The sequence below is a fragment of the Manis pentadactyla genome, chromosome 12 (genome assembly GCF_030020395.1).
Source record: "Manis pentadactyla isolate mManPen7 chromosome 12, mManPen7.hap1, whole genome shotgun sequence".
NCBI classification, from domain to species: domain Eukaryota; kingdom Metazoa; phylum Chordata; class Mammalia; order Pholidota; family Manidae; genus Manis; species Manis pentadactyla.
In genome coordinates, this window is record NC_080030.1 from 35,064,603 (window position 1) to 35,186,178 (window position 121,576).

The 121,576-nt window shown below is 48.1% G+C and overlaps 1 protein-coding gene and 1 long non-coding RNA gene across 9 annotated transcripts; one reads left to right on the forward strand and one right to left on the reverse strand.

The window, feature by feature from the left end:
* The first annotated feature begins 1,102 nt into the window (after nt 1–1,102).
* AGPAT4 (1-acylglycerol-3-phosphate O-acyltransferase 4) lies at nt 1,103–111,386 on the forward strand. 8 transcript variants are annotated; one of them, XM_036886687.2, is made up of 9 exons: nt 1,103–1,246; nt 35,171–35,433; nt 82,967–83,136; nt 95,388–95,549; nt 95,994–96,147; nt 99,916–100,018; nt 102,529–102,604; nt 108,629–108,827; nt 111,129–111,386. In XM_036886687.2, exons 2-9 carry the CDS (start codon nt 35,256–35,258, stop codon nt 111,221–111,223), a joined length of 1,137 nt encoding a protein of 378 aa, XP_036742582.2. In that variant the 5' UTR covers nt 1,103–1,246; nt 35,171–35,255; the 3' UTR covers nt 111,224–111,386. The 8 variants fall into 8 exon arrangements, 5 of the variants coding, with proteins under 5 accessions (XP_036742582.2, XP_036742581.2, XP_036742580.2 ...); XM_036886684.2 differs by lacking the exon at nt 1,103–1,246 and adding an exon at nt 1,567–1,746; XR_008992713.1 differs by lacking the exons at nt 1,103–1,246; nt 111,129–111,386 and adding an exon at nt 1,286–1,746 and having other exon boundaries at nt 99,950–100,018; nt 108,629–108,687.
* On the reverse strand, nt 24,284–49,862 carry LOC130679707 (uncharacterized). The gene is made up of 4 exons (XR_008992715.1): nt 49,824–49,862; nt 45,598–45,795; nt 24,594–24,683; nt 24,284–24,521 (listed from the first exon to the last, which is right to left on the reverse strand). It is a non-coding gene; the product is annotated as an uncharacterized LOC130679707 (long non-coding RNA).
* Nucleotides 111,387–121,576: the final 10,190 nt, after the last annotated feature.

Sequence of the window (121,576 nt, forward strand, 5' to 3'; positions counted from 1 at the left end):
TTCTCCTGCATTCCCCAGCTATATTTCTGAGGTAACTAGGACTGAGCAACATCATCTAAATATGCAACTAATAAGCATAAAATGACTATAGTTGTAATAAAATAAAGATATATTAAACTATTTATATCAGAATAAGATTAGTAATTGTCAAAAATTTTTAATTCATATCATTCCCGTTGAAATCATTGACTGTACTTGTAATAAATACAGCATAAATTTATGCTATTTGACGATTTTAAAATAAATTCCCATTCAAAATACAAATATGAAAAACATCAGTCTAACTCTACCTGAAGTACTCTGAAAAACCCTTTCAAGTTTTTCTTGAAACTGGAAACAAAATGGATTTTAAAACATGATTTGAAAAGTTATGAGAATGCTTGAAACTTGCATTGGTTGCAATAACCTTCTTATAAACATTTATTATAAGCATTTCTGTACAAATTAATTTTCACAGTATATTAAGATAAGCCATTGGCACAAAAGGGTTTTCTGTTCAAAACCCTCTTTATGACCTCGATGTCCTTCATCTTCATGCCGCTATCCCGTTTACCCCCGCACCCTCCCTGCCATCACATGCTGTCCAAACGCCACACACCCAATAGGACTCCGTTCCAACCCCATTTCCTGGATTATGGATGCCTTTTTCCCCCATCATAACCAAAAGGAGCTCCTTCCATCCTCTCTGTCCTCATGACCCACTGCTTCCAGCACTTCTGTAGCTCTTAGTAAGTATGCAATGTGGTCTAGTTATTTGTGAACGTTTTATTTTTTTCCTCGTGTACCGTAAACATTTAAATGGGGTGAGCACAGGACTCCTGTACAAATACTCAGTATTGTTTGTGGCAATGGTTCGAATGGTGAACGTTTGAAAGGCATGCTTCCTAACTACTTGGGGATGGAAATAATTCTGGGGTGAATGTTAGAAACCTGGCATTTCTGCAGCATCAACAGCCGCCCTCTCTTTTGAAGTTGTGGTGACACCCTCTCATTCTTCAGGTCTGCCCAGCCCCTGTGTAACACGCTGCATGTGAATGCCACGTGCATGTGCATGCGTGCGCGCGCGTGTGCCGCGGCAATCAGCCCTGGTGGCTGCTTGGCAGGGAGAAAATACGCCGACCTCCAAGCTTCTCTTTCCCAGTTCCTCCCATCTCCCATCTGAGTTTCCAGTATTGTTCCGCTGAAGGTGCTCTGGGGCTCTTCCGAGTGGGGCGCAGCCTCCTTCCAGCGCTGCCACCAGTGAGAGGTGAGGGGCATTCGGGGCGTGGGCATGTCACGGAACAGATGGATGCGTACTCGCTGAATCCAATAGGAGCCGGGTCGGGACCGTTTCCAGGTCGCAGGCAGACGGGGCTGGAGCGTGTCGGGCGAGGCTGGAGGAGCCACCTCGGCCCAGGGATGCAACAGGGTCCGGGGCGCGGGCTCAGAGAGCCGCCCCGCGGGCTTTGTCCCTGGCTCTGGCAGCTTCTCCGGCCGCAGGGGAAGGGGTGACTCATGTGACGCCCGCCGGGTCTCCCCTCCCGGCGGCTGCTGAACCGTAGCTTTAAAAGGAAGTGACATGGGGTGGGGAGAGACGTCAGCCGAGGACCACTTTTTTTCCCCGAAGGGCCCACCCCATGGGTGGAGTCTCGCTCTCTCTTTCCAGTGGTGGCCGACTTACAGCGGCTATAAACTCGTGGCGACCGCTGCCCCCGCCGCTCCCCCCCGCGCCGGTCGGGTCCGTGCGTCCGCGCTGCCAGCGAGGAGGTAGGTGCCCCGGCCCGGGGCCCGCCGCCGCGTTTCCCCGGCCCCGCGCGGGTGGGCGCGGCCCGAGGCGGGGACGGCGTGGGCCGGGCGGCGGGCGGCGCGGGGACCGGCCTTTGTGCTCCGCGGGCGGCGCGGCCCCGGCCCCGGCCCCGGTGGAGGCATTTTCCCCGCGACCCCCGAGGCAGGGCAGAAGGTTCCTGCAGCGTTAGGGTCTGCGGTGGTGGCAGGCAACACGTTCTTCCGTCCCTGGCGTTTCTATGGCAACCACGAAAATACTACACAAAATGCATCCCCGGCAGACACGGGTTGCTCCGTGTTTGGTGCCGAGCCGGTGGCTTTCCGCGCGGGCCCTGCCCGGCGTGCCGAGGTGCAGCGAGCGCCGCGGCTACCCCTCCTCAGTTCGTTTTGGTTTTTCCCTGTCACAGGAGGGCTGGGGGAGGGGTGTTGTCAAGGCAACAGGCATTTGTAATTACCTCTTTATTTACCTAATTTTCGGCTTGTGAATTTCCCCATCATGCATAGGAATTGTAAAAAGAACGATTTGATGTTTATGCAAGTCGTCAGTTTCTGCTTCTGGTCTTTTTTGGAAAACCTAAGCAGCTCCCTAGACGTGATGTTCAGGTCTGCTCACTAAGGTGGGGAGAGCCCTCCTCCACGGGAGGCGACATCCTCCAGAAAAGTTTTAGAGGGTATTTGAGAATCAACATCTTGTTACTGTGACCCAGGTTTGCTGAAAAGCCTCAGTATTTACCAGGGATCTTTGCTCTAGTCTGAACTTATTTAGCCCAGAGTCGAAGTTCAGCAAGTCTGAGCTCTAACCAGACCCAGGGGTCGGCGCATCTCCCGCTCCAGCCCGGGTCTCCGTGTTCTGCACATGGCCCTTTTAAGTAAGGGTCGCTCAGGATGTCCACTGTCCACTCGCATTAAGGTGAGGATCCACGGACCTCTTTTTCAAAACTGGGAAAGGATGAACCCGTCTGTTAGTCAGGCATCCTTACTTGGAAAGAAAAGATCCTAAGATAAGGGCGAGTGTGCGTGTGTGTGTGTGTGTGTGTGTGTGTGTGTGTGTGTGTGTGTAGATGGCAGAGACAACAGGGACAAGTCAAGAGCCTTAAGTTAACACTACTGAATCTTCTGAATGTCCTCTGTGGGAATTCAGGAAGAATATAAAACATGAGAGAAAAGTATCATCTACCTAGTAACAAGCAAAGTTAAATATATTTGGAATCAAGCAGCACATCTGTTAGAAAGACAGAATCCAAACAGGCCTATGAACAGGTAGGAGTTCAGCGGGCTCTTTTATTCAGTACATCTGAGGAAATGTTTGATAACGAGACCATGTTTTAAATAAGCATCCCAAATGACCAAATCAGCCTTTATCCATCAACAGTAGTCTCATCCTCAAATCTTAAAATTGTCTGTGATTTTGGAGACAGATGGGTGAAGTTGCTTAGTCCTCATAAAAGCATTTAGAAACTTCAGAGTAACCCCTCCTGGTGGAAGCAGCAGCAAGAGCTGGTTTTAAAGAGGCTTCTTTTTAGCAGGAGATCTTTATGCTATTATCTATGACTTATAAAACTTATTATAGGGCAAGAGGTCTTCAGTATTTCAGATACAAAAGTTATCTGAAAATGGGGGCTGAATAGCCTGGCAGAAAACCAACTAGAACAAAGTGGAGTTAATGACAAGAGAACCAGTTAAAGGAAGGGCAGGAAGCTTTAAAAAGTGTCATTAAAAAGAATATGACTCGTTTTCAAAAGCACATGTTAGTACACATAAATAGTGGGATTGGAGGTGTTCAATTGCCAAGAGTGTGGAAAGCAGTCGTGCTAAGTTACTGGATTTCTAGCCTGAAAATCGTCCTCAAGGATGTAGATTCACCACATGACCCTGTAAAGCAGATGGACAATGAATAAGTCAAAGTCTGCAATGAGGGCACTCTTGAGTTTCTAGATCTAGGAGTTTTACAACAACCTATTGGAAGAAACTCAAAGGAAAAGTAGCAAGAACCATTTGGAAGCACAGCCCCCCAAAATATATCCTATTATTGGACCCTGAGTAGAGATTAAAAGCATAATTAGCAGCCTTGCTCTAGGAAAGGTCAGTGGAGCTACAGATGCAAAGCAAATTCAAGGTTTCAGGGAAAAGGCTGAGCAGAGGTGATCCCGAGAAACGGCATCTGAAGTGGGAGTCAGCCGCCACTGCACTGGGACTTCACCATCTGCGAGGCTCTGGCCTGGCTACACTGGAGTTTGTAAAGAAAATGGAAGTGGTAGCTTGCGCTCTAAAGTTAAAAATTCCCCAAACAGGAATGACCTCATATGGATGAGTACACTGCTGGAAAAAAGGAGGTGAGGCAAGAGGGAGATGAGGAAGCAGGGTACAACTAGTCTGAGAAGAATGTAATGGAGATAATGATGTGATGGCTTTGAAGGAGAGGAGACAGTCCAAGCAGAGGGATGCAAAGGTGCCCCCATAACAGGGCTGCATGGTAAGAGATGGATCATGGGGTAAAGGTCTTGTCCCAAGCAAGGAGAAGTCCATCTTTACTGTGGAAATAGGGCAGGTATGCTCTGTGCTGGGGGAAAGAACTCGTAGATATAGACTCAGGGACAGAATTTTGCTTAAATCAGATCAAGAAATACTGGTAGAAGAAAGACTGTGTGAGAAGGAGGCAGAATCCTTGCTAATCCAATTATTTTTTAGTTGAAGCTCAAGAAGTGAAGGCCAGACTTAAATTAGACTTTAAACAAGCAGGAGATTTGGGAGAGGGACTGCCCCATGCACCACCACTGTCACTGTGATAATACCTCGCATTGCCATTCCTTTAAATTGTGGGATGCTTGGATGAGCATTTGGCAAACTTAGCACATTTTGTGCAGTCTGCTGTATTTTGAAAATGAGGTCTAGTGGGTATGTGAAGGCGACGTTCACTGTTCTGAATGGCTTTTGACACTGAAATGTTTAGAGAAACATATGGGACCAAGCCTGGCTAAAAATCCCTACCGTTACCCAGAGCCTGGGCAGCTCTAATTCAATAATCTTTGTCCAAAATAGAATCAGTTTGGAAAGCAGGTTTTGGAACTCTGAAATTTGGCTTTACAAAAGGACCAGGGAGGCTTACTTCCAAGACGTGAGAAAAAAGCTTAAATCATAAACATATTCTTTTAACAGTATTTACTGTGCATTTATTTTGGGCCAAGTGCTATGGAGCAAAACCACATAAAGGTTAAATTGCTACAGTTTTCAAATATCTGAAGGCTTTTTAAGATAGATACGGTGACTGGCTGATCTCCATTTTCTTCTGATGACTGAATAAGAGGAAATATCTTAAAATAACAGCAATTTTTGGTGAACGTTATCATGGAATAATCTATCTAACCTGTTTCCCTCTATTTTTCAAGATGCACTTTTGCTCCACAAAGATTTTCTACCTGTTTTTGGTTTTGTCTTCCTTTTATTAGTCTAGTTTGCTCTACTTCTTCCTTTGATGCTAAACCTTATTTTTCAGTCACCATTAATTCATTAATTTATATATATATATTATGTATATATATGTATATATAAGTATTATGTATATATATAAATTACGTATGAATAAAACATATATATATGTATACATTATCCATCCACCCATCTATTTATCCATTCACTCATCAAATGATATAGAGCATCATGTGTCAGGCATTACATATAATGGATGTAGCAATAAATAGGAAACTATTTGTTCCCTAAAGAAGCTCAGGAACTAGCATGGAGACAGATATAGAAACATCCCCTTAAACCAGGGTGTATTATTTTTGATAGAGGCATTTATTGGTTAATGACACTCGATGCTTCTTTAATTGAACAACTTTATGCATAGACTGTGCTGGGAAGACAGGAAGAGAATGGTTAACAGATGACTATTGTCAATTTATAATTTTCTTGTACCTTCTACACTGTTTGAGCTCATGGCTGGTGTCAGTAAACATTTGTTGATTAACTTGATGGGAAGAAGTGGTGGTTCTGACCCGGGAGACATAGAGTCCCAAAAGTTTGTCCATTCTTTCTGAAAAGTACAAGCTGAGTGAGATACTCTCTCCAGGTTCCCTCGTAGTGCGGTAGACGTGGACTTCCGTGGGATCCTAGCTCCCGCCAGATGGACTCAAAGTACAGTATTTTTAAAAGACAACCTCCCACTGGCATCAAAATGATACTCCCACTGGTTTACTAGATAGCCTCTTGTCATTTAGAGCTGGGTTTCCCATATATTACAAGTCTGTGTCTTGTTCCAATAAAATCAATTGGATTTCAATACCTTAAATCTAAGTAACCAAAACAAAGAATGCTAAGACCTGTTCCTATTTCCTGAGGTCATGAAACTCCTCTTAGTAGAACTGCTTTGCCACACTTAATTTCTGCCTTCAGCACTGGAATTATTGGACAATGTAACAACATTCCTTTGCACCACCACCTGCCTCTGCTTGTCTGACTTTCCAAAGAAAACTTTCAGCAAGTTCCCCTTCTTCTTTGTTATTTTGATATCAGATGAAATCAGCTTCTCCCTTTAGCCCGAAGCTGTTCCAGATAACCCTGGCCCTCACTCAGACCCTCCCTCTGAACCTGGGTTATACACAGGAGCTATTCATGGTCATTTCTATGTAGGATCTTCCAAGAGGAATGGCATGTTTCAGACGTCACGGTAGTTTGACGATGAGCACTAAAATTCCTACAGGAGATTATTCCTCAGTCTGGGGGACAACAGGTAACCAGCAGAAGCCATCAGAGACCCTGAAGTGACCAGCCAACCTGGAGGCTCTATGAAAATGATAGCAGCCCACCTATACTGAGGGCGCCCTGAGTGCCAGAATATTACATGTACTTCACATTTCTTAGTTCACTCTATCTTCATCACAAACTGAGCAGGTAAAAACTATTATCACTTTGCATTTTTCAGATAAAGAAAGTAAAGATTAGAGAGAGTAAGTTACTCACCAGTATCATAATAAGTAACAGAGCTGAGATTTGAGCCATGATTATTGCCTCCAGAGCCCGGCTCTGAACCAGCGTGGCCTCCCATCTCGTTAGTATGTGTTCATCTGGCTATATCCAGGGCCTGCACAGTGCCTGGAACATAGCAGACATACAGGAAATATTTCTGGAATAACGATCACATCTCTACCACGTAGACCTCCCCCTCGCATGCCTTTCATCCTCCTTTGTAAGAGCTGAAGAAGTGCTGAGAGTGGTTTTTAGAACTGGGGGTTGGGGGGAATAATAGCAGCAGTTGTAAAACAAGCTAATATAGTTCTCAGGGGGCTTTGCTTTTATGCTGTGGCCCAGACAGAGCCATGATAGGGTGGGGAAAGGGGAAAATGGCTTGGGATTAAAATATGTGAGTGACAGTGCAGTACACACATGAAATTAAATAGGAACTGTTCTCAAAACCAACTTCTAGCCAAGGATGGAACTGTGCTGAGAAGTTACTCTTAAGGATACCTGGGGTGGCTGCTCTTAATGGTGCCCAGGGCTGCATGTGGATAGAGTCTCGGAGACTTCTTTATTGTTGCTGATTGTCAACAAATCTATGGCTGAGTTTAAAGGTGAAGTATCATCTGAAAAGACACTGACAGTGCTTATCTTAGACAGACTTGGAAATGAGAATGGGAGAAATGAATTGGCCCAGGAGTGAAATTTGGTCTTTTCCCCATCTCATCGGTTCTTCATGAGCTGTCACCTCTCTGTGACAACCTCTCTGAGGCTGATGAATGTTAAAGAGGCTGCCCATGCCAAACACTTCTTCCCCGGATGCTGCAGCCATCACCACTCAATCAATGCAACCATCTCCCACTTGCTGCTGGGTCCCAGTGTGAGTAACCCCAGCCGGTTCCTCCCTTTCCTCTCTCCCCAGCTGTGGGGAAGGTAGGTTGAAAGGAGAGACAGTGAGCAGCTTCCTTCCCCAAACACGTACAATAACTCTCCATGCTGATCTCCCAAACCTGACTTTCTTTCTCCTTCCCACCCATCCTCATACAACAGTCACTCTTTCCAGATGCTGTTCTATTATGTGACAATTTTCTCTAGTGTTCTATCATAGTTAACTATACTGGGCCTTTATTGATGATAGCAGGAGCTTTCTAACTGCACCACTTCTAGCACAGAGCAGAGCACCTGGCATTGAATGGGGTTGTAGCCTAGAGAAAAGGTGGCCACAAAGAATCAGGGGTTAGATTTGCCTAACCTGATGGCCTCCCAACCAGGTCCTCCCAGGCTCACATTCCTTGAAGCCAAGGTCCCTATCTCAGCACTGTTGACATTGGAGCGAAATAATTATTTGCTGTGGGGCCATCCTGTGATTGTAGGAAGTTTAGCAGCATCCCTGGCCTCCACCCGCTCCAGATGCCAGTACTAGTCCCTGCCACCCCAGCTCTGACAGCCAAAGATGTCCCAGACATTGCCAAATGTTCCCTGGAGGGACCAAATCACCTGCAACTGAGAACCTCTTCTAGGGAATTCCCACACCTGACACGCAATGATCCGGTCAGTCAGCTCCCGGGTCCAAGCAAGACACAGGCCCCAGGACTAACTTGGACTCAGCAGGTTTTCAAAGACAGGTCCAAACCAATGGGCAATTCATTCATTGGAATTAATAAAGAGATAGGCATTGAAAAATAATAGTAAATGAAGAGCGGACGTGCAACCAGAACGTATTCAAATATTTAGCACCCTCTTTTCTCCTGGCACGCTGACCTAGAGACTCACCTGTAACCTGGGTTGCTGGGGAGCAAGCTGGGGAGGCTGGATGGTCTGGCAGCCCCAGCCTCCACACAGAGGCCTGCTTAGATGGGCTGACCCTGTGGCCTGGCTGAGCCCAGCTGGAGGGGATGGTTCTAGTGGAATGCATTAACATATTTAAAGAAAGAATTATGAGAGCTCCTCAGCACTGGTGACTTCACTTACCTCTCTGGGATTTGCTGATTTATTCCCAATTCCTAGGCCTTCCCAGTGAACCAGTGCCTCCACAGCCAGGGTCCCCAGTTATTTATTTGCCTCTTAGCTCCCACCCCAGTTGTGGGTATTTTTCTCCTGTTGGGTCTCCAGCACTTCTCAGACTAGAAGGCCACTCTTCCTGCTTGTCCTGGGACCAGCTGACCTGCCCCACTCAGGGGAGGCCCCAGTTCCCCACCACAATGCCTGGTGCTCACCAGATGCTCAGTCACCATCATGTCCTGTCCTGTTATTCTAAATCCCAAGCAATTGCAGAATCTGCCGGCAGCATCCTTACTGGATTCTTATGTCTGGCCTGCTATTGGCCAAACACTGAGGATACAAGGATGAACCATGAGGGGTCTGCCTGGGGGACAGGATCCCTGTCACCCATGGGCAGGGCAGCATGAGGAGCATCTGGAGGGCACAGGAATGGACCTACTACCCTCCCTGCCAGGCTACGGCCTCGACAAGAGTATAACCCCCAAGTTAGGTCTCGAAGTAGAGCCCTGCTGCTGCATCTCCCTGGAAGGCAGACGTGCATCAGGAAGTGATAAGACATGAGGGGAATGTGGCCAGGTGGTGAAGTGGCCTGAACGGTGAATCAGAGGGCCCCTGCGCGGTCGGAAGAGCCGTCTGGAAGCAGGGAGACCCCTGCCAGGCTGGGGCTGGGGCCAGGAGCTGAGCCTAGCCTGAGGGCCCTGGCCACGCGGGGGGCATGGGGCAGAGGAGGGAAGCTGGCTGGGAGTTGCACGAAGAAGAGCCTCAGGACTGGGTACCTGGTTGTGCAGAGGCCCTTTTTGACCCTCTGGGATTGTAACTACAGAATAAAACTTCATCTATAATATTCCTCTCAAAGGGTCACTTATGTTATGCTTTGTAATGTAGTCGTCTAGGCGCTTCCATAACGACCACTTACTGCTGTGGCATGTGCTCTGAATGCCACATCTCATGTCATCCTCACTCCAGCCCTGTGGTTATAAATCACTGTCTCTAAGCGAACTTGTAACTGAGGCCCAGAATGGTTAGCTAGCTTTCTAAAGTCACCGGCTGGGGTGCCTGTTGTGGAGGAAGGACTGGGGCTTTTGATCTGTGAAGAGTCATAAAAGCATTGCATAGCTTGTGTGATAGATTGCTTCCCACAATTCCCCTGGGTCTTCTTTTAGGTTGAGAGGACTTTCCCTGGCTGCAAAATGTGCAGACATTCTGCATCTTAACTCCCCAAATCATGTGGAAATTTAAGAAGTTACTTAAGGCCAAATGTCTAATAACAGTTTCATGGTGTCACTAAGATCCTCATTGGCCTCCAATTCTAGAGAGTGACAGGGTCAAAGTTTAAGTAGGAGGAGCAGGGAGAGAGGACCACAGGGATATTTTAATGTGCCTGATTATTTTAATTATTTATAATGGTTCCAATTTTAACCTAATTGTGACTCCCTTCCCCCTTCTCCCTCCTTCTTTCTCCTCAAATGGCTGAACTATGATTTGTCTTTGAGAGTCTGGTTGGAAACAGCTTCCCGCCGGCTTTCCTCCCCAGGGCAGATGTACCTTCTGGAATGCCTGCTTCGCAAGGCTGGTCTCTGGCTGTGCCCTGCGGGGGCTGGGCAGGCTTTGTGCCGCCGTTTCCCAGAAACGTGCCGGGCATGATGCAGCCGCACCTGCCTCTCCAGGCAGGCAGAGGGTGAGCAGCCTGGCAGTGAAGGGGTCCTGCCCAAAGCTGGAGGCCACAGGAGTGTGTCATTAGCCAGTCTCTGGAGACCGCCTGGCCGCCTTCTCTAGCCTCCTGCTCCGGCTGTGTAGACTGGGGGTGTTTTAGGAACCTTGCACCGCAGCATGGCATGAGGGAGGAGCAGAGTGGTATGGCAAAGCCTGGGTTCTCTCCCCAGCCACAGCCAGCTGCTTACTCCTGGCGGGATGCTGAACTCCTTGGACTCTGGACCATCTCTTGGTCTGCGCTGTCCTTGGCGTGAGGAAGAGGCCCAGCATGTCCTGCAGCCTCGTTTCCTGGCCTGGTGAGGGAGGACTTGAGGGCAGATGCAAACACCTTCAGCCGCCACATCCCGGGGCCATTTTGGTGGTGTGCCAACAAGGGTGCAGAGCTGCATGAGGGTGTGAACTGCGCCCAGCTCACTCAAGCATCTGCTTTGCTGAAAGATCAAAGGAAAAAGAATGCTTTAAAAGACAGACATGGGTATGCCACACTGTAACATGCAAGTCACGTGAACTTCTAAGACAAAACACAGGACTTTATGCTTGCTGGTTGGGGTGACGTCAGGCCACAGCTCCAGGCCCTTTGGAGCCCATTTCCTCTGCTGAAGGGAGCATCTCTCTGGGAATCTTTGAGAAGAAAGTGGAGCTGAATGATCTCTAGGTGACCCTTGGTGGGGAGGAAGAGGAGATTAACAGTGAGGCCTTCCAACTGCCTTTCTCTCTCCCACGGGCTGAACGGTGAGTCCTGGGATGCGATGGGAGGGGCCAGGCTCGAGTCATCCCTGAGAATCTGCCCGCCTGACTACTTTTTCTTCTCTGTCTCTGCTCCTGGTGGCATAACTGACGGAGGGCTGCTTGGGACCCCATCACTTTGTCTCTGGTTGCCCACCTTGTCGGGCCCTCCCCCTGCTCTGCCAGGGTAATACCAGCTCATTCTGATCTCTTCTCAGTACCCGGACTGTCTCTCAGATAAGGAACTGCTTTACGCTGTACTGCTTGCTGATATCTTGGCCCTTATCACTATTTTATAAGTTAGCCTCCTTTCCTCATAAAGGCTTTTTTCACTGGGGCTGAAACTGGCTCTTTGGCTCCTGAATCCCAGCTCGAGGGGGAAGCTTGGCACCTTCAGGATTCAGTGTTCAAGGCTCCGTGTCATGAGCCTGCAGCAAGATGCTGCCGGTCTTCTCATTACCTGAGGATGAAAGGAATAAAAGGGTAAAAGCAGTTATCCCTGATTTCATTTTATTTTGTTTCATTTTTCCCAGCATCACTTGGCTTTTACACTGATGGGGTGATGGGAAGTTATGCTAGCAAGAGTCTGAAGGGTTCTATTATCTCTGACCCGCATCTGTTCCTAGAAGAGAGGGAGCAGTAAATGGCTGCGTTTTCCCACATCAGTACAGCTGGGCACATTCCATTATCAGCTGGATCCATGGGAAGAGCACTGTCCCACCTGCTCACCTGCTGTTTGCCCTGCTGATGGCGACTCCTGTGTGGGGGCAGGAGAGCAGCTGCTCCCTGGTGACACCGGAGTCAAGTCACCGATATGCCATGAACTGGTGTTTCTCCAGAACAGCACAGTAGATGTCACTGACCATTCGAATAATCGTATATTATGAGTATTAACCACCTGCCATGGCCAGGTCCACGCTGGACACAGCGGATAGCAGATGAAAGCACTTCAGCTCCTAAGGACTTCCGGCTTGTGGTAAGGCAGACAGATACAGGAAGGGGAATGGTGTCTACTGACGTGCACAGCCTCGGTCCTGTGCCTGGACATCATGTGACTCCTCTACATTGTTTGCTCCTGCAGTAGGTGCTCCTCACTGCACGATGACCAGGCTCTGCAGTGACCACCAGCAGGGACCTCAAGAGGACCGGGAAGGAGGCACCTGTGTCAGGGGGGAGGGCATTGGGGGTACAGGCTAGGCAGGGTTTGGAAAGCTGAATATATGTTCGGCAAGTCAACAGTGGAGGAAGGGGGAGGGATGGGGCCAAAGAACTACCAGAGCTGGGAATGGTGGAGGCCCCTCAAGTGTGCACAGCTCGGAGAAGACCGTGCTGACCTCCTGGCCGCCCTGCCCTGGGGATCCAGGTGCCCTCCCTGTGCTGCTTATTCAAAAACCACGCTGAGCATCCTGGGAAAGTAGCTGTTGGTCTTTGACTTCATCGTTTACATTTTCTCACCGTTCCTTCCTACAGTCAAACAAGCTCCTTGAGACCATCCGGTGTCTCCACGCCCCAGGATGGTGCCTCAGTAAATATTTTTTGAAGGAATGAAAGGCATCCTCTGAGGAAGGGGCTAAGAGAAATGGGCCCTTGCGGTGGGAGTGATTGCCACCCAGACCCCTAGACTTCCATTGGTGCCTGAACTGGATCATAGTGACAAGCCTCGTAAGGGGAGCCTGATTTTGTTAGAGAAGAGACCAGGCATCCTTCCCCAGATGACTTTTCTGTTTCAGTCATGTGCAGTTCCACACCAGTCCCAAGCATCTTCAATTTCAAGTGGCCGTGGACCTCTCTTATGAGGGACCCTAGGGCAGGTTGGGAACGGGTGCAAGAATTAGGGTGTAATCAGTGTGAAACTCACATTTTTATTCTGGGATGTAGCTCACAAACACATACAATGGAGCAAGCTCCTGACATTGTTGTGTTTTTACATGGACTCCTCTCCTGGAGACTTTGTGTCCTTCCTGGAAATTACCAAATGTTTTCCTGAGTTGGACAGATTTGCAGAGAGCTGCCCATTGGGAAGGAAAGTCAGGGCGCCACTAAGGGAGGAAGGTGGCGTGGTGGGCGACTTGCGTGGTCACATAGGACCCTGCTTGGCACGAGGCATTGCTCTCGCTGTCTTGAAATTCTTAGTTTTCAAACAAGGAGCCCCAAATTCTCATTTTGCACCGGGTGCTGAAAATTATGCAGCCCATATGGCATTGAGTCCAGGAAGTTGATGGAGGGTTCCTGAATGCCAGTTAGTTAGGTACAACTGCCATCCTCCCCAGAGCTGGACAGCTTTTCAAAAGCAGGAGTGTGAGACAGGATGGCTACATAAAAATAAACCCGGGATCACCAGTGGCTCAGAGCACAGGCACTACTGCCAGCCAGTGTCTTCTCAGCCCCTCCCAGTATTTGAAGGGTGGCAGGTGCCAGTAAAGCTTGTGGTGAGATTGTCCCCAAGTCCTTTACCTCCCGCCATGTGATTAAACTTTCAACCTAATCTTACTAAAACCTCATCTGAAGAATAACTCTGTGGATGGTGTTTCTATGGGTTTTTTAAGGAAATAAGAACTATTGCACAACTTAGAAAGATGCCAAAGTCCAAGACTGAAGTTGTCTCCAATAAGAGATACTCCTCGACACCAGGGTTATGAGAGATTGTTGTGCTCCTGTGTCGATTTAAGTGTGTGTGTGTGTATGTGTATTCTGCGTTTTGGTTGCCTTTCTGACTCAAGACATGAATAAAAATGTAGGTTTCAAGTTTGCCACCAAAAGTTTGCCATCAATTTTATATTCAGACAAGATCACTTTTGAAAAAACAAAATTCTGAAAGTGGTAGTTGGACCCACTCAGAGATTCTTGAACAATCTGCCAACTCTGTTTGCAGGAAATTTGTTTTCAAATGGGAAAGAATAGAACAACATGAAGATGGAATTGCTGACATTTTGAATTGCTTCTGTCAGTCCCTTCCCTATCTCTGACCCACAGATAAGGGAAGAGACACAATGAGTCATCGAAGACCTGAAAGGACCAGCCAGGGGACTCAAGGCATGACAGCGCAAGAGTGGTGCTGAGAGGGCACCTCTCGTATTTATTGATTAAATGGTTGTTAACAACAGTAAGATTCTGTGTAAGGGACTCCATGCACAATCATTAATCAAGTCCAACTCTTCTCACTCTCCAATCTTCTGAAGCATAACAAACAAGTTCTCACATGGTGAACAAGTTCTTACATGGGGAACAATGCAAGAGCACTGGTATCACAGAAACTGTTTCTGTTGTGACGACGAATCATGAACTATAAACAATCAAGTCAGATATGATTATTTATATGATTTTTATACTTTATATATAAATTCCCACATGCTTCACTTATTCCAGCCAAAACACATCCCTTTTAAAGGAATGGAACAAACAGAGTTTTCATCTCAGAACTGCCATTCTCAATTCAGAGTTCTCACGGGGAAACTGGAAAAGTATCCTTAAGTCTAGAGACAAGTAAAATTCCCTATTTCCACAAGTTGGGAAATGTAAATACTAGAACCTTTATTCTGGTATGCAGGACTTTGTCCCAAACTTTCAGTTTAGGAACTAATGAATAATCATATGGAGCCAGTGGGCATAAACCAAAGCTAAACTGTGCTGAGTTGAATTAACCTGATTTCATTGGTACCGCCATTGGGTGAGTAGGTTGGGAAAATGCCAGAGCAAGGGCATTGTTTTTATTTAAGTAAAAATTTAATAGAATGTACCATGACATCCTCACATACATGACGGTGCAGATGGGGCCTGGGAGAGCGGCTGAGTTCACAGCTCCTGGGACAACAAAATTGTCTTGTTTTTATTTCCACTATCACATGGAAGATGGAGCCAGCACCTTCTCCGTTTCCTGTCCCACATCTCTCCCATTCATTCTGGCCCACATGCCTTTTGCATTCCCATCAAGAAAAGTAATCTAAATCGACTCCTCATGTTCCATGGGTCACACGCATCATTCTTTCTTACTGTTGGGCATTCAAGAGTTTTTTTTAACTCTTCTTCCATTCATTCATCAAATATTTGGCAGCTTTATTGAAATATACTTTGCATATCATAAAACTCACCCATCTTAAATGTACAGTTCACTGAGTTTTGGTAAATTCATATAGGTGTGCAACAGTCACCAAAATCCAGCTTAGAGCCCTTCTACCGCCCCCACGGTCCCCCTCATTCCCCTGCGCTTGATCTTCCCTGGCACCTCCAGCCCCAGGCAGTCTGTGGTCCTGTATTTTTTCTTATACAGCAGTAATATCGCTTCTTTCAGGTTCCCAGACTAGATTCCAATGAGCGGTGGGGTGGGGGGGAGAGTAGGAGGTGGTTGGGGAGGGGATCTTCCCACACACACCACCAAGCAATTCTTGGACACCAGCAGGGTGACTGAGAACTCAACTCCATTCTGATGCTCTCTAAGGGCTCCATGCTACAAGACTGCCCTTCCATCCCCAACTCCAGATGCCAGTTGCAAGCCCTGGGCAGTTAGTTAACCTGTGCTCTGACCTACCAGCTACAGATTGGAGATTCCCACGACCTCCCCCTTAGGTTCAAGTAATTTGCTAGAGCAACTCACAGAGCTCAGGCAAACACTTAGGTTTACCAGTTGCATAAAGGATACTATAAAGGATACAATTTAACAGCCAGATGAAGAGTTATATTCCGCAAGGTCTCAAATAAAGGAGCTTCTGTCCTTGCGGAGCTTGGGACCTGGTTCAGCGCCACATGGATGCGTCCTGGTTCCCCAAGCACAGAAGCCCTCTCCAACAGAGAAGCGGTGCAAGAGAGAGAGACGCTCTTCTCAGGGGTTGTTGTGAGGTCTTCACTGCATAGTCGTGATTGACTAAGTCATTGGCCACTGGCTGACTCAACCTCCAGCCCTCACCCTTGGGTGGGCTCCAGAAGTGTCTCATCAACATGACCAGACATCCATTTCACCTTTAAGGTGCTGAAGTGTCTTCAGGAACGGTAGATGATTACCAAATATACCTGAGAAATATGTACTTGGTCATCTGGATCACCAAATATGTATTTCTTATAACTCATTATATCGCAGATCCATTTTCCAAAGTTTTGCCTCTTATGGGAACCGCAGATCAGCGAACGGATTGGACAGGCCGTGCTGTGTCTGCTTCCTTCATTTGCATAGCATTTTTGAGGCCGATCCTTGTGTTGCAGGGGTTGCGTCAGCAGCTTGTTTCTCTGTTCTGCTGAGCTGTATTTCATTGTATGGATCAACCACATCTCGTTTATTCACTCACCTGGCAGTGGCTATTTGGATGGTTTTCAGCATTCGCCTCACTTTAAATTAACTACTTTTATTCCTGATCCAAAGTCCAGATTAGAAATAAGTCCCGTGTGCCTTGCTACATTATCCTTGTCCCCCGCATCCCACTGGGGGGCATGAATGCCCAAGGAAGGGCTCAGAGGAAGGGTGAAGACAGCTGCCCCCACCCACCCCAGCTGTAGCGGCTCTGTGAGAGCAGCGCAGCAGATATGTTGAATTTGATGCAACTGATGGATCAAATCAACGACTCTGACTTTGGGAAAAGAGAAAAGTCTCCCAGACCTAAAACTGGACAATAGGGGGCATAAATTCTTTAGTTCTCTCTTACTGGTTCATTTATTTTCCTTCCACCCCCGAAATAGGAAAACTTAAGTGTTTCCAAACTGATGAACCCAGTTATTTTCCTTCAATTATTTATCTCCCCAATGATTTCATTAACTAAATGAAGCTTTTGGCAATTCACCAAATTTCATTCACAGATTCTTTCTGGAAATGTCTACCGTGTACAGGCCCCATGTGGGTTCCCAGGGAACAGGATACGCCGCCAGGCACCAGCCCTGCCTCACAGAGTCCTCCACAGAGGCTTTGTCCGCTTGTGCTGTGGCTGGCCGCTAGAGAGCCACTGATTTTATAGCTCTAGCACAAATATTTTTTCTGGCATATTTGAACCCTGAAATTCATCCAAATGTAGTCATGATGAGTCTGCTTTAGCAAATATGGTCTATTACTCACTTTAGCGGGTAGCACTGAGGGTAATGAACGTTAGCAGTGTTCAATTTCAGGAATTCAAAACTTCAGATCCACTGGAGATTTCTCTGGATCTAAGCAAAAAGCCAAACTACCGTGGACTGTAGCGGTAGCTGCTGTTGGCATGCCTGCCGATCAGTGGGGTTGGTTCCCCTTTGCTCTTTGAGACTGCCTGCAAAGCTTAGGGGTGATTAATATCCTACAGCCTTTGCCCACAAGCTACCCTTGGGATCAAAGGTGAGGTTCATCCCACCTTCATTTATGGCTCCATCTCACAGAGGTCATACCAGTTTAGGAGGGTCCCCTCTGCACCCCCAAGTGTTCGGCTGAGCACTAATACCACAGCAACTGCCCTTGGCATTGACATCTCACTCTGTTGCCTGGGTGAGGGGAGAGCGCCCTTTTCCTGGAGGCGGAGAGTCCCTTTCCCTTTTCTATGATCAGGACTCCTTCATCCTTGGTTTAAACAATGCCAGGCATGTGTGGTTCCAACACATGTGGACTGAGAGCTGACTCTGCTTATGTTTTACCTTCTATCATACCAGGAGTTTGTTTTGTTTTTTAAAACAACTTTATGAGACATAGCTCACTCCCCATAAAGTTCATGCATTTTAAGTGTACATTTCAGTGGCTTATAATATATTCAGAATTGCACACCTATCACCACTATTTACAGTTATAACATTTCATCACTCTAAAAAGAAACCCCCAGACTGAGGGCAGTCACTCCCCATGCCCACCCCCTCCAGCCTTGGACAAGTGGTCTACTTTCTGTCTATAGATTTGCCTGTTCTGGACATTTTGTATAAACAGAATAATACAATATGTGGTCTTCTGTGACTTCTTCCACTTAGTGTCATGTTTTTGAGGTTCACACATGTTGTAGCAGGTATCAGTAATTCAGTCTTTAATTTTTGGCTGAATAATATTCCATTGTGTGGTCACACCACACTTTATCCACGTGCCAGTTGATGACCATTAGAGTGGTTTCATCTTTTAGCTACTGTGAATAACACTTTTATCAACATTAGTGGGCAAGGCTTTGCGCGGACTTATGTTGTCATTTCTTTGGGGCACATACCTAGGAGTGGGATCTGGGTCCTACAGTGACTCTGTTTAACATGCGAGGAGCTCCATCCGGGTTTCTCATTCACTTCCCCAAATTCCAAGGCTAAGGAAGCAACGATACTTGGTATAAATGCCTCAGACTTTCACATCCAAGTCCTTTCGCTGTCCAAAATGTTGTAACGGAAATATAATTACAGAATTAGTGCTATTCCACAGGAAGTGAGAGAAGAAGTGAAGCGATGTTGACTCAGCTCATGTAGTGGTGACGCAGTGGTGACCGCATGGGGTTTTGCTGCAGGGAATCGAACTTGCATCCCACCTGAACTGGCGTATCTTTGGACTGGAAGCACTATGCACTGTTGGCTCTGTACTTCCCTCAGAAGGGTCAGACAGCTTGCTGGGTGTGTTCAGCAGTTGTGTCTTCAGAACAGCTCTAGAGCACTGGCTTTTTTGAGGCCAGGTATCGTATTTCCAGAGCTCTCCACTTTGCCAGGATTTGCTTTCTTAGAAATGAGGAAGTCCTCTGCAGAGTGTTATCTGAAACTGAAAAGCATTTGCTTTTCGTATTGAACCATTTTTCCTTCTCTCTTTTGAGTCAGTATTTACTGATCTTTAAGACTTAAATTACTGTTAGAATGAAGCTTAGATCAAGGATTAAAGGAATCGGTGTCCCAGTAGTAAATCATTTGCTAAACTATACTTCTTTCCATGGGAAGGACAAGTTGAAATGCTACCTTGAGGTTTTGTAAGAATGTATTTTTTCCCAGAGCCCCTGATACTTAGTTACTTCTTACTGGGAACAGAGGAGAGAAAAAAGATGACCGATGAATTGTATATATAAATATAAATCACTTTAACATTTTTTAGTATTTCAAGTCAATTGTCTTACTTTTTGCCCTCAGTGGTGCTGTGAGATAGATTGATGAGGAATGAGAGAAGAGGAAACTGAAGCTCAGAGAAGGCACAGGACCAGATTAGAGGCCAAACTGAACAAGTGGAAGAACTTCCCTGAGCCTCTATTTCTTCAGCTATAAAACGAATACACTAATAAATCAGACAGCATTGTCAATATCAAGTAATCTATGTTAACATACCTAAGTAGTCTGAGAAATTCAGTGTAAAAGTTTGAGGTTTCTTTTCAACTTAAATATATTACCCAAGTGGGGGCCATCTGGTGAGAAAATGGGGAGCAGCAGAGGTGAGGCTTAGAACCTCCCCCCTCATGTTCTGAGAGAAATCTTCTGCATACGTGGATGTTTATTGCCCTCGTCTAGCGCGGATTAACACATAGTCTACAGGCACACACCTGATCATCTACATTTGCTCTCTTACAACACTAAACTCTGTTTTCTACCTTTATCTCGTATCTACCTACCACTTCAGCATTTTATTAAAAATAATAATAATAGAGAAATGTGGTATCCACATATAAATCAGGTTTAAAAATCAAATGAGTATTCATATTTGAACTGACTGTGTATAGTTCATAATGCATTAACAAAACCGAAAGCTTCTGTGATGACTGCCCTTGTACTGTTCACCATGTAACTTATTCACTATGTAAGAATTTGTACTCCATGTAAGAATTTGTTCGTTATGCATCAGAAGATTGGAGACTGACGAAAATTGGGCTTGGGGTGGATTAATGATTGTGCATTGAGCATTGACCCCCCTATACAGAGATTTGTTGTGGTTAACAACTATTTGATCAATAAATATGAGAGATGCCCTCACAAAATATATATATATATATATATATATACACACTTCCAATTGTAAAATAAATAAGTAACTGGGATGTAATGTATAGCATAAGGAATATAGTCAAGATATTGTAACAACTTGGTATGGTGATACCTGGTACCTAGAAATATCATGTATATAAATGTTGAGTCGCTGTGTTGTACACCTGAAACTAATGTAATGCAATGCTGTTGTCAACTACCCTTCAATAAAAAAAAATAAAATAAAATAAAAATAAAAGAGAAAAAAAAATATATATATATATTACCCAAGTGGTAAATGCTCTTAGTAAGATATGAGAAAATAGAGAGAAGCATAAAGAAGAAAATGATTATTTCCTATTTTATCACTAACCCCGAACATCATCCTGGAGTGTTAATTGTCCAACCATTTTGAAAAGCTGATTAATATCTAGTAAAGCAGGAGATGCGCATGTCAGAACACGGCAGTGACTCCAAGTTCAATGGTCATTAATGTATTGTCTATAATAGAGAAAAACATTTGGAAATGCCCTAAATATCCATCAGTGTGGTAATACATTAATTTTTGGTGTAATCATAAAACAGAATGCTTTTCCACAAAGAAAACAACTAAACAAGATGCATAGAATTTCAAAAATGTAGTGTCGAATGTAGAAAGGAAATCACAAAAGGGTTTTTATGCACATCCTTACAACACAAAAATTGTATGTTGCTTGTGAATACACATACATACAATCAAAGAATGAAAACATACAAGGAAACAACTAATTTCAACATCAGATTGGGGAAGTGGCTTTAATTAATATGTGAAATATTTTACTTCTTAAAAAAAATGAAGCAAATATGACTAGATATCAATGTGACAAAATATTTTGTATGTTTTACATATTTAAAATATTTCAGAAATTTTTTACAAGTTTGATGACTTACCATCTAGACTACTTCCTAAGCATAGAGAGAAACTTTTTTTTTGTCTTATAAAAGTTGTCTCCTACCATACATGTTTTTGTTGACTTCATATCATAAACATCTTTTTGTCACTAAATAGACTTCTTTATTGTTCTTTCTGGCCCTTCTAAGTCTTCCTGTTCCGATTTAATTATTTACTCAGAGATGAATTTTTAGAAGAAGCAAAATGGCTAGAGCTTCCTCTTAAAATTTTACAACTATTTTCTATTTGTTCAATTGTAGTTATTCATAATTATTGCTAATTCATTTAATTATATTTGGTCTCTGATGCAGAAGGAGCTCATAATATAAAAGCAGAGGCACAATTCAAGTCTGGTTTAGTCAAGAAGAGAAGAATCCTTTGGGTGTGTTAAGGTATTCCTTGAAGTTTGGGAATTCACGGCTTGGAACTTTTACTTTCTCTTATCAAAAGTAACAATCAAACCTCTGGATTGGAAAGAGGATTCTCCCAACCCAGTGCCAGAACTCAGCCCCTGGCTGAGGACTGGCCTCCTTTCAGCATCCCTGGTCTCTCTTCAGAGTCGCCATGTCCCAGGCCTCCCTGCAGTGTCCCTGTGTCCCTGGCCATTGGTCCTTCCGTGGAAAGGGGCCCAGGGGCTTGGTGAGGCTCTGCTATCCTCTGTGAGCCTGTGAGGTTCTCTTGAGATGCACGAGATGACAAGATGACTTTAACTTCCTGCCACACTGGGCTCCATCCCCTCATCTCTCATCTCTAGTGTCCCTTTTAAAATCTGAACCACTTTCCCTCTCTGTTCTTTATTTGTCCTGCAGAAACCACCCTATAGGTAGATTTGTACAGTATCAGAGCTAGCCATATCCTTGCAAGTATGAAGAGACTTTTCTGATCTTTGATGGGAAAAGTAAGGCCCAGGAAATGGTTGCCACACCTGCCTCGGTTTCCCTCATATCCATCTGAGATTATGTTGGCATGAATATAGCTTCCTGATTCCCTGTAGATCTTTAACCAGTGATTGGGAAAGGCTGATCATTAATACATGGTAACCTTTTACTGCCTCTGAGAAAGGAAACAGCATCAGTGGGAGAGCCAAGGAGCAAGGCAAAGGGACAGGAAGCAAAGCGCTCAGGGCTCGGCCCCCAACCACCTGGGTTATGGGCTCAGCACCAGGCTCTCTAGATACCAGTTTCTCACCTGTAATTTGAGCAGTCAGCATATTGATACCTACAGTTCATTTCTTCTCTGCTTATTGGTATTTAATGTAAGAAACTGTGCATTAATTAATAGAGTGTGGAAGGACCTTTCAGTAATTACCCTCTATACAGCTGGTTAAATATTTGGAAATAAACCCGTTTACCTCACAGAGCATCCTAGCCAAAAAGAAATATCAGGTCAAATAGTTAAAAGTAGAATTAATTATGGAAAAGCTAGATGAAATAAGTGTATGGTTACCAGGTTTCTGCAGGACAAGAAGGATAGCAAGCAGGCCTAAGCTTAAATTTCTTTATGAAAGAAATCATGATTCATACTTCATAATTATTTGAAGCTCTGATAAGCTAAAAATAAGACCAAACAAACTGGAGAAATTGGTCACTCTAAATACAATAAGAAAGATGCTATTTTGTTTAATAGGTGAAAAGTTCCTGCAAATCAATATGTGGAAGAAAAAAAGTAAAAAAAAGCAGGAGTTTAATAGATGTTAAAAAATGTCCAGTTTCCCTTGTCACTCAAAAAATGCAAGTTAAAACAAAGAGAGATACTTTTAATGTATGAAGAGTTAAGTCTGTTTTTTGCTGTTTTTAAATGAGGTCTTATTACTGGCAAATGTGATGAAATGGGTATTTTTGTATACCTCTGGTAAGAACATAAATAGCTAAAGGTTTTGGGAAAACAATTCGGCAATGTTTACGACTTGTCTTACAATGTTTGTTCCTTGAATACAGAAACCCTGCATCTGGGAGTTTATTCTAAGGAAATAACCCAAAATTCAGAAAAATAAAGGTTTATGCTCTTAATTGTTAATCAATGCATTATTTATTATTGAAAAGGCAAAAAGACGCCTAAACATACAAAAAAAGAGGCAATAAGGTAAAAATTATGATTATATGCAGTGTAACCACTAGAAGAGTTATTTTGTGATCTGGACATTGAAATGACGTCACTAAAGGTGGAGGAAAGGGCATATGAAATTGATTTAACATAAGATCTCCACTCGATTCAAAAGCAAAAAAATCCACTGCGATGATTTTAGCTAGCAAAGAAAAAAAGAAGCTGTGCATTCGCTGAAGTCTGGAAGAAAATAGCCCAAAGTGTCAGTGGCTGTTATAGGTGCTAAAATGTCTACCTTTTAGAGCTTTACAAATTTTGTACGATAAATGAGCATTACTGCTATAATGGAGGTAAATTACCTTTAAAAATATACATGACTTTGGCTATAATTTCCTTTCCTTTTACCAGATTTGTATTTTAATAGAAGAGTCTTTGTTAAAAAAAAAAAGTCAATTCTATTCCCTAACCAATATTTTTCTCCTCTATTGGGGTTTAAGTAGGTAATTTGCTTTCATTTTAGTTATTTTCATGTTAGTCTGATATTGTCTCAGGCAGTTTGAGTGTTGGGAGAGGAGGATTCTGTGCTTGCTTATGAGATGTGATGGTTTAAGTAGCAGTCATGTGGGTATACCTGCATGGCTTTTGCAGGGGGAATAAAGTGTTTGGTTATTTCCTCTGTGCTTACTGTAATGGGAAAAAAACCTAGGACTTGAATCAGTTCATGCTGTCACTTTTGTACATTGTTTTAGCAGTTCAGTTATTAGTATAGAGATTAAATATACTAGGTCATGTAGAGATTCAGATTGAACCAAAATTTATTGAGCATCTATTTATTCTGTAAGAAGTGGGAGGGGCAGGGGCTCATCCCAGGCCTGAAAATTATACTCCCTAAGCACATTAGTTAACTAAGCACGGGACTGACCCACAGAAACACAGACAGGGACTCTGTACGAACCCCCACGGTCACTCTTGACATCTAAAGCAATGTATCATAATACAGCTATAGAAATAAATAGGAACCATTGAATTTTTAACTTAATGGATAAATGGATAGCTTCATGGGCAGCCAACTTAATGAATGAATGAAGTTATCAATGGATTAATGAATATTTGCATGAATCCAAGAATACCTGTCCTGGATTCTACTTAACAGAAACTGGAAAGAACAGCATTGCTTCCACCAAGCATCCTCTGTTCCTGAGCCTTGTGACTAAAGTAGAAAAAGAAAGAGAGAGAGCGCCCTGCTTCATGTTTTATTACTGCTTTTATTAATGATACTTTTCGAGGAACAGCTAGTCCATAATGACCCCAAAAGCACTGGTCAGATCTGAGTACTTCAACAGTCTGTGGTCATATTTCAGACCTGTCTAGAAATAAGGATACTGTAAGTCAACTTATTTTGGGCACTCACAGCCTGCAATTCCGTCTTCAATAAATGATTCATGTCAGGAAAGCATTTAAATGCATTTGTTTTCTAATAAGTCCTTCTTTGGGTCCATTATGCATGAATCAAGTCAGGGAAATTGCCCAGGTTCATTGGCATCCCTTTCTGAAAATCAAAGAAACAAAGGATTTCAATTTTAGCCTTATTGATCTCCCACCTCCCCCCCACACTCCTTACCAGAAAACAAGGATTGGCAGCAACAGGGGCTCCAAGCACTCAAAGGTCCAGGGAGCTTGAGGAACAGTGAGGAGAATGAAAAGGGACCTGCTGGAGAGGAAAGAGCTCAGTTTCTGATACCTGAGACACAGAAGGAAAAGAAAGGTCGCATGCTTGGTTCCCCCAAAATCAGCCACTCTGAGCAGATGCCCCCTTAGGATGAGCTCTGCTGATCATGACAGAATCCACAGCATGCTTCCTTCAAGCTCTACACCTGGTAAATACCTGCGGTATTAACGCCATGCTAGTTTCTATGAATGAGAAGCACTGTTTGATGGCAAGTAGGTAAGTGGCCCCATTTCTGAGCCATAAAATTAGGAGTGGTCACAGATGCCTAAACACCTGCCCAGCAGAGTCCTTGCACACCTCTTACCTCACTGAACTCTTCCAACCCCCTCGTGGGGGCCAGTGAACCTGTCACATTCTCCTTTTGACAGATGAGGGATCTGAGATTCCTAGAGGCCAGTGGCCAAGCTGGTAAGTAGGCACAGGGAGCCTTCCACATTTATTTCTTTGATGGCTACTAAAGTCACACGTTCAAGGTTCCCTAGGGGGACCCTAGCCCCATTGATCCACACCAGGGCAAAGTGGCTTCCAAGTCAATTTAATGCCCTGTAGCCTGTATTTGCATTGAGTCGCTGTTGCATGGAAGAGTTTCCCGGCCCACATGGTTGTGTGACATGGCCTTCAGGCCTCGGCTACTGCCACATCACATCCTGGCTTTAGGACATTGCTTATCTCTGATGCTTGGAGCCTCCCCAGGGCTGGCGGTTTGGCCATTTGTCCAGGGCTGGTGACCTCTGTTGGTGACAAGCCCTGCTCCCATGACCACAGACGGTGTTTCATCCTGTGTGTAATGGCGAGAGCAGTCACTCCTAATGGAGCTGTTGGCCCAGACAGAGCAGGTGGGTCAGGCCATAATGAGTGAAGAGATCTGTGCCATCCTATCAGCTGTACCAAAAGAAGATGCCAGAGGATGGTGTGCTTGGCTGTGTCTGGTCAGTATGGCATCCCCATGGTTTCCTGGCCCTGCTATTCACAGAGCATGTGGGGTTATTCAGCTACACTGAAGCCTCTCTAAAGGTTAGTGCTGCTAAATACTGCAAAGATTAGAAGGGTACCTCTTTCCCCAGCAGGTGTTGAAATCAAAATATTTAATTACAAAATAAATTTAAGGAAATTTCCAACAAAGTTTTGAATTTTACCATAAGTCTTAATTTTAGAGGCTTTTTATTGTTTCTGATTTATTTTGACATATTAAAGATCAGATTTTGTGGAAAAAATTGTAGGTACCATGATTTGCTGGTGACCTACACACATGTCTGTCCACACTGCAAGTGGGGCCCAGCCTCTCCCCGCTAGAAGCCTGGCTCCTCCAAACTGCCTCCTCTAGCATGCAGACACACCTTTTACCCTTAGTCTCAGGTAAGGCATATGCCAGAGTTGCATCCTCAGTGAGGTCAGGGAAATACTGGCATTTTTTTCTTTGATGGCTACTAAAGTCATGTGTTCAAGGTTCTTGAAAGTGATGACGGTCTTGGTCTCATTGATACCAGTTCTTATTTCTCTTCCACAGCATGAGAACAAGGCCTGTGTCATATGTTCGGTTCATTTATTCAGTGCAATTTAAGTAGATAACTAGGTATCATCCATCATGATGGAGACTGCCCTGGAACCAATCACTCTGGACTGCCTTCCTTCAGGATGGGGATGGAGGCATAATCATTTATATAAAGCTATGAGTGGACTTTGGGGGTCTTACCAGTCACCGTAGCTCTGTACTGTAGGGATGTCAGAGGAAGAAATGCACAGACAAGGAATCTTATTAAAATAAGCAAAAGGAACTGATCGTGAGAGCCACTAGCAGAGAGATTAATAAGAAAAGATGGTAGACAGTCTGGGAGGCGGTGGGCGAAGCAGCTGAAGGAGGAGGGCACAGGTCAGGGGTAGCCCAGGAGCTGGGCAGAGACTGAGCTGGCATTTGCTTTCTGTGCATTCGCACAGTTAATCCTCACGCATTCCTTGGAAGCGTGGACAGATACCTCCGTAAAGCAGATGCAGTACCTGAGACTCAGAGACAAGTTAGTCGCCCAGGGTCACACAGTTAGTAACCCGGGACCCAGACCCGGCGCTTGTCTGCAGGGGAGCTCCTGGCAGAGCCGCACGTGGCTTGGTCATGGCCGGTGTGAGAAGGAGGAAAGTAGGTCCTGCAGTGGACACTGCAGGCGAGCAGAGGCTGAGAGTAGCAAGTGGCTTGTGTGCATTTTCTTCTGTTGTTCCTGGTGCCAGCTGGTGGTGCCTCTGCCTCAGACCTGCTCCCCGGCGCAGAGCTGGTCTCAGGCCGCCCCCACCTGGGCAGGCCCGGGCAACGCAGCCCGTCATGCTTCACAGCTTCCATACCTTTCCTGCCCACACACGTCCTACTGGTCTGGTGGCCGCCGCCATGCGGCAGCAGGAACGGCAATAACGGGCACCACCTCTCAGTTCAGCATCCATCCTGCCTTCCTTCCATATTTGAAAAGTTTCGGTATTAACTGGAATCACTCCTTTAAAGCAGAAATTTGGATGATTCTTCATTTGGAGGATCAATTGTCCTCATTTCATTTCAGCTTTTTGGTTTCATGATACTGGATTTTTAATCAGGACTTAAGAAAACTTTTTGAAAACTTGCAGAGATTGAATATAATTCACAGATAGATTTTCCACTGTGTATCTTGTAAAATAGTCCACACACTCTTGGTCATTGGCAGCACAGCGAGCCCGCTGGCTCCCTCGGACTGCACGAACACTGAGGCCGCAGTAAAGTGGGGTCGGGGTCTGGAGGTGCCAAGCTTTCTGCAGGGAAGGAGGGTGTGACTGGAGTAGGACCGACTGGCAGGGCAGTCCGCAGAAACTGGTGATCACCCCAAGAGTCAGAGGGGGTGCTGTGGAGGGCCAAGTCCATGTGAAGTCGAGCTCCCGTGGGCTTCCTGCCTCAAAAGCAGCGTAATCACGGTCAAGCATGAGTTTGGGTTGCAGACAATGACTCATGATTTGACCTTCGCATGCAACCTTCGCATGAAATTGAAAAAATTTCAATTTCTTTGTCTATAAGATGGAGTCAACCATACCTTCCATGGTGGGTTTTCATGTCAGTAGTGAGATAATGTGTGTAAAACATTCTTGCACCGATCCTGTTGCGCTGTTTACTATTCTGAAAACCTGATGCTGAACTCTAGATATTTTAATCTTGTGGACATTAAAGCTGCAAAAGACCCTGGAGAATACCTAATTTAATTTCCCTTCATCTTTGTTTTTCTCATGACAGAAAAAGTTATCTAGGTTTTCCATCTGTGTTAACCTCCTAGTCTTGGTTTCCTTGAATTAGATATAAAATCTCTTCAGGATTTGTTTTTCTCATATAAGTTACTCAGAACTAACCATTAAATATAAACTTAGAAGCCTCCATTTTCTATAGACTTAAGTCTTTATCATCCTGAAGTTAGACTTCAGAGAGAGACTAAGAGTTATTTATTAGAGGACCTAATGAAAATGTTGAATATGATTTATGACTATTTCAGAATTTCATTTGCTTTAATGGACATCATGTACTGTACAGGGATATCGGACAAAAGACTGTTCCATACATTTTTAAAATAAGCTAATATTATATTGGCTTCTACCAAACCATTAGATGCTGATGATTTTTTAACTGAGGAGTGTTTTAGTTAGAGATGGTCCCAGAGACAGTTAAATTCGGTCTAGAACACTTTCTCTCCTGTTTTGTTTTGGGCCTTGAGCCAATCTAACTCCCAGGGATCCAGAAACTAAATCTATCCTTGTTTGTCAGGACTAAGCGCTAAGTGGCTGCCTCGGGTTTCCGCAAGTTAGTTGCTGCCCTCTTGGAGATTTTTGCTAAATTCATTCAACCTAAAGCAGAACCTGAGATCTGAGGGCCCCTCGACAGAACACTGCCTCGCTCATTTTGCCAAGGACTGCCCCCACGCCCCTCTCCTCCAGGGGCACTGTTATCCACGGGCATTCTCTGCCCTACAGACCAAAAATGCTACCCAGAAACAAAATTCCTCAGCGAGCCCCGCTTTAGCCAAGTGTCTGTCTGACAATCTCTGCCGAGTTTCCTTTTCTTTTCTTCATCTGGTTAAACTTCCTCATTTGTGATTCTTCTCTGTAGATGGGAGCTGAGGTAGGAAGATACAGCTGGGTCTCTTAGTCCCTAGCCAGACAGAACCCCCTGAAATAAAGGAAAGGCCTGCTTTGGGAGGACATCAGCTTTCCACACTGAAATCAGAGACTGTGCAATTTGTAAAGCACCTTGGAGCTCACCTACCCCATTTCTTCCTAAGAATGAAGATGCTGAAGTGATAGTCAGGCCAAGCCCAGACCAGGCTGGCTGACTTGCATCTGTGTGTATGTGAGTGGGTGTGGGTGAGTGGGTGGGTAGTCTCTGTATGTATTTTGTGTCTTTATCTGTTAATAGCATAATGAAAATGTATCCATTTTTCTACAAACCTATTCCAATGATACTTTGTCCATTCAATTGTGTAGATTTCCCACATTGTGTCCTCATGTCAGAAAATGTAAGCTGTTTCTGATTTTAGATGCTTATAAATAATGCTTGTTGAATATCTTTGTGCAGAGGCTGTCCTAAGTTGGTTCGCTAGATGCAGAAGGTTAAGGTCTTGCTGTGTATGTCAGATTGTTGCCTGCAAAGTCTAAGTGGTTGTTCTCATACTCGGGTGTGAGCCCCACTTCACCTGAGCTCTCTTAGAATGGCGTGATCTCAATTTCAGTTTGCAATGTAAAAAACAGTATTATTTCACTTGGCATTTCTTTCATCTCTTTTCTGGTTTTGTGAACTATTCTGGTGTTTGGGGTTAAAAGAGGCCAAAGAGGGCTTGTTTAGATTTCCGGGATGATACCAAATTGGCCACGAGTGTTATATTAGCGCCTCCACTTGGATTGATTCCTTTGGAAGGAAGTTTTGCTTCTTCTAAACCCCTGACCTGGTTGAGTGCTCTATAAAGAACAAATAACAACATCTTTAAAAACAAGCTTGTAAGAGTTAATTCCGCCTGAGTCCTTGAGTTTGATGAAGGTCGTGCTTATTTAACAGTTCCCCAAGACTGACTAAGGAGACATGTAAGTCTTAACTAAGGTTCTCCTATCTGTTGCCTAATTTAATGCTGTACGTTGAAGCTCTGGGAGTTTATTTAGAGAAAGATGCAGTTTGAATCCTCTCATGGGGACACTCTGAGCCTCTGTTATTTGCTTACATCTCTGCCGATGGAGGTCAGGCAGCACATGCACCATCCGCTTCACCTACAGAGTAAGAGTCCTGCCGCGTGTGCAGTGGCACCTTCCAAACGCTGCCTTCTGCTGTCTTCCGCTTGCCCTGACTCTGAAGTCCTCTGCTGCAGCTCCAAGCTTTGGGAGGTTATTAAACAGTCAGGAAGGTAAAGTCCATGTGAGTTTTCCAGAACGCAACATTTCCCATGTGTCACTAGCAGAAGAGTATAAATTAAAAACAAATGGAGGAAGAAATGTTTTAACCCCTTTGAAGGTAAATTAAAGAAAATATCAGGGTCTGGAAATGTACAGAGGAAGGAAACTGAGTCGATCTGTGTCTCACTGGCTCCCCCAGGAATGCCGCAACAATGCGCCATCACTCCTGCTTTGCCCCTTTATTTCCTTCCAATCACTGAAAAGTCCTCCCAGTATTTGGTGCTCTCTGTGTCCCAAGCATCGCGTTAAGCATCTCAGATGCTTTCTTGCGCCTGCTCCCCACAGCACCCTGCTGCCAAAGGGGCTGTTTCAATGTCACAGCTGAGGAAGCTGGGGCATGGAAATTAAGTGACTTCCAAAGTCATCAAGTGGCCAAGCCTGGATTTCTAGCCAGAGCCGCTGAATGAAAGGTCCCCCTTAACCATTCCTTGTCTAACAGTCATGCTGTGGCGCCCCTTACAAACAACAGGGCTTGAAATCAAGGGGGCCTCAGGTTGCCTTGATATATCAGAATTTCTCTGGTCTGTTGCTGGTGGGCTGGATTATCACCCTCCACTCCCTTGGTGGGTGGGCCACCCTCTGCTTTTTCAACATCAGAGACCGGGGGAGTCCTCCCTTTCTTCCCCCTATGTGCTCCATCATCTGGCCACACCTGACCACAGGGAGGCCAGGACGGCTCCATGTAGCTCGGTGCCCAGGAAGGGGAAGAGCTCATTCTTTGTATAGAAACAAATAATAAAATAGAGAAGAAAAAAGAAACCACCACAGTTCTGCCACCAAATAGTGGCCACTATTAATAGAGAGCTATGACTATAGAAATAGATGTAGATGTGAAAGATATAAATACACACATTATTATTTTACAAATCTGAATCATGCTTTTCTGTTACCATTTTTTACTCAACATGTTCTTAAATTCTTCAAAGGTCTATACTAGCTGGTTTAATGCCTTTGGTACACAGTTGGTTCGTGGCCATTCAGTGTCCCCTCTGTGTAATCCCTAGGTCCCGCTCATCCTTGTATGAACAAGTTATTTTTTTATAGCCAAATGGTGAACAGGGAGACCTTGTCCATTGAATAAAAGCCTCCAACATTAATGACAGTTGCCTATGTTTTCAAACAGTTATGGTACAATTTAACATAGGTTCATACCCAACAGTGTGCCCTCAAGGACTGCCAGAGACTTTCTCAAATAACTAGCTAACTTTGAAATTGACTGAACTATCAGTAGCCTGGGAAATAAAGGTAATTGGAAGTAATTATTCTCTTGAACATACTAAGATTCCTAGTTAATAGTTCTTTTTGTCTATGTTTAAAATGTTGGTGTCTTAATTTTTAGGTGATGTACACTAAGCTCACGGGTCAGACTCTCATTTTTGAAAAACTTAGGTAATGTATCCGAACTGAGTTTTCTGGCATTCTTCCTAACACTCTTCGTGTTCCAGCACTCCCCTCTGTGTGCCGCCTCAGGTCCCGGTGCTGGGGTTTGTCTGGGGTCCGGCATTGGGCAGAGCTGCCCCCTCTGCCCTCACCCAGGGTCACCTTGTGTTTCGGGCCCCGACAGGGTCCCCAGTCACCTCTGCCCCCTCCTCAGAGATGACCTGTGCTGCTGGCTGGAGCTGGATTTCACTGTGTGACCATGCTGGCAAGGTTTGGCCCGAATGCTGCCCTTCACATCCCGGGGGGCCGATTCCCAAGGTCATGGGGGAGCCCTGGGAAAGGGTCAGTCAAGGCGCAATGCCACTTCAGGGCTTATGACGTGCAGGCCCCGCTACGCATTCTGTAAGAATCCAGAATGAACTGAAGGCAGTGTCAGTGCTGCGTTTTCCGGCACATGGTTCTTCATTGTTGTCCTTGATGCTAAGAAGTAGCTTTGCTCACAGAAATATGACCCGGAAACAGCTTTGTGGTTATTTGTTCACTTGCAAACCGCATAAATTACTGCTCTTATACTCAGAAATGACATAAAGTTCTGTGTGTTGTTGGGAAGGTTCTCTCTGTAACAATCTAGGTACTCACAAAGCCTACAGGGAAATGGGCAGTTTTCTAGAACGTCTTTGCTCTCGCTGTTTACATCACTGGTGGGATCTTCACGCCATCTTTCCTCAGGATGGCACTAGGTGGGCTCATTAGCACCTTTGAGGGAAGCTTTCCTGTATACCAAATGGAAAGGGCGGTCTCCCCAAACTTCTCTAGAATAAACTTAAGACATACAATACATATTCACCCACTAGACACCTCCCCTAAATAATTTAGCTTTGTCTATCCTTTAATATTCAGCCCTGAGACTAAAGTCAGTTAAATTATTTAATAAAGCCATCACACTCCTCCCCTTGCTCTTCTCAGGCAGTTCCTCGGCTGTTCCTGTGTTTGGCTCTTGCATATAAATCTGAGAATCAACTTCAGCTAAAAAAACAAAAACAATAGCCTCCTTGGAATTTTTATTGCAATCTAATATCCCTTTTCATAGAGAAATTGAGATTCAGAAGTTCATTTACCTGAGGACACACAACCAGTAAGAGGTACAGCAGAGCCTCAAAGCTGAACAAGCAAGCGCCAAGCCCACACACAAGGACCACGCCGCGCCGGGAAGGGGGTTTGAGGCAGTGTGTGCAGGACGGACCCACCAAGGCCGTGCTGCCCGTGCTCCCCCTTAAGCTGTGTCTGTGACTCCTCCTTCAACACAACCCATGTGCTGCGGGCCCCCTGCAGTGCTCATGAGGGTTTTGCTAGAAGTCATGGTGGTCCTCGGTCTTTCACAAAATATAAAACATCTTACGCTTCCTTCATGATGCCCTACCATTGACTGGAAGCTGAGGAAGGTGCTGTTTAATCCCCTGTATACCCAAGGTCAGTTGAGTTCATTCCTGAGCATTAAGTCAGCATAACAAAGGATTTGTCAAATACTTTACAAACACTAGATCCCAGAAACCTAGTGTAGAATTAAATTTCTGGCCTGATTGTCAGAAGCTTTTAGCAACTAATACAGGGACAATGAATAAAGTGTATGAATATTCAACATCATGCTATAACTGCTGCCAAACCGTAAACCAATGTGCATCACTCTTATATATGTGGCTTCTAAAAGTCAAGTGCATGGAGAGTGAGCTGCCAGCTTCATGCCTGTTCCTCAGAGAGACGGATGGTGCTGACGCTGGGTGTGTTTTAAGGAGCAGAAGGACCTGGAAATATCTGTAGGCAGTGCTGTTTGGGGAAGGTCAGAGGTGAGGCTTCAGACCTGCAGAGCCCTGGCTTTGTGCCAGAGAGCAGGGCTTCTGGGGAGAATGGGCTGTCTCTGCTGAGTTGAGCTGACTTCAGAGAAATCAGGCCAAAGGTTACTTTCCATTTCCCTCCTTATCAGAAATGGGTAAAAATCATGCTGGAATACAGCATACCTTCTGCTGATCTGAGCAGGTATAAATGTTTGAGAAGAATGCACCTTGTGATTATTCTCATGCCAAGGAAGAGAATTCCCATCGCTCAAAACCAACTGAGATGGTCCAGAAGCAAGTCCCATCTTTCTGACTCTGAGCACAGTTTGTGACTAGGAACTTCACTGAAGGCTGTACTGTTTTAAGCACTTGGGGGTCATTTCTGGGCTGCTCTGCAGAGGGAAAGCTCTGAGCCCAAGAGAATTGCCCAACCTCACCACCGGAGCAAAGCAGCCCAGACAGGTGCAGGACAAGGAACTCGGAGTCAACATTGAGTCCTAAGGTTGGTTATCCACTGTGGCAGCCTTAGGCAAATCACCCAACCTGTGGGTGGTCTCAGTTTCTTATTCCGGGAAATGAGATAATAAAAACATCCCACTCACAGGATTTATGCAAGGCTTAAAGTGATATAAAAGATATGAAACTATTATACAGCCTTTTTTGGTATTATTAATAAAGATTGTAATGAAGCCTAGGATCTCTCAACTGCTACTGTTGGCAAGTTCATCCTAAAATTTGTTCTCTTCCTAGTACAGCTGGAGTGACATTCTGCTTCCAGGAGAAACTGGTCTTCTGGGCTTGACCCCTCAGCTTAATATTTTTCCACCAGGGAACCTCCTGCCTTTATGCTTTCTGTCAAAGGCTGTATTGTCAAATAGTAATGTCATTTGATTATTGCATAGGGGGGTTGATTACAGGTTTATGAGGCTGGTTGTTATGCATGTTTGAGTTTCCTCCTTATTTTAGAACTCGTGTGTGTGTGTGCATTGGGGTATGTGTATGTGTTGGGGTGTATTGGGGGGGTGTTGCAGTGCGTGGAGAGGGGGCTATGCTGGAGGTGGTTCTCTTGCCTGCATAGCTGGTATTAACGTTTACTGATACCCTGATATCTCAAAGTTCATCCCTTGTGTACCTGAATTATGTACACAACTATGTGCTGTTCAAGTGGTGGGGAGACATTGATGGTCTTCAAGATCATCGTGTGCCCTAGAGACGTGAAAGTCCCATGGAGGAACAATTGGCATTACACAGCAGCCTGGTACAGGTGCTGGGAAGGCAGAGCCCCCGAATCTTCCCCAGGGGAGTCTTGCCAGAATAAGTGACAGTGACAGGCGAGCTAAGATCTGGAGGAGGAGGAGTTGGGGCACTGAGGGGTGGGTGGGGGCAGGGACAGCAGCAGGACAGAAGGCCCAGAAATGCAGGCTGTGCTGCAAGAAGTAGAGAGAGTAGCTGGCCAAACAAGTGCGCCCATGGACTTGGCCAGCTTGGCCATGTCGTGGTGGAAGCTGGGGGACCCTGGCCACGCTGCTCAACCTGGCAGGTCTCAATTCCCTCCTCTGCAGGCATTGTACTCCTGTCACAGGGCATTAGAACAACGTAAAGCACTATTTTTAAAGGGCTGAAACTGCACTCGATGTTTAACATATGATGCTTGTTTATATTATACATATATAATATCAATATATAATATAAACTCAATACAAATGTTTGCAAAATAAAAATACATCCACTGGTGTACAGTGCTTTCAATTTCGAGTCTATTTTTCTTTTAAGAGAAATGCACGGAGTGTTTTTTCTAACCCTTCACACTGGTCTGTGTTGCAGACGCCTCCCAAGTCCTGGGCCTTCTCCCCTCTGGAAGTCTTCCACTGCGGGGATTCACTGCGTTAAACAAAAGCAGCCCGGCACCATGGACCTCGTCGGGCTGCTCAAGTCCCAGTTCCTGTGCCATCTCGTCTTCTGCTACGTGTTCATCGCCTCAGGCCTCATCATCAACGCTGTCCAGCTCTTCACCCTCCTGCTCTGGCCCGTCAACAAGCAGCTCTTCCGGAAGATCAACTGCAGGCTGTCCTACTGCATCTCCAGCCGTAAGAGACTTGCGCCTTCTTCTCTGTTTGCATCTGCCCTGCTCGCGAGTGTCAGAATTAGGCCTCTGTAGGTTCGCTCGGCTTTCAGGGTACAGTAAGCTAGTTTGGGGGTTTCTGTTGCAGTTTATTTTAGGTTTGAAATGTCTATTTTGTTCTCCCTCTTAAAAAACTATTTTTTGAATGAGTAATGCCCACAGTGTGAATTGGACAGGCACAGAGGGCACCCCATGAGAGGCAAATGTGCCTTCTGTCTGTTTCCCTAGTGTTCCTCGTCAGGGGCTGTCAGTGACAGTGATTTCTTAGTTATCCATACAGAAATGGCATATACATGCATAGGCCATTTCTCTAAGGAAATACATATCTATATGTGGCTCTTAATGTGTGTATGTGTATACAGGTGACTCCCTCTGTGTATACGTATAGATACATAATACATAACCTATCTTAGAAAACCAAGTGGCAATATAATATATTGTTCTCTTTCTGGCTTCTTTTCTTTAGCTTTTTACTTTGAGATAACCATAGATTCACATGCAGTTGTAAGAAAGAATCCAGAGAGATGTCCGGAGAGAGACCCTGCCGCCAGTTTCCCCCAGTAGAAACCTCTTGCACAACTAGGCTGACATCTCAAGAAAGTTGACACGACACACACACCAACCTTACTCAGATTTCTCCGGTTTTGTGTACACTTATTTGTGTGTGTGTGTGTGTGTGTGTGTGTGTGTGTGTGTGTGTGTGTGTGTGTGTGAGATTATACTAGACTGTTTTAAACATGTCTAATTCAACTGGCCTGAATTTCAAAAATGGAAATGAGAAAAGATGAGTCAGAATATTAGAGGTGTAGAGATGAGTTTTGCTGTTGGTCGACCTTAAACCTAGACCTGTTCTCAACAGTCAGGAATGCAGTGCATCATCACCAATCGGGTATGAATATATTTAAACATATGAGCTCTTTCAAGTTAAGCAATTAAAAAATCTCAGCTACCTTAGATTAGACCAAGAGTTCAAAATCATTGCAATCTTCCCGAAACCCTTTAAATGAAGCAGTCAAACCTGAATTTGAATCAAAACAATACAGGATGAATACAGTTATCCAAGGGGATCACTACTTAGCCAGTCAGTTATCTTTTAAACCTAAAAATACTAACTTGTAAGAGATAAAGAAATGACGGAAACATCCTTATTTCTGATTTCTTTACTGACTCAGACCTTGCAAATATGTCTGATTCTATTTCTGATATGGTTGACTGCTAGATCTACTATGTCTTGTACTAAAGTGATTCACATAAGTGTCTTGAAAATCTTCGTAAAATCATAAAGCTAAGTTGTAATTGTGAAAAATACGTATCTTTAATCCATGCGTCTATGGCCTATCAGTACAGCCAACCATTCAATGCCATGGTACATGATTTAAGTTCCCTTGTCATACATCTCCTTCTAACATTGCTCCCTGATATTTGGGCATCTACTGTGGTACAGAACAGGGAGCAACTTGCCAGAGCAGGGCAGAGGCAGTAAGAGGTGGCCTGAGCCAGAATCGTGACTGACAGTAGAAGAGAGCGGCGTTCACACCATCAAGAGAAAGGATAGTTGTCTGAGATTTACCTTATATTTCTACATGTCTTTTTACACGCTAGCCGTAGTTGTCTATTTGAACAAAATTTAAATTTAACACAGCAGTGCCAATTGCACTTTTCGTCAAAAAACATTTATCAGATTTGCATGCACCTATAGAGATTCCAAAATCTTTCAGTTTGGAATTTGAAGACACATCTATCTGGACTTTTGTAACCCCTATCCCAATTTCAAACAAGTGGCTAAGAATTGGGTTTCTCTTTAGGAGTCAAGAAGTAAGAGAAGCATTCAGGATGGGAGCTCCTAAGGTAGGAGCTCTTGGTAGGCAGTAAAGACATCCCACAGTTAGGGCAGGATCAAGCCAATATTCTTCTAAGGGCATGTTAGTCTGTGTGCTTCAGGTGGAAATTAAGATGAGTAAAAAACTCAGAAAGCCAGGCAGATTTTTACCCATCAAAAATTATTTAGAGTAAGTCCCAGCAAAGCTCCAGACATAGCATCAAAGACCACCAGCATTGCCCCACACAGGGCACAGTGAAGGGCAGGCAGCCTCATTTTGCCGAGAGGCCTGGAAGCACATTCACCTGGACACATCCCATCCAGGTACAGCCTGGATGGAGCTCTGGCCTACTGCCCCCCAGGAAAGCTTCCATGGGCTGTGGGCTAAGCCAGAGCAGAGCCATTGACAGCCATCTGAAGAAGGAAGGGAAGTTTCTCACTCTCCTAGGGTGATCCTGCTCCTGGAGAAAGCGGTGCATGATGCTTTGAGCATGGTTTATGGGCAGTGCATGTAAGGAGCCCATTCGCGTTGGGGGAGGAGCCCACCAACCCCCTTCCCGGCTTCTCTGTCCCTGAGATCTCAGCATGTGTTAGATAACAAAGCTGCTCCCCCTGTCTTTCTCCTTTCACTTGTTCTCTGTAGTATGATAGATTTCCTTACATACTGAGTGCTTCTCAACAACAAAGGACATGTAAAGACAGTTTGGGAAGCTTCGCCAGGCTGTTGGTCATCACAGGCCCCCGTCTGTGGGCTGCTCAGCAGCTCAGAATAAGAGGTGGTCAGGCCCCTCTGTTCGCTTTGTTCTCCTCCTCTTCCCTCTAAGTTAAGATAAAAAGTGTTCATGGGGTTTAATTGTGTCTTCAGGAATATGAATCACTCTAATGCTTACAAAATCAGTAGCATTCATCATTTGCAGCTGACTTTTTAAGGAAAAAAGGCAGAATAAATGGTTTCTTAGAGACTTGGATTCCCTTATCACCCTGTTCACTTTTTATTGATGGAGCTCTGTCATCACCCCTTTTACCTTCAATGTTTGTTAGGAACTTGGTGTTGTACCAGCTAAGTCCAAACTAGTCACCAGTCCTGATGTGTTAAAGTTCATATGCAAAAGGCCACACTGATGTAAATGACAAATAGAAACAAGATTCAGCAAAAATGGCATAGTTACGAGCACGATGCACAGGGCAGAGAATTTTGGTCTAGAGGCCAGGGCCAACAATGTAAATAACAATTTGAAAGTACAGTTGACCCTTGAACAACACAAGTTCGAGCTGTGCTTGCCCACTTTTAGGCAGGTTTGTTTCAATAAATAAAATGGAAACATTTGGAACTCTGCGGCAATTTGAAAAAAAAATTCTCGATTTTTCTCTAGCCTGCTTTATTGTAAGAATTCAGTAAATAATTCATATATTATACAAAATATGTGTCAAGTGATTATATTATCAGTAAGTCTTCTGGTCAACCATAGGCTATTAGTAGTTAAGTTTTGGGGAGTCAAAAGTAATACTCAGATTTCTGACAGCACAGGGGGTCAGCGACCCTAACACCTGCATTGCTCAAACTGCATGTTGAATCTAGATGGCTGGTTTTGGGAGGGCTGTTGTATTTTATTTTTGCTTAGATTTGTAGGCAGGAAAGGCTAAGACAGGCTGGCTTTGCATGCTGAACGAGGAGGGGGAAGATGGCTCGAGCTTCTGCAAGGAGGAGGTTACAAGTGGGGTGAGGAGTAGAATTGAATTGGCTTTCCGTTGCATAGGATGTGCCTTTTAATATCTAGGGAAGGGGAGCCAAGACTGGCTGGCTTGTTTTTCTTCACCTTTAACACTGTGGTTTTAAAAAAGACCAAGGAAGATTAGGAGAACCTATTTACGGAGAGAGGTTTTTAAAAGGATGGTGGGGAGGACTACAGATGACCTTAAGGTCCTGGAAAGGACTGGTGACACAAAACAAAACGCAGCCTCCTCCCCGCCCCCAAGCCCTGGGGCTTTGCTTTCAAATTCCTTGCCCCGGGTGATGAGCGCTGTGCATTTGAGCCTGTCACTTCATTTTCCAAACCCAGTGATGCTCCTGGTTTTCAGTGACTATCTGACACACAGCCCCACTAGGTTCCTCTAATGGGCAAGGCCACATGGTGGCGAGGAGGGAGTCAGAATTCAGAGTGCAAAGATGCTAAATAAAACATCCTGCCCTCCTGACTCCAGGCTGTCACCTTGGGTGAGCCGCACAACCTGGAGTCCAGCACAGAATAAAAGGTCTGATCACAATGGATGGTCAGAAAAACAGATTGAGGTGCTTGGCACAAGAATGTTTCACAGATTACTCAAAGTACCTCACATTTAGATTGAAAACTGGAGCTTGTGTCTAAGGAGGGAGGGTGGGCAAGGGGATCTTCTTTCTTCCCATTGTGGCACTAACTGCTTGGAGAGATGGCTTCAAAACACAAGTGCATTTGAATAAAGGGGATGAGGTGGAATTGAGCAAGATTCCAGTGTTTTTCTCATAAAAGGCTGAGGTTTTTTGTTTTGCACTGGGAAAGATGTTTATTTGTCCTTTCGGCTTCCCTTCCGTGCCCTCAGCTTGTGGGTTATGGTCACTTTGCTTGTGGTAGGTGGTGGTTGGGTGTGAAGAGAGACGCAAGCTCTCTGTCACCTCCTACAACGCTGCCCGTGGGTCCCACCTTGAACCAGATGTTAGTTTTCCTGCCATAATAATACTGCCCACAGTAGACTCCAGGATGTAGGAGTCGTTTCAGAGCTGTGGCCCAAGAAGCAGGGGCTGGTAGCAGGTCAGTCCGTGATCCCCTCTTGGGGGGAGGATCAGGGCTCCATCACTTGGCAGAACAGCCTCCATGAGAGATGCACAGGCAGGCAGGACGGGAGCCCCAGATGCCAGGGAAATTGCACACCAATGCCTCTAGTGCCGGCCCATGTCTGAAGTTGACGACCACAGAGAGGGAGGCAGCTCTGTTCTCCTGAGAGAAAGTGGATTCTTCCCCCAGGAGCAGGTGTCATTACTAAGAAAGTGACCCAGCAAAGAGGGGGTCGCTGTGGCATTTTGCAATGTGACCTTGGGAGAAATACTACATCCCATTAACTTGGCCGCCGGCCTAATCCATGTCTCCAGCCAGCCTGAGGGATGGATGGAGGCTGCCTTTCCTCATTTCAGTCCAAGCTGATTCTTCACCCATTTCAGCCTTGAACAGGTTGGACTCCTTCACTTGTTGCAAGTTATCACCTCCAAGATATCAGGAAGGGTCTTTGCTAGATTGTCCCCAGAGCCCCTAGTCCTGACCCTTCACATTGCTGTCTGGGCTCCTGCTCAACAGTGGAGGTGGGCAAGACGTACCAGAAAGGTTAAGCAACTTGGCCAGAGTCACACAGGAAGTGAAGGAACAGATTTGGAGGCCAGGAAGTCTGCATGCAGAACTTCTCCCTGCAGTGGTAGCCAGCACAGCCTTGAGATTAAGGGCCCAGGCTCCTGAGCAGAGGCCAGCTGGTGACTGTCACAGGTGACATTCTACCAGGCTATAGAGAAAGGAAAAGAGTAGCCTAATCATGATACGTAGCTAGTTTCATTTCTAGTCGTAATCACTACGATCTGTCCTGTTGATTACGTGTTAGACATCATGCTGAGCCTTTTATATCTGTTACCTTGCTCGAACCCATAACCACTCCAAACAGGCAAACCCCCATCTGTGGATCAGGCTCAAAGAGGTCAGGTGACTTGTCTAAGGTGGTTACCAAGTCCAAGCTCATGCCACTCACCACACAACATCCCAGGAAGTTGAGAGCAAAGATGTTGGGGCAAGGAAAGCGACTATTTACTTTATTTATTGGAAAGCCAGCGAACTGAGAGGATGACAGACTCATGTCCTGAAGAACCATCTCAGCTCAGCATTATTTGCAAGCTTCTCAAATGCTGGGGAAAGGGGAGCAGGTGGGTGAGCAGGTTAGGGGGTGACTGAAGGCTACAGACATCTGGGTGCCAGCAAGGGTCCGAGGAGAGCCCAGAAACTGGGTCCTTGGGCAGTTGGCTCTTGCCAGCCCAGGTCTGGTCCTAAAATTCTTGGGCAGGGCAATCATTATTTCCACATATTTTTTCCTGTCTCTCCTGGAAGAGGCAAGCTTTGGGTAAGAAGCTATTTGCAGAAATCTCAAACTATAAACAAAATTGCTTTCAATGATCAACAAGCCTATGTGCAGGGCTGCAGGGCTGGGCAGAAGCCTTTTTCCTTTTTTTTTTTTCTTTGCCTTTTGGCCCAGAGGTTAAGACAGCAAAGGAAGCAAATATAACATGAAGGCAGAGGTGCCACTTTTTCACTCGGTTACAAGGTCACACAATTAGTAAGGAGAACTGAGATTCAAGTTCTATTTTTTTCTACTGAATTTTGAAGCGGACAAATAAAGTATATGAAAGTTTTTGTTTTAACACCCATGGCTGATGTTAAGCAGACATCTACTAGGATCAGCTCAGAACATGTTACTTCATTGTCCCAGCCCCAGGGGACCTACAGGAAGCCTGTCACTGCTCAGCGAGCATTCTTCAGCAAATGTGCGTTTGGGCTCCCTGGGGACCAATGCTGCGCCAGCGCTTGGAGCTCAGAGGTGATGGTGCCCTCAGGGGGATCCAGTCTGGTGTGTCCAGGCATGAGGACACAAACCATTGCAGACATGAAAGCTAGGATAGAGGTACAGGAACGCAGAGAAAGGGGTGCTCCATCCTGTGAAGGGACAGAGACATGTTCCCCAGAAGCAATATCACAAGCCAGGGGTTTACAGCGTGAGGAAGAATTACGATAGGTTGGCAAGAAGAAAAAGCATATTCTAGCATCATCACGGGGCTAAACTGATTTATTCAGGTAGCCAGGCCTCAAAGGAGATGGGCCTCCTGAATGCTGAGTTGACCTTGCAGTGTCAGGAGACTAGAACAGGAATGAATGAGCCCCACCCAGCCTGGGGGACAGGGAGACGGGGGTGCAGTGTGCCCAGGCTGGCCCACAGCCACCACACTCGCTAGATGGACTCCACATATTTGTCCTCGGGAATTCCATGCATGGTGAAAAGCAATTTACTTCAAGATTTATTTTTGCCTTGCCCTGAGCAAAATTGCTCAAAATGTGCCTTGAAAAACTGTTAATTTGTTGTTTTTTAAAAAATTTGTTCATAATCTTTTATAGAAAGATACCCAGCTGGGTCACTATTTCCCTGAACCATGTTACACCCTATGTGTAATACTAAGTAAAAATAGCATGAGGCAGAACTGTACAATATAATACCAATTTTGTAAATATAGACTGGAAGTAAATTTATTAGAGTGCTATTTTTAGACATTATAATTAGATATTTTTAATTGCCTTTATATTTTCTGAAATGTCTTACATTTTATATGAGAAGCACGTATTTTACAAGCTGAGAAAAAGGAAACAAAATAAAAGCCCAGACACTGAGAAGAACTAGAGAATGGCCTATGGAAGGGAGTAGAAAATAAAAATTGAGCACTTTGTGCAACAAAGTGTGGCAAAGTCACTCAAAGCAATATTTTTTTGGTGTGTGTGTGTGTGTATGTGTGTGTGCGTGCGTGCGCGTGAGTGCGTGTGTGACAGCCTCACCCAAGGGCTGGTGCAGTGGAAGTCATAGGGGCCCAGGGCGATGGTGATGAGGTCTTCCCAGCCCTGCCTTCCCAGAGCTACACCTTTGGGGTGATGGGCTGAGTTGTGTCCCCTTCCCCAGAAGATGTTGACGTACTGACCCCCAGTGCCTGTGAAGCAGGCTTTATTTAGAAAGAGGGTCTTTGCAGATCAGCAAATTAAGATGCGGTCATCAAGGTGAGTCCTAACCCACTGTGACAGGGGCAGCCCCCAACAGAAGGTGCTGCGAGGACATAGGGAGAAGCCCAGAAGCTGGGGGAGAGGTGTGGAGCCCATTCCCCCTCACAGCCTCACCCACCCTGCCCGCACCCTGATCTCCGTCGTCGCCTCTGGAACTGGGAGACATTATTTCCATTTATAAGCCCTCTAGTCTGTGGTGCTTCATTACTGCAGGCCCTGAAAGCCAATAGCCTCTCTGGCCATAAGAGAGGAAACAGGTCTTTTCTTTCTCTCCCTGCTTGGCTTAAGGAAGTACTAGGAAATGAAGTAACCTCACCGGGGAGGTGCACTCTGCTGGCTGGCACAAGCCTGGATGTTTTATTCTGAGGTATCAGGGGGGATGTCCACCAGCTCCATCCAGATATAAGGTCTTCTCTTCATAGTCAGTGTCACACCCCCACCCAGTCCCAGTGAAATGGTTTTATCTAGAACTGGGCTTGTACTTTGCCAACCGATTCCACACAAAACTTGTTACAAAATTAGCCCTTTGTGCCAACACCTTTTGTTTATTTGGCAAAACAAATAAGGGGGGGAAATAGTATTCAGATTGAGATCTGGTCACATCAGTGCCTTATTAGCTCAATTCATCAAGGAATGTCATGACTATGTGGCTGATATTCCTGGTGATTAGAAGCATATTAAATATACAAAAGGCCTGATCTTAGGCAAAACTGATTCAGCAAAAGGAAAGTGATAGGTGAGGAGACTGGACATTTTTACGTTTTTAAAAAGAGTAATATAACTGTGTTATAGCATGCCTTATTTACTTCTAGTAGCAATCTATTTCTGTATATTTATGTGTGTGTGTATCTATACATATAAACATAGATGTTTTACTCATAGTTGAAGGATATATATATTTGTGATCCTTCGTACAAGAAATGACCTTCTGTTTTAAGTAGAGAGCTTAACCACTCCAAATTTCACATTAAAGAAACAGCAAATTTAGGAATACAAATGTGATACTGGCTTGTTTGAGGAGACACTTACCTTAGAGCAAGGTGTCTTAGCTGTTGATATGGTTTATAAATAAATAAATTCTCAACCAAGTGCCCATTTACTTTTGCAAGCATTAAATTTCACTTGTGACTAAAGTTGCAGCTTTCAAATTAGGTTGTAAGTTTGATTTTGGTGTCTTGTAACTTCATAACATGATGGTGTGTGGTCTGCAGAGTGGGGTGGGTATTCTCCAGGAGGTTAACAACACAAGCCATTAGGATATAGAAAGAAAACCTTACAACTTCTCATTTATATTTCCTTTATCATGTGTGTGTGTGGTGGGGGGGTATGATAGAAGAAATTGCATTTGTAAATTATATGAAACTCAAATTTTTATGTGTATTAAATTTGCATGTGCTTAATCATGCATGCTTAATGTTTTTAATTTAAATAATCAGAAACATTTGAAGACCTTTGCCTATGGGTTTGGGTATCAGTATACTGGAGACAGAAATTAGATAGCAGAATTCAAAGTGCGGGAGAAACGGGCTTCATAGAAACAAGCTCGAATGCAAAAGGAATACTAATGGCAAAAGGTATTTTCTGATTTTCCTCTATTTCAGTTTATCCTTGAATCCAGATGGGATCTGAGGCATTTCAAGCATTGTGAGGCATCCCTTCTCTGGTCCTATCCCAGGTCTCCAGAAAGGCGGGAGATCCTAGATTAAAAGTGTTCTCCGCCTCCGCATTTTGTGTTGAAGATAAAAACCCTAGAAATTCTTTGGTGTTTTTTCATCATGTTTTAAAATGCACACTACGCAACTCTCTCTTCTAGAATACACAGTCACATCCTCTGGCAAGTACTGACTAGAGTGGGTTTCCCGCACATTCTCAGGCTGTCTCCATAGCTCCCACAGGGATCTCTGGGGTGGATTTGACGTGGACATACCTGTGTAGGGCCGTGGAGGGGGCACCTGTTCTGGTGATCCCTTAACAAAACCACATTTGAAGCCTGGGTCCTGGTTCCCTGAGCACCAGACTAACACCTTGATGACTTGGACTTTGTTTCATTTGTGAAACAGGGGAAATAAATTTTAATGTGCTATGAAAACGAAGGTGAAGGTAATCTTGGTGTTATTCTGCATCCGGTCAGTGAAGCACGGGACAGGTGGGGTTGAGTGTGCTTTCCCCTGGTCCCCTGGTCCCCTGGTCCCCTGGAGTGGGGGAGGAGGATGTGGTTGGGTGGTGGGGGACCCTGGGGGGAGACACGGGGGGTCAGGGGAGACGGGCCTGAGAGACCCTGTTGCTGATACTTGAAGGACATAATGCGGAAGAGGGACTAGATGTAGCTCATAACCTCAGGAGGAAGGAGGTGGGCATCTGGAGAAGGCTGCCAAAAGCATATGCAAAGACCTGTAGTGACAGAAGCTGTCTGGGAGCAGCAAGGAAGCCAAACGGGCCTCCCCACCCCCAGCCCATGAACTCTGAGGCACCTGGGACTGACCTTCCAGGAATGTTCTTCAGGGCGCTCCTCAAACCACCATCCGCAGGGAGATGGTTTTCAGATGACCTTTCGAATCCCTTCCAACTGTTAAGAATCTGAGCCGGGGCCATTTATGGGGTCCATAGGGCTGTAGGGTCCTGCCGCATCCTGGGTGCTGGGACAGCATCGAAGGCTTCCTCCCGAGGTAACCCTCAGAGCCTAACAAAAGAACACAGGAACTTGTTTCAAAAAAGCAAGGGGATAAAGAGATGGCAGGGTATGAGGTGTGCTGACCCGCGGGCGGAGGGAGGGGCTGGCGCGGCATCACACGGGTGGAGGCAGGACTGGAACAAACCATTGAAAACTCTGGGCAAGAAAAGTAATGTTTTGTACAGGCCAGAAGGTTAGGCAGCCCTAGTTAGAGGGGAGGCCTGCTCTGGGGACCACTTCACCTGACACTATTCCTTGAGGAGGCGAGGAGGCTGTCACACGTACAAGCCTTCCCCTGGCCTCGTCCTCCTGCATGGCTCCTGTTTGCCCCAGAAGAGTCCTGAGGGGCACCTGCCTTCCCGTTTGCTTCCAACTGATGGGGTTCCCAGGATGTGGGACTTCTGGTTTTAAAGTCGGGCCCTAGCCAAACTGACATGTGGGTTGGCATAACTTTGGTCCAGATGCAGATATCCAGGCCTGAACTGCTCCCTAAATAGGGAAACGAGCTGAAGTTCATTTTCTGCTCATTGTGGGTGATCCTAAGCCACAGACAATGAATATTACGGTGATGCATACACTGATGTCATGCTTAACCTGTCTTTTACCCTAAGATTTCACCAGTTTTCATTTCAAAAGGAGTGCCTTTTGACAGATACTTAATGTGAGAGTTTAGCTGGAGCCCCTCTGAGCAGATGCCACAGGTCACCATCCAGGGTTTGTAAATGTGGCCTCATGTGTTGCTTCGGCCAGTAGTTCTTCCCCAGCAGAAAGAAAGCTGTAGAAAGTGAACAATCATTTTTTTTAAAGGGCAGTTTTTGTTTAGAGGGTGAATATGTCTGGCTGACCTTGCACTGGAAGTCATTCTTGTACACATTATCATTTAGGCCAAGGCGTCCCTGGCAGAGACATGAAAGTAAACAACTCTCATGTCATGTGCACCAAAATAACATGTGTGCTGCTTATGACCATTTCCTTGGAATTCAGAAAGGATGACCATATTCAGTGAATAAAGTGATGCATCTACAAGAGGCACTTGGCAGGTACGCCGTATAGACCCCTGGTTCACACTTCACTGGGGGACCTGGTGTCTTAATCTGGTGACACCTGCTCAGTCCCGTGGGAATACAGCCTTTGCCGCTTGTAAAGCCCATGCTTGCTCCTTTGCTCCTTCCCCTCAAACCCTGGAGAGACCAGTACTCCCTCCATGGGGCTTCCCTGGCATTTGTCTCTGCCATAGGAGCTGCCCCCCTGCTGTCAGGGGCGTGAACTCCCGGGGGCAGTCTGACTGGGGTCTTCCCCATAGGGCCAGCGCCAGCACTGGCCTGGCACAGCGCGCAAGCCTTGCAATGGCCCAGGGAGTGAACGCGGGGCGCGCTCTGGGCCTGGAGTGAGCCACTGCCCACACGGACTTCCCAGCCTGACCCTGCAGGTGATTTTATGTGACCTACAGAGTGTGGGTGACTGGGAAGAGCCAGAGGGACTCGGCGCCCTTCGCTGTTGCCCAGTCATAATTCTTGAATGAGCCCAACCTTGGTCACTGAGCACTAATCTAGTTTCAGCCATGAAACCAAGTGTGACACACACGAGGGAAACATAGGACTGTGTAACTCATTCCTAAGTAACAGGGTGGGGACCTAAATGGGGCATTTCAGAGGGAAAAAAGTTTCCATCATCTGGCAAGTCAGGGAAGCCGCAGAAAGGGAAGGATGTCCACCAGACCTCAGGGAAAAGGCAGCCCTGCGGCTGGGAGAGAGGCAGGAGGCAGGACTCTCAGTTGCACGGGGCCGAGGCCCAAATCAGGACCAACCAGCTCACTCCACTGGACCCCAGGGGAAGTGCGAGCATCAGGGTCCCCCGGACATAGGAGCAGCAGGCCAGCCGGCAGCCCGCTCAGCTTCTCTGTGCGGACGGCCAGAGTCCTTGTACCACAGGGGGGTTTTCTTCGCCAAGCATGGCTGCCAGCAGCTTCAGACTCTCCTTCCCATCACCTCCGTTACCAAGGAGGCAAAGAGGTTTCCCCTGGCTCCAGCCCCTGGCCCAGTCCGAGTCACGAGCCCTTCTCTAAAGCCAGTGGTGTCACCAGGGCCAGCTGCTAAAATGTCAGCAATTTTCCAACCAGTTATTAGCTACAGCCATTATAAACTCCCAATATATTACATTGTAAAATAAAGGTAATAAACACTCAACACTCGTCACTCCTCGGTTTGCTGCCTTGTACTGTTGTCTCCGGCCTGGAGGTTGTTGTGTGTCACTGCAGTCAATGCCTGCAGATCCGCAGCTTGACATCGACTGTGGTGGGAGTATTTACACCGTGGACGTCAGCATGGTGTAGTAAGTAAGGCTTTTCTTCCCCACGGAGAGCTGGTTGTTAAACACTGTCCAGCACGCTGCTGTCTGTACTGTCACTCTGGATGGGAGAGTCCGGAGCATCCTTGTCCAGGCCGCAGACCCATCTCTGAGCGTGAGTTTTGTAGCCCAAAGGAAGGGACACCCGATGGTCAGGCAGAGACACCAGCCATGCTGGGGCATCCAGCCATTCAGAAGGCCTTTGTGCTGTCCACGTAGCGCAGGCTCTTGGCCAAGGGGTGAGCAGGGAGGGGAGCAGCCAAGATGACTAAGGGACCTGCCCTTAACCCCAACGCAGTCCCGTGGGGGAGAGGGCTGCGCGGCAGCAAAGCCGCAGGCCACGCGGCGGGAGCACGGCTCAGGCAGGGAGCAGGCAGGCTGCTGGGCCCAGGCTGGGGCGCTGTCCCCAAGGGCACCATCGGGGGCGGCTCCCGGCTGGACTCTCTCTTCTGAGGCTGTGAGTCATTTTTCAAGGAAATCTTCATACACTGAACGAAGCAATGTCCCGCTCAGTTTATCACTTTCACCAGGATAATTAGGATTCTCATAAATATGTGATTATTCATGTATAATTTACATCCCAGCAGCCACCTTCTTTAAGCAGAAGGTACACGTATCTCCAACTAGAGGCAGGATTAGTGAGAGGAAATGCGAGGGTGAAACCAAGCACCTCAGATCGCACTGTGGACGCCGGGCTGGGCCTCCCGGGACACAGGGATGGGTTTCTCCACCGTGGGTGTTGCTCCCAGGGTCGCGGAGGTCCCCACCTCAGCCCGCACCACGTGCTCCACTGACACCCAGTGTGTTTTTGAAAAGCGCAAACAGTGGAGTGCCCTTCAATTTAATTCTGTAAACACGTACTGAGCACCTTCTATTTATTAGCAGGCATTGCACTGATTGTTCTGGGCACCAGGAGAGACGGGGCCCACTGCCTGGCCCCAGGGCCCTGGCACGCCCTTGGCCCCTCAGGGGCCGCACCCCCATCACCCCTAGAGGGTCCTGGCACCCCTATCACCCCGAAGTTTCTGGCACCCCCCTCCCCTCGGGGGCCCGGCGCGCCCCTCGCCGCGTTTCCCTCAGCTCCGCGGTGCTCCTGGGCCCCTTCCTCTCTCCTGTGCCCCACTGGCCTCCAGCCTGGACGGGCCTCCTTGCTCACCCGTTCAGCTCTCGTGGCTGAAAAGCCACCAGGCGCCCGGGTCAGGGAGGGCCTGGGAGTGAAGAGGAGGTGCAGACCAGCAGCAGCCGCGAGCAGGCCCCAGGTGGCAGGAGGGCCCCCTAGCGCCAGGTGGGCAGACAGTCACGGGCGGGCGAGGAATGGTGGGAAAATTCCGAAAGTGGGTCCCCAAGCCGCCGGGCCCTTGGGGAGCCATCCCAAGTGGGGCAAAGGGGGCGGGCCGGGAAGGAGGGAGGCCCGCAGGAAAGCCGGTCACCGCGTGCCGGAGGCTGAGCCCAGGGTTCAGGAGGGCAGGCGGCTGGCTGTGCCCCACGAACCAGTGGGCTGGCACTGAGCTTGGCGCCCCAGGATGGGTGGGCCCGACCCACATGGCCTCCTCCCAGAGCCCAGAGAGCACCCCTCATGCCCTTGTCTGTTGGTCAATCCCCCCTGCACCACCACCACCACCAGGCCACCAGCCCTCCATGGGCCCAGAACTCTGCTGCAGAACCATCCCCCATGTGTGTTTGGGTCTAACCTGGAGACAGTTTCCTCCGCAGACCATGACGGAGGCTTGTCAGCTCAGAAGGCAGGCGTGGCTTTGGCAGCCTAGGAATTTGGCTTCAACTGAATGTCATTTTGTTTTTGTTTTTTTAATCCCTGTCAACAGGACATGCAGCAATAGAGAGAGACATGCCTGTCCAGACTAGAACAGTTCCCAGCTCTGGGTACACAGAAAAGTGGACAGCCCTTCGTGGAAGGGTGCCCACAGGGCAGTTTTACCTGTGGGCATAGATCAACCCAAGTTTGTCTACTCCATCTGCTTTCTGTGTATACTGAGTGGAAATGCTGCATTGATAACGAAAGAGTGGGTACATATACCTACAAAGGAGAAAGGGTAGTGGATTGGGGACTATATGTTCACTCTGATTTCAAAGTTTGAGCCACCAACAGGAACTTTGGAAGTTTTTTTTTTTTTTTGAGGTCATGTTGATGTAAATAATCGATCTGGTGGCTCAGGTAAGTGACCGCTTAGCTCTGGCAGGTGTCTCAGTACTTCACATATGTGCTTAACTTAAGGACGTGAGAACTAAATGCTTGAGGTCCAAAAAAGAGCATCTTATGGGTTTAAAATATGGTTTTGCCTATACTGTACGCCGGAGAGAAATGTTCACACTGAAGAATCACAATGTTTCCATGTGATTCCCAGGAGCCAGACCAGGCTGAGCCATAGTCACTGGCTGTGTATGTGCATTCACATAAGCAGATCCATGAGTGTGCAAAATAGCAGAGTGGGGATGAGACATGACCTCCAGGAGCTTGAGATCCAGCACAAATATGCCACTGAGTAGTACAAACATTGTCACTAATAGGTACTTGGAAACCCAAGTCTTTGAAGACATTTACAAACTAAGCAACAGATTAGAAATGCAATGCTTGGGAACATAGAGGGGTGGGATCATAAATAGGATAACGAGTGTCTCGTGCCACATGGTGAAGACTCATGTAATAGTGAGTGTCAAAATAGTCCTCAGGTCTCTAGAAATGAGAAATGTCTAGATGTTCCCTTTTGGGAATTTAAATCAGCACTTAAAATTTTATATAAACCGCATTGCTGTAGCCTCTCTAAAGGAAAAACTGTTAGTGTTAAGCAGGATATGGACTGATTTTTCCAAGTTGCAGTCAGCAGGCCCAGTGGCCTTTATCTCAGTCCTGTCTGAGGAAAGCTAGCAGAACAGGTTTGGAAGCACCAAGATCCCAATTTGAAATAGAATCCAGTACAGTTTGAAACATATCGTGCCCTTTCCCAGGGGAGTGTGATGGCTGGGCATGGGCAGCAGGCAGCTGCTGCTTACTGAGAACGAAATAAGCCTTTGGCAGCAGCTCTGCGGCATGGTTGGCAGGAATGGTGCTGGTGGACATCTTCCGATACATAAGCAGGGGAGCATAGAGACCCAAGAAGTGACCCCTCATATTCAGCCCACCTCAGGTGGGTGCACGGGGGATCTACAGGGTCCGGGCTGGCCAGGCAGGACTGGTTTCTGCCCAGCAGGATGGCTCAGAGGCCCCAGGGCTGTCACCTGAACTCCTCCATTCTTGCCTTAGCTGTCTCCCAGCTTCTGCTCAGCTACACCCTTGAGCTTTGTTCTTCAGCACTGCCCATCTGGCCTCCAACCCTTCATCTGTATTTGTGCTTTGATTGATTTTATTCATTCACTCAACGTTGTTGAGAACCTGCTCAGGCCACACTCTGTCCCAGGAGCCAACCAGACAGCTGAGCACCCTTCCCTGCAGCTGAGGAGACATCCCCACGGACTCCTGCGGCCTCTCAAGTCTCACCTGGGGTCTTGCCCCCTATGTGGCCTCTGAACCTGTCTCCGGCTCTCTGCCTTGTCCTGCCCTGGCTACTTCTGGCTCTAATCCTAGCTCTCCTGGCCTGTGCTCCCTGCCTACTCTGTTCTGCTGGTCCCAGCTCCTCACGGGGTGGAAGACTGGCTGCCGACTATCAAGATCAGTAAGTACCCAAGGAAACAGAAAAACTCCCTCCTCCTTATGCCTTGGTCAGAATCATTAACATATTTTATGGTTAAATTTGCAAAAAAAAAAAAAAAAAGGAAACATTTCTAGAGGCTTGGCAATGCTCTCCTCATAAATGAATAGTAATTAAAGCCTTTTATCCAGCCCCATGGTACATACTGTACCACAAGCTGTTAGGGAACTTGACATGAGCTCCTGGGTTAATTCAGGCGCAGTGGAGAAGGAAGCAGCCCGTCCCCTCCCGGCGCAGCTTCGGGATTTCTGATGGTGCCTTTTTGCCCAACTGTTCCCCAGAGGGTGGAAACTCAGTCCATACATCAGATTTCCGCAGATGATCAGGAATGCATCTCATTCCAACCCCATTCTGACCTCTAATCTCCAGTTTTCAATCTGATTTATGGGCAACCCAACTCTTTCCATTTGGTTTGCATTTCTGTTTCCTTGATGAAAACAGCCTTCCCTGTTAGATGACCGTGGTTTTTCTCAGGAATTGACACCCAAGGTCACGGTGATACCTGCAGGGATTCCTCCTAGGAAGTATTCGCCCACTTTGCTTCTGTTCCCAATGGTGGTTCTGATTACACTGCTTCATCTGCTTATTAACGATTCTTTCCTGCAGGGCAGCTACACATTTCATTCTGACTTCTATTTGAAAAGCTACAAAGTATGAATTGATGGAATTTAAATTAAGTTTTTTCTGCCTTTGTAAATACTTGGAAAAGAATTCTTAATTTCAATCAGTCAGCACCAAGTAGTTTCCTTCTGAGCACACATAATATTCCATTTCTAATTTTATTTCTATGACTCCTGAAAATCTAAGTGATAATGATGATTACTTTTTCACCAGCTTGCTTATTGTAAGCATCTTTTGTTATTGTTTTAAGTGGATTCAGATTTGACTAGAGAGGTGGGAGTTGCCATATGCCTTATTGGATTTTGTCTTAAAGTTTGTGAGTGTTGTAAAAAAATAAAACACCTCAACTTTGCAGATGTTGGTACTGTGTAGTGGGTGTGGAGGTGTCTTTTGGGTACAGGAGTGTGTATGTGTGTGTTTCATTGGGCTGTTGAGAATGAAAGATTTCAGGATGGAAAAGCAGGGAAGCATTATCAAAGCTATTACCGAAGTTTATCTTTGCAGAGGAGATAAACGTACAAGGGCACGTTGTAAGGGAAACTCCACACGGGACACATCTTGAGAGATTTGTCTGAATATTGACTAGCTTGCTTTTTGGGACTACAGTGATTTTCTTGATGGCTACTGTTCACATAAAAAAACAAATACTGAAATGTAAAACGTACACTTGGTCTTCAGAAAATCTGTTTTGTTTTTTTGAACTGACTGGAACTCAGCCTAATCTTGCATTGAGCAAGACTAACAGGATTTTGAACCGGGGGAAATAATAAAGCCTAGGAAAGGACTGTTGATGTCTCCATTCTCATTATTCTACAATATAAAAGATAACAGTTCTCAAGGTATCCCTGTATGATTCTGAATCCGTATCACTAAGTCTGGAGCTCCTACCCAAGCATCAGGCTGCGTTTTTCCACAGCTGGCTGGGAACAGCCCTGTCACCACATACTCCGTGTGGAGCTCAGACTCCGTCTTGCCCCTCAGTCACTTCTCTAGGGCTTACCTTGCCCCACGGTGGATCACCATGTTCCCTCCCTGGGACTCCATCTCTGTTGCCCCATATCCAACCCCTACTCCATCTCCACCCTCCTTACACTCTTCTACTATTTCTTTTTTTAACAGAGGAATGTAATTTTCCAGTATACTCATTTATGTATTTCTTATATTACTTGTTTATCATCATCTCTCTTTGCCCCCCACACAGCTCCCACTTTGCTGGAATTTGATCTTATTACAGGACCTCAGTCTGGAGCTCATGTGTGTATCCCAGCTGTACAGAGCAGTACTTTACATGGAACAGCACTAGTAACTATTTGCTGAAAGAATGAATTCATTGCATGACACTTGTTTTATCTTCCTATTGAATGTGTTTACCCAGATTTATAGCATCTTTATACCACAGCCTGGTGCACTGAATGACAGCTGGTACCACAAAAGCCTGGAGATTGATCATGTGGCCTAGGAGGTTTGTTTCCACTCAGACCTGCCCGAGAGTTTGGCAACATCCTGGTACCCACCAGAGGACAGAACGGGCACAGCCCAGGGGCCTAGAGGCAAGAGGGGCTCCTACTTCTTCAGGGACTTATTCCATTGCCACTTTTAATCAGCAAAAGACATTTTAGCAACTGTACTTCCGGAGGATTTCTAGAATCACTAATTGATTGTCCCCACTTCTTTGAAGAAGAGAGATCAGCTCAGCCTGCAAAGATTTTGTGGAAACACAAGACTCTTAAATTCACCTCTGCACTGGAAATAGCTGTCTAGAAAATAGCTTTATACTTTCTAGGACCCAGGAATTCCTTGGAATATTCCATTGAGTAACCAGGACTATTTTTCAGCCTTTTTTTCTCTCTGTTAGTCAGATTGGAGTTTCTATTGTTCTATCTTTGAATTCACTGATTCTTTCCTTTCTTTACATTCTGTTGAGTTCATCCATTGAGTTTCTTATTTCGATTGTTGCTTTTCGGTTCCTAAATTTCCATCTGGTTGTTTGTTCTTCTTCTATTCTTGTGCTGAAACATTCTACCTTTCATTTACTTCAAGTGTGTTTATAATTACTTGTTGAAGTATTTTTACGATAGCCATTATTCAATTCTTGTCAGATAATCCTGACACCTGTGCCATCTCACTGTTGACACGTGTCAGTTGTCTTTCCTCCTTAGAGTCGAGGCTTTCTTGGTTCTTGGTAGGTACAGTGATTTTCAGATGCATCCTGGACATCTTGAATATTATGTTATGAGACTGTGCATCTTATTTAAACCTGTTTTAGAAGCTTCCCTCTGACACTGCCTTAGTGCGGGAGGGGTGCCATCCAGCTACTGCTTGGGAAGGCGGGAGGTCCAGATTCCCCACTGTACCACTACTGGCACTCTGGAGGGGTGAGGGTGCCTCATTACTGCTGGGCAAAGGTGCAAGCTCAGACTCCCCCCAGGCCCCACTAACACCGCCCCGGCTGCGACAGGGAGAGGTACCCTGTTACGTTAGAGGCAGGCAGGCTCACTACCACTAGAGGATGGTGGAAGTTCCAGCCCCCGTCAGCCTTGCCAGGTAATATCCAGCAGGTGGGGAGTTGGGAGGGATGCGTCACTAGTCTGAAAACGGCTCCGCACAGGTCTTTGCTGACGAGTATCAGGGCAAAGCCACGGTTGCCTCCATGATGCCCGCTTGGAGTAGGCCAGCTAACGTCCAAGCATTTTCTGGAGGTCAGCTAGAGAGAGCAGGCTTTTCTCGGGACTCTTCTTGTCTTCTCCGCATCGGCATTTCCAGGTGGCCGGCACCGTGGCACCCAGTGGGGATATATGGAAAATGTATGTGGCAGCAGGGAACTCTCCTGCCTATGTTCCTCAGCTCCAGAGGCGCTCTGTGCACCCCCCCCCTTTCAGGCTTCTTATGGTCCTTCTCAGCAGGATGCCCTGTAATCACACAACAGGAAGGCGTGTGTCCACCATCTTGTCCCAGAACTGGGGGTTCTCAAAGGACTATTTTGATGTCCTATTTCAGAAGAAACAACTTTGTAAAGGAGACCAAAGCAGACTAAAGGTTTTATGTGGGCATGTTTGTTGTTATTGTGATTCCAGCTCTTACAATGGCTTTTTTCTTCTAACCTATTTCTTAAAATTGATTTGCCATCAACTCTATGTTTTCATTTTTTTGTGATCTGCCAATAGGAAGTTTCATGCTTTTTTTTTCCTCCTGAAAGTGCTACTGCTTCTTGCTTCCATAACCAGGTATGTATCTAGTTGATCTTCCATGTAAGCTGGGGACATCTAGAAATGGTCCAAGTACATTTTTAATTGCCTGAGGAGATGTGCCTCAGAGCCTCTGCCCCCTCTGGCTGGGGAGTGTTGCTATTTCAGGTTTTTGACCTTAAATCGTCCCTCTTATTCAATCTCCATAGTGCCTGAGTTATCACTCAGAGTTGATGCAGGAAGAGGATGCTCTAACCACAGCATCAGGGAACAGAGGTGAGAAGCAATGGTGAAAGACTGTCCTTGTTCAGGAGGCATATGACTCACTTGCTTCCTCTTTTGGTTGCTGTCCACTGGGCCCCACTGCCTCAGTTTCTCTGGCCAACCCTGGAGAGCAGCTGGAGGTCAATGGGACATACATGCCCATGCCTGTTGATGGGCTGTCTGGAGGGAGCAGAGTGGACCGGGCTGGGCAGGGAGGGCGGAAGGTGTACATTTTAGGGCCAGTCATACCAGTGAATCTGTCTGACCCTGGGCAGTTCGGTGCTGCGGTGCTTCTCACACTTTCCTGACCACATATGGGGCCCACCGACAGACCGTGAAGCTCCAGTATCATCAGTGGGAGGTTGAGGCAAGTGCCATCTTTGGTTTCTCTCCAGTGCTTTTAATTCACAGTCCTGTGTAGGTGTTCATGCCAGGTATATTTTTAAATTTAATAATATTCTAGTGTGGGGGTGATCCTGTTTTGTTTTGTTTTGTTTTAAGTACCACTGAAATTATTTCTATAGCTGATGCTGTAATAGTTACATTCAGAGGAGTACAGTGTGGGAGTAGGGGAGGAATGAAGTCATTCAAACCCTTACTTCACTGCAAGTATGTCTTTAATTCTGGTGGGAAGATTCCTGCCTCTTTCATCAACTACATCAGAGTATATCTATCTACTATATAAATTCTTTGAATTTAAAGGAACACTTTTTTTTTAAAGCAGCTGCTAGTGACAAACAACTGCAGAATCAGTTTTGATTGACATTTTGTTTGCTTTTTTAGATTTAATTAGCATTTGTAAAATTTAGGAGAGTTAAACTTAATCATGAGATAATGAGATAATGAGAACCGAGTGCTGTTTCTAGATAATTATCTTTGACTGCAGGGTAAATATAGAAGGAAAGGGAGACTTGCTGGGGGATTAAGTAGTAACTGAAGTATTTAGCTTCAAAGCTGGAGCTAGTTATAAAGTTAGTTATATGGATATTGTAGGCATTGGTTATCATTAAATCCAATAAAATAATAAATAAAGGCACTGGATCAACTGAAGGACATTTTGAGAATGCAACACTTGACACTTCTATCCATCCCAACTTAAAGGCTATTTTCTCAAATTTCAGACATGTTTAAAATATATTCTACATTTATGTAGAAAGAGATACAAAATGTCAGTAAGTACACAATTAATCCCCTTTGTGTACATTTATTAACATGGAGATTAAATGCATGCAACTCCTCTGAATGCAACTGAGAACCATTTCAATTTTTTAAAACACATCGTCCACCCTGTATATTTTGAGTTGAGATGCTAAGGTCAGCTCAAGAGTCTGAAATTGTTTTCCAAATTTTTAACAACCTAGAATCAAAATTAAACATATGTATCTTTTGGCTTTGAGGTCACAACCACTTTTGTTTTCATTATTATTGTTCATTTATGTTAATGGTATGCAAGTCTTTGCATAGCAGCAGAAAGAGTTCCTGAATAAATGCTGTCAGAGTGAATTTAGAAGATCAAAAGAAGGGCAGGGTGAAACCAAAACAAACAAAATCTCCTCAGCGGGCAGGGAGATGGGCACCCCAGCTGATTAGATAGAAGTGGTGACTCCACTCTAGGACTTCAGATCAGTAAGTCTTGTCAATTGCAGCCAAAAAGACCTACCCCAGCAAAATTCCACTTACTCATGCATTATCATTTAACAAACATTTGTTGAGTGTATATTGCATGCTAAGCACTATGCTGGGTGCTGGCTTTATATGGAGTATAAACACAGTCCTGTGCCCTAGACTTTTCAGTTTAACAATCTAATGGGAGAAAAAGAGAGAGAGAAAGGGGAGCATAAATAAACCATTATAATGCAGTTATGTTGCAGGTACTGATGCTGTGTGACAAATTACCCCGACACTTCGTAGCTTACATGACCATTCCATTATGCCTGTGGATTCTGGGGGTCATGAATCTGGACAGTGCCCAGTGGGAATAGCTAGATGCTGCTTTGGGATGTCTCCTTACTGGGAAGACTTCAGACCTGGGGGTCAGAATCAACTAGAGGTGCCTTTTACTCACTGAATCGGCTGTTTCTGCTGGTTCTTGACTAGGACTTCAGCTGGACTGAATTTCTTAGCTGATGGTTCAGGTCTGATAGTTCACAGGGCAAACCGTGCTCCACCCTTTACGACCTAGCCTTGAATGTCATACATACAACCAGTACATACTACTGGTGACAAGCAAGTTAGTAGCCCTCTTAGACTCAAGGGGAGGGAATTTGATTCTGTCTTTTCATGGTGGAATGGCTACATTCCAGAAGAGCATGGGGAATAGGAGATACTGTTATGGCTATCTTTGGAAAATTCAGTCTGTTGCAAGTAACTTTTAAATACATCTTTGACAGTCTTCCCTGCAAAAAAGTGGAACCTGAGCCCTCCAACTCTCAAGTGTGGGCTGGGCTCTGTTCTAGTAAACTGAGCAGTAGGAATGATGCTAGAGGACTTTCAAGGCAAAGTCAGAAAAGTGTAGCCCCTCTCTCTCTCTCTCTCAGCCCACTCCTCTTCACCCCTATCCTCTGTCATTCTGGCATCAGCCAGCCACCGCATCAGGAGAACACTCAGCTGCTCTTGGAGAGGCCAGGTGAGGGGGGGGCAGGGATCTGCAGCCAACAGCCAGCCCTGGGAGGAGCCACCCCAGAGGTAGCTCCTCCAACCCCCAGTCAAGCTCCAACTGACATCTTAACTGCAACCTCCCAAAAGACCCCAAACCAGAACCACTCAGTCATGTCAGTCCCGAATTCATGGCCCCAGAAACTGTCAGAAATAAATGTTTCTTGTTGTTCTGAGCCATTAAGTTGGGGTACATTTATGTGGGATAACCAATGCATCAAGTACAAGTATGTAGGAGTACGTATATAGGAACACTAACTTTTCCAGGCTTGCTAGGCCAGAAAGGCCTCCTGGAGAAGGAAACATCTGAGTCTTCAATGGCTCAGACTAGGAATGGCAAGCTAAGACATGTGGACCTGGAAATGCCATATAAGGGAAAGAATTGTGGGTAAATAGTGACCGAAGTGTAACTGATTGTCTCTCAAATTAGGCCTACCTCTTGGACTGTTCAGAGACTGAACAGAGCTAAGATATTTCAAGAGGTGAGAGCAAGGCCTGGCCCTAGTGGAAGCTCAGGAATTCATCTACCTGCTCCCCTGTGTCAGCCTCAGCATCATCCCGGAATTGTTTAAAGTGCAGATTCAACCCCCTACACCCCGGACCTAAGAATCTGCATTGTAACATCATTGCTAGGTGGCAGAAATGCCCATTAAAGTATGAGAAACTCTGCTGCAGATGATGGAGCCTGCGTACCCACTGCAGAGTTCCTGGCACCTCATAGGTAGAGCTGATGGGAGAGAAATTTAGATGACAGCATTGGAAATCAGAGTGACTAAGAAAAGATACAGAAAACCATCTTTCCTCATTGTTACAAATGACTTTCTTACTTCTATTTTTAAATAGAACGTGCTCAGTGAATAAAAATAAGACTTGAAAAAAATGAAATTAGTTCCTGTAATTTCCTCTTCTTTTGGTACTTTGGCATCTCCCTTGGAACTGTAGTGCTCATTAATCTGGTCCCAAGGAACAAATGTCATTTTTCATTAATGACTTCTTAACCTTCGCCTTATCTGATCAGGTGCAGAATTAAATCTCCCTTGAAAAGCATCCAGTCCCCGCTTCCCTGCCAGCTCATTTTCTCCAGGAAGGGCCTGGAAGATCAATATTGCAGAGGAAGCTGAGCTGATCAATGGGAGAAGATTACCTTTGTAGTACCACTCAATACACGGTGGCTTTCTCAGCTCAACTATTATCTCGGAGGTGGCTCGAGAGCCAGGAGAGGTCTGCAGGAAGCTGCAGCTGTCCTGTTTCTGCGCATGGGAAGGGTCTTCTGGCTGGCTCAGCCTTGCATGTACCAGGCCCCCAGGCTCAGATGTGCTGTTTCAGTTAAAGCAGTAACCCGAACTGTGACAGGGACCTGTTATTCTGAAACAAGGTGGTGGAAGAACTCCGTGTCTATGCATTTGGATAGATCTTGTTGTACTGTGACATAGGATCAAAGACATGCTCTTTTTTTCCTCTCCTTATCCAAACAAACTCTGATAAGACACTGGGCAGAGGTGGAAGGAGGGGAGGAGAATGCAGGCCTTCACAAATAATTAGGATTTTGCTATAGTTATTTCGGGATGGAATGGCATATTACTTAACATGAAACTCTCTGAATCGGACAGTCTACTCCATTATTTACTGGCCCATAAATTCCTTACTATAGCGGTTGGCACATGCAGCTTAATCTAAAGTATTAATAACACTTACTGATGGCCTTCTATGTGAGTAGTAAATATACAAATATTAATACTAATATTATTATCATTATCCTACTGTGATTTTTCTCACAAAAGTGATGCACAATTTTACATTTCCCTCTCAGGGACCTAATTGAGGTACAAATACAGAATTTCTTAATTGTTTCCTTTTTTCCTTTGTTCCATATTTCTTTCTTGTCCTTTATGCCCTGATTTATCCCAACTCAAAGTTGAGGCCCCTGGAAACACTTTCTAGCACCTTTCTCTTCGCTTTTCTCCATCCCCATGTCAGTGCGGTAGCGCTCAAAGGAGTCTGTGGCTCTGAGAGATTTTAAGGGGAAGCTGGTGTTCTCAGAGGCCAAGGAGCCTATATTCTTTATGCAAGAATTCACACAGTAGAGCACAACCCTAGGTTATTTCCCCAGCAGAAGTGACGAATGACAAATGGGGCCATAACCCCTTTGCTCTTGGCCAGCCACTGTTTTTGACCAGGGGGCTGGTATAACCAGCTATGTCAGCAGGTTCTCCAAAGGAAATATGTATAAATACATAACATATAATATATATATGTTACATATGAATATATAATTATTTACATGGTTGTGTGTGTGTATATATATATAAAATATGTACATCTCCACATCTATGAAAAGAATCTTCAGTAGATCAGTGTTTGATTAAATAAATGGGTACTACAGCCTGCCTGAGTGGATGGATGAAACTAGCCAGCACACCAGCCATGGCTGGAACCAAGCCAAGGCGCCCACAGGTGGTTGAGGCCCTAACGTCGGCCGCATTAGCCCTGTGCCTTGAGCAATGAAGGAGCCATGGGAGGGGCGAGCAGGACAGGAAGTCACGTGGAGGAGATGGCCAGCAAATGCCTGCTGAATGTGTTCGCAGTGCCACAGGAAGTTGGGTGTTTTTGATATATGTTCTACATGTTTATATGTTTTTATATGTTTGTGCAAGTCTGATGTACAGTGTTCTAATGTGTTATTTTTGCCAAAGAGACTAAGAAGCCAGTTAATGGTTTTGTAATGTTGCTGTAATCACCAAACTAGAATCTGTTGGAAAGCTGCTTGTTAGGCAGGCCATGTCCAGATGTGCTGTACTCAGCCAGTGAAAAATGTTTAGAATGTAGATAATCTGCACCAAAGGCCTACTGCGTCATAGATTTCAAAAACAGATCTTAGGATTTCAGAGAATGTGTCAATATTAGCAGTAATTCTGGTGTATGTTGGTTTAAGGATTTTCTAGAGTTTAAAATATAGAATCTTAGATAATAAAAGTCAGGTCTTTTTCCCTTAACAAACTACATAATCTCGTATGCATTAGAAAACATATAAGCTCAAGGCCAGTTCCCCTGGAACATTCATACACTCTGCCAAAGTAAAGAAGAAAAAAGCAATAAGACATAAAATGTTCCAGGCGCTCTCCCAAGTCTTCTACAGATGTCAGCTTATTTAAACTTCAGAACAACCATTATAGATGAGGAAACCAAGGCACAGTGAGGTCAAATGACTTGTCCAAGGTCTCCCAGCCACAAAGTGATGCAGCCAGGACTGTGCCCACACTGAGCAATTATGCATCCAAAGCTGCCCCTACAACTGCGCGGCAACCTGGTTTCTTTTTCTGCTGCTGGTGGCCACCGAACAGGTTTCTCACCCTCAGCACTCTTAATCTTTGGGGCTGGGTGGGTCTTTGGCATGGGTTGTTGTGGGGGCTGTTCAGTGCACCCTAAAATGTTTAGCCACACCCCCAGCCAGCCCCTGATGCCAGGGGCTTGGGACAGCCAAAAACATGTCCAGACAGCCAGTGTCCCGGGGCAGGGGAGGCGCAATCCCGCTCTCAGCCGAGAACCACAGCCACAGAGGGAAGGCGTTTGAAGGCCACACTGAGGAGCAAGGGGAGCCATGTAGTTTATAGGTTTTTATGTTATTTTGGAAAGGATATTAAATCACTCTACTTACCCACACTTAAAATTAAGATGAAGAAACACAAAACTCTTCCTTAAGCAGATCAGTAAGTACAAGGGAAATGTATTCTAGGTCTGAGGAAAGAAGTGAGGGAAAGGGGTCAGATATAAGACACCGGGAGAAGGAACATGGGCAACGGGGAAGGGGAGGTAAAGCAGAAGTGAAATATGCTGCCCCTGGAAGGAAAGAATATTAAATAGAACCAACAAGCTGCCAGCCTGAAACGTTTGGGTAAACTCTACACATAGTTATTCGTGCTGTTGACAGTGAGGCCAAGATGGTATTTCAGTCAATGAACAGTGACTATTGATTGTGACATTTCTTGTATAACCCAGGTGACTAGAATGCTCACAGGCACTTAACCCTCACTGATAGGAGGGGCTGGGTCATCAGGTGCCCCCTTCCCCTCCACCCATCCCTGTCCTTCCAGGAGCTTCTGCAAGGATACCACTCTGGGTTAAGAGCAGCAGACTTCAGATCTGGCTTGGGTACCTCAAATAATGGGAGACAGGAGAGGGGCTGCCTGGGGCTGGGTGCGCAGCTCAGCCCTCAGGTACTTTGGGAGTTGGACCAGGCACTATTGCTGTGGAAGGTTCTCCAGGATGGGGCCGACTGGGTTCTGACCTGGAGAGACTTTACCCAGATCACCTGGAATGCAGTGTTAAGAAAGCAAGATGAGCAGGCGGACCTGCTTCATCAGGAGCCGCTCACTGTTGCCTGGAACGTTAGTTCCGCACCGTCCCTGCAGCATAAGGCCAGGAGTTAGGGGGCAGACCTCTCTCTGAGGTCTCATTAGCACATTAAGTGTGTTCTGAGAAGTCTGCTGGTGAAGATGTCATTTTGTCTCGTTTTCTTCCAGGTGACACTTGGTAATATCACCTAATAGTGTGTTCCTGGACTGGGTTCCATAGAACAGCTTGGGGAAGGGGTTTTTGTGGGTGCAGGTGAAGTCTGCCCACGCTGGAACCGCTGGGATTAGCGTTTTGGGAAGAGTCCTGTGAGCCGCTTCCTGGTGGGCCTGGCTTGCCCCGCCCTTCATCCCGCGAGCGCCCTCCCCTGCTCTGACTCCTCCCTCTGTCCCATTTAGCGACACACAGAAGCATCTTCCACCGCTACATCTCCCACTTTCCCACCGTACACTGACCGTACAGCCATGTCAGATGAGGCCGGTACAGGGTTGAAGCCCCCCAGTGCCTTCCCATCACATTTGTAGTGAAATCCAAAGCGCCTCCCGTGGCCTACAAGACCAGCACAGCCCTGCCAGGCACGTTTCCTGGGATCACGCCTATGGATGCCACGCCCACCCTTGGCTCCAGCTACCCAGCCTCCCTGCAGGGCCTTATATGCATCAGGCACTCTCCCTTGTTAAGACTCACCTTTTGCGCCCCTCTGCTGGGGACCCTTCCCCCAGGCCGCACGTCATAGGTTCTCAGATGGAGATCCCATGCCTGACCACCCCATCGTCCAGGGGCCGCCTCCCTGAAGCGCTCTCCCTCCCTGTAACCCGCCGTTATTTCCCCATAAAGCGCACGCCATCCCTGCTCCTGCACAAGTCCTGCCAACATTCCGCAAGGTCTAAGGGGACAGACATTTGTTTCTCCTGAGAGTCCCCAGGACCCGGAGCAGTGCCCGCCCCCCAGTGTGGGCACCTTGAATGCTTGATCGGTGGGTTCACCCTGATGTACCTCTCCCAGCCAGGATTTAACACACTAAATCAAACTCTGACCTTTAACTCTAGTCTTCACACTAACTCTGTTGCTCAAGACCTGTTTGGGGCCCTAAGGTCCCCCTGAATCTAAGGCTGGATCCTCCCTGAGTGAGTCACCCCCGAGCCAATCACCCCAGGTGTTATTTGAGGTGATTTCTCTGTTGTATTTGGCACTGACCCCTCCTTTCTTTTTAAATGTTCTCTTAGCTTGCAGGACTCTCTTTTATGATTTCCCTCCAGCCTCCCAGACACTAACTTCTGAATATTTCTTAACGTTGTTTTAAATATTGGTAAAAGTTCAGCACTCAGTGTTCTGAGGTGGTGAAGCCAGACATGCGAGAAAGAGGACAGGATCATCTTTCCATTCTGGTCTGTGGTATCGCTAAGGTCCATTAAGCTTAGTTCTAAAATTCTGACACTTTCAAGGGCTCATGAATATCTGGACACACAGCAGCTTATGACTCAGGAAGCCTGTGTGAGAGAGAGGTGCCCGGCTTGCTGCCCCAAACAGTGGGCACAGCTTTAATGGGACCAGAATGCTCTGGGAAAATATGATTGCAATATTTATATAATACAAAGATTATATATAATAATTAAGATAATATATACTAACATATAATATATAATATTAATACTATTAACAATGTAGACTATATAATAATAAAGATAATATAAAAATAAAAATAAAGATAATATATAATGTAATAAAAAGGCCTTGAGAACTGTCACCTTCAAGTCTTGCCTTAACACCATCTGCCAATAAGTGACCTGCGCACTGGCCACTGCGGCCACCAAAGAGAAGAGAGGAAGGAGTAAAATGTGCTGAATAAGCCTCCCTGTGTGTAAGGTTTCTGCGCACACACGTGAAGTTTTGGCTCCAGGAGCTGGAGCATGGCTCTCCCAGCATTCTCTCCTCACCAGAGGAGTGATGGCCGAGGTGCGGCCCAGCCTGAGGCATCAGACACGTCACCATTTCTTGTCTCCTCTGCCTTTGGCTGCTTCATCAGGTTCCACTGAGTGTGCTTCACTGCGAACACCCTGAACCTGCTCGTGGACTGTTCCATTCAGTGGAAGCCACTTTGGCCTTTTCAAGATGATCGGCTGCGTATACAAGCTGCTAATTCTAATGATCGTGAACTCCCTGTATTTCCAGGCGGCTTTAACCCTTGGAATGACTGTGTATTCGTTGCAGGACACGCCGCACAATGGACATTTGTTTAAAAAGGGTTTGCAGTCCAGTTCATGTTCCAGTCCAGCTGTCATCCTCCAGGGCTTGTCTTTTCTGAGTAACTGCTTTTCTCCTGTCACTGGAGAAGGCTGCCATGGGGTAGAGAAAGCTAGGCTTTTACCCTGAAAATAGTAGCCAGTCTCTTGTCTTGTTACCCTTCCATTTGATTTTGAGTTAAATGGGAAGTTTGCTTCAGATTCTGAGTAATGTTTTCAGTGTGGTTCAAGTAAGTTGTATTATATTCTTTTGGAGAAAATAATACATGTAATTTTGGACATAGAGAATGTTGAGATCTCCCAAAAGGGCACCAATGATAGTACCCTTCTCAGTTATTTTGTAAACAATTTGAGAGCTTAAGCAAAGGCATGGGAATGGCAGCCACATTTCCTTTCTCTCTCATAGTACCTGTCTTAGAAGGTCTAGCTTTTGGTGAGGGCCAAATGGGCCTGCTGAGCAAATGCCACTATCAGGCAGACCTACCTGACCAGCGCAGACAGCGCCGGCCCCAGGCAGCCTCCTACGGCCCTGGGAAGCAGCAGAGTGCTCACTCAAGGAGGAGGGGCAGAACCAGGGCAAGAAGGCCGCTTTACCCCTCCCAAACCGGCCAGTCATGTGTATTACCCACCTCTCCCCGTGCAAGGGAGGGGGGTGCCGGGAGGACGGGCATTCAGCAGGAGAAGCCAGGAGAAAGGATAGGTGCTCCCATCTGAGTGGGAAGCACAGCAGGTCATCCATGGAAAGTATGTTAGTCATTCAGGGCTCAAATGTTTGCAGCTTCTCCTCTATAGCAGGCGCCAAGTCTGACAACAGGAAGATGGACAAGATGTTTCTTAACTCACATCACAGTCTGGCGGGGGACATGCATACACAAAGGCATGGTGACCAAGTCTGACAATGAGGCTGATGAAGGGCACAGGAACAGCTCAGAAAGGGTCTTTATGACACACTAAGAAGCAGTGACCTTATCTTTTAGATCAGTGTTGCCCTTAGAAGTATAATGAGAACAACACAGATAATTTTTAATATTCTGATAACCACATTAAAAAACTTAGAACAGGCTGAATTTCATATCTGATTAACATGATACACTCAAATTCTTTTAAAATGTTACCATTATAAAAAATCATTAATATTTAATGATATTAAGAGTGTCCTTTAAAATGATATTTAAAAATATATTTTACATTTTTTTTCTAAGTCTTTGAAACTAAGTGCATATTTTACATGAAAGCATATCTCACCTTAGTCTGGCCACTTTCTGCATGTTCAGTAGCCCCCTGTGGCCAGCAGCCACCATACCAAACAGCACAGCTGTGCTACTACAGCATTGCTCACCCCATTTTACAGAGGGGAAAACTAAGACTTAGAAAAGTTAACTACCTTGAAAAGAACTGACCCATTTCCAATAATATGGCAGGTTAGGTTATTTTGCCCAACTCCTCCACAAGCAACTAAAAATATTGGATACAAAAGATTTTTTAAATCTTCTTAAGAGTGTCAGAGAGCTGTCAAGATAGTAAGGACATGCCAGGCAAAATCTAAAGGAAGAGCCCAGAGACTTCCAATAATCTTGAAGAAGGCAAGAAGAAAGGAGAAAGACATTGGAAATGTGGGACAGAGCGTGCAAAACACAACAGCCATCTAGAACCCAGGAAGGGGAGCAGCGCCCCACCCTGTGCCCTGTACGGCTCTGGGCATAGCGGTGGGGAGTGTGAACGAAGAGCTGAAACACCATTTCCGTCTTTGAGATTGAAGAAAAACAAAGCGCTTGTCCGAGGCCAGTCCCCTAGGGAAGGTGGGGGCAACAATCGCACCCAGGCTGTGCTGACTCCAGAGCTCAGCTTACGGAGGCAACAGTAACTTCCTTGGGGTTTCATTTTGTCCACATTAACTGTAATTCTTTATGGCAGCTACATCTTTACCCACCGGGATGATGTAGATGCATATAATCCATGTCTGATAAAGTCTTTGTTAATGATATTTTGTCTTTGAGTCTAAGATGTTACTGATTATAAGGTACCTCATTATTTTATATCATACAGCTCTAAGAAGGGAAATGAAACGCCCCACTCAGGCTAAGGCATACCACTGATGGTAAGATGCACCCAGTTTCAAGCAAGTTAAAATGAATGTACATAAAAGGTATAGAGCGCAGGATGCAATACACAGGTGCAAACACTCAAAGGACCTGCACCCAGGTGCCTGTTGGGCCTCCTTTGGGGCCAGTGGGAGGGGGTTGGGAGGGCAGGAGTTTGGGGAGGTGATGGAGACAGAAAGGCAGAAGAAAGTAGACAGAGGGAACTCGAGGCTATGCCCCCAAACGCCCAGGGCCTGGGAGGGCCTGGGGACTGGAAGTGCACAAACCGAACTCCAGGCAAGTCACTAAAACCTTGTGCGCCTCCGTCTCTGCACCTGCTTGGAGCAGGTGCCTGTGGGGCTGCAGACATGGGACGCCGTACTGACAAGCCTAGCTCACCGCCTGCACACAGTGCGTGCTCGGGAAATACTGGTTCTCCCTTCTTGCCTCGGTTGGTGGCTACCCCGCACTGCAGGCTAGGCTGGGTTATCTCACCCTCGTGCTTGGCATGCCCTCTGGCCGCTGGGGCCTGGTGGCAGCCTAGGGCTTGGCCCGCATTAGTTAGCCTTCCCAGCAAGGGCCTGTGGGGCTTGCCCAGGACAGCTCACAGGGGTAGTGCCTCTTAGTCCCGGACCTGGGGATCCCCAGGGCTGCCAGGCGGTTAGGATTACTGACCGGTGGTTGGGCCCACTCACTGGTTTCACAGCTTAATTAGATGAAACTCAGACAAACCCCAGAGAAACAGAATTTCAGGGACCTTTGAAAGATGAAGATATAAATGAAGTGCTGGTTTACTGTTTAACAATTGCTGAGATGCTAGGGAACATGTGTTGGCAAGTTCAAGGGGCAGCAGGGGATCCCCCAAGTGGCAGCATCTGAGCACAGTAATCCGGCTCGTGGGAATCCGCGTGACCTTGAGAGCCATGTACTTCCATTTTGTCATCTGTAAAGTGGGGAATTAATGTCCGCCTCGCCTCCTCATAGGCCAGGTGACTGTCAGGAGACACGAGGTGAGGTTCACGGGACCACAGCACCGTCCGTGGCCGCTCAGCCCTCACTGTGTGTCTCCGGCTGGTCCGGAGCTGCCTGCCTGGGGCCACCGCTGGATGATAAGGACTCAGGCTGCCAGAGTTAGCCAAGAAAAACTCAGGATGCCCAGTGAAATTTGAATTTCAGATAAATAATGAGTAATTTTTTAGTGTAAGCATGTCCCAGATATTGGCATGCCTGTACTTTAGTATTTCTTGCCTTTACTGTTGCATGAGACTTACTTATGCTCAAAAATAATTCACACTGAATCTGAGGTTCAAATTTCACTGGGCGCTTTGTATTCTACCCGGCAACCTTAGTAGGGACAGACGATTACCTTGTTGTAAGAAGTTTCACTTGAAACACTGATGTTAAGATAGACGCGGAACTATCCCGTGATCCCGCTGATTGCAATTATGAGAGAATAAATCATTTCTACATTGTCCTCCACGATTAAAAGTTGCCCCACTGAAGGAGTTGGTTGTGTATTATTAGAAAAGTCAAAGCGGACTGTCCTGTGGCCTTTAGGCCGAGGGATGGACGCAATGTCTCATGGGAAGAGTAGGGTTTTTTAGAAAATAGTTCCAGGATAGTTTCTCCTTCACATTTCTGGCCCTAAAAATTATTTTGGAAATTGTGTCCTTTTTTTTTGCCCTCTTATTTTTTTTTTCCTTTTCAAAGTTACATGTTATTTGTCTGTAACAAATAAGAATTATGAAAATAAGCCTAATAGCATTCCAATGATGAGAAGGCGGGAGAAGACATCAGATGGAAGTTCTGAGTAAGTAGTGACCTTAAGTAGATTTTAAAATCTGTCTTAAATGTTCCTAAAGAGATTAGTAATTCCTTAATGTTGCTTTTAAAAAAAATTTAAATGGGCTTGAGGACTCTACCATCCTTAACTGATTTTTGACATCATCTTATTTTTGTGAATTTTCTCTCGGCTCAAACTCACGCTGTCACCCTGGTTGCTGAATGACAAATATTTGCTGGTATCCATGCAAACCCTACTGTGTGTGCTGTAGGCAGCCAGCAGCAAAGTGACAAGACCAAACCCACCCCCCGAAGGGACGTGCACTCAATGGTGGGAGAGAAACCAAGCCAAGCCCAGCGTCTCTCTCCCTGGAATACAAGGACAGAATCTAGGGGGAAGGTGCTCGCCGTCACCACTGCTCCCTGCAGTTCCTGTTACAAACATGAGCCTTATCCAACATTTGTAGCAAGCCTGTGATGGATATGTTGGTCCTGTCTCATAGATAAAACCCAAAGCCAGAGAGGTTAAAACATGCCGATGTCGTAAAGCTAGTGATCGGCAGAGGGGACTTCTGTCTGACTTCAAAGGATTGTCAGTATGGTGTCCCTCGTAGGGATTCAGAAGAGGGACAATTCACTCCTAGTGGGGGTGGGGGAACAAGAAAAGCCCCCAGGGCAGGCCTCCTGTGAGCTGACTTAGAAGACAGGTGAGGTGTGACAGGCTATGGAAAAGACACACCTTTGGGCCAAGAGGACAGTTTGGGCAAGAGGCCAACGCACAGGGTAGGTCAGAGAGTTCCAGGTAGTTCCAGGAACAGCATGTCCATTTGCCTTCAGCTCCAGGTGTGTGGCAGAAGCAGTAGGACCTGGTCAATGAGCCTGAGCCTCTGTTTTCAGGGTAAGACATTTGATTTATTATTATTACAGCCAGACTCCAGTGACCTCATTTGAGCAATCTCATGAAACACTGAGGTATAAAAACTAGAATGCTGTTGACCAGCACACTTTTGCCCTGAATGCTGGTCTTCACATAAATCAGTCTGTTGAGGAAGACAGGGATGTTTCCAGCCTCAGTGGAGGGAACTGGGTGAAGGGACTGGGTGCTGTGACAGAGGTGTGCCCACCATGCGGACTGGCCTCGCTCCTGGAGGTGAGTGGGGCTTTCCTCCCAAAGGGCCCGCGTGCTTCAGGTTGATGTGTTTGTCAACAGTGCGTCCATTCCTTTAAATGAAGCTGGTGGCTGAGTCTTCGCCTGGAAACAGTTTGTTCTGTTTAACGTGACCTCTGCACATCTCTGCATGGTCCCTTGGTATTGTTCTTAGTTTCTACCTTGAGAAGACCCTCTTGTGCCCTATATCCAGGTTCTTTGGCAGAAACTCAGTGTTGAATGTGAGTTCTGCCCATGTAGGTATGTGTGTAACTTCCATTCAAGGATGGAGAGAGAGGTCTTCTGTCTTCAAGTGGGGCATTTGGACCTGAGGCCAAATGAGGTTCTAACATCTTTGTGCCTATGGGAAGGTAAATGCTTCCCACAGTGACCCTGGTCTTCATATTTCTTGACTTCAAGAAATCTTCCTCTCCATAAAACAATTTAGCAAGTAATTCTGGAGGGACCACCCCAACTGAGACCTTAGGAGGAGGTCTAAGCCTAAGCTTCCAGAAACCTCTGGATACTTAACACATTTTGGGCATAGCTCAGGAGGGTAAAAGAGATGGGAGGTACTTGTACATGCCCTCACTAAGGAGAAGGCACAGACCAGACCAGAAGTCAAGGGCATTCCCAACTTTGGAATCTGGGGTAGCTTTTCAAAGTTTTGAGGAGTCCTAGGATTTGAATCAGATAAACAGGTGCCGGGTGTGAAGGGTTGGAGGGAAGAGTGGGTAGGGGTCTACTGCCCTTGAGTGTCTGCTGTCTGCCGGACGCTCTGCTAAATGTTGATAAATCCATGTTTCACGTGGGGGTGACTGATCTCAGTTCTGGGAGAGTCTGGAAGTTGCCCACCCTCGTCCCCTGCAATGCGACTGGGCAGAGGAACAACTCAGGAAGTACTTGCTCTTTTGATTGAGGCCATAAAGGTCATTCACAGCCAATGACCCCAAAGAGCAGCTACCTAGCTTTTATTTCCCCTTGGTTCAGTAGGCACTGATGCAGACCCTCACCCCATCTGTGCGCTGGGCCTTGTCCCAACTTTAGGCCTCAGGACAATGGGTCAGGGGAAGATGAAGCCTCCCCAAGTCCCTCTGTTGAGAAGGGGTGAGCCTCACGGGGCATGGGAAATTGATGTGGTGATGAGGACACGGACTCATGGAAGATTTGTACACTTAATGCTCCTGTGCAGTGAGCAGAGGGAGAGCACAGAGGTGAATACTTTTATATGCAGGGATCCTTAGACCTTTTCATCTCTAATACATCTTCAAATTGTATTTTAATCTTCATCTCTCCCAGAAATTACAAAAATGGAAATCCATGTGTGGCCTTGGTCAGTATTTTCACATGGATATTTTCCTAAGATTTTCATCTTTGTTTCTCCTTGTTGGCCCTTGAGAAGCAGTCACAAATGCTCCAGTCAGGACTAAGGTGTTTTGGGGAATGAATACCATTGACCCTGGACTTACTACTCCCTGGACATATGATTCCATGGAAGAGGGAACTTGTTGACTTCCACTTTTTTATTATGAAACATTTAAGTATATATGAGTAAAGAGAATAGCAAAAGGATTCCCCATCTTCACAGCCTATAGATTTAACGTTACACATTTCATCATATTGGCGATTATTAAATTATCATTAATTGATTGACTGATGAAAATTTATAAAGTGAATCCCAGACATTGTATGTTGTGAAATACCACCCCAAATTATCCCAAGGCATGTTTTCTAAAGAATAGGGGCATCTTAAAAACAGAACCACAACATTGTTATCACAACTATCAAAATGCATATTTTCTTGGTATCATGTCATAGCAGCTAGACTGAGATTTCTCCAGTTATTTGCATGCTTTTCTTTTTAAACATTTGGAGTGTTTCAATCAGGACTTAAACAGGGTCCATACACTGCATTAGGTTGTTACATCTGTTAAGTCTTTCTTAACTTAGAACAGAGCCATCCCCTCTTTGCCCCATACCTTGGTCCCATGGAGGCCCCACACTGTGGCGGAGAGCGCTGCTCGGGCTGAGTTTCACCTGCTCCACCCTCCCTCCCTGGACAGGAAACTAGAAGTTAGACCCATCTGCCTGGATCAGGTTCAGCTGGGCCAGAGGGCATTCCGGGGTGGTGCCATACTGCCTCACTGCAGGCAGTGGGCCTCCCTGCAAGAAACACAGTGGGAGTCATTTTTAAAGAACAGAATCTGGGTGCTCACGGAGCTTGGGGTGAAAGGGTTATACCCAACTTTATTCCCGTGGTGGCAGGTCAATCACTGAAGCCCCACTCACTCAGAGCAAGTCTGCATGCAGCAAGCCGGTCTCTACCTCTGGGTCCCTCTGCCCGCACAGCCATCGTCTGGGCCTCTCTGCCTGCACATTTGTCCCACAAAGCCATGTCCTCTGTCCTCAGCGCTGTCGCCACTCCAACCTCTGCTCTGCTCTCCGGCAACCTTGAAGCCGTACTACCATATCACGCGCACACCACTGGGCGGAGCTCTTTATACAGAGTCAATAGCCACGCATTGCCCACACGTGCGTAGTGAGCCAGCCAGCCAGGGCCAGGTGAGAATCCTGACCATGGGGCCTTTCATTTTATCCACACCTGCTAATCCTGAGCTCTCGCTTCCTGCTTCCAGGCCAGGGAAGGTGGATGTCTCCTCTGGGGCCCCGCAGTGGTGGGACCTGAAGGGAGTTTTGAGAAGCCAAATGTCAGGAGCAGAGTGGTGGGCTGGGGGCTGGGTTCCAGAGCCTTCCTCTCCCTCCCCCACCTGAAGGTTTTGATTGAGTCAGGAAGCACAGAGCTCCCTCAGCTTTTATTCATCAGTCAAGGCAGTCGTATTTCCTGACATTTGCCTTTCTGGAAGCCCGACCCAGTAGTGGGAAGCAGAGTGGACTCCTCTTGCTGTAAAACTGCATTTCCACTCCTACGGTTTTGCTATGTTCACACCCTCAAAGCTTGCGGCACTTACACTGCCTGCTGGGGGTCCACTGCTGCCTCAGAGTCAGTCACCCAGTCCCTTCCCTGCTGGCCAGGATGTGCATTGGGGAGGGAGCAGCCCCCTTTCAGACACGTGCCTTCCAGGCCCCTCAGCGCCCCTCCTGCCACCTCAAGGCTTCAGGAGGGAGGGGACAATGTAGCAGTGTCGCCTAGCTAGGGCTTGAGCTCAAGTCCATCCCCTCCATCCCCTGCCAAGAGCAAAGCCTGCATAGGAACAGGCACCCAAGGAGGGCCCGGAGGGACAGGGCGCCACGCTGGTGAGAGGCGTGGGCTGGAGGTGCTGGTGGCTCCCAGCACACAAGCAGGGCTTCCCAGACTTTCTCCACTCCTGCCCAGGCTGAGGAGCCCCTTCAGGCATTGTTTTCTGAGCCAGCCCCATCAAGTGGCAATAACACAGATACACTGTGGGTCTGTCTGTTGACAGGCTTCATGCCTCAGCAACCTGGGTGTGACAGTGGACAATGCTTGGGTGACTGTGGGACCCATGGGGACTGAAATGTTACAATGCTGGGCCCCCAGTCGGGGTCATAAAGAGAGTCACTGAAAGTGGTGGTGGCAGAGAGGCTGAGGGTTGACTAGAAATCGTTCAGAATGAAATACAAGCAAGTGCTCACATCAGCAGATCACACTTAGCATCAGAAAGTTGGGAGGACCTGTGTATGTGGCCTCGCATCCGAGTTTTTGTGGAAATCTGGGCATAAATTGAGCCTGGAAGAATGGGTAAGGCATGGCAGGGAATTCAGAAGTGGTGGAAAGAGAAGAAGTGGTAAACATGGTCTGTGGGGCATGGCTGGCCAGGGAGGAACCCAACTCCAGCCACGTTTGGAGCTGCTTCAGGAAGGTTCTGAGCAGAGAGGAGGGGCGGCCCCACAGTGGACCCTAGAAGAGAGGTGGATGGGGACCCATACAAAGCTGGTCTTGGGTCAGAAATCCCAGACTCCATCCCACACCGCGCCGGGCCAGAGCCAGGACAAGCCTTTCTGATCACTCTGTCCCAGTGATTGTTCAGTGTCGTATTTACTCCAGTTTGTGCAGAAGGCCAAGAGAGGGCCGGTTGGGTGCATTAACTTGATGAATGAGCTCCAGGTGAAGGGTGTAGCCCAGGTCCAAGGCACGAGCTGCCATTTCTTCCCAGCCTCAGTGCAAGCACAACAGGGGGGAGGCCTGCTCCTCTGCATTCGGGGCCAAGGGAGAAACATCACCTCACTTACTTGAAACTTCAGAGCAGCATTTTTGCATTTTGGAGGACTTTGCGAGTGAGAGGTTCAATTTTCAACCTAAATTATTATCAGTTAGAAGTTAAATTATGAAGAACTATTATAAATAAATAATTCTATATACTTAGTTTAGAGATTATATATCATAATATATGTAATTATACAGTTATTAAAATTAGATAAAGTTAATTTTAAAAATACCATTCTCCTTTGCCACATCTCTCCCAAATCTCCAGATGTGGGGGATTCTGGCTGTCAATGTTTTTAAACAATGAACTCTGATGGACAGTCTGGATTCTGAGGTCTCTTCTGCAGGAACTTTGTTTCCCCTGTTAGAATTCTCTGCCCTTCTACCCAAGTGCACCGTGGGAGGAGAGAAGGTGGCCGTCCTGTGAGAGAGCAGGAACTCTGGTGGAAGGCTTGGCGGGAAGGAGGGGCCTTAAAGCCCCGTCTGCCTGGACCAGCAAAAGCTCTTGGCTGTAGGCCTGAGGTCTTGCTGGGGTTTCCCAGTGAGCACGTGGATTCCTGGGATGCAGGCCACAATGGAAGCAGCCCTTGCAGCTGCTTAACATCAACTATATCTGGAGAGAAGCCAGGACTAAGCACAGGGGTGGTTTGGGGGTGGCAAATGAGGACCTGCCCGGAAGTGGACACTCCGTGGGGCAGGTGAAGGTTGCTCCTTTCTTTCTGTCCCTTAATTATTTCTTGGGTTGTCACTGCTATGTTATCATTAGTAGTGCAGAAGAAAAACACTGTTCCACACCAGGCATGTGTTAAATGCTTTACATGCTCAGCATATTTACCTTCACAACCAGCCTTTGAGTTGGGGACCTTTTCTTAAGGCAGCTGGTCTCAGATTAGACACCATCTGCCCAAGGTCAAAGGTGGGATCCTTCCCCCTGCGGTTCCTCTCCTCCCCACCTGTCGTGTATCCATGGCTTTAGTGCCTTTGCAGCCTCAGGGAGTCCTCGTGGGCTCTCACGTCCCCTGTCTTGGTTCAGCCCCAGCACACCCGCTTCCTCACCACGGGGGTGCGGCCCGCTCCTTCCTCTGTGTTTCCGGGTCCTCGTCCGTAAAAGGGGCTGGACAGCGTGGCTCTCGCGGGTCGTTGTAAGCTGACTCAGTGAAGGTGGTGGTTGCCATTCTCTGCCTCTTCTCCTTCTTTACAAATAGGCAGTTGGTGCCTTTCGCCCTCCTCCCACATGTCCTTTTGTCCAACCTCTTCCTTTTTCCATCTGTGACTAAGCTGAACCACACGGTGGCCAATATGCCAACACTGAATCCGTATTTCAGACTGTGTGACCTGCTTTGGTCCTTCCACTGGCCCTGAGTCATTGGCAGCAGATTGGGATTTGGAGTGAAGGTTATTTCTAGTGCCCGCCCCCCCACCACCACACACACACACTCACTCCCTGGGACACATTTCCTCCAGTAACTGGGAATCACCCCCCAGGTGATTTGCAAAACAGGCGGCAGCAACTGGCCGCAGCAGGTGTGGCCACAGAGAGCAGAATCCGAGGTGGCTGAGCTGCTGGGAAAAAGCTGCCGGCTATCTCCAGCCACCTGCCCTCAGGCAGCAGCTGCAATAAAAATAAAGATTGCAGCATTTAGCTAAATGGAAATGTTAAAACGGGACAAAGTTTTTCAAAATTGCTATATTATACTGGAGAAACCTCGGCTACAGATCTTGTCTGTTACGAGTTTCTGACAGCCACGAAGGGCCCACTGGCCCAGTCCACACCTCTGCCAACTGGGCCCCTCCCGTGAGGCCCTGGAATTCACACGCAGGTTGAGGCTGCAGCTGCCGAGGGAACGTGATGAATTAGGCATCAGTTCACATCAGAGTCGTGGGGAGGGGATGAGGGAGGACAGGAGGTGCTGGTTTCGGGGGGAGGTGAGGAGGCCCTGGGAACCCAGGCGAATCCTGCGTGTTCCCTGCCTGTCCTCTGAAACTGGTGTGGGGCCCCTTTCCTCCTGGGTCCTATGATCTGTGTCATCTTCTGCTCTGAACAAATCCTGATGCTTCCATTTAGGCTTATTCTGATGTCAGAATAAAATGGTCTGAGGATGAGGGTGGGACACACACAAAACAAGGTTTCAGCCCCAGTTGGGTTAATGGTCTGGGAGTGCTCAGGAGGCCAGAGACAGATGCCAGAAGGGAGCCGAAGACAGAACCTGGATAAAACGTGTCTTGAAGTCCCTGTGCCCACTTAGCCTGGTGTGTGTCCCACCATCTGGCCAGCATGGTAAGGAAGCTGAGAGGGGCTCAGGGCCCACATGGGGCTCTTGACTGGGCCGCAGCCATGCCAGTGGCAGTCCCTGGGGTCACAGGGCCTGCACTGTCCCCACAGCATCTCAGCTGCTGCAGAGACCAGAGGAGACTGTGGTGAGTCCCTGTAAGGGGTAATTGCAAGGACAGAAGCCCAGGGCTCTTGGTCGGGGGATGGGGGCAATTTTCTGAGGGACTGGAAGAAGAGAGAAGGATGACCCCCCCCCCAGGCCCCTTGCTGGTCAGGAAACAAAGTTCTTTCATCACCACCAGTGGAGTCTGGCGCTAAGGGAACAAGACTTACTCAACAGCAGGCTTGGGAAGAGCAGGAGGGAGGCAGCTGGGGTCTAAGGAAGCTGGGGGGCAGCTGTGACCTGTGTGTGACCCCGCAGCCATCTTTCATCACGTGGGGACCCACTCACCACCCACTTCCCAGGAGAGGCCACCTGGCCAGTTCCCGGCCAGGGGCACAGGCCCACCCGGGCCCCAGCTCCGCCCCACCGCAGGCTCCTGGGCAGAAGCGGGGCCCAGGGGATCCCATGCTGTTAGTGGGGGGCTTTCGTGGCTGCTGCCCCTCTTAAAGGACTGAGCAAGAAGGAAGGTGCAGGAACACCTAAACGCTCTGTTAGTGAGGCGCTCCCGGGGCGGCGCTGAGGGGTGAGGGCTTCTCCACACTCGGGGGCTTCCTGTGGTTCCTCCCCTGGCCTTGTCTGTTTCGTGGGCAGCAGGGCCACCAGGCCCCGTGGATGACTCAGCCTCAGGGTGGGAATCTCCTCGGCTCCCTGAACAGTCGCTGCACAGCAGGACCAGGCCTGGGAAGCCAGAGCGTGAGTCAGCAGAACATCTGCGTCCCCCGGGGGCCTGACCTTGGAGATGTCAGGGGCCAGGCGCCTTCCCAGTGGTCTCGCTGGGCAGGCCTCGGCAGTCCTGTGTCCTGGCGCCTGCCTACAGCCTGTGCTGCGCCTGGGCTCAGCCCGCGTCGGGCTGCACTGAACGGACGTGTCCACAGCGGGCCTCGCGCTTGCTCACCCTGGAGGCCCGGATGCTACCGCGGGTTACGGCGGTCTTCCCTGTCCTGCAGGACACCGGGGGCTGGCGAATCGCCGGGTTCACCGGCCCAGTTCCCTCCCTCCCGGTCTCTCCGCTGAGCCCCTCGCAGGACAGGTCACAGAAGCCTCAGGGCTCTCCGGTTGTCAGAAGGAGCCCCTGCCCTGTCTCCCTTCTTCTGCTCCAATTTTGATTTGATATGTTGTTTTAATTCCTGGCTGTACTATTTTCAATTAGCTGCTCAACTAGTGGTCCCAGTTCTTATTTGGTAAAAGCTTCAATTGCTTTTTTTCTAGTTGCTTAATGTGGGTTAGCCTGGTACACAAACAAGAAGGTAAATGCTTTGGGGCAAAGACTTTTATCTTTGCTGGTAGCATTTGGGGGTGACTCCTGGTCCAGTAACTGCTAGCTGATCGGACTGAAATCTGAAACTCTTGACAAGTGGTTTTCCCCCTAAATAACAGAAGGACTCTGTTTTCTCCTGGGCCTCCTTGGCCCCACTCGCCTGCGCATAGTACCCCCCCAACAGGATGTGGCAACTTTCCAAGCTAAATTACAGGCTCCAAAGAATGTGTCCTTTAAAAGGAAAAGATACTGCCATTCCACAGAGGGAGAGGGTTGGAGCAATTCGGAGATCTGCCACCCCCCAGGGCAGGTGGTTACCGTGGGCCGGACAGGCTGAAACATGTTCATTTGGAGAGCCCAGAGCATGAGGGCTGAGAGTTTGCAGGCCCTGAGCCCTGGGCAGTTGTACAGTCCTGACATTGATTTGAGGTGGTACATGAAGAGCAGATGCCCCACCTTGGGTGGGAGCAGCTCCATTCAGCAGATGTTTGTCCATATGAAAGGTGGCCTGGCTGGCAGTCAGAGATGGCCTGAGCCAAGCCCAGGACTATGGCATTGAGGGGCCACACAGGAGGGTAAACAAAACTTCCATTCGGGGAGAGATTTGTATGTTGCACGCCGTTATTTGTAAAGGAACACCCAACTAAAACATCAGCCAGCAAGTCACTCAGCTAAAGGCATAAGCTTTTTGAGCCCTTGCCCTGTGTTGGATGTTGGGGCAAGGATGAGCGTGAGTCAAAGATGAGACTAGTGCCACCTGGAGGCGGTCAGCAGGGAGCTGATGAGAAGTACTCTGCCCAGACATCCAGGGGAAGGACATACCTGGTCCCAGCCTTCAAAGTGTTGGTCCAGACAGTAGGAGGGAAGACCTTCTCCCACACTGTTGATTCAAACATAGATTGATAGGATCTTTAAGGAAAATAATTTGGAAATATGCATAACATATTAAAATATGCATATTCTTCAATCCATAATTCCACTTTAGATATACCTATGTTGGAGAAATACTTTCACAAATGTTTTTTTATTTTCATGCATCTTTAAGGATGTGTATTGCAGTATTTGTAACAATGAAAAACAAGGGGAAAATGCCAATCAGTGGCAGAATGGCTAAATAAATCATGACACACGATTGCATCTATTGTGTTACCCTTTATGAAATTGCCATCCTGGGCTATTTTTTACCTAAAAATGGCAATTTCATACCTTCAAAAAAAATGAGAGCCTCTGTTTCTTCATCTTCAAGATGAGGATAACAATAATATCTCCCAGTCTCACTGGGTTAATGTGACGATTTAATGCCATCCCACACAGAAAGTCCTTGGAACTGTGCCCAGCACAAGACCAGAGCCCAGTAAATATGTGTTAATATCACTGTGTATATGTACTAACATGAAGGATGCAAATATACCTTGGGGAAAATAACTGTAGTATATGTTTAGAAAGATTGATAAAGGATGGACTCATTTGTGGGGAGGAAGATGTTTGTGCATATGTGTATCTGTCCATCTGTGTGTGTGTGTGTGTGTGTGTGTGTGTGTGTAAATACCTAGAAACAGGACTAGAAGGCTACCCTCCAAACAGTTCCTAATAGTTAGCCCTGGAGAAGGAATGGGATTGGGGGCGGAGGAGGATGCACCTCACCAGGGTCCAGCCAGAGAAGCAGAGCCCCTGGTAGATGGGTGGCCCCTGTAAAGGGACTGGTCACAGGGACTGGTCCTTATCCAACTGTGGGACTGGTCTGGCTGCCTCTGTTGTCTCTGCAGCTCTGGCTGGAGCTTGCAGTCTCAGGGCAGGCAGTTAGGAAGGGGTGATAGATGTAAAGTGAGGAAGATCAGGAGGTTGGAACTCCTGAACATCATCTGCAACCCCACAAGGACAGACTGAGACCCCCTTCAGTTCCTACTCATCTGGCATCAGTGGAGGAAGGGCCCTTCATCAGGGAGCAGCCACACACGCCTGGCCCAGGAGTCAGGGAAACTGAGGGGCTGGGGGTGGGGGGAGCAGTCGCAGGACCCTTTGCTGCTTCACACTGAGGAGGTGAGTATCAGCAGATCGGTAACAATATGTGTGAGCTACAAAATGGTGTGGCGGCCTTCCACCTGCCAACCTCCCAGGCGTGTCCCTTGTGACCGCCCCCCCCCCCCCAAACTGGAAACAAGCAAGAAAGGGGATTCTGGGGAATGGAGCCCAGCCCAGCCTACCTGACACATTACAAAGCCATCAGAGGAATTTCACATTTTCCTCTCTATATTTCTGGATTGGTTGAATTCTTTTACAATGGGACTTTATAGTTGTTTTATTCTGAATAAAATAAAGCTGAAAGCCTTTGGTGAAAAAGAAAGGGGAAGGAAAACTCTCCTAAGCAGTGGGATTGAAAATTCAGCTGTCTGGCTAACAGCCTGTTTAGAGCCTGTTTTCCCACTGTCCCCTGCCTGGTCCAGCCACCTTCCCTCACACCGGGCTACTGCAGTCGCCCCCTCCCCAGCCTGCTTCTGCAACTCTTCCAAACTTCTTACTTCAGCCACGGTGATCTTTTTAAAATGCAGATCTGATGCTGCTATGTTCCTATTTAAAAATGCTCCAGTGACTTCTCATTGCTTTTATTATGAAATCATAAGTCATAACTCCTTACCCCAATCCAGAAGTGGCTGTGACACTCATCTGTCTCTGTCTCTCTCTGTCCACATCCCTTCCCTCTCCTGTCCAGTGGTCACAGAGCCTCGTGTGCTACAAAATCACCATGGATATAATGGTAAGAAAAGACTGGCTACTTCCTGATGACCTACTACGTGCAACATTACCCTAGTTGCCTTGAATACATAGTACGATTTAATACATACAGCGCCTCTAAAAGCCTTTCCTATCCCTATTTTACAAGCAAGGACACAGGCTTAGGGGACATGGAGAACTATGCTAAGTCTCATGACCAGTGGTGGCACCACCAGGATCGGAGCTTGGGTGTGTGTGATCCCAAATCCATCAGCACAATATTCAGCAACCACCCGGCATAAACAAGCCTTTCCTTCCTCTGGCGCCACCCTGTGGGCATGACTGCCTTTGCTCCGGGTGGTGGCTGGGATTGAGGGGCACACATCTGACCCATGTGTGTGGAGTCACATCTCCAGTACCTCACACTGAGCTTGCACACAACAGATTACCACCGTGCATGTTGAAAACATTAATGTGCAGCTCTGTGCTGGGATCTGGAGGCCAGGCTAGGGTTATGGGACTTGACCATGCAGCCCTTGCCCCATGGGGCTCATGCTCCGTAACTGGGGAGATCACTGCCAGCTGGGATCAGCGTCTGAAGGGTGCTGGGCAGGTGGGACCTGGAGGCACAGCCTGGCCTCGGGAGAGCAGAAGGGCCCAGAGGCATTCAGGAGGTATTTGCCAAATGACGGCGGGGTGTGGCTGACTCCCCTGCAGTTACCCACACCACAGCCATCCCAGGATAGATGGGCCATGCCACCCACTCCCCCACATTGCTTGGAAGAAATCAGTGCAGCAATAGAAACTGCTTTCTACCCCGTGGTAATGAACTATCCCTTTGTCCTGGCCGGTGGGGACACATGGCTGCGCTCCAGCCCCTCATACTCTCCCTGAACCCTTGTCTTTGTTCCCCAACTTGCCACTTCTTGGTTGTGCCAATGTCACCGCCAGTGGGATAACTAACTGGGGGCTTGGCATATACTCAACTCCTACAAATAGGAGACATTTTCATCATCAAGTAAGGGGAGTGTTTGCTTCGTTTGTAATATCCTTGGACACTGAAGTCCTGGATTCACCAGGAACTTACTATATACTATGCATGTAGTATGTGCCTACTGTGTGTTAGACACTCTAGTCCTCACAAAACCCTGTGAAGCACCCCATCCTAAAGATTAGGACACTGAGGCGCTGTGAGGTTCACTTGTCCAACATCCCACAGTGCCACTGCTTGGAAACTAAACTGTAATATCTTCTACAGAATTCTGGTGCCAAAGTTCCAAACATCAGTCTCCAGCCCCAAGGAGAAAGGTTCCCAAGGGCAGCCACTTGGGCCTCTAAAACATAAGGCTTGGCTGGCATCAAGACCACACCTGCTTGTGTGTGTGTGCAGTGGATGGGTGATGACTGAGTGACTGGGACCCTGAAGAATGTGTCCCCCACTAACTGGTAATGAACAAGAGGGACTTCACACTCCCACTCACCCACCTGCGGGCCACCTACAGCTTTCAGATTTCATGGCAAGGCTGCTAGAGAGCTTACAGTTTCAATTTCCACCACATAGGTTTCTCCTGAGCTCTCCAGTTGGAAACTGGTCACCTGGATTAAAGGTGTCACCGAAGGATAAAGTCAAATGGGTCATTTTTGCCTGAAAAAAGGACCTTTTCTATTTTCATAAGCTCCTACAAAGAATGTATTAGTAGTTTCATTCAGGCCTCTGGTGTAATGCCCTTTGGGTGATGGTATTTCTGCTGCTTCACACCAGGCTCTTCGTGATTCCTGGTGCACTCAAGTGTCACACATGGGACAGGAAAACAGGGTTTATGTGCTTTGATGGAGTTGATAAGTATCCCAATTAGTCATTTCCCAGGATCTCACGTGTTCTGTGCACCATCTCTCGCTGCCTTTCAGAGCTCTGCACACACAGTGCAGGAATTCCTGACGGATTCAGGCTTTCTGATTTACTTTTCCTCAGGATACTTAATCAAGGAATGCAGGTCATTTGCCTTCTCAAAGCTTCCTCTCCTTCCCTGGACACTGTTGTGGAGTCTTCTTATTTGTCCTTCTCCTTCCCAAACCTTTCAAGGACGGGGTCTGGACTGGGATGATCCGGAATTTGAGCCCTAGTCGCTGCTCTCTGCCCCAGCCCCACAGCAGAGTGGAGCTGGGCCGTGAAGGATGCGTGAGTAAACGTCTGTCTGTTGTGGTTTGTTCCAGAGCTGGTGATGCTGCTGGAGTGGTGGTCCGGCACGGAGTGCGTCATCCACACAGACCCCCGGGCCTACCCCAAGTACGGGAAGGAAAATGCCATCGTGGTTCTGAACCACAAGTTTGAGATTGACTTTCTCTGTGGTTGGAGTCTGGCTGAGCGCTTTGGGGTTTTAGGGGTAAGTTGTATGCGCGTTTGCCCCCCTCAAACATTTCTCGTGTTCACACCGTAACTTGCCTTTTTCTCTTGATCACTCAGGATTTTGGCAACACAAATGGAGTTTCCACTTAATGAAATGTTCTTAACTAGCTGCCCTTCATTCCTGCTTGGAATCAAGTGAACATCTGCTTATGAGCAAAAATAAAATTCAGCAATTATTATGTGATAGGCATTTTGCATAAATGCGCTTATTTAACCCTTAGGGAAACATAAATTAATGAGTGGATAATATACACCCTCCGTTTTTAAAAAAGTAAGTGGTAAGAGAGTTTAAATAATCTGCTCAGAGTCACACAGCTCCTAGGTAGATTTGGATGGAACTCCTCTAGCTTGATGCCATCTCAGATTCTCACCTCTCTGCTCTCCTGCTTCCCGAGCGACGGGCAGCACACCCTCTGAATTTTCATCTTCATAGGCCTAAGAATATTGAATCTCTAAGTGACAGAGTTTGAGCTGCAGAATTCAGAATAAATATGGAATTCTGTTTTCCTCCAACTCATTTGACTTCTTACATGCTTTAGGGACAAGGTGTCCTCAATTGATTTTTGTCACCTTTAGAAATGTTTCAAAACATCCAGGTGTGTAATGGTTGCACCTAGATCAGATAACCGAATTAAGTCATCAGCGGTGCTGAGGTTCTAGCAGAAATTATGATGTGTGTTGGCCCGGGACTAGCAAAGGCTGGGACCGCTTGCACTAGAATGGGGGGCATGTTTTGCACCTGGGAACAAGCCCCCCAGATAGACCGGGGGCTGCTCACGTCACATTGCTTTTGGTAGCAAGGTAAACAAAATCCTAGAGTTCAGGATATGGAGGATGGAAGGCCATGGAGAGTTCATGAGACGACAAGAGTCCCTGCGTCTGGTTGCGTGGGGGAGGGGGGGCGGGCCTTGATGGCAAAGTCCCCGATGAGCTGGGGGGGTGGGGGGATGTCTAGAGGCCCCAACACTCTGGGGTTTGTTTCCCTCTGCCTGTTGTGTTAAGACTAATAGCCTTGGGACATGTTTTGTATGGGCTTTTAGCATTTACGCATTTTTAATTTGGGGGCAAAAGGAGAGAGAAGAAAATGTGCTTAGAAACAAGCCACACTAGGGTCTTTAGGGCAACTGCTCCCCAAATTGTGCAGTTCAACTAGCAAAAGACAACCGAGGTCCGGAGCAGTTTTTCAAGAGATAGAAACAGTGTTAAACCACTGCAGCTACCCTGAGACTTCCAGAAAACTGGATGGCCTGGGGGTGAGCGCGCTGGAAGGATTTCTAGGAGAATGACAGGCCCTGGCCACGACTTTTTTCTTTTGTGTTTTCCTGTTTAGTCTTCCAGTACTGACTCATCTATCGTGTGTGTGTGTGTGTGAGTTCACATATATTTTCACAAATTAGACCAAAAGTTCCAGACCAATCTGTCCCTGTGTTAGAGCCCTTGAGTGGAGACCCCAGCTAGTTCGTGGTTTTGTTGTCTCTGGGAGGACACCGCCCCCTCAAATATGATAGTCCCGACCCTGCCGAGGACAGTGATCAGTGACAGGAGCAAAGGGGACTGGGGTCTTCGCACACTGGCCTGAGCACCAGTCCCCTGCCTCAGAGCAGCTGGGAGCAGCTGGTGGTTTCCCGGGCTTCCCCTGTGGGTTCGGGTGGTGGCCCTGCTCTCACAGGTACATGATAGCATGTGTGACTGGGGGGCAGGAGCCCTGGGGTCCGCTGGACTTGGGGCACTTTCCAGGTCTGTTGTGCCTGTGGTAGCTTTAGGACCACAGGCTCTTTCTGTGTGCTGTTCACTGTTACTTAAGCTGTTTCTAAGCCTTATGACATTGCTGTTATTTACATTTTATAATAAACTTTCAGAGCCTCAGTTTGGGTAAATAATTTGCCCCAGGATGATGCCTAGTCAGTCAGATTTCAGAGCTCTGCTCCCTCGCCTGGAAGGTGTTGGGCGGAAAAGCTGTGGGGGCTGCAGGGGCTCAAGACAGGAGCCTGGAGCCTTCCAGTCAGACAAGGGCCAGGCCACCTGCAGCTGGAGACCAGGCTTCCCTCGTCCCCGACTCCTGGTCTGTGCGGGGAAAGCCGTCGGGACCTTCATCAGGCCCGGGATGGACCAGCAGGAACCGAGGAAGCAGGGCCACCGGCAGGGGGTCAGCGGAGGCAGGACCCGGGGTGGGGGGCAAGGGCGGGTGCCACAGAGCACCCACAGGGGCAGGAACACGTGGGGACCCAGGGCGAGACGGGAGGCCTTCGTGGAGGAGCGACTCTGCCTCAGCCCCACGGAGGCGTCGGTCTGGGGAGGCTAGGAAGGCCGTGAGCCCCAGGCTGAGCGTGCTGACCCCAGGACCGGGCGACCAGACCGCCTTCCCGCCCGTGGCACAGGGGGTCTCCCCTCCGACCTCGGTTTCCTAAATGCAAATGCGTAGGATGTGCCTAGATTTCCTTTACTACCAGTGACATCCGAGCAGTTCCTGTTGCCTGTCCCGGCATGAGCTCGGCCGCCTGATTTGAGACCGCGTCCCGGGGCTTTGGGGCGCCCCCTGGCGGAAGCAGGCCGCTGCAGCGCCTCGGACGGGGCGTGTGGCCCGGGACCTGGCCGCCGGAGGGCGGGGTTGGGCGCCGTCCACCGCGTGGGGAGGGCCGCCCAGGAGGAAGCTGCCAGGCGGGCTTCTCCTGCCCAGGTGCGTCCTGCCTACGCAGCGGGGGATGGCTGCCTCCTCTGCCCCTGGGGCAGCTGCGGGCGGGCGAGGGAAGGATGCCGCAGGATGTCTGGCCCCTTTCCAGAGTGACCCACTCCTTCCTGCACCCCGGAAGCACGGAGAACAGCACCATGTTACTAACTGTTCGGCGGTACCTTTTGTCCTGAACGACCTTCAAATAAATCACCTGATTCACTTTTTTTTTTAATAACACATGATGTGGAGATCCTTCTGGTGTCTGAGGAGTTTGTAGGGAAGAAGGGACCGGGGGTAGGTTCCTTACAGGGCATTTTTCATCTTCACATGTAACAGCTCAAGAAGAGGTGAGTTTAATTTAACTGAAGCAAGTGATTTTTTGCAAAAAAGTCTTAAGAATAGGGTAGTTAAATGTGAAATTGTGTTGGGGGGAAAGTGACAAGATTCTCTTAAGAAAAAAAAAGAGACTTTCACCTTCTAAAAGCACCTGAGGCCCCAAATGCTCATTCTGGTGGCTGGTTCGGGGGTCTCTGTTCCCCTCAGAGCCAGCGTTTCATGGTCTGGGTCTGGCGCCACAGATCTTCCAGAAGCACGCTGACTCCCTCCTCCCTGGGGAGAAAGGTGACCGGTGAACAGGCAAGAGTGTGTTGACTGAACAGAGGGGTGGGCAGTGCAAAGGGTCGAGGCTTCTGAAGCTGTAGGACGCTGTTTATGGATCTTTTTGCCCCAGTAAAATGTGCGTGAGCCACCTGACAGTGACCCCAGAAGGTCACCCATGATCATGCCTGACGAGTCCCTGAGCAATGCCAGGCCCCTGTAAGTGCCCCATAAGCAGTAGGTGATACTGTTATTTACCTGCTGCATAGTTGTGGTTTTAACCCGGAGGCCACCCAGGATGTTTTTCTCCAGACCTCTGAAGAAGCCGTGTATGTTCTCTGTGGCCATGTGACAAGCCCCAAACTTAGAGGCTTCAAACAGCAAACGTGTTATCTCAGTCTGCATGCTCTGGGAGCCAGCACAGCTCAGCTGGGGGGTCCTGGCAGGGGTCCCCCATGAGGTCGCCGTCAGGCCACTGGCCAGGTGGTGGCTCGCCCAAAGGCTCACCACACAGCGATCTGTGCTTGTGACCAGGCCTGATCCCTCCCCCGAGAGGTTCTCTGCCCCTGGGGTGAGCAGAGCAAGACAGAGCAGAAGAACCCACCTGAGATGCCCACCGCCACTGTGGGACTGAGATACAGCCGGGGGTCCGTCACTTCTGTCCTTTTCTGTCATTAGAAGTGAGCTGATGATCCCAGCCCACTGGCCTTTGTTTGTGGGAGGTCCCTAAGGCCCCAGGGGAGGAGCTGGGGGCTCTGTAATAAAGGTGGATATTGAGGGTGAGTTCTGAACTTTGGGGCAGCTCTGTTGACCAACCTGTGGGGAACAACCTCAGTATTTTAACAGCTGGTATAACATTTGCCAGCACACTGACTATTGGCTCCCAGGGACAGAGGATTCCAGCAGGTGATAACCCTGGGACAGGCCTGGAGGATAGGATTTTAGGAGGGGATGGGAGATCAAGGGGAAGGACAGTTAGAGGCAGGGGACAGAGGCGAGGGGTGCCTGGGAGCATGATGGGCCCAGTCAGTGAGGAAGGGCCCTGGGCTCTGCTGACAGCTTCTCCCTGCATGGGCCTTGCCCTCTCCCCAGCCTGATTTCCCTGGCCACCAGCTCAAGGTGGCTGTGGGGTGACTGGGGATGTACTGAACCAAATCTGAAAGAAGGGTCCTGGCTGCTGCCCTTCGGCCACGCTCACCTGAGCAGAGGCAGTGGGCTGCACGGCTCCTGGCAAACAGGCAGATGTCATGACGCCCTACAAAACCACTCAGGGGCTGAGAGGAGAACCGAAGCCAGACTGCTGGCATCCCTGCGACTCTGCCAGGATTCCGCTGGTCAGGAACGCCAGACACCGTTCCTTCTGAGGAAGATCGCCCCATCTGGAAACCAGTGTTTCTTAAAGTTTGACTCTATAAGGATCACTTTCCTCTACAAGGATCAGTTCTGCAGGAAAATGTCAGTGCATATTTTGTTTACGAAAACTGCATGAATAGTATTTCCTATAAACCTCAATTTTAACACTCTCCAAATTGTGGGTTTCCTATGGTTCTTTTTTTTAGAACATGTAAAAACATAGCAAAAAAGTAGACACTCTGAAAAATGAATCTATGCCACCTGTGCTCAGATAGAAAGAACAATTGTTTCTTTTCCGTCTTCTTGCTCGAGAACAGTTCTCCGATAATGGAGGTGGGGGAGAGACAGCTCTGTAGGTCATAAAAGCCGATGGCTTGGAGTCCCACAGATACGAACTTGTACCCTGGCTCCTGCCTTTACCAGCTGCACAACTTTGGGGAGGTTGTCTGACTTTTCGGAACCTCAGTTAATAATTCCTGTTTCATGGTGTTACAAGGGTTTAATGAACGTTAAGTAAAATATGCACTTCAAGTGCCTAGTACAAAATAGGCGTGCAGCAGTTACTAGTTGCCTTGCCCCGAATTAGTTTCTCATCATTGACCTTTTTCATATTAATGGAAAGTAAGATAGTATGGAAAACAGAAGAGAGAAGGAATGCTTTGCTAATGGGGCTGAGCCAGCTGGCCCGGCCCTGGGGCCCCAAGCCGCTGCAATCTCCAGTCCCCTTCCTGCAAGGTGCTGTCAGATTCCCCTGCATCCCAGTTCCTCTGTACATGTGTGTCAAGTGCTCTTGGGCTACAAAGAGATGAGAAGTTTCTAGATGTGGAGGAGTGTTTTGTTTTCCTCTCCCAAATGGTTCTGTCAGCTCTGGGAGCTGGTTTTGCTCCAGGAAGGGCTCTCTGCCACCGGCCTCAGTGGGTTGATCAGCAGCCCAGCCTGCATTGCTGCCCAGCACCCACACATGCTGGGAGGAGGCAGGTGCCACTTCTTGCCCGTGTTCACCAGCTGGGCAGGCGTGCTGCTATCTGACAGTACACAGATAAGGAACCCGGGAGAAGGGCGATGGGTAAACCCCCCACAGCCCAGGCAGCCAGGGTTCCAGCCCCCAGGGAATCACTGGCCAAGGGCAGAAGCCAGGAGCTCACTAGCGTGCGGATGCACCTTGAGCTCAAAACTGAATGTAATCCTGGAACTGTGAGTGTGCACTTTATTTTTAAAAGTGTAGTTCCCAGTTAGACCCATCAAGGTCTTTTATATTAACAGGATCCTCAGGCAATATCTTTAATAAGCCAAAGGTGGACTACACTGAGGATTTTAAATCCGGGCTTGCCTAGGGCAGCGGTGCCGTGAGCCTCTGCCCTCCTCCTCTTACAGCGCTCAGCAAATTGGAGAGCCTGGGATGTCGCTCTGGGAGCCGAGTCCTTGTCACACCCACCTGCTACCCTCACCCCCACACCCCGTCTCCATGTGCTGCCTTCCATGGGTGATCGAACACCTGCTGGCTAGAGGGTGCTGCAAGAGGAGCTAGCTCGGGGGCCCTGCTCCCCCACCCCTCCCTGGATTTCCTTGTTCTCTGTGTCCCTCTCGGCCCAGGCCTGGCGCCACACCAGGGAGGACTCAGGCTGGCCATCTGGAGCAGAGGCTGGGAAGGGGACCTGGCTCAGGAGCAGGGACAGGGCATTGTTCAGGGACTCCTCTCTCATTTGTTTTACCTGGATCCCAGATCCACAGACCAGAGCCGGGTATGATTGAATATCCAGCATCTAAGAGCACCCTTCTTTGTCCCCAAATGCTCTTCCTTTCCCTCTCCAGGTCTGCACACCAGTCAAACCAAGACCAGTTTAGGACTTGGCAGAAGGGAGGGAGGGAGGCTGGATGGGAAAAGACCTTCTCAAGAGCCAAGGGGCACTGCACACTCTGCTTGACTTGGGTGAATACTACATGTTTATTTCCAGTCTAAGGGACAGGAATTCGCAGGGAGTGCCTTTGTTTCATGTTTGTTTTACGCATTCCCCTGTGACCATGGCTGATTGTGGCACAGTCTTCATGTTGCTTTGAGACCCTCTTGAGAATTTTCTGGTAGTGTGAGGCCCCAGCATGCTCCTTGTTAGCATCAGAGAAAGGAGAGAGCAGGAGACAGAGACTCGATGTAGGCGGAATTAAGGCATGTATGTGTTATCCCGGTTGGCACAAACTGGCCTCTCTCCTTTACACAAACCCACACATATAGAGCTGACTCATTATTTTGAACTCATGTCCACATTTACTGTAGCTAGGGACTTAGATTTCAGAGACACAATTTAATACCATCCGTCCTTTCTTGCATTCTCTTTTGTCCGAGAGCATGGTCTGTTCAACAACTTAATTGAGGAATTTAGTGGCAGAAGGAAGAGAAATTGCTAGCTTTCTGTTTTTCTCTTCCTTCTAGATTTTGGGCACCTCAAAGCCATTGATAATCATGTCCATCTTTGTGTTCCTAGCACCTGGCACAAAGAAGGTATTTAACAAATACCTGTTGTATGGACAGAACAGTTTTGGAATTAAAGTTCACACATCGTGCATTAAAATAGAGGCTGAGATCCTCATTGGCTTGCTGGTCCTCTGCAGAGCTGGGGTAGATGGATTGGCTGGGCCCCACCCATCTCAAACATTTGCAACTGTCTCTAGCTCAGAGTTAAGAAAAAAATTCAAAGGATTAAACTGTGCATGCTTTAGCCTGCTTGTTATTAAAGTCTTACCTGTGTTCAAAGTTCCACTTAAAACTATTCCAATTCAGATATTTGATGTGTTTAGTGGGACTAAATGACCTTGGGTGAACCCAAGTGATTAACTGGTGACTATACTGGTGACTATTCAGGAGTGGTCGTCTGTTTGGAAGCCGGGAAGAGATATTCATGCAAACGGCACCTTGATCAGGGCCCATCTTGTTGACAAGTCCCAGTCCCTAACTGTTCTCTGCTAGTCCCTACAGAGGGATATAGGAGGTGGGGGCATCCTGGAAAGGTTCCAACCATCCTACAAACTCAGCATCAAAGCTTATTATTTCATCTTATTAGTTAGCAGGCGGCCACACTGGAGAAAAACCTTAACAGGAAAGTCCTGACTCTGCTCATTTTTCACAGAGGCTGTATGGAGCTGAGAGAAGTGAGGTGAGAGCCACATAATCTCAGGGTTCAAAGGCCCTGAATCTCAGCATGTTCTTAAAGCGGTTCTTCCTAGAGCTGTGTGGGTGCTGCACAGGGGTTGACCAGTTGGCTGGAGGTGCTGACTCTGGAATTCATGGGGGGCTGGCTACTCCCTTGAGCAATTGGGTAGCTCTGACTGTGATTATAGATTACTTAACTAGCTTAATTGGGCAGCTGTGGTGAGATGATTCTCAATCTCTCTCTCTCTTTCTCTCTCTCTCTCTCTGTCTCTCTCTCACACACACGCACACTCAAAAACTTCATACACTTTTTAAGTATAGAATGCTATAGGGTGACAGTGACTCCATGCCGCAGCTAGAAGACAGCCAGATGGTTCACTTTGGCCCCCTGCTGTGGGTCACTGTATTGCCAGTGAACATTTTTTATTTTCTAGATATGTTTGCGTTTAGACGGGTCTGTTGATAAATCTAACTCATCAGTAAATCCTCTCATGTCTACCCTCAAATTAAATCCAGAATCAATGCAGTTGATATATTTTCTTGTACATTCTCTCTTAAAGGTGTTACCATCCACACACAGAAACCTTTGCTTTACCTGGGAGAGTCATGTATTGAGATATATATATATTGAGTTTCTGGGGGAGCCGAAAGCATATTTGAATAGTAGGTTTCTAGACTCTTGGTCTTAAATGAGTTAACTCCTGTAAATCTCTTCGCACAAGGCCTGTCAGAGGGTGCTTTAATAAATGTAACCTCCTGTTATTACTCTGTGCTGAAGCATGGTGTAGGAAATGGGCCATGGGAAGAGGCATTCAGCCACTGTACTGCTCTGGGATGGTGATATGGCTACACATTACTGAACACCTGAGTGTCAGGTACTAGACTCAGTGCTCCTGTATATATTTCCATATGTTTTTAAATCTTTACAGCAACCCTCTGGGGAATTAGTTTCCTCATAATACAGCCAGGAACACCGAGGCTCTGGAGAGTTAAGTATCTGGACCTCAGTCACACACCTGGGCCATGGTAGCGTCTGGTTAAAACCAGGACTGTCAGATTCCAAAGCTTTCCATGAAGTTCTTTTGTCCCTGACAAAAGGAAATCAGGTCAAGTTTTTTTGGATTTGAAAGGTAAAAGTTTCTATCTTAATATATTAAAACATTTCTTATATCAAATAAGTGCAGTCAGCATCAAGGCCTTGTCTGTTACATTCAGATAACATCCAGAAATTTAAGGTTGAAAGATGTATTAATTCAACATGAAAACAGAAATTCCTCCTGGGTTCCTTTTGAGCATCAAAAACAAACAGGCTGTTTTTGATCCAGTGCTTCACTTATGTTTCAGAAGCAAATGGTTGAAAACATGCTGATGTCAACTGCCTCTTAAAAATGGCATTGTCAGAGGGACACTGAAAAATATTTTGCTGATAAAAAACAGGAAAATCTAATAAAATAATAAAGTCACACCTAATCTGACCTCCCAGCTACAGCTACTGTTATTTTTGTTTTATTTTTTTCATATAATCATAATCAGACTATAGACCCAACTTTGATTCCAGATCTTTAAAATATATAATAGGCATTTCCCCAGACATTCACTATTCATAGAAAAAAAATTTTACAGCCTCTGAATCAAGGGTTGACAAATGTCTGTAGGTGGCCAGATAGCTAATACTTTAGGCTTTGTGGACCACAGAGCTTCTGTCCAATAACTATTCAACTCAGCTGTTGCAGCATGAAAGCAGCTGTAGGCAAAACATACATGAAAGACAGCAGCTGTGTTCCAATAAAACTTTATGAAAACAATTTGCTGATCCCCGCTGTATACCATTATATTATGAACTATATGGTATATCACATATACCACAATTCATCTACCTGTTCTACTATGGGACATTTAGATGGTTTTCAGTGCTCTAACACAGACTGTGATGGACACACAGCCCCTTGAGCTCACCTGTTTGGTCCACCCCACATCATCGTCAAAGTTACCATTTGCTTTTAGCAGCAGGTCATCAAAGGCCAACCACTAAACCCATGTAGGTTTTGCAGGATGGAGCCATCAATAGGAAATACCCCTGACAGGACTTTTTCCCACAAGATAGCTGTGATTGACAGCATTGAACCGCTTCCCCTCCCAGATGCAGCGGCTGCTGCTTTAGAATATGTGATTCACCTCCTGGCTCTTGAACAGATCATTCCTTATAACGCCATCATATTGCCACAGACTGTGGTTGGAATGAGTTCAGGAATATGTAATTATTGGAAAGGGTCCCACCTGCCAAGAAGATAAGTTCAATTCATTGGTGAAGATTTTTTGTTTTGTTTTATCTTAACGGCTGTGAGGAGGGTGATGACTGAATGCCACAAGTCAGCATGAGGACATCTTGCTGACCGTGGAGGGCTGAGGGACAGAGGGGCCTCCCGGCCTGAGACCCAGCGGAGGATGCACATGGAAGGGCTCTTCAACGGCTCCTCCAAGAACAGTGGCGATCCCCAGGGCCGTTTGTTTGCATGTTTTTGAGTGACAGGCATTTCCTTCTCATTTATGGCATGAGAAAGCATGAGTCAGGAAAATTAGTTCACCCCTTTAGGATTTAAAGTAAACTCATGTTGAAAAAAGAAAAGCAGACTACAGTAAAGATTCTTAATAGTGACGTGGCTGATGCTGTCACGGGCCCTCCACAGTTCGAGAGGGATGGGAACCCAAATTCCAGTGGCTCCAGCCATGGACACCCCGTCTCCTCAGGTAGCAGCAGGGCTGCAGTCAGAGGTCTCTGGGTTGGCCCAGCAGCTCTGATGGCCTTAGCTTTTCTAGGCTATTGTCCCCAGGTTGAGATATGAGGGTCAACACTGTGACCTGCTCAGCAGCCATGTTCGTGGCAGGGAAATGGGCCCGGCCTTCTGGCTATCTCTCTTTTTCTCAGGGAGCAAGGTCTTCCCAGAAGCCCCAGAACATACGCGCCCACAGCAACCTTTGAGCTGCCTTGGCCAGAATTGGTCCTATGCCCACACTGGCCAAGGGGTCCAGTGGGACACCCGGCTGTGATAACACAGCTCATGTCACCCCAGAGCCTGAGCATGTTGCCTCTGGAACAAAATGGAGAATGTAAATGGAAGAGGAGGGGTGACAGCTATGGGTGGGTGGCCCCCAGGTCTGGCCAAGAGCCTCAATGGCCATTAATGTTTATCATGGACTTTGGCGTTCGGCAGACAACCTGGCCTAAATGCTCAGCATCCGCAGCTGTTAGCTTTGTGATTCTGGGCAAGTTACTTAACATCTCTGAGCCTCCATTTGATGATCTGTACAATGGGGGTACCTATTCTTACTATTGGTTTCAAGTTGAATAGCATTTAAAGTAACTACAAAGTACTTAGCTTGTGCATGGCATGCTGAAAGTGAGTTTTTGCCTCTAGTCCTTCTGGGGCAGGCCCTGGATTTTATGGCTTGATTCTTTTTAAAAGAATTTATGTACTGGATTTATGGGAAAAACAAAAATAAAACCCACCAAAACATGGAGATGCTAATCTAGAAAGGCATCTGTACCCTGCTCACCCCCAATCCTATGTGGGAAGGTATTTGCTGTTTTTTGAGTAAAGGGAGCAGTGGCTGTTCACATCTTTCTCTGGCTGGCGTGAGCAGGTTGGTGGGTGGGGGTGGCCATCACCCTTGCTGTACTTCTGAGCCCCTTAGGTTCTGGGGCATAATCAGCTGTTGTCACCAGAGCACAGCTCTGGCCACCAGGACTGCCCACATCATGGTCTGCTATTTGCCCCTGTGTGTCTCCCCTACCGCCTCCACCCCCCTGGATCCTGGGTCTTCCCAGGCCCAGCACAGGCCGTGTAGTCCCCAGGAGCTGGTTAGGGGCCCATGCCAAGCAGCCTGGGGACCAGCCTTCAAGGTGCCCAGACCACTTTCAGCCTTAGAGCAAAGCTGGAAGGCAACAGGTGGAAAGCTCCCAACGAGAATGGGTGATCTGGGCTTAATGCCAGGTGCCACCACTTCCTGGCCATATGACCCGGAGAACCCACTGGGCCGGGTTTCCTCACCCGTGGGAGGAGAGGAAAGTCTGCCCTGCCTGCAGAGCCAGCAGCCAGCGCAGCTGGGGAGCACTGGGTGAGAGCTGGGGACAGTATGAGGAACCGGTGTCACCCCTGCCCAGTGGGCTTGGCGAGCACACGCCGCCGGTCCATGGAGAGCCGTGGAGGACGACCCAGGCGTCCCCAAGACCCTGAGATGTTCCTCACTGTCCCAGACGCCTGCCCCCTGAGCAAGGCCCCCATCCCAGCCGACGGTGGGGGCTCCAGGGTCAGGTCAGCCCCGTCTTGCTCCATCCGTCGCGTTCCGGAGCTGCCCCACAGGCCTGTGGGCACACACTGACTGCTCCCCGGCATCTCCAGCAGCCGCCGGGCAGGGCCCCATCACCCTTTCACAGACACCCGGGCCCCGTCCTCTGTTTCAGGGCTCCAAAGTCCTGGCCAAAAAGGAGCTGGCCTATGTGCCGATAATCGGCTGGATGTGGTACTTCACGGAGATGGTCTTCTGCACGCGCAAGTGGGAGCAAGACCGCAAGACCGTCTCACAGAGCCTGCTGCGCCTCCGGGACTACCCGGAGAAGTACTTCGTACGTAAGGCCCAAAGCGACGCGCCTCACCCTCACCCACCAGCCCCGGTGTGCTGCCGCCCCTACACCTGGCGCCTCGCGGCTGCCGGCCAGCCTACCCCATGCACCCTGCCTGCGCCCTTCCCACTGGACCAGCCGGTGTGGAAGTGAACCCTCAGGGTCTCTGGTCCCGTGCAGACGCACACTCAGGGAGCTCTTCTCATGTGTACACATGTGCACACACACGCTCTCACTCTACTTCCTAAGTCTCAGGTGGTAAATCCCTTGTCTCCGTGAGCTCAGGCCCCAGCCCAGGGTAGGGGGAGACGCAGCTGCCAGCCACCCCACCCTGGCCATTCCCTCAGGGCTCCTGTAGGACCGTGTGCAAACGCGGGGATGGCCTGTGACCACGGGGGCGTATGTGTGACCGCGGGCTGGGTGTGACCACAGCCCTGTCACTTCCAGTTCCTGATTCACTGCGAGGGCACCCGGTTCACAGAGAAGAAGCACCAGATCAGCATGCAGGTGGCCCAAGCAAAGGGGCTGCCCAGCCTGAAGTACCACTTGCTGCCGCGCACCAAAGGCTTCACCATCACCGTGAGGAGTTTGAGAAATGTAGGTAAGGAAGACCCCGGTCTCCCCTACCCTGGCCTCCCCGCTGCTCAAGGAAAACTGAACCCAGCATCCCTGACACAAAAGCTTCTTGGCAGTGCTTCCCAGCTGAGTGTGGCTGGTAGCCAGGAGGGCCAGAGGGGACAGGATGGCACGTGCACACCAGTTAGCCAGATCCAGGCACCTGGCATCAGCAGTGTGGCTGCTGCCTGCTCACACACACTTGCTCACACAGGGGCACAAACCACACGCGCGCGCGCACGCACGCAGCGCGCGCGCACACACACGCACGCACGCACGTTTGGCGAGCACCGCCCTCTGCTGCTCAGCACCGGTATTGCAAGGCTGTGGGGACTGGGTGGAACCCCCGGTCATCACCTGATTAGCTCAGGTTTGCGTCGTTGTTTTGCTTTATTTGGCATTTCTTGCCCATTTTGGCACCAGCTGCCTCCAGATGATGAACTCTGTGACCTTGTCATCTGCGGCAGCTGACCCTCTGAGTTCGGAGCCCTAAATCACTAGGTAAGCATAAGGAAGGGACAACGATGATGTGTCTCCTCTGGGCCTGGCTGCTCTGTCTCCCTCATGCTCACTTCCTTAAGGAACACCACGCCCATGCTCTCCGCCCCTGCGAAAGCTCCCGGGAGTCCCTGCTGTGGCTGTGCGCTCTGACGCAGCGCCACGGCTGCAGAGCCTCCCTTGCATCCTCTGGGGCCGGGCTGCGTCCGGGGGAGGGCCAGCAGCCCTCAGCTGTCCTCCCACCTTGGGAGGCAAGGGACACGGGCCTCCCTCCCTCCGTGCCTGCATCACGTCAGGGACTATAGGCCATGTAGTGGTCTCTGGTGGTGCCCGCAGGGCCACCTGGAGCTTTGTGGCCATGAGGACCCCTCTACCCAGGCCTCCTGCTAGAGCCGTGGGGCCACTGAATCTGTGCTTAATGTGTCCCCAAGTGAGGTCTCTTTAACAGGTCACCCAGAAAGGAGTCTAAGACCCCCCAACCCCACATCTCCTCCCACCCAGGCTACTGTCCACGTGGCCTTTGTGGCCCTGCCCTGGCCGCCCCTCGGTGTCCCTGCTCTGACCTTCATCCAGCTGACTCTGGTTTCCTCTTGCCCAAAGTCTGCCTTGCTTCCTTCCTACCCGACCCCACCCCACCACCTCTAGTCACCAACTGCTCCCCCCTGGCCCATGCCACATGCATCACCCACAGACATTACCACCATCATTGCTTACAACACCTGGCACCCACCATCACGCCAGGGAAAGGAAGGAAAAGCAGGAGAAGTTGCTTGCAGGACTGAGGTCCCATCAGGGAGGGCCACCTCCACCCTCCCTCTCCTCTGCCCACACCCCCAAAGGAGCCTTGTCACAGGGGGGCACCAGCTGGGGGAGTTCATTTGCTCTGGATTCACCCCAAGGACTAGAACCTGCTTGTCACTAGCTCTCCGGCCCTGCCCACCTGCTGTGTGGCCCTCCTCGGCCTCCCAGACACAAGCTGCTTCCGTTCTGCACCATCCACCAGCGTCAGAGCATCAGAAGACCAAGCCGTGGGTCCTGGCTCCTGCCCTCGCCAGCTGTGTGATGCTGGGCAAGTCACCTCACCTCTCTGACCCTAAGCTTGCTCTTCTGTAAAACCTCTCAGGGTGGCAAGGAGGGTCAAATGAGAAACTCCATGGAGCACTCAGCATCAGGTCTGGCACGTCATGAACATCTAGCCAAGTGCTGGCTGTTGCCAGGAGCCACCTGCTGACCCCCAGCTCTCCTCACCTCCCCTGGTGGGTGTGCCCAGCTCCTAGGTCTGGCTTTCTCCATATGGGTTCCCCCAGCAAGACTCGCTGACTGAGCTCTGCCCACAGGCTGCGGCAGGCAAAGCTGCCCAGGTCTGAAGGCCATGCCGCCCCTGAGGGTAACAGCCCACGCGCAGCCACCTCCTGTATGCCTGGAGCACAAGCCCCCCAGATTCAATGAAGCAAACTTATGTTTTTACTCCCAGTTTGCAGATGAGGAAGCTGGGGCTCAGAGCTAAGTTAAGGAATTTATCCCAAGTGGCTTGGCTAGTGCCCGGCAGGCTGGGATTCACACCGGGGCTGCCTGCCCAGCGGCGGGGCTGGGGGTCTCCCATCCCTCTCAGGGGCTCTGCAGACAGACAGATTCAGTTACAGTTCTGGTTCTTTCACTCCAACACCCTTCCTTTGGGGTTTCCCCTCTGTAAAAGGAGGGAATTGTGCAAATCACTAGTCTGGGGCTGTTCCCTGGGGGCCTCTGCTGTGTGTGCCCGTCTCCCATGCAGCCACTGGGCTGAAAGAGGCTGTCAGCGCCGAACTTCCTCCCCAGCCTGAGCTCTGCCACCCTTTCTTGTTCTCAAACCCAGACTCCACAGCCAAACCCCGTACAGCTTGAATGCTTTGTACTCTATGCAATTTTATGCTTAAAATGCCTGGAAAATGTAAAAGCCGTGGAGGTTATTTCCCATCAGCCTTACTCCTAGGGAGGGCGAGGCCTCTCCCCACCAGGGGGTCTGGCAGCCTTCTGCCCCAGGCTGACTGAGGATGAGGACGGGGAGTGCTCCCGGTGGGGCTGCAGGGGTGGGAGGGCCTCCCCGGGGCGGGGGGGTCACCCCCAGGCACTCCTGCAGGCCCACAGGAGGGACCCTCTCCCCTTGGCAAAGACGAACTCAAGCTGCCAGCGCGCCCCCTGCAGGCCTGCCAGCGCCTACAGCTGCAGGCCAAGGAAAGTGGGCCATGATTTTCTTACTGATTTTTCAGTCTCAATTCTTCATACTCCCAACCAGACAAGAGGCTTTCTACCCTCCTGCGATCCACCTACTCACTTTATTAAGAGTAATCGCACATAGCAAAGCTCTCAGTGAAGTGCCAGGCTCACAGTTGGTTGAACACAAACGCTGGGCCCTGTGGGAGGTGCTGACACTCGCCATCTCAGCAACCAGTGACGAAGGCCTCCCGAGTCCCATTCTCCAGGAGAACTGGGCTCAGGGAGGCTGTGACATGTGGAAGAGAGGGTCCCACGGGCACCCAGCCTGACTCCCAAAGTCCTGTTCTTCATCCTGCCCAGTCCTGCCTCCCTGACTGTAGGGAGTGGCCATCTGCTCCCGCCCCCAGCTCATTCCTGCATTCCGCCGTCCATCCATCCCCCGTCCAGCAAGTATTTGCCGAGCATGGACCAGGTCCCAGGGCTGCAACCGTGAATTCTGACATAACCTTCAGTATACCGACAGGTCAGCTCAGCCTTTGGCAGGCCCAGGAAGTCCCGGCACCTCGTTTGTTTCCCAGCCACGTTCCACTGACTGCCATTCAATTCCTTAACAAGTTCCCAGCATCTTATTCTAGTTTTATAGGTATCTTATTTATCTAAGGGAAAAACAGTTATAAAATGGCCCTGCCGCCATACCTTAGATAGACCCTTTGACAGTATGCTTTGGAATGAATTATCCTACTATGATATTTGTTTAAATATTGGTATTTGATGTAGTACATCTAGATGGGATATTGCAGTACTTCTATAAACTCATCTGACTTCAGCAATAACTCTGTTTTCTATTACTAAGTTGTATTGTACTTTTCTGATTACAAAAGGTGACGTGCGTTCCATGTAGAACACTTGGACGATACAGAAAGGCATGCGGCAGCAGCAGTAGTCCGCCCATTCTGATGTGATCAGTTAGCAGCTTGATTATTGTTTTCCAATGTGTGTATCTACAAAACAAAATTGGGTTCACACGCTATATACTGCTTTGTATTTGTTTTATTTTTTATAGTTTCAGCTGTATATGACTGTACACTCAATTTCAGAAATAATGAAAACCCAACGCTGCTGGGAGTCCTAAATGGAAAGAAATATCACGCAGATTTATATGTCAGGTAAGTTGGCCCCACTCCCCTTCCAGAAAGAGGGCCCCATTTCCAATGCATCACAAATGGCCTACAGCCCTTCCTCCAGGGAAATCTGTCAGATACTCTTTTGTCTGCAGTCCGTACTGAACTTATTCACAGTCTGTACTCATATCAAGACACCATTACGGTAAAGAACCAAGTGCAGCCTCCTCTCTCTTCAGCCACCTCCTCTCACCGACTCTTGTTAGCGCTCAGGCTGGAAAAATGGAAGCCAGCACTGTACAGTCACTTTGAGACTGAGTGTGAAGAGACTATTTTTTGACCCTTTTTCTCAGAGGGTGCTGATTCACACAAATCCGAGCATATACGATGTAGGAGGTCTTGAAGCAAATGGAGAACATTTTAGCCATCCCTCACATATGTGCCATATTCCAGCTTATGATGTTATTGAAAACACTTCACAAGATACTAGACAAACCAGTTCTCTTCTCTGTGTACCAGCTGACAGGAGGGGTCTGAGCCCGGCCTTCTGCAGTGCCATTGGGATGAGCAAAAAGCAGCTGAAACCGTAGAACACAGTGGTGATTCCGCATTAAGGGAGATGAGATGGGGCTCTGGGATGGCACAGGTTTCCCGTGTGGGAGGGTGTCTTCCCTGGAGGCCCACCAACACGATCCAACATGACCCATGACTGGAGAACCAGCTGGGTGTTCTAGCACATTCTGACCCTACAGACACTGTATGACAACTCGGCAATGTGAAACCGCAATGGCTGGCCATCACCTCTAGGCTGTGTGAGAAGTGCGACATGCCCTGAGAGAAGCTTTGGTGGACTGACTGCCCGCATTAAATTTCCTATCTGGAAATCACTCTGGTTCCCCCTTTAGTGATAGGAAAGAAGCATCCTAATATCAGTTTTCTTTTCTAACACTGCAGCAGACAGTCCACCTTATTACTCAGCTACAAGGCTGATGAGGGCAGAAAACCACCCCTTCCCAAAGGAGGCCTTCTCCCAGAAGTTAAGTGGGGTTTTATCCCAGTTCCTTTAACACCTGGTAAGAACTCTCCTCAGCACCCAGGCAGGCTCAGGTAGAGTAAGCAAGGCTATTTTACCTCCACAAGGCCTTTCTCAGGTAACTGCATCTCTCTGGAGCACATGTAGGAATCAGGGCATAAACAGCCGAAATGATGCCACATTCACCCAGTGAAGCCAGTTTACTGCCATGGCCTCGGAGGAAGGCTGTTTATGCTACTGGGCACACACCTCTTATTGCAATTGCCCAGTGAACATGACAGAAGCATTTTCACGGTATACCTCAATACATCTTAAAACATGAAGGGCAATAATGTCAAGTAAGTTACTAAAAAGAGTGAAATTGCCTTAAACTCCCACCACCTGAATAAAGAAATGGTAGGCAGGCTTTCTAGCCCCCATCCAGAAACACACTTGGAGATCTGGTCTCCAAACCACAGTAAATCAGAAAGAGCAAAGAAGCCGAGTGTTCATGGAAGTATATGTAGGAGCTTCCAGGGTAACTTTTAATTATGTGAAAAACTCCTCTGCGCAATACATGCTCTGTTATCAGATGAAATGCCACCGTTTATTCCCTTAACAGGCTAGAGTGGGATGGATAAATCCTAAAAATGTATCTCATTACTAAAATAGTCCTGGGCCAGAAAGGGGAGTGAAATGACCCATGGAAAATCATGGTGGATGAAGAATTTTACGTGGACAAAACCAGATGTAAATAAACATGCCTTAAAATCACAAAGCCAGCAACCTGAGAACAGAAATGTACATGGAACAGGACACATGGCCCACTGACCTCCCCCTTGCTCAGGATGGGCTGTTTGCAGATGGCTGAGCTCTCAGCCATGCCAGCCTCAGCCCCGCAGCCACCCTGGAATCGCTCACATACCACTGCTGAGCCAAGTGTGGGAGCCACAGAGCCTGGGGAGGGTCCCTGGTCTCCCATCCTGGGGCAACATTAGTTCCCAAGATATACTTTTTTTTTTTTTTGCTAAAATCCTTGCAGAAAGTTGGTCTCAACACTGCCAGGAGGTCAAAAGAATCAGTTGATAGAAGGTACTTTGCCATTAGCATTAAAGTCATTACCTGGCTAAGGAAAGTCCTAGCATATTATTGCCTGTACTTAGATTCTGTGTATATTGGATTATCTTGTGTGGAAACTGAGGCAGTATTGCCCCCCACCCAAAGGGCACACTTAGGCATTTGGAGTCTTTCCATGGGGTAGGAAGGGTGGAAAGAGGCAGGTGCCCCCCTGCCCCGATGGCCCTCCTGCCTGACCGTGGACCCAGGCCCTGGCCATCCCTTCACGGGCTGTGACTAAGTCTGCGCCTGTATTTCCTCAATACAAAGGTGGATTTTCCCTCATCACCAACTGCATTACCCTCTTCACATCCACATGAGCTAAGCTATCTAAACAGAAGCCGAAGGTGGGCAGGCACTGTCGCCTCAGAGTGGTGGCGGGGCCTGTGGTGGGGACCCCGCCTGCTAGCTGCTCTCTGCTTTGCAGGCGGATCCCCCTGGAAGAAGTCCCGGAGGATGAGGACAGATGCTCCGCCTGGCTGCACAAGCTCTACCAGGAGAAGGTCGGTGTGGCGGGCGCTGCTCGGGGCCCACGGGCCCATTCCGAGTGGCCACTGTGGGTGCACTGTGGGGCCTTTGAGAGCTGACAGGGTGGCAAGCCTTTCCCACTGGGTGCAACCTCATACCCCAGTTATCAACCGTCTGGGGCTGGTGCTCTCCTGGCAACAGGGAAAAGAATGTAGCAGATGATTTTCTAAAGGGGCTTCTGTGGTGGACAGAAAGGGAGAGAACGGCCCCAGTGGCCCTGTTTTCCCGCCTCTGCTCCTAAGGCAAAACATTCTTGGGGGTGCGGTGTGCTCTTCAGCAACACACGTGATCCTGATGGCTGTGTGGCCTTAAAAGATTGCTGGCACATGCAGGATGAAGCCCTGCAAGGGCCCGCCCTGGCTGGCTGGATCCCCTGCAGGGCACCCCGCCATCCTGTCTGTGGTCCAGCAACCAGGGCGCCCTCTTTCTCTTTCCTTCCTCTGAGCAGGGCCTTTTCCTTCACTGGGTTCTCTGAAAGACATGCACAGGGCACAGAGAGTCTGACCATTGCTGCCCTTCCTGCTGGATCTTACGAAGGAGAAAAGGTCAGCTTCCAGCTTGGTGAAGGTGTCTTTATGATCAGGTCTCATCACCCAGTAAAAACTTATTTCTGATTCATCATAAGTCTTAAGCCCAGACCAGCTCATTATCTAGAAGCAAATACATTCAGTAGGATTCTGATTTCCTTTCACCAGACTGTCTGACCTTTGCTATCTCCTCCCCATTCCTCTAGAGAAGATAAGTACACAGAATTTTAAGGGACCTCCACTACAGTGGAATAAGAATTTCAATCCTTGAGGATAGGATTTGGTCCAAAATACTATCAAATTACTGCAATCTGATTAAATAGAGATGCTTTTTATGAAAATGCTTAGTTTTGGAAATCCAAATCCTGATATACTCTGAGCAAGTTGCTCCTGGGTTCCCAAGGAAGTGACTGTCCACTGGTGCCTGTAACAGCCACTTAACAGACTTGTGGTTCTGGCCTCTGTTCTGGATGGCACGGGTATGGGCACCGGTGTCCGGGCTCCTCTGACAAGCAGTGAATAGAGGCTGGTTCAGCTGCTGCCAGAGGCTGGGACTGCACAGATTCCTGGGCCTCGACCTCAGAGAGCCTCACCTGGTAGGTGTGAGGGGGACCTAGGAATGTGCATTTCTGGGAAACTGCTTCTGATGCAGATGTTCTGAGGACCCATTTGGAAATGCACTGCCTGGTGCTTTTCGACAAGATCCACAGTTATCGGGGTTCTGTGCTGATGCAGACCCAGATCTGACAGCAGAACACAATACAAATTCTCTCCCTCTGGTTTCATGCATGAGGTGGGGTTGTGTGCTGCCTTCTGACTTAATCATTGAGGCAGTATAAAAATGTCAGCGTTAGCAAGAAGAAAAATGGGCTAGGAAAAGGCCTAAGAAATGAATCCTTTTGTAAAGAGCCACATGAACAAATCTACAAGAAACGTGGGCCCCCAAAACCCACCCATCAAAGGAGGGTTTTCTCCATCAGCCCGTTCTCTCCGGGGTCCCAGGCAGGAGGGCTGCGGCTGTCATGTGCCCCCAGCCTCTAGGGCTCTCGGTGTGGAGGCACCATTCCTTCTGGGAAAGTCTCCACAGACTATGGACGCAGGAAGATGACATGTTCCCTTTGGGAGGATCACCCAGTTCAGAGCTCTTGCCACTGATGAAGGAATTAAGGTCCAGAGAATGGCACGACATGCCCGGTCCTCCAGCTCGTTAGTCAGAGCCATGCCTGGCTGCCAGGTCCTTTCTCTCCAAGGAGGACCGGGGCTGTGCACAGACCCTCGAGGCTGGCCTGGCCCTTAAGGGGGACCACCAAGCAGCAAGTAGCAGTGGTCACAGAGCATCCAAGAGAGGATGTCAAGGAACTATTGTATCCTGTGGTTCCTGGGCCAGCCCTGCTTTCTCAGGAGCCTGATGCACTGGGGGCCCCCACCAGGCTTAGAAGTGGGGTTCCACATTATCACCTGTTGGATGTATGATGTTAAAGGACAATTCTGTTGACTTTGAGCTTGGGATTTTAAGGCAGCACTTCTCAGACTTTGATTTCATGGACAAAGTTTCCACAGATGTGGAAGAAGGGGGTGGGCAGTGGTGTGCCAACATTTTATCCTTTCTAAGCAGGGACATAAGTAAAAAGATACCCACTCTCCATCAGTGTCATTTAAGACTAAGTCAGGAAGGGCATCATCTCTGAAAGCAGGCCCATCTTTCAGTTGAAAAAATGGAGCCTTTAGTCAAGCACAGCCCACGACTTGCCAGCATTTGGGACCTCTGGCTGGCTGGAGGGTGTGTGTTGGGATTTGACAAAGCATTCACACCCTCACATGACTCCTTGGGGACAAAAAGTTCCCAGATCAACCCAATCTCACATCGAACCTGTAGTTCCAGAAACACCTTTCCTCAGAGCCATTGTGATTTCTCAGCTGTATGGCTTGAATAAAAAAAAGGATTTCCCTGGATTGTAGTTTGAAGTCAGCTGGAGGGATTAGGCATCAGCCATTAATGGTGCAAATTATAAAGTGGGTGAAGGAAGTGCCATTCCGAGCTGTCCTGGGGGTGTGGAGGTCCTGGAGGCTGCGGTCAGGAGCCAATCTGTGTGGCTACCCAGCCGTGCACGGATGGTAGCCACTCCCAGGTGCTTTGTGCGAGTGGCAGACGTGTGCTCAGGGGACTTGCCCACGTCTATAGGGCCTCATCCTCCTTTGGATGTTGATGCTGATGTTTCTTTCTGGGAACAAACCAGTTCTTCTTTCACCTAGTACATTTCCCAATTCCGACTTACCGCATGCCACGTAGTGATACCACGTGGGGAAACAGCAGCATCTCTAATCAGAGGCCTCTCTGTGCCGGGTGGACCGCACCACAGAGGGAGTAGCGCAAGCCAGAGGGAGGTCGCGGACGTTCTGCCGCTGGAGCTGAGGCCTGGCCCCCACGCGCCGTGTCCTACCCTGCAGTCCCAGCACTGCAGCCCGGGCGCCTGGGAGGCCAGCAGCCTTGTCACTTGGTGCAGCGAGGGGCTTGGGCGACAAGTCGTTTTCTAAGCAAACCAGATAAAAAGAAAACTCTGGAGTGAATATGAAGTTCTGAATCTGGCTGAGTCCCAGGAAGGGAGTGCCCGCTCTTCCTCTGCTGGAGGTACACATAAAAAATCTTGGCTTAGCAAATGTCTTTCTGGAAACGAGGTGAAAAGCCGCCATTGGCTCCCCGTCATAACATTACAATAGAAAAGCACTACCAAGACTATAAAGTAAAAGAATCAAAAGAAAAGGAAAAAGAAACCTTGCCCTTGTTTAAATGGGTGCATTTTATGGTATGTAAATTGCACCTCAATAAAGCTATTTTTTCAAAAAGGCACAAAAGCATCCCCTCCTTAGTCCAGTCTGGCTTCTGTAACGAAGTGCCACGAACTTGCTGGCTTGTGAGCAACAGAAATTTATTTCTCACTGTCCTGGGTGCTCATTAGGAGTGCAGGGCCGGAGCTGGTCGCGGCTGGCCCGGGGTGCTAAGCCTTCACATGGCAGAAGGGGTGAGGGGGCTCCCCGGAGTTCTCCTGCAAGCCACGAATCCTGTTATGAGGCTCCAGCCTCGTGACTTGCCTCCCATCCCCCCCTGGTGATGCCATTACACTGGGAGTTAAGACGTATGAACTCTGGGGGATGCAAACATTAAGTCCATTACACCCCTTTGCTATCAGGTGGCCCCAACTGGGATGAGAAAAATTACCCAGCAAGGAGACAAAATGAGAGGCCTTGGCAGTTAGGTGCCATGTCTCTGGGCATCTCACGTGTCACTGGCATCCCACATGTCACTGTCACCTCCTTACAAGTCGTCTGGGCAATCAGCTCCATCTCCCTTGCTTCTGGAGTGTGGGAGCACTTGGCACCCAAGTTGACTGTCCTGTAATTGCTGACTTCGTTTACCCTGAGATCTTCCTGGCATCCGCACATTGTCCCTGCAGCACAGCAGGTTGGGCCAGGCGCGGTGGGAAGCCAGACCTGGTGAGAGGGCCAGCACGGCTAGGGGGCCAGTGCGGCAAGGGCTGGGGAAGGGGCCGCAGGGAAGAGCTCCCCAGCGCCCATGGAACGGCCAGAGGGTCTCCCTCAATGGGGCTCATTTGTGAACTAGTTTTAGTCATGACCCTGAGTGGTAAAAGAAGTGTATTACCCAGTTCACCCTGATTGGAAGAAAAGAGAAGCACAAGACACGTGAGACATCTCTCTCTTTGGTTAAGGGGAAGAATTCAGCACTTAAGGTGTCTGGAAGCTCGTCTTCCTTGGAGAACTAAGGCTAAAAAGAAGCCAAGGAACCACAGGAATGCTGTGTTCAGCGTGCCCGTTGTCAGCCCCAGGCTGTTTCTAGTATACCTGAATTAGGTACCAGATTAAGAAACGGGGACGCTCCCCATGGTTGTCTGAGGCTGAACCTGGAGAAGGTTTGGTGTGCCGGGCCCTCCTTCTCACCCTGTGTGACTGCCCGGAACCTCCATCCTCCGGGTGCCTCAGTCTGTGCCCACCGGCCCACCCTGGCTCTGGCGCTGCCTGGGTCCTACTGCGTCGTGCACTCACACCGCCTGCAGAGTGGCTTGTTGGGCGTCCCCTGGGCCCAGCCTGGGCGGCAGCTCCGCTGCACATGCGCCTGAGATGAGCCCTGGCCACAGTGCTACTGGGGTCTATCCTGTGCCCTGCACCAAGCCTCCTGGAGGGCCCGAGAGATTTCCTGCAGACCCCTCAGCGGCACGCACGCACACACACATATGGAGATTCAGGCGTGGATGAGCAGAGTTTCTGGTACAGCTGTTATCCTATCAATGTCCTTACGCTAACCGATCAGGTTAGCCTCATCAGTGGCTCTGGCTACATGTGGTCAACTGTGGTCCAGAAGCAGATGCTCCTCCTTCTGACATACGGTCAGAGGGCAGTGGTGGCCTACGGCTGGGCCACCACGCCCACACCATCCACCTCACCCCATCTCACACGTAGGCACTTCAGCATCTCACCCTCACAAGAAGGGTTAGTGCAGCACAGTAAGTTATTTTGAGACCACATTCAGTTAACTTTTATTACAGCATATTGTTATAACTGTTCTATTTTACTATTAGTTATTGCTGTTACTCTCTTACTGTGCCTAGTTTATAAATTAAGCTTCATCAATAGGTATGTCTATATAGGAAAACCCACAGGCTTCAGTACTATGCCAAGTTTCAGGCATTCCCCCCTTCCCCCGAGGTCCCGAAAGCGTCCCCCATGGGTGGGGGGAGCACTGTGTTTATTCCAGGCTGGGCCTCAGATGAGAATCTCCTCCAACACATGAGGGCAGGAGCCTGGTGACCTGACTCCACAGTCACTTAAAATAGTCGTTTGCTCCCAAGGAAGGAAAGAGGCCTGGAATACAATGTCACTGGCCACTGGCCTAGCTGGGCACCAAGTTCTCGTTTGCTGCCTCCTCCCTGAGCGCCTCCGCCCCTGTGAGCACCCTTCTGTCAGCAGCGCAGGCTCGGAGCTGGCTGGGTGCCGTGGGGAGCCTGTGGGCTGTGCGGGCAGTGCAGGGTGCGGGCTATGTCTGGCCAGGTGAGAGGCATGCAAGTCAGGCATGGGCAATGCCAGGTGTGCGGGTGGGAGCTGGGCATGCCAGGCGCAGTGCAGGGATCTGGTGGGAGGCACGCTCCTGGGCCAGCCCTCCTCCAAGGCACGGGCTCTGCGCTTCCTGCCCCCAGTAAGGCTGAACTTGGGCCTGCGCTTGTCCCCTCCACATCCAGTGCTGGTCAGTGGCACCAGGCCTTGGCCGAGCTGTGAGAGCAGTATGCCCTGCCTCTCTACATGCCCTGCGGGCTGGGGACAGCCCAGTCCGGGGCCCACGCCTCACCTTGACTGGCGCTGCAGCCCCAGGTCTGCTGCACACCACCCCTGCCCCTCTGAGCTGCCCTGGGAGCCCGGGTCATTTCCAAAGAAAGCACTTCAGGGCGGCCTCTCCATCCCCAGGACGCCTTCCAGGAGGAGTACCACAGGACGGGCACCTTCCCTGAGACGCCCCTGGTGCCCCCACGGCGGCCCTGGACACTCATCAACTGGCTGGTCTGGGCCTCGCTGCTGCTCTACCCCTTCTTCCGCTTCCTCAGCAACATGATCAGCAGTGGGTCCTCCCTGACGCTGGCCAGCTTCGTCCTAGTCTTCTTTGTGGGTAAGTCGAGGGCAAGAGGCTGGCGGGAAGAGGGGGCAGCAGCCCTCGGCTACAGGGCCGCATGTGACGGAGACAGGCCAGGGGGGCACACACTGAGCACAGGACTGCACCATCTAGGAGGAAGAGGGCCCCCTCGGCAGCCTGGGAGGCTGGACACATCAGACGCACGTGCAGGCCAGCCTGGAGGGAGGGCACCTTGCTGCCCCTCTCCAGCCAGGGCGGAGGTCCCTTGTCCCTGTGCCACAGCAGTGATGCACCTGCTCAGAGGCCTCCAGGGCTGGGTGGCCCCTCCCTGGCCTCTGCAGAAGGTGCGCCTTATACTCAGTTCTTCCTTCTCTGAGGAAAACCTTTCCCACCCACCCACCCCCAGCACAACCCTAACAGACTGAGGATCTCCTCATGCAGAGCAGGTCCAGGCTCCCTGGGGAAGGGGATGTGCAGCACCTTGGCCCCCTCCCCTGACGTCCAACAGCGCTGCTGAGTAACCAGATTCTCTTAACCCACACTGGCCTCAGCTGACCAGCAGCTTCGAACTACAGCTGTCTCCTCGTGGCACAAGCTTTCCTGGAGGCCACCGGGACTTGAAGGGGACATCTGATGCCCCTGCACTTCCTTCCCGCCCCAGACACAGGGGCAGCCTGTGCTTCCTGGAGCCAGAGGGAAACTTGTCTGAGCGTCCGCATCTCCCGAGACGTTGGAGAGAGTGGGCAGAGTGTCTCCTGCTCTTCTGAGACGGAGGAAAAATACTTGGGAGTCGAAAGCATGAAGTAATGTGCATGCTTGTCTCAAGTGGGCACGTCTCAGTTACTCCTGCAAAGCATACAGGTGCCCTATGCTCACTGTAACAGACCCAGACAATATAAAAGTGTAAAAAATTGCAAACGTCTCTGGACATGACTCCCCCTTGAGCCCACTCCCCAGAGATGACCATCAGTATTCACGCTTTGGTGCACATTCTTCCACTCTGACATACGTGCAATATAAATTCACACAAATGGCATTTCTCTATTTCACCTAATAAATCCTGGCCACCTACATGTCACAACACGTAAACCTATCTCACTGTTCTGGATCAAGCCAACCAGTCCTAGACTGTATGAATGCAATGGGCAAACTGGCCACTGTCCCTAAAATAGACCCTGCTGTAGTCTTTCTTAAAGATACATCTTAATGTTGAAAATTAAAATGACAACCACTCTTTGTAGAAAAATATAGAGAAATAAGAGGATGCAGAAGAAAACCCCAATTGCTCTGTGCTTGTCTTGTTCAAAAAACCTCTGAGCCATGCAGTCTGTGTTTTACCTGCCTCTGTTCCATGTGATACCAGCATTGCAGCTGCAGGGAGGCTCCGACACTGGGACAGGGCCTGTTTAGAGCTGGCCCCAGGCTGAGGTCGGCCTGCCTGTCACCGGCCCTCGGGTCCGTGTACATGCTGCTGGCTGCTGGTACTTGCCCACCCCGGTCTGCTTTGCTCACAGACCCCACAGCAATGCTCTCTGAACAGGTGACATGGAGACTGCAGTCATTACCCATGTACCCCTTCTGAAATGCATATTACATATGGACTATTTGCCAGGCCCTGTGTCTGTTGGTGGCACATCAGGGAGATTAAGGTGCGACCTCTGCCCCCAAGGGGCCCCCCAAGTCCGCCCTCTCCAGTGGGAGGACCTCGAACTGCAGCTTCTGAGCTTTTGCTGTTTTCCAGCTTCCTAGGGGTTAAACCCAACTGTCATGTGGGTCCTACACATTCTCTATTTGGGCCAAATCCTGCTCAGAAGAGACTTTTGAGGAGGGAGGAGGGCCTTTGCTTGGTCACTGCTTCAGTAGTTGCGCTAAAAGCGGTGCTGGGACACATGGGTGCTGAGTTGCTAGGTGAGCTCCTGCCCTCTCCTGGCTGCTGGTCTGTCATGAAGCTTCGCTGAACAGCGCTCTGTCAGCTCCCACCCTGCAGTCACAGAAGAATCCTCTTTGCCTTGGGGATGGGCTTGGGCAAGAGGGGAATGCTGCGGCCCCTGTGTAGAGCTGGTATGGCTTACCAGATTCTGCCCGCCTCCAGCGCCGAAGGAGAACGTGCCAACAGAATGGCCTTGCTGTTTGCTTTTATGTCCCTTAGGCCGAGAAGACCCCGATGCCCATGCTCACGGGTCACTGGAGAACAGGGGCTTTGAAGGGGCACCCCCATGAGCCAGCTCTGAGCCGATGCTCGAGATTGCAGACAGCGGCCTTCTTGGGTTCTCACCGGGCAGATGGCCCTGGAGTCCCACAGGCCGCTCCTGACCCCTGCCCTTGCCATCTCTGCAGCTTCCATGGGCGTTCGATGGATGATCGGCGTGACAGAAATCGACAAGGGCTCCACCTACGGCAACGCCGACAGCAAGCAGAAGCAGAACGACTGACTCAGGGCACGGCACCAGCCAGAGGGCACCACGGGGAACTGGCGGACGCTGCCTGTCATCCTCAGGGGGACCTGCAGCCGAACAGGGTGAGCCCCTGCTGGGAAGGCAGGGCGTCTGAGCGCCGGCTGGGGAGGAAGATGTTCTTAAATCTTTCCCCCATATGCTTCAGTGGATTTCAGTTCTTTCTTTTCATGTGAGTGTGCGTGTGTGCGCATGTGTGTGTGTGTAAGAGAAAGAACACACACAGGGGAGAATGAAATGCGGTTGTGTGAGCCTGGCTTGGTGATCATTCAGAGGGTATCTGAGGTGCAGGGGGGCAGGGATGGGGAACGGAGGACCCCCCTCCATCCTCTGGTGCTGAGTTTTCTGTAGTCCTGGATTGCCAGAGGGAGGGAAAGGCGCTTTAGGTAAGAAGACTAAATTATGCCTCCAAAAAAATAATAATAATAATGGAAATGTCTGGCTCCTCTGTGGTGTGTTTACACAGACTGCTCCGTCCTTCTGCTCTGCCCACTGCCAGGTGTTTTCGTGAAGGACCACTGTGGTCCAGACAGTGCTCACAAGGAGAGCTTGGGGTGGTGGGGGCTTGGCATCGGGGGCTGGCTGGGTGGGGGTGGGCATGCCTCCCTGATGGCCACTCCCGACAGCAGGCATGGGCGCCTCGGCAGGTGCCGGGGAGCCAGCTGAGCGCGCCTGCCGGACAGTGACAGGGCCTCTCTGGCCTAAGTCTTGAAGATGTGCCCACCTTACTGAAGAAACTGATCTTAAGGCTGAACATAAACATAAAACCGGGGGATCCACAGGTAATCCTTAGGGAGGTGACTTCAGTCACTGCTCATCTGGGCAAAGACCGGATCCCCCAGCAGATGCAGGCTCACCTTATCAAATCACCATCAGACTGGAGCAAACATCGGGTGCAGGGACCCCCTGGGCTACTTCTTCCCTTCTGGAAGCGCAGGCTTCTGAACCACAAGCGCTGCCCCCTGGCATCTCCGTGGGTGATAGCCCCCGTGCAGGATAGCCCCCATGCAGGATTGCCATGAACTGCTGCCAGTCGGCAGGGGCCCAGTACTAAACGATGTAGTCACTATGTGTTTAACAAGCACAACTAACTAGACGTAGCCAAGGAATTGTAAGAAAGTTCCAGAACAATGCTCTCTACTTAAGGGACAATAATGTGTCACTGATATAAATCTGCAGAAGTGAAAAGGGGAAAAAATTCAGGTTTAGTTGTGGAAAGGAGTATCTTTGAGGCCAGGACCCAAGCTGACACTGGCTAGCGTGCCCAAGGGCAGGGCTGGTAAACTGGTGCCTTTGCCCACCCTGCAGAAGGCCACGTGCCCATTTCAAACACAGCCCTAAGAACAGAGACTCGTAGGCCAACGCCCAGGAACGGCCCCCTCAGCCACACGAGGGCTCCCAGGAGCAGCTCAGCTGTGTGGTTCCTGTGTCACCAGCGCCTGCCTATGGGGGCCGTCCTACACTGGGGACTCCGAGCTCTGCTGGAGACCTGGGTGAAAGCGGCAGGACGCATGGGTCACGCTGTGAGCTGTGTGTCCGCCCTCCCGGAACTGCAGCTGCCTCGCTGCAGGCCCCTGGGCGGCCACCCTACTTCTAGAGGGCCAGAGGTCCCCCTACACAACAGGGATGGTGGCACCAACCCCTCGGGCTATTTTAGGGGTAAAACAAGGCAGTGTGTGAAATCACTTTAAGAATTCTAAAGCCCTGAACAAAGAAGGGATGAAAGATTAGAAAGTTGCCTGCATGTTGCTATGCCTCAAAAAATGCTCAGAAATCACCTTCATGTACCCACAAATGGGTCATTTTTCTCATTTTCATCCTCCCACTCGATGTAGTGGTAATCTAGGTTCTAGTAACAAACCCCTCTTGCCTGGAACATAAAAGATGCCCAGAGACATTCAATTTTTCTTTTTCTGAATTGGCTCTGGGGCCAAACACCGAACAAGCAAACAGGTTGCTCACCAGTGCCTTAGGTCAGGTCAGAGGAAGGCGAGGAAATACTCTCCTGGGAAACAACTAAGGGGCTCTTTTTCAAAACTGCCTTAGAAAACAGGAGAGTGTGGGGTGCCAGGGGCCCATGCTGACGTATTCTCAGTTCAGCCCTTCCACAAAGAAAGGTTTGCTTTCTGCCTTGGGGCCCTGGTTTTCCTCCTGCCCCATTTCCAGTAGTGGGGGGACAGGCATGGTGCCCTGGGAGACCCCTCACTCCCCCGCATTCTCAGCCTGCGTTCAGGTCTCACAGGTACCACAGTCTCCTCAGCAGAGAACTGTTCTGGCTCCCAAGGTATTTTTTCTTTCTCAGAATTAAAACCCTATGGAGCTTAAGCCACCTCTCCATCACTTAGCGGGAGCAGCAAGGACCAAGAACTTCCCGTCCTAACATTTCCGCCTCACGGCAGCTTAGGTCAGCCCTCCTGAGAGGCTGCTCTGAAACCCCACGTGGAAAGAAGAGGACAGAGTTTTAATGCAAACTGGAGAGCAAGCGGGGCCACCTCGGATAGTAAGGGCCATATCCCCGATGCCCCTGCAGCTCTGAGGCAAGGAGTTTAATGCACTTCTAGGAAAGCCAGCCCACCAAGTGACTTTTTTAAAATAAAAATCATCAATGCTCTGGGATGCAGGCTTAAGTTTGGACAAAGCAGACTGATCCTGGGACTACTACATAAATGTAAGAACCACAGAGGAAGAGCTAATGCCCTTTGGGAGTCAGCCTATCTCCTTGGTTTTAGAACACAACCATCTTCATATGATCCCATATTACTACTGGAATCTCTCTTGAAAGCTGTGCACTCTTAATAAATACATGCAAAACTTTGTGAAAGTAGCTACTGATGTTTAAAAATTAAAAGCATTAGTGTTTTTGTAAATATACCCATAAGTGGATCTGAAAGACAGTGATTTAGATGTTAAATCCAATGATAAGCATCCAGCCAAAAAGGAGGAAGAGTTGGGGTGGCAGACACAGAAGGGGCCCTGGAGCTCCGCGTTTCCCTCCCGATGGATCAAAGCAGCGGTCTGGCTGCACCCCAAGGAAAAGCAGATTCCGTTTTGCAGACGTTAGAACTTTATTCATAAATATGGACAAAAGGGGAAGAAAGGTATCAGGGACAATTCTGGAGACCTGTTTCCTGCTCAGAACAAGAGGTGCATCCCAGCATTCTCTGCAGCGTCAGGCAGACTTCTGGCCTGTTTGCCAGGCTGAAGTGAGAACATCTCTGGGGGCAGCTGGTCTCCTGAGCGACCACAGGGGGGTTGTCAGGGCCGCCTGCAGTTGTGTTGAAAAGGCGGCTCCCGGAAGCAAGGTGCCAGGACCCTGCGTGGCCGTCTGCAGGGCTGTTCTCCACCCCGCCCCTCCAGGCTTCTAGGAAGGGCACCGCCGGCTGAGGGGCACCAACAGGGAACTCAAGGTGTCCTGAGAGGGGTCAGCGCTCACCCTCCTTCAACAACTGTTTTGCAGTGCCTTAACTGAAGCAGCTCTAACATTCTGTTTACAGAGGATGAAAGGGAAAAGCTAAAGCGCAGCACGTTTCACGGCCATGAGCACTGCCTCGCTGCCCGACCCTCACGCCTCGGCCCTGCCGGCATGCCGGGCCCTCAGAGCTGTTGTGCACGGGGACCCGCCAGCCTGCCAAACTGCGGGCTCTTGTTCTGGTAAATGCTCCTCCTCCAAAACTGGTCTGACGTCTACTGTTGGAATGGGAGACAAAGACTGCACCAGCTGGGAACGTATTTTACCTTAGGGGGCATGAACTCAGCTCTGGGGCACCATGCTGCTCTTGCTCTCCGCCTCCTACTTGATAGATTTCAACTGCCGCCTTTGTGAAATGGGAAGATGCCAGTGACTCTCCTGACAAACGACTCTGGATTTTGAAGGACTGCCCACCCGGTGCCAAGACTCAGGAGCACTCCCTGCCTTTGCCAAGGAATCATTTAGGGACACCAGGCCAACTCCTTAAACTCCCTCTTCTCTGGATTCTTCTCCACATAGGCAAAGATGGCTGGCTGTGTGGATGAATAAGGAATTGGCTGCATCACAGCATGGTGATTTCCTAAAAATATCTTTAGAGATTTAATCAAAAAATATTTTTAAAAACAATTTTTTAGCCAGGATGAATGACACTCAAGTCACATCCTTAATGACATCCCAGACAAAAAGGTGAGTCCCTCTTCGGGGGCCAGTCCCCTGCCCTTCGAAATGACCCCTATGCACGTCATCACCCAGCCCCCAGGGCAAGCACAGCGCTGACCTGTCACCTAGGAATGAACGCTGTCCGGTCTCCAAGGCACGTCTGTGGCACCTCACACTCCTGCATCCTTGGCTTGGGTTTGAGTATATTCAGTCTCCACAAATTTAAATGACAACCAAGCACTTTCCGACGCTTCAAGGCTTTCCTGTTCCAAAGCACTGGGTGCACAGCTTGAGAGGATGACAAAGGCTGAAGCAGATGTTCCTGCTTCCTTTGACCCATGATCTCAGTGCCATTCACACTGCCTGTTACCAGCTGGTAATCTGGTTATGATAGCCATTTGTTAATTTGAAATTACCATTATTTTGGTCAGGAACAGCAGAATATCAGAAACCTCATCTAAACGGTGAGCGTGTCTCCTCAGAGCGTTATCTCTACAGGGGCTCCTGTGGCGGTTCTGAGTCACCGACCGAATGAAGGGGACATTAATGACGCAGAGGCTTAACTAACTAAATTTCCACTGTCCCCTTTTGAGTCCCTTTCCTCAAGTAAAAATAGGAGCCTTTCTTATGCACAGTTAGGCCAAAATAAAATCCAGGACTTCATAGGCAGCCAATACTTTGGAGTTTCAGAGGTATCAGTGAAAAAAAGCAAAGCTTTCTCCAGTACAGGATAAGCAATTCCAAACTAGGCCTTCTTCAGCCCCTGCAGCCTTGTCTTATTTTAATATTGATTGCGAATTGACTAAAAAGTACTTATTAAGCACCTACTTAGATCTTTTCAGTATCTAGAAAATATCTCCTAAAGCCATTTTGGTAAAGTTCTCCTTTGAGTAAGACTCATACAATTTTTACCTTTAATATTTTTTTTTCTATACAAAGGCATAGTCTTATTTTACAAGTTGGAATGACTGGACATTTGTGAAATTTCAGGCATCCATGTTCTGCTGAATTTTAAGGAGGTAAGAACAAAACTACGGTTGCTGAATAACAATCCCTTTGGATTTCTGAAATTAATTAATTACAGTTTATATTTTCTCTTCTTACAGTCCATAGTCTTTATCCAGGTCTTTCCAAACATTCTAGGACATTAAGAAAAGTCTTCCATGGAGTTTCAGAATGCCATTCTATCTGTATGTTTGCAAACACAGAAGGAAAGCAGTGGAGAATATTAACAAAGTTGATGAAATAGGGTGGTCAGACTCCTAAGGTGTACATGAAGTAAGGTCACAAATCCCAGCACCCCATGCTCTGCCAGGACGGGGTGCAGCACCTACAGTGAGCCCCGTGCATCCGAGGCAGGAAGAACAAGGCCCCAGGGTGGTGGCGGCAGAGGGGGCAGCTCCTCTTCTGCTTTTCTGTCCCATCCACAGTTGAAGTTAGGGAATGAGTTACTCATAAACTCATAAAGTGCACAGTAAACCCTTATCGGATATCATACACAAAAGGTGACTACAACTAAATGGAGGAGCTGAAACTCGTAGAAGAAAACAGGTGTAAATCTTCACAATCTTGTATCAGGTAGTAAGCTTTTAGATACAGTATCAAGAGCACCTACAATAAAGAACTAGTTGATACTTCAAACTTTTAAAACTTTTGTTCTTCAAAAGGCACCATTAAGAAGTGACAAGCCAAGCCACAGAGTAGGAGAAACAACGTTTGCAAATCACATGCCTCATAAGGACTTGTATCCAGAATGCATAAAAATGTCGCACAACTCAGTAAGAAGACAAATAACCCAAGTAAACAATGGGCAGACGATCTGAAGACATTTCACCAAAGAAGATGTACGAATGGTGAAGACGCCCACCATCATCAGGGAGCTACGGACTGAAAACCAGTTCACAGACACTAGAGCGGCTTTCTCACAAAGACAGACAATTAACACGCATTGGTGAGCAGCTTTCTCACAAAGACAGACAATTAACACGCATTGGTGAGGGTGTGGAGAAGCCAGAAGCCTCCTACCTTGCTGGTGAGAAATAAGACAGTGCAGCCACTTTGGAAAGTTGGGCAGTTTCTTAAAATACCGAACCTGGATTTATCAAATAAGCCAGCAGTTCCACTCCCAAGAGAAATGAAAACATACATCCAAACAAAGACTTGGATATGAATGTTCAGAGCAGCAATATTCATAATAACGAAAATGTACAAGTAGTAAATGAGTAACTAAAAATGGGGCGTGGCCGTACATGGGCATGGGATTCAGCAATGAAAAGGAATGGAGTACAGGCTACACCACGGCTAAGCCTCAGGAAGATCACGCTTAGCGCAAGCAGCTGGAAATAAAAGACCATGCTGTAAACTCTATTTCTACAGAATGTCCAGAACAGGGAAATCCATAGATACGGGAAGTGGCCTGGTGGTTGCCTAGGGCTCAGGGTAGTAATGGGAGTGACTGCAAACAGCCATGAGCTTTTCCTCTGGGATGATGGAAATATCCTAAGATGGACTGTGCAGGTGGTGGTATGACTGTGTAGCTACACTCAAGGTTACTAAATAGGACACTGACAAATTATGTGAATTATTTACCTCAAAAAGGTGTTTTTCAAAACTGAAATTAAAAAAAAAAGTTCTAAGTGTATAAATCCTTCTGTGATACCAACATCCTCTGGATATTAATTCCTTGGAGAGGATCTGCTGCCCTGGAAGGAAGGTGAACGCAGAACCTGCCTAACAAATCACTCTCTGTGTGTCAGGAGCAAGTCAGTCGTCTTCTACAGAGATTTCAGGAGGCTTTAAGATCTATCTTTAAAAAAAAATAAAGCAGGAGAGGCGGAGCCAACATGGCGGCGTGAGTAGGACAGTGGGAATCTCCTCCCAAAAACATATATACTTTTGAAAATACAACAAACACAACTAGCCCTAAAAGAGAGACCAGAAGACGCAGGACAGTGGCCAGACTGCAGCTACACCAGCGAGAACCCAGCGACTGGTGAAAGGGGTAAGATACAAGCCCCGGCCCCGCGGGACCCGAGCGCCCCTCCCCCCAGCTCCCGGCGGGAGAAGAACAGGCAGAGCGGGAGGGAGACGGAGCCCAGGACTGCCGAACACCCAGCCCCAGCCATCCGGGCCAGAGCGCAGACACAGTACATGCCCAGGGGGCCCTGGATACTGGGGGAACAGGGAGTAAGACCTCTGAGCGGGTGCTGAAGCTGATGCCCCTGTGACAAAGAAAAGCGGGGGCTTTTTGAAAGTCTTAAAGGGACAGGGACTTAACAGCTTGACGGAAACAACCCAGGTCACAGTACAGCAGCTGGAAATTACAGGGAAAACCGGGTGCACTAACCCCCTGGGCAACAGCTCTGAGACCCCTCACGGAGGCAAACAGTCAAGCAGCCCCCCCATCCATCACCCCACCTGGCGCTGCGAAATCAGAGAAGCAGCCTGAGAAAAATTCCGCCCACAGAAAGGGAAATTTCTCCCTCCCGGCCAGGCAAGACACAAAGACCCACTCGACACGCAATTACCCAACACAAGCCACTAGGGGTCGCAGTTGCCCCAGTAAAGAAAGGCCAGTAGTAAGTGAAAATTTTGGCCCTCCCAGCTGACAGTCAATAGCACCTGTCAACATGAAAAGGCAAAAAAATATGATCCAGACAAGACTAACCCAGACAGCTTCAGCATCTGCTACATCTTCCCCTGAGAAGGAATCTGGGGAGATAGATTTAGCCAGTCTACCTGAAAAAGAATTCAAAACAAAAGTCATAACCATGCTGATGGACTTGCAGAGAAATATGCAAGAACTAAGGAAGGAGAATTCAGAAATAAAACAAGCTCTGGAAGGACTTCAAAACAGAATGGACGAGATGCAAGAGACCATTAATGGACTAGAAAACAGAGAACGGGAACGCAGAGAAGCTGATGCAGAGAGAGATAAAAGGATCTCCAGGAATGAAAGAATTTTAAGAGAGCTGAGTGATCAATATAAAAGGAATAATATAAGAATCATAGGCATTCCAGAAGAAGTAGAGAGAGAAAAGGGGATAGAAAATGTCTTTGAAGAAATAATTGCTGAAAATTTCCCCAAACTAGGGGAAGAAATGGCCTCTCAGACCACAGAGGTACACAGAACTCCCATGACAAGGGATCCAAGGAGGGCAACACCAAGACACATAATAATTAAAATGGCAAAGATCAAAGACAAGGACAAAGTATTACAAGCAGCCAGAGAGAAAAAAAAAGGTTACCTACAAAGGAAAACCCATCAGGCTATCATCAGACTTCTCAACAGAAACCCTACAGGCCAGAAGAGAATGGCATGATATACTTAATGCAATGAAACAGAAGGGCCTCGAACCAAGACTACTGTATCCAGCACGAATATCATTTAAATATGAAGGAGGGATTAAACAATTCCCAGACAAGCAAAAGTTGAGGGAATTTGCCTCCCACAAACCACCTCTACAGGGCATCCTACAGGGACTGCTCTAGATGGGAGCACTCCTAAAAAGAGCACACAACAAAACACCCAACATATGAAGAAGGGAGGAGGAGGAATAAGAAGGGAGAGAAATAAAGAATCATCAGATTGTGTTTATAATAGCTCAACAAGCGAGTTAAGTTAGACAGTAAGACAGTAAAGAAGCTAACCCTAAACCTTTGGTAACCACAAACTTAAAGCCTGCAATGGCAATAAATTCATACCTTTCAATAATCACCCTAAATGTAAATGGACTGAATGCACCAATCAAAAGACACAGAGTAATAGAATGGATAAAAAAGCAAGATCCATCCATATGCTGCTTACAAGAGACTCACCTCAAACCCAAAGACGCGCACAGACTTAAAGTCAAGGGATGGAAAAAGATATTTCAAGCAAACAACAGAGAGAAGAAAGCAGGTGTTGCAATTCTGGTATCAGACAAAACAGACTTCAAAATAAAGAAAGTAACAAAAGACAAAGAAGGACATTACATAATGATAAAGGGCTCAGTCCATCAAGAGAATATAACCATTATAAATATATATGCACCCAATACAGGAGCACCAACATACCTGAAACAAATATTAACAGAACTAAAGGAGGAAATAGAATGCAATGCATTCATTCTAGGAGACTTCAACACACCACTCACTCCAAAGGACAGATCCACCAGACAGAAAATAAGTAAGGACACAGAGGCACTGAACAACACACTAGAACAGATGGACCTAATAGACATCTACAGAACTCTACATCCAAAAGCAACAGGATACACGTTCTTCTCAAGTGCACATGGAACATTCTCCAGAATAGACCACATACTAGGACACAAAAAGAGCCTCAGTAAATTCCAAAAGATTGAAATCCTACCAACCAACTTTTCAGACCACAAAGGCATTAAACTAGAAATAAACTGTTCAAAGAAAGCAAAAAGGCTCACAAACACATGGAGGCTAAACAACACGCTCCTAAATAATCAATGGATCAATGACCAAATCAAAATGGAGATCCAGCAATATATGGAAACAAATGACAACAACAACACTAAGCCCCAACTTCTGTGGGACGCAGCAAAAGCAGTCTTAAGAGGAAAGTATATAGCACTCCAAGCATATTTAAAAAAGGAAGAGCAATCCCAAATGAACGGTCTAATGTCACAACTATCAAAATTGGAAAAAGAAGAACAAATGAGGCCTAAGGTCAGCAGAAGGAGGGACATAATAAAGATCAGAGAAGAAATAAATAAAATTGAGAAGAATAAAACAATAGCAAAAATCAATGAAACCAAGAGCTGGTTCTTCGAGAAAATAAACAAAATAGATAAGCCTCTAGCCAGACTTATTAAGAGGAAAAGAGAGTCAACACAAATCAACAGTATCAGAAATGAGAAAGGAAAAATCACAACAGATCCCGCAGAAATACAAAGAATTATTAGAGACTACTATGAAAACCTATATGCTAACAAGCTGGGAAACCTAGGAGAAATGGACAACTTCCTAGAAAAATACAACCTTCCAAGACTGACCCAAAAAGAAACAGAAAATCTAAACAGACCAATTACCAGCAACGAAATTGAAGCGGTAATCAAAAAACTACCAAAGAACAAAACCCCCGGGCCAGATGGATTTACCTCGGAATTTTATCAGACATACAGGGAAGACATAATACCCATTCTCCTTAAAGTTTTCCAAGAAATAGAAGAGGAGGGGATACTCCCAAA

Excerpts from the sequence above, each read along its gene's own strand:
- AGPAT4 (XM_036886685.2), top strand. The coding sequence starts at position 1,559 with ATGGGGTGGGGAGAGACGTCAGCCGAGGACCACTTTTTTTCCCCGAAG. Across the intron at positions 1,747-35,170 it reads TCCGCGCTGCCAGCGAGGAG|ACGCCTCCCAAGTCCTGGGC; the intron begins GTAGGTGCCCCG and ends TCTGTGTTGCAG. Across the intron at positions 108,828-111,128 it reads CGTCCTAGTCTTCTTTGTGG|CTTCCATGGGCGTTCGATGG; the intron begins GTAAGTCGAGGG and ends CCATCTCTGCAG.